The 144,179-nt window shown below is 34.4% G+C and overlaps 11 protein-coding genes and 3 pseudogenes across 25 annotated transcripts; 9 read left to right on the top strand and 5 right to left on the bottom strand.

Moving 5' to 3' along the window:
• The first annotated feature begins 12,670 nt into the window (after window positions 1-12,670).
• LOC140013981 (F-box/LRR-repeat protein At3g26922-like) lies at window positions 12,671-14,269 on the top strand. The gene is made up of 2 exons (XM_072064200.1): window positions 12,671-13,498; window positions 13,628-14,269. The coding sequence occupies exons 1-2, from the start codon at window positions 12,707-12,709 to the stop codon at window positions 14,150-14,152; spliced, it is 1,317 nt and encodes a 438-aa protein (XP_071920301.1). The 5' UTR covers window positions 12,671-12,706; the 3' UTR covers window positions 14,153-14,269.
• Window positions 14,270-26,741: 12,472 nt separating this feature from the next.
• Window positions 26,742-34,176, bottom strand: LOC113708660 (coatomer subunit epsilon-1-like). The gene is made up of 7 exons (XM_027231219.2): window positions 33,850-34,176; window positions 33,656-33,745; window positions 31,682-31,833; window positions 29,907-30,042; window positions 29,670-29,825; window positions 29,241-29,320; window positions 26,742-27,111 (listed from the first exon to the last, which is right to left on the bottom strand). The coding sequence occupies exons 1-7, from the start codon at window positions 34,015-34,017 to the stop codon at window positions 27,018-27,020; spliced, it is 876 nt and encodes a 291-aa protein (XP_027087020.2). The 5' UTR covers window positions 34,018-34,176; the 3' UTR covers window positions 26,742-27,017.
• A 2,862-nt stretch (window positions 34,177-37,038) lies between these two features.
• LOC113707826 (dammarenediol II synthase) lies at window positions 37,039-43,068 on the bottom strand. The gene is made up of 14 exons (XM_027230155.2): window positions 42,985-43,068; window positions 41,537-41,778; window positions 41,101-41,289; window positions 40,312-40,401; window positions 40,029-40,223; window positions 39,396-39,647; window positions 39,097-39,285; window positions 38,660-39,016; window positions 38,365-38,570; window positions 38,124-38,267; window positions 37,828-38,005; window positions 37,631-37,711; window positions 37,420-37,503; window positions 37,039-37,297 (listed from the first exon to the last, which is right to left on the bottom strand). The coding sequence occupies exons 2-14, from the start codon at window positions 41,735-41,737 to the stop codon at window positions 37,178-37,180; spliced, it is 2,286 nt and encodes a 761-aa protein (XP_027085956.1). The 5' UTR covers window positions 41,738-41,778; window positions 42,985-43,068; the 3' UTR covers window positions 37,039-37,177.
• A 5,964-nt stretch (window positions 43,069-49,032) lies between these two features.
• On the top strand, window positions 49,033-50,467 carry LOC113708196 (cytochrome b561 and DOMON domain-containing protein At4g17280-like). The gene is made up of 2 exons (XM_027230665.2): window positions 49,033-49,645; window positions 49,816-50,467. Exons 1-2 carry the CDS (start codon window positions 49,049-49,051, stop codon window positions 50,356-50,358), a joined length of 1,140 nt encoding a protein of 379 aa, XP_027086466.2. The 5' UTR covers window positions 49,033-49,048; the 3' UTR covers window positions 50,359-50,467.
• A 1,272-nt stretch (window positions 50,468-51,739) lies between these two features.
• Window positions 51,740-53,971, bottom strand: LOC113708198 (beta-amyrin 28-monooxygenase-like; annotated as a pseudogene).
• A 3,546-nt stretch (window positions 53,972-57,517) lies between these two features.
• LOC113707851 (probable ribose-5-phosphate isomerase 4, chloroplastic) lies at window positions 57,518-64,512 on the bottom strand. 8 transcript variants are annotated; one of them, XM_027230200.2, is made up of 9 exons: window positions 64,201-64,512; window positions 63,298-63,425; window positions 62,221-62,290; window positions 61,722-61,840; window positions 61,353-61,491; window positions 61,200-61,256; window positions 60,215-60,332; window positions 60,055-60,121; window positions 57,518-57,826 (listed from the first exon to the last, which is right to left on the bottom strand). In XM_027230200.2, exons 1-9 carry the CDS (start codon window positions 64,363-64,365, stop codon window positions 57,748-57,750), a joined length of 942 nt encoding a protein of 313 aa, XP_027086001.1. In that variant the 5' UTR covers window positions 64,366-64,512; the 3' UTR covers window positions 57,518-57,747. The 8 variants fall into 8 exon arrangements, 7 of the variants coding, with proteins under 7 accessions (XP_027086001.1, XP_071921332.1, XP_071921334.1 ...); XM_072065231.1 differs by having other exon boundaries at window positions 62,260-62,290; XM_072065233.1 differs by having other exon boundaries at window positions 61,353-61,448; window positions 61,736-61,840; window positions 62,260-62,290.
• A 9,707-nt stretch (window positions 64,513-74,219) lies between these two features.
• On the top strand, window positions 74,220-82,586 carry LOC113708637 (subtilisin-like protease SBT2.2). 2 transcript variants are annotated; one of them, XM_027231172.2, is made up of 10 exons: window positions 74,220-74,800; window positions 75,434-75,590; window positions 75,801-76,198; window positions 77,008-77,103; window positions 78,763-78,835; window positions 79,216-79,498; window positions 79,937-80,262; window positions 80,417-80,687; window positions 80,828-81,109; window positions 82,057-82,586. In XM_027231172.2, exons 1-10 carry the CDS (start codon window positions 74,565-74,567, stop codon window positions 82,491-82,493), a joined length of 2,559 nt encoding a protein of 852 aa, XP_027086973.1. In that variant the 5' UTR covers window positions 74,220-74,564; the 3' UTR covers window positions 82,494-82,586. The 2 variants fall into 2 exon arrangements, with proteins under 2 accessions (XP_027086973.1, XP_027086975.1); XM_027231174.2 differs by having other exon boundaries at window positions 74,222-74,800; window positions 75,437-75,590.
• Window positions 82,587-83,683: 1,097 nt separating this feature from the next.
• Window positions 83,684-87,603, bottom strand: LOC113708199 (CASP-like protein 1B2). Of its 2 annotated transcripts, none has more exons than XM_072065220.1 (4): window positions 87,299-87,603; window positions 85,059-86,044; window positions 84,318-84,441; window positions 83,684-84,089 (listed from the first exon to the last, which is right to left on the bottom strand). In XM_072065220.1, exons 2-4 carry the CDS (start codon window positions 85,301-85,303, stop codon window positions 83,847-83,849), a joined length of 612 nt encoding a protein of 203 aa, XP_071921321.1. In that variant the 5' UTR covers window positions 85,304-86,044; window positions 87,299-87,603; the 3' UTR covers window positions 83,684-83,846. The 2 variants fall into 2 exon arrangements, with proteins under 2 accessions (XP_071921321.1, XP_027085799.1); XM_027229998.2 differs by having other exon boundaries at window positions 85,059-86,032.
• Window positions 87,604-90,449: 2,846 nt separating this feature from the next.
• On the top strand, window positions 90,450-92,406 carry LOC113707976 (monolignol oxidoreductase AtBBE-like 15). The gene has a single exon (XM_027230392.2). The coding sequence runs from the start codon at window positions 90,501-90,503 to the stop codon at window positions 92,148-92,150; it is 1,650 nt and encodes a 549-aa protein (XP_027086193.1). The 5' UTR covers window positions 90,450-90,500; the 3' UTR covers window positions 92,151-92,406.
• A 10,542-nt stretch (window positions 92,407-102,948) lies between these two features.
• LOC113707941 (monolignol oxidoreductase AtBBE-like 15) lies at window positions 102,949-104,956 on the top strand. The gene has a single exon (XM_027230350.2). It carries the CDS (start codon window positions 103,038-103,040, stop codon window positions 104,688-104,690), a length of 1,653 nt encoding a protein of 550 aa, XP_027086151.1. The 5' UTR covers window positions 102,949-103,037; the 3' UTR covers window positions 104,691-104,956.
• A 5,829-nt stretch (window positions 104,957-110,785) lies between these two features.
• LOC140014439 (monolignol oxidoreductase AtBBE-like 15) lies at window positions 110,786-112,677 on the top strand. The gene has a single exon (XM_072065321.1). It carries the CDS (start codon window positions 110,846-110,848, stop codon window positions 112,508-112,510), a length of 1,665 nt encoding a protein of 554 aa, XP_071921422.1. The 5' UTR covers window positions 110,786-110,845; the 3' UTR covers window positions 112,511-112,677.
• Window positions 112,678-118,117: 5,440 nt separating this feature from the next.
• LOC140014207 (monolignol oxidoreductase AtBBE-like 15) lies at window positions 118,118-119,947 on the top strand (annotated as a pseudogene).
• Window positions 119,948-119,968: 21 nt separating this feature from the next.
• Window positions 119,969-125,952, top strand: LOC140014206 (monolignol oxidoreductase AtBBE-like 15; annotated as a pseudogene).
• Window positions 125,953-128,812: 2,860 nt separating this feature from the next.
• Window positions 128,813-135,288, top strand: LOC113707866 (putative bifunctional dihydrofolate reductase-thymidylate synthase). 6 transcript variants are annotated; one of them, XM_072064906.1, is made up of 12 exons: window positions 128,813-129,104; window positions 131,403-131,914; window positions 131,995-132,394; window positions 132,495-132,539; window positions 132,641-132,706; window positions 132,875-132,936; window positions 133,004-133,078; window positions 133,171-133,336; window positions 133,418-133,541; window positions 134,069-134,190; window positions 134,323-134,511; window positions 135,073-135,288. In XM_072064906.1, the coding sequence occupies exons 2-11, from the start codon at window positions 131,487-131,489 to the stop codon at window positions 134,431-134,433; spliced, it is 1,599 nt and encodes a 532-aa protein (XP_071921007.1). In that variant the 5' UTR covers window positions 128,813-129,104; window positions 131,403-131,486; the 3' UTR covers window positions 134,434-134,511; window positions 135,073-135,288. The 6 variants fall into 6 exon arrangements, with proteins under 6 accessions (XP_071921007.1, XP_071921008.1, XP_027086037.1 ...); XM_027230232.2 differs by lacking the exon at window positions 128,813-129,104 and adding an exon at window positions 130,214-130,601; XM_027230235.2 differs by lacking the exon at window positions 128,813-129,104 and adding an exon at window positions 130,217-130,601 and having other exon boundaries at window positions 134,069-134,175.
• The last annotated feature ends 8,891 nt before the right edge of the window (window positions 135,289-144,179 follow it).

Raw genomic sequence — 144,179 nt, 5'->3', positions numbered from 1 at the left:
ACAATTTAGCATTCATGATGTGCAAATTTCATTGAAAATATAAACTGCACTAAATTAATGAACTTATTTTTTTACCCTTGATATTTAGATATTTTTTCCCTTGCGAGTGGTTGCAGATGATTTCTGCAATAAAAATTTTAACAAAAAAAAATGGTATCTTAAAAAGTGATCTATTTATCGAATTCAAAGTGGACAAGACCTTCTTTTGTGTAGAAAATATTGAAAAAGGAAAGTTCTAGGGAGGCGGCAGTAGCAGTAGTAGTAGGAAAAGGGAGAAAATAAATACTCTCTCTGATTCTTTTCTCTCATTTTTATCTAGTAGTAAAAAGTGGCTTAGTTCTTCCTCTTGTAGGTTTAAACAATAGAAACCATGAAAGAACTTTTGATGTAAATATATGGTTTTGACGCCAATGAAGATGATGAAGATTAGAGATTTTGTTCCTTCATTTAAATGAGCATTTCTTCTTCTCCACTTTCTTTATTGTTTCATTAATGTTTAGTTATATTAAAGACATGAGGTTAATAGTTTTATCTACTATAGCTAGATTCATTTTTTCTAGAGATAGATGAAGCTATATATGCCTTGATTATAGTCGAATATAGTTGATCTTTTCAACAACTTGTACTTGCTAGTTCACTTATTTTTGTTTTAATACTTGTGAATGCTTGATCACTATTTGTAAGTCATTATAGTTATTAATCTATGAAAATAGTTGATAATGATGGAAATGGAATAGGTGGACCCTAAGGAGTAGGCATATAAAAGTAGTGGTACACTTAAGCGGATTTTGGCATTTCTAGACCTAAATTAAGTCTTCACTTTAGATTTCACCACGAAAGTAAGAAACTATAATGTTGGCTAAATTCGGTTCAGTGGCTAAATCCATAGTTAGGTGCATCTAGTGGATTATATACCCAACGACACTTGTGTTTAGTTGAGTTTTTTCAAGTTTGTTATTTTCCTTGCATTGTTTATCGTTGTTGTTATTTTACTTAGTTTTAATTCTTCATTAGTTTAGATAATTGAGTTAGCTAGAAGCCTTAGTAATTAATAAGTGATTCTCGTGGGATAGACCCTAATTCTTCCATACTATAATTAGTGGCCTACATACTTGTAGTTAATGAGGTCTTCGGTGTAAATTTGGAGTGTAGGTTTAAACCTTGTTAATTAGAATGAAATTTCATAGTTTGTATGATACATTTTCATAGTTATGTGAACTAAGAAATGAATTTGTGTGAACAAATTACACACACAAAAAAAAATATTTGTGTGCCTAAGATACAAAGAGATAATTTCCAACTCAGCAAATAGATTTTTAAGTAGCTAAGTATTGGCTAAACAGCACAAGTATATTGATAAATTCCTGCGTTACTAAGCATAGAGAAACTGTGGAGCACAAAACATTCGTACCCAAGAGCTTTTAGCATCTGTTAATTGTACTATTAAAGCTTTTAGATATAGAGTTGTTCATGGATCGGATAATCAGTTCATTTGCAATTTCACTGATTCTAACCGCATGTGTCAGTTTAGAAAGATTGCATTCCATATCTTAACCCAATTCAAAAGTATAACTAGTGCCCAGTTAAATTGTAGGATAAGGTCTAGTACACATGGTAATTTAACCTTTTTCTACTTATAGAAAAAGGGAAGTAGATTAACAAATCAAACAGTACAACAATTTTTTCCAATGAATAGGAGTATTTAATTTTATAACTCTAAAAAACTATCAACAAAACAAAAAATCAAAACATGTTAGATAATTAAAACATCGAATATTCTCAAGATTTTCGTTTTCTCTATTTCTTGAAAGTTATCAATTTATTTTTTTTATAAGGATGATAGGTTACTCGACAACCAAATATGTAAGCTTTGAAAACTAAAAATAAAATAATTAGTAGAGTAATCAAATGGATAGAATTTATAAGAAATTAAAATAAATTTTGGAAAGAGACAAAAAACAAAATAGCGGAGTAAATGAAATTAGTGGTGATGGATGTAGGAAATAGAAAAAGTAAATGAGGTTAGGTAGATAAGTTTATAAGTTTTTAGAAAAATAAAATGTACAATGGTCCTTCTAAGTTAAATTATTAGTAAATGACCAAATAATTATGGATTGAGGTTACGATTTTGGACTATCAAACCCTACATTATATATATACAAGTAAGTCAGATGGCCTCAATTTTTAACAATTGAAATCTATACTCTAACCTAATTTTTTAAGTTTGGATAAGCTAACCATTTCAAAAATTGTGGGTTAATTATCTTATTTTTCAATTTTGACCAATTTGGTTTTCTTGACTACTCACTTTTTCTGTTCTTTTTGGACTCCCCTATCTAGACGTGGAAAACAATCAAATGGGCGATGCGACAAGCATTGACAAATGACAAGTAAGAGGACACGAAAGAGATTTAATTGCTGCTTCCATGTGACACGGATCGCACTTAGCCGCGCACGACCATGCTTACCAGCATGTACACCCGTGCCTAGCCGCGCGCGCCAGTGCCCATCGACGCGTGCGACAACACGCGACCGTGCCCAACCAACCAAGTTCCGCAACACCATACATAGTAGTCCTGGCACCAAAGTTGGGACCATTAATAGACCCACATCCTAGTCCCCCAACTAAGTCCCAAGCCTTGGTGGCTTGGCTAAAACATGGAGGTTGTGCCACAAGTTACTAGAGTTGTATAGGCCATGCTAGAAGCTTGTGAAACCTTTTAGGGTTTTCAAGAGCCTTGTCGATAAGTTTAGGACTTTGTAGATAAATATGGACTTGTGTAGAACCTTCTAGTATTCAAGTGTATATACAAGTTGTGTAGAGATTTCTAGAGAACCGCTTAGGCGTCCAAGTTGTAGAATTCTCTAGAGTTGTGTAGTTTCTTGGCTTACCTATAAATAGGCCAAACCCTTTCATTTGTAGAGAACCTTTTTAAGAACCTTTCACAACCTTGTACATGAAACTTTGTGTAATATGTAAGGATCGAAGACAACCTAAGAGGGGGTGAATTAGGTTATTTAAAAACTAATCAGGTTATGAGATACTTTTTTGTTCAATATGAAATTTATCTTCTTTTCTAGGCGACCACTCAATGAAATAATTTGTAAGAGAGCAAGATTGCTTGAGAGTAGAAGAGATAAGCAATTTAGGTTCACAAAATAGTAAATAATAAGGGAAGAATAGCAAATCAATTTGACTTCCAAGCTCCTTTTGAGCTTGAATATCATTTTATAGAACAAGTTTTTTCAAGTTAATGAAATACAACCAATTTTTGTGTACAAAGGAAGGATCACTTCCTCCTTGTCTCAAGTTACATTCGGTCAAATTAGAAAGTTTTACTATCACTTCGGATAACTCTCACAAAACTACACTATTGAAATATTTTTCTCACACAAGAAAAGGTTACACGAATTTTACACAACAAAAAGTACAAATCTTCCTTGTAGAGCGTTTTTTCACTAAAACTACTCTTGATCTTTCGTATTCTCAATGTGTAAAAGTCCTTTTGAAGTTGTTGACTGTGCACTATTTATATGAGACCAAAAAGTATTTCATCAATGCTTTCAACGGATAGAAGGCAGTTGAAGAGTCAACTAGCCGTTGGGATTATCGAACGTCCGGTACTTCTGATACTTGTGTCTGACAGCAGGCAGTGAGTTTGAAAAATCTTCTTCATTTCTTTCGGATGTCCGTTATCACTGATGCTTGCATCCGAAAGCAGATGATGAATTTGAAAAATCTTCTTCAATTCTTTCGGACGTCCTGTACCTCTAATGCTTTGCGTCTGAAAGCAGATAGTGAGTTAGAGGGAATATCTTAATTCTTTTGGACGTCCGGTGATGGAGTTTTTCATGCGTCCGAAGTGCTGCATTATTTATTGGACGTCCGATATTATTTTCGTGATCATCCGACAGTTTTCAACTTCTTTTATCTCTTTAAAATGCTCTTATTCTTTGAATCAGATTTGCTTTATAGTTGAAAGTATTTTTTGAAGATATATTAGTATCATCTAACTGTTTTGTAAACATCAAAAGTTAGGAACCAAGATCAACATTCTCCCTCTTTTTGATGATGACAAAACAATAGATGAAAGAAAAAAAGATTGAGTATAAACTCCCCCTCACTCATTGAGCATAATCTCCCACTGTTTCTTGATTAGGAATAAGAGATATTTCCATGTATAAGTTTAATTTATCCAAGTTATAAATTGCATCCCTAGAAAACCAAGACAATTTGTTAGCATGACAATTTCTTAGTTATGTCCCGACTTTGTTAAATATATGCATACTTCCTAACCATTTTATCAATAATTATTTATTTTGCAATAGAATGCACCACATGCAAGGAACATAACTAAGAAATTGATTCATACCTCCTAAAATTCATTAAGCCAAGATCATACCTCGTTAAATGGGGAACTAAGAGATAATTTCTAAATTAGCAAATAGATTTATAAATTAATTTGGAAGCAGTCTTAAGAGCATGGAATTGCACATCAAGCACCAAAACGATGACGTTTAGCAGCTGAAATCAGGAGTTGATTTGTTTTTGTTAAAACTGTTATTCGGTGGTTACAATCACCGATCTAATTTTTGGTGCGTCAGACTGAATCTGAAAATATTAAGTGTATAATGGATTTGCTCACATTCTCCCAATACGAGTAATCGATCCTCTTAGTTAGCTTCAAGAAAACATATCCTGTTGTTGAGTTACTTCTTCCAAGAAAGGAGAGATACTGATTTTTGATCAGTATGGGAAAAAGAAAATTAGAAGTCAAGAAAATTGAGGACAAGAAAAAGCAAAGGATACACTTGAAGCAAGGCAACGAGGGTTGTTTAAGAAGGCCTGCCAACTTGTCCAGTTATATGATACAGGGGTAGCACTAATCACCATCTCTGAAGCTGGAAAAATCTTTGAATTTGGTAATCCTACTCTTGATTTTGTCGTCCAGCGTTATCAAGAAACCAAGAAAGGTGAAGTAGCCGCAAAAGCTAGCAATGATGTTCAGCCACAGGTAGAGAATCTTCCCAAACATGATGCTAATGAAACAAAGGAAAGCCCTGATGATGATGATGATCAGAACACTTCTGATCAAGAAATACAAGATTTCTTGAAGAGATATTAGTATCATCCGATTGTTTTATAAACATCAAAAGTTAGGGGTCAAGATCAACATAATATAAGCTTTCCTTTGCCACACATCTCTCTTTATCTACTACTTTTGCGCTTCCGCATTATAACTGCGCATTTTGTGTTAAGGCTGAACTAGCCAAGCGTTCATAGCATAGCTTAAGTCTTGAACGTACACTAGTGCTGCACGGGGTGTTGGTTTGTAGGAAAACAAGCAGCCCGTGACACATGGATCTTCAATCGCCTAAAAATAATGATAATGTCAATTCAAATATATGAATCTGAACAAATAAAACATCCAATTTACTCGAACAAATATGAATAACCGTCAACAAAAAAATTTTCCACTTAAAAGTTTCAGTCAACTCGTACCAACGAGCAGACCTAGGTAAAGGAACTCCTTCAAAATGTCAACCTTACTTGTATGTGACACATAATTTATAAACATGAACAATAATGGCATCTTGATCTTCAAATCAAAGGGTTTAGGGTTTTGTTTAATCAAAGGGTTTTAGTTGAAGGAATTTTAAACAAGTGCTCAGAGCACTCATTAATATACTTATATCGCACCTAATTTATTGTGTAAATGTACAAATTCACATTTATTTCAACCCCTAAATTTGGATATTTTTGCAAGTTTATTATGCTTTCACCAAAAAGTTAATGCTTGGAGACCTCTCCTAAACGATTTGATATATCTCTCTTTTTATTCAGATCCATTTCATTTGCTCTCTGTTGACAAAGAAAATATAAATAAATAAGCCATGTCTATTTAGAAGTATAATAGTTTTAGAATTATATTTATTATTTGGTAACTAGATTAGAATTAGTATCAATGTTGGTTTAGGAATGTGTATGGTATTTGTATTGGAATTGGTTTTATAGTTCTATTTTCTGTATTTAAGGACTTAAAGTCGAGTTTGTATTATAGAGAATTGTGATGACATAGTAATAAAACCGTTCAAGTAAGCATTAATCTTTGGTAGTTCTGGTTATTGATATTCATCAAGAAAGAAGAAATAATTCCTACTAATCAATATGGTGAAAAGAAGAACGGAGATGAAGAAATTGAGGACAAGGCCAAGCGAAACGCTGCATTCAGAACCAAACAAAAAAGAGCTGTTCAAGATGGCCCGTGAATTTGAACTCATAACATCAAATTATTTTGGCACATGGTGAATGAATAGAAATAGAGGAGAAAAATTAAGCATCAAAACAATTAAAATTGACAATGTTATTTGAACTCTCATTTTTACTAATCACACTCTCACTATTATTTTTATCCATACAGTTTTTATTTATTGTAGGAGTACAATTAACAAAATATGGAGTAACCCTTAAAATTTCCCTCAAAATTTGTTGTGAAGAGAAATTCCATGCATGAAGTCAACTCCCTTATTTATTGTGATTTGAATAAAGTTTTTGAACCATTATGATGATACCCAAAAAGAAGAGAGAATTAATACACTATAAGTGCATTGTTGTATTAATAGTAACATAGTTTTCGTTGTAACTAATCCAAAAGCAGTCATAATGCTTTTAGTACTTTAATAATGAGAAAAAGTATAAATAACCATTAAGATATGGCACAATTTTCAACATCAATATAACTTACTATAAACTTTCACATTTTTCTTTCTTTTAATAGAAAAATCTAGTTCATCTATTTAAATCCTGCCTAAAGGTGACAACATTATCCTGGGAGGAGAAAAGAAAAAATGAATTTTTGTTTTATTTAGAAGATGATCGCTGATATGAAATGCATTCTAAGATCTTTTTCCATATTTTAATATTTTACCTTTTATCCATGAAGAAATACCAAATAACAACGTCATCCTATAAATTTAACACGCAAATGCCAATTGGCCATAACATTATGATCGAAAAATAAAGCACACATGAGAGATTAGAGATGAAAACAAAGGTAGAAAAGAAAATGTAATATGGGATCAAAAAATAATCAAAACTTCTCTTTGCTAAGTAGCTAATCATCTCGATGAAAAAAAAAGAACATGGCAACAAAAAATAAAAAATAAAAAGGTGAAGGATGACAGCAGTTGCCTCAAGAAGAAGAAGAAGAGATGGAGTTGATTTTCTGAAAGAGAAAAAACATTTTAATCCTTTTGGCTCAATTGAATCAAAAAAAAGGAAGGAAAAATTTAGTTAAAATGACCAAGATTCCATTTGTCAAAAATATGTGCAATACATGTGTCAAAAAGATAGACTGCTATAGTAATTTGGCTTTCTTCTTATATACAAGATAGAAATGTGGGGATAAAGTAATATTTATATTTTAGAAAAAAATCGTTCAAAACGTCCATCATATTTTGTAACATGACTTTTTTTGTCCATCATTTTTAAAAGTGTATTTTTACGTCCCTTACAAATTCACATTGGTCAAATTTGATTCCTACCTAAGTTTCCTACAAATTCACATTTGACCAAATTTGGTCAAAATTCATCACATGCCTTGCATGTGATCATTTTTAGAGGCAAAATTGTCAAATTAAAATTTACATAATCCGATCTATAGTCCCTTACATTTCACAAAATGAATTGTTTCGTCCCTCACATTTCACAAAATAAAATTTTTAATTCCTCACATTTCACAAAATAAATTTTTTCATCTCTCATTGACCATGCGTACAAATAATTTTTTTTTTAAATCCATGTAGATATCTATTTGATTTCACCAAAATAGTACGAATAACATGTAATATATCTCTATTTGATTTCATTTAAACAGACTAATTGTAATTGTATACATGCTATTCGATAGATATATACATGGATTTAAATCCAACAATTTTGTTTTAAATCCAATATATATATTTATTTGATTTCACCATGTGAATCTGTTCAATATTTGTAGGCTCTCTCTTTTGGTAATAATTCATTTATTGAGTTGTGTAATAAGGTCATCTAATTAATCAGTCCTAATTCGAATTCTATAGTTATGCTAATAAATTGCAATTTAAATCTGAAGTTTTTACTTGCCACCTTTCAGGCCAACAGTCGAATTTCTTGCCTTATGGTTGTTTTAAAATTTGAGAGTGTTAATCACTTACTTCTTTCTGTCATACTTTTCCTTTGTTTATTTTTTCTGTCCAAATTTAATTTGATATAAACACTTGATAATGTTTAGGATTACATGTCTTTTTTATTTTCAATTTTCGAGTAAAAGGAAATGAACATGAGTGAAAAACTAACAATGTTTTAAACCCTTGTATATATCTATTTAATTTCACCTGAACAATACATTGGTACGAAATCAAATAGAGATATATTACATGCTATTCGTATTGTTCAAGTGAATCAAATAGATATATACATGAGATTTAAAAAAAAAGTTATTCATACATATGATCAATGAGGGATGAAAAATTTATTTTGTAAAAAATATGAGGGATGAAAAAATTCTTTTTGTGAAACGTAAGGGACAAAAAAATTCATTTTGTGAAATGTGAGAGATAAAAAATATATTTTATGAAATGTGAGGGAGTATGGTTTGGATTATGTAAATTTTGATTTGACAATTTTGCCCTTAAAAAATGATCACATGTAAGGCACGTAGTGAATTCCGACAAAAAACTAGTCGAAAACCTAGATAGGAGCCAAATTTGATCAATGTAAATTTATAAGAGACGTAAAAATATACCTTTAAATGTAAGAGACAAAAAAGTTAATTTACAAAATGTAAGAGACATTTTAATCGATTTTCCCTATATAAAGTGTAGATGGCCCTTATATAAGAGCACCGATGTTGGCTTCCTTTCCCAAAATAAATATTCATCAATTTCAAGTTTGAATTAGGGTAAATTTCTTCAAGCTCAAACTCAAATATATTAGTATTTGAACTTGACTTACCTCATTAGCAACCTTATTGTGCATTTTCTTGGGTTCATTTTGGTTAAATTAATACGTGCTATATGTGAAGTCAAAATCCAATCAACTTTTAATCCCGCTTCTTAGATAATGTGTTCTATACATACTACTCCATTACAATAATTTCATTGAAGGATATAATTTGGTAGATTATGGATTTTAACTTTCTTTTCTACTAAAATTTTATAATTTAAAGGGTTATTATCACTTTATCCACTTAAACTATATCACTACAATTAGTTTACCCCATAACATTATCTTTTAGTCACTTTATCCCTATAAGTAATTCAACTCAACAATGTTAAGAAATTTTGGACAAAAATACCTTTTTATTTTATAGCATTACTACATTGTTATTAGGGTTATTATCACTTTGCCCCCTTATAGTGCGACTATCAATTTCCTCCTTAACGTTATCTTTTAGTCACTTTACCTCCAAGACTAACGGTCAAATTTAACAGAGTTTGAAGTGAAAAGACATGTTTAACCCTTAAAATTATTATCATTTTACCTCCATAAAATATAGTTTCATTATCAATTTATCCCATAGAGTTATTTTTTAGGTAAATTAAACCAACTTAACAAGTTAAAGAACTTTAGAAGAAATACTCTCCTCTTTGCATAATAAAAATAATAAAAAATTTAAATGACTCTTCTCCTTTTTAGTATCAAGAAAAAAAGTCAAAATATTAATTAATTTCTTTCTTCTTGGCAATTTTATTAATATTGAAAAAAATAGAAAGATGGAGAGGGAGAGGGAGAGAGAGAGAGAGAGAAAGAGCTCAATTCTTTTTTTAAAAAACTACAAATAAAAAAAATAAATATTTTTATTATTTTAAAATTATTTCACTTTTTGGTTTACCACCAAATTTCAATTCTAATCTCAACAATCTTAAAGTAATACGATAATGTTAGACTTTTTTTATTTTCCTTTTTTGTAAAATCTAATTTTTTATCTCCTTCTTTCGTATCTCTTTTCTTTTCCTAGTATTAATAAATGTGAAAAAAAGAAATTTGAGAAAACCTTTTATTTTTAAGTTTTTCGATCTCTTAAAGTAAAAAAAAAAAAGAAGAATAACCATTCCACCTTTTTTATTTTTAATTATATATAAAAAGGGTAAATATATTTAAATTTTTTTGACCATACTAGTTAGATTAGCGATGAGGTAAAATACCTAAAAAATAATATTATGAATTAAAGTGATTGTATCACTATAATCTAAATAAATAAAGTGATTGGAATGAGTAAAGTCCTTGTATCACTCATTTAGATTATAGTGATACAAGGACTTTACTCATTCCAATCCCTGTATTCATTTAGATTATAGTGATACAATCACTTTAGTTCCTAACATTATTTTTTAGGCATTTTACCTCATCATTAATCTAACTAGTATGGTCAAAAAATTTTAAATATATTTACCCCTTTTTATATATAATTAAAAATAAAAAAGTTGGAATGGTTATTCTTTTTTTTTTTTGTTTTACTTTAAGAGATTGAAAAATATAAAAATAAAAGGTTTTCTCAAATTTCTTTTTTTCACATTTATTAATACTAGGAAAAGAAAAAGAGATAGGAAAGAAGGAGATAAAAAATTAGATTTTGCAAAAAAAAAAGAAAATAAAGAAAAGTCTAACATTATCGTATTATTTTAAGATTGTCGAGATTATGATTGGAATTTGGTGGTAAACATAAAAGTGAAATAATTTTAAAATAATAAAAGTATTTAATTCTTTTTTATTTTTAATTTTTTAAAAAAAGAATTGAACTCTCTCTCTCTCTCTCTCTCTCCCTCACCCTCTCCCCCTCCCCCTTCCCCTCTCCATCTTTCTATTTTTTTTTCAATATTAATAAAATTGCCAAGAAGAAAGAAATTAATATTTTGACTTTTTTTCTTGATACTAAAAAGGAGAAGAGTCACTAAATTTTTTATTATTTTTATTATGCAAAGAGGAGGGTATTTTCTTCTAAAGTTTTTTAACTTGTTAAGTTGGTTTAATGGTAGGATAAATTGCCTAAAAAATAACTCTAGGGGGGTAAATTGATAATGAGACTATATTTTATGGGGGTAAAGTGATAATAAATTTAAGGGTTAAACCTGTCTTTTCATTTTAATTAACAAACTCCGTTAAATTTAACCGTTAGTCTTGGGAATAAAGTGACTAAAAAATAACGTTAAGGGAAAAATCGATAGTAATACCAAACGTTAAGGGGGCAAAGTGATAATAACCCTAATTTAAATGCAAACAAAAAGAACATAAATTAAATAACTATTCAAAATTAGAATCTATAATCAATATAAATAATCAAGTAAGAGTGACGTTTCATAATTTGTATGATGCATTTTCTTAGTTATCTGAACTAAGAAATGCATGAATTTGTGTTAACGACTTACACAAAAAAAATAATGTATTTGTGTGATTTAAGATACAAAGAGATAATTCCCGACTCAACAAATCGATTTTTAAGTAGCTAAGTATCAGCTCAACATCTCAAGTATATTGATAAATTCATATGTTGCTAGCCATAGAAAAACTGTGGAGTACAAAATATTCGTACCCAAGAGCTTTTAGTATTGATCACATTTTAGTGCAGTTAAAAAACAAGCTCCAAAAATACGTAGGAAATTAGTGGGTTTATTAGTGTTCTTTACTTATAATACCTGAAAACTTAAATAGTAATAGAGTGGTATCTTTGTAATATAAGGGCAACCCCTAAATTAAATTGATTATCCTTGCAATGGTAATAGGTTGTGTATTTAAATAGCATATGTTTCCTCCCAAAAAAATTAATAAAGAAACAACTTGTACCAATACCTATTCCCTAAAAATAAAGACTCTTTGCGATTTAGAAAAAATTGAAGGAAATAATTGTAATCATACGAAACCTCAAGGGTGGTCTGTGCAATTTATTGTTTTAACGGTTGGTTACCCACTTCAAATATGTATTCCCGCACGAATCCAAATCCGCAATTATTAAGGATTACTAATTCCTACTGCTATGAGGAAAAAGATTTCCCTACGCTAAGCTAGCCAGTCTGATGGTTGGTTTTAAGGATCATTAAATCATCGATTGAAGTTTGGCTATTCTAAGTTTAACAAAAACGTCTTGAAGTTTGGCTAATTCCATGGAGAAAAAGGCGAAGAAGGCCCGTAGTGCCCCAGCACCACCGCAGTCGCGCCAGAAGGTGAAAGCTTCTCTCCTCTCCTCTCCTCTCCTTTTTCTTTTGAGATTGTTTATTCTTGATTTTATCTTATTTGCCACACTGCTGCGTCTTGGGCTTATCTTATCTATCAGCTTCTTTAATTTTTAGGGGTTTTCATTGAAAAAGAATCATAAAAAGATGAATTGTTCATTCTCCATTGTTGCCTTTTAAATTATCAAGTACCTTTGGAATATGAAATCGCGTCTTCTTTCGCTAGCTATATCCAATATTGGATATTGGCTGCGTGGGCATATTACTTTGTATGTTAATCTGCACCTGCGTTTTTGTAGATAAATATCTGATCAAAACTTGTATTTCTTGCTATGTTGATTACTTGATTGTGTCTTAGAGACTAAGCTTTACTTTTTTTTTTTTTTTAACTATACAACTTGTTCAAACCTGTCTTTTGAATGTGGAAATATTGCTTTTGCAGGATTGGATTGATCAGTTGCCGGAAGAAATTCTGGGAAACATATTGTCACGCATGGCGATGAAAGAGGCAGCAAGGACAAGTATCCTTTCTCGTAGGTGGAGGAACCTCTGGAAAATTTATGGTAGCCATTTGGATTTTGATGCATCGGAAACAATGCGGCTTATGTTCGCTGGGGTTAAAGAACGCCACGTCGAAGCACCAAAATATCGAGATTGGGTTAATCAAGTCTTAGATTCACATGAAGTTTCATCATTAGAACGACTGAGAATTGCTTTTGACTTGGGCGGGTCATATATTTATGCAACTGCTGTTGATAAATGGATCGACTTTGCCATCGTGAAAAGAGTCCAAAGGCTTGAAGTGGATCTGACTGCAGCTGCCGGATGTTATACCTGTTCTGATAGTCTCTATACTTTCCCCTCCTGGTTGCTGGATTTACCTTCTGATTTTCCGAGTTTTGACAGACTAACAGCCCTGTGCTTGAAGTCTGTTTCGATAACTGAAGAAGATCTTGCATACTTCTTATCAACATGTCCCTTCCTCGAGCAACTAACGGTGGAAAATTCTTCCTCTCTGCAAAACTTCAGAGTTTCGGGTCAGTCACTCAAGTTGAAGCACTTGGAGATTGGATATTGCCGGAAGTTGCAGAATGTTGAGGTTTCAGCTGCAAGTCTTGTATCTTTCAAATACGCCGGGCCAAGGATAAACATATGCCTAATACAAGTTCCAGAACTCGCTTTAGTTTCCTTTAGCAATCAATACTGTGAGAAGTTCATCATCAATTCTCCAAGTTCTTTGTATCTCTCTCGGCTGGAGAAACTGGAATTGGATCTGAGGTTCACGGTAATATCGATTAACGCAGTTTCTGCATTTTTATTTATGTGCTACTTGTTTGTCTTTGTTTCCTCAATTGTTCGCTGGTGCTGGTTTGCTTTTAACCATTAACTTCTGCTTTTAACATCTCGAGTGCAGGGTTCAGCAAGATGCGTAGGTTTTCCATCTAATTTTCCGGAATTCAGCAACCTTAAGCACTTGGAATTGAAATTTGTAGCAGTTGCCGATGAAAGTATTCTCTTCTTCAGCTCCATCATAGGTGCATCTCCTGGACTAATTAAGTTGACATTGAAGTATGATATTGATTGGGCAACAAGACACCAAACCTTATCAAATCCAGAAGTATTTAGAAACCAAGGAATGTTAGAAGTGTGTGAGAAGGAGTGGGAAGAGCAAGCAAGGAGATACAGTCACAAGTGTCTCAACGTGATCGAATTTGTTGGTTGGGCTGGGATCAAGACCGATGTTCAACTTGCCAATTATTTGCTCGAGACTGCCATCTCACTAGAGAAGATCATAGTTGATCGCCGAATTCCTCGTTATACTCGAACATCATGGAATGAAGAGCTCTGTCCAATGCCAGGGAACAGGGAAGCTGCTTTACTAAGTGCGAAGGAGCTGCAGAGGAAACTACCTCCCAGAGCCCAGCTGATTATAGTTTAGCGTTTGAAAATCCAATCGTCGTCATGTTTGGAGTGCTTGTAAGTTGTAAACAATTACGTGTAGTTTGTTTACGTAACATCAATTTCGTTCAGTTTCAACAAATCCCACTTTTATTCAGTTCTCCATCTCATTTGCTCTCTTTCCCCCTTTTTCTTTCAATAACATTCCTGAATTACATTGATAATTCCTCAAGATTCATCATCTCTTTTCTTCAAATGAAGTAACAATCAAAATAACACCAAATAAAAATGATTTATATGGATAAAATAAATTAAGTCAATTTATAAAAAAAAATAAAAATAAAGGTTGTTAGAAGAGAGAGGAAAACATAACAAAATATAATTAAAATGTATTAAAAATGATTAAGTTGTTAAAAGAGAGAAATTATGAAAAAAAAATTGGTTAGTGAAGAGTTGAATATGAACATGGGTAAAACCCGAATATCCATACCACTTATTAATTCTCTTTAATCAGGCATGTTAAATAGGAGAGAAAAAAATGAGTAATTAAGTTTACGAGATTTATGACTATTTCACTTGCCTCCCCCAAACTTTTGAAAAGCTCATAAACCTCCCTTGATAGAAAGAATATTAGGACCTATTGCTGATATATAGGAGGCGTTGCGGATTGACTACTATACCATTTCTCTTTGGTGTTACTAAAAGACACAATTTGACATAAAACATTTTTGCGACAAATAAAAGGAAAAAACAGAATTAACCTGAATCAAAAAACTTATTCGACTGTCTTTAGAAAATTGGGTGCACAAAGGCACGTTATTCTGACAAGACGTACAAGACAGCAAGTTGGTTATATCTTATATCTACTCGTGAGTCGTGGCACATTTTAGGTTAATGAATTCATGATCAATAATTGGTAGGCAAGTGACAAGATGGTTGTGATTTTAATGTCATATGTTCTATTTTAACAAGTGATAAAGGGGAGGGTTGGGTTGGATGGTACGGGTAAATAAGAGATCTCGGATTCCCACTTACACTAAACAAAAAAAAGTGATAAAGAATGGAATAGGGAGGGGTTAAATCCGCATCCCACTATTTTAAATCTGCACATGATACAACTTTTACATGGCACAGGTGATTAATACATTAAAGGTTAATCCTATCTACCAGAGGAATGTATACTAGACATTGACGTTAGTCAATGAAGTTGACTGTCAAGTGTTAAAATAGTATTTTGTTAAAATAATATTTCTAAATTGTCCATTGAACTTTTGAACATTCTAATTCCGGTGTTTGATATAATGAATATTTTTTGGAGGTTAATTCGACATTATACCTTTTAATTATAACTGAATTTTCATTTTGATCCTTAAACTTCAAAGCAAGACATTTAAATCCCTAAACTATAGTACCTCCCCCACTTTAGTCACTAAAGTTTAAAACATGTTCCATTTTAATCTTTGAAGTATAAAATTAGTCATACTTTAGCTCCTAAAGTATACCCACATAAATAAAAATCCAGCTCACTTCCTCAAAGATCTTGCTTATGTAGAACAAATTTTATAGTTTAGGGACTAAAGTGAAAATTTAGGTATAATAAAAGGATGCAAGTGGAATTAATCCTAGTTTTTGGTTACGATACCCAAATGAGGAACAATTTTTTTTTTTTTATTTCAATGCCTAGTATACAAATAGAATAGATTGAATACAATTAATACAAACTTGACCTAATTATTCTGGATTTATTCATAGAACATACCATGTTTTATTGCTTTCATTTTTTTTTTTTTGCTCTACTATGTTATTGGTTTATTTATGTGAAATTTAGTCATTTTTTACTTTTAGAATAATTGGGGATTGGTACTCAAAATTTTCAATTGTAATATTTGATTCATTGTAGCGTATATATTTTTGGGCGAGTTACACTTTACCCTCCTATAGTTTAGTGTCTTATTATATAACTCCTCCTATAATTTCAAAAGTTATATATAACGCCCTCATGATTTGGATCAAAGTGTTAAAGTGACGAAATTTGCAATCCATAACGGAATTAACTAAAATTTCAAAAATACCCCTATGTAAAGTTAAAAATTATTTATTAACCATAGGTGGGTTATGTGTATATATTGAAAATCGTGAGGGTGCTATATGGTAAAGTATTAAACCATAAGAAAGTTATATGGTAAATACAAAATTATACGGGGTTAGAGCATCATGCATATTATGTTTATATATTTTGATCACTTAAGTCATTTTAGTTTTTAAACAAGGGTAATTTCAATATTTTCATAGGTTCTATTATGGATGATCATTTCCGTCATTTTGACACTTTAATCTAAATTATGAAGGGGTTATCTATAGTTTTTAAAACTAGAGTAAGGCTATGCAAAAATTAGCTATACCATGGGGGAAAAGTGTAATTTGGCCTATATTTTTACATTAAAGTTTTGCATTCGCAAGCAATATAATTAGCAATGTAAAATATAAATTACATGAACCAAAACAAATAAGATCTTGCATACATCTTAACAACGTGTCTCTTCCTCGAGCAACTAATGGTGGAAATTTCTTCCTCTATGCAAAACTTCAGAGTTTCTGGTCAGTCACTTAAGTTGAAGCACTTAGAGATTGGATATTGCCTTTCTTTTTTCGAAAGGATAAGAGATTTTCATTATAGTAAAGAAAGCTACATGTGCGAGCAACGGCTCGAGAGAACTGTACAAAAAGTGTTCAAAGACACTAAGGAAAATTCCTTTCCTCATCCACAATAATGCCTAAGGCATCAGCACTAAGTTTTCTGCTGTCTATCATATTTTCTTCCCTACTCAAACAAAAGGAGCACATGCAAAACAGTCTCTGCATGTTAGCAATATCCTCCAGCAATGTAGCCGTTCTGCTATCCAGGGGTTGTGCATGTACTATTTGTTTCAACAGCTCCTTGTTATCTAAGTTGAGCCTGATTCTACTCCACTGATATTGCACAGCTTTGCATAAAAGTAGTTTTACTGCTTGCGCAGCATCTAGTACTTTGTTCCCCAGGCTTCTTTCTTTCAACTTCCATTCTGCTATTTTCGTGCTTGAATTTGTCCTAACTGTGACTCCAATGCCCAGGCTGTTCTGTCCTTTCATTGTAGCTGTTGCCAAGTCCATGACTATTGTTCCTTCAGCTTCATTGCCCTGGTTGTGTTGTTCATGCATGTGGACTGTTTCTTCTGTACTCTTTCTACCTTTTGATTTCTCCACTTCCACTTGCTCCAGCCATTCTTTATGTGCTCTTTCTACTGTTCTCAATGGTGTGGATCTAGTTAAGCTCTCAAATTCCTTTTTGTTCCTATCTTTCCACACCTGCCACAAAATATTTGCCAGAATATTTGGATATTGCCAGAAGTTGCAGAATGTTGAGGTTTCAGCTGCAAGTCTTGTATCTTTCAAATACGCGAGACCAAGGATAAATATATGCTTTATAGAAGTTCCAGAACTCGCTTTAGTTTCCTTTAGTAATCAATACTGTGAGGTGTTCATCACCAAATCTCCATGTACTTTGTATCTCTCTCGGCCGGAGAAACTGGAATTGGATCTGAGGTTCACGGTAATATCGATTAACACAGTTTCTGCATTTTTATTTATGTGCTACTTGTTTGTCTTTGTTTCCTAAATTGTTCGCTGGTGCTGGTTTGCTTTTAACCATTAACTTCTGCTTTTAACATTTCGAGTGCAGGGTTCAGCAAGATGCGTAGGTTTCCATCTAATTTTCCGGAATTCAGCAACCTTAAGCACTTGGAATTGAAATTTGTAGCAGTTGCCGACGAAAGTCTTCTCTCCTTAAGCTCCATCATAGGTGCATCTCCTGGACTAATTAAGTTGAAATTGAAGTATGATATTGAGTGGGCAACAAGACATTTATTCTTGCAACTCCATTTGGATACTGAGAAACGTTAGATGCGTATGAGGAGGGGTGGGAAGAGCAAACAAGGAGATAGTGTCTCAACGTGATCGAATTCGTTGGATGGGCTGGGATCAAGACTGATGTTTTAACTTGCCAACTATTTGCTTGAGACAGATACCTCACTTGAGAAGATCATCATTGACCGCCGTACTCCTCATTATACTCGAACATCATGGAGGGAAGGGATTTGTCCAATTCCAACGAACAATGAAGCTGCTTTACCAAGTGCAAAGAAGCTTCAGAGAAAACTACCTCCCAGAGCCCAGTTGATTATAGTTTAGTGTTTAAAAAACCAATTCAACAGAACTATTCTATTTTTCTACCAGCTTGAGACTGTAATATTAAGAGGAGGGCTATAAATTAATCGAATTGAACTTTCCACAGTTTAAGCTCGATTAGATTTAATATTCGAAGGATTTGAACTCGAAAATTTATTTAGTTCTTCAATTTTTAATATTAAATTATCATTAATACATATATAATATCTATATAATAAAATAATAAATATATAATTTTATATAAAATATTAACAAATATTTTAAATAAAAAATATTAAAAATTATTTGAATTGAATTGAGCCTTAACGAGTTGAATATCTGTAAGTTCAAACTTGATTCGATACTATAAATGAATTCTAATTCCCAAATTCCCAGTCGAATTCCAACTCGAGTTTGTTGAAAATCAAACTTGAATCGAGCCCAAACTATTCGTTAAAAATTTGGTTTGTTTAACACCCTAATTAGGAGTGCTTGTAAGTTGTACATAATTATGTGTAGTTTCTTAGAAAAATGATATGTTTTATCTCTCACATTTCATAAAAAAAAATTTTTTTTTGTCCCTCATACTTAAAATGAAGCAAATTCGTCCTACAAATTTAAAACCCAAAACTTTTACATCCCAGAAATCAACTCTCAGTTGTGAATCAAACCATCCAACAAAATAGTGTAATATTGTATTGGACAAATTCTATTGTTCAACTACATGCACATGTTCCATGGAAAATTTCTCCTTCTCTCTAGCACTCTTTTCTCTGCCATCTCTTTAGAACTCTTCAAATTAAAATCTCTATCATCTCTACTTCCATGTGAGAGAGACCTTTAAAATCTCTTTCATCTTTTTAATGAGAAAGACCGAATCTAGTCATTTTTCTATGGGAGGGAGCTCTCTCTCTCTTTCTCTCTAATTTTTAATTTCCCTTGTTTGAATATATTCTCTCTCAATGTTTTTTAATGAGAGATTATTCTCTTCTATGACTTTTAGTGAGAGTTTCTTGTCATATCTAGTAAGGTCCTATAAATATGATTCCCTCACATATGCTCTGCTAAATGTCAATCTTATAGAATTGGATGTCAATCTTATAGAATTGGAAGTAACGAAAACTTTATCTATATTTATTTATTTGTAAGTGAGAGGTCTTATAATCTCTCCTACCTTACCATTCAAGCCTACCCTCCCCTAATCTATCTATCTTATTTTCCCTTTTTCTCACTATTTTTTGTATCCAAATTGCTTCCATTCTTGAATTGGAATCATAATATGCGACGCAATTAGTAAGCAAGTCTTACCTAATATAAGCTGCAGAGAAGGAAGTTCAAGCTTAAACTACAATCTATTTTCTTTTTAAATAATACAACAATTCATTAGTGATCAATGAACATGGTGGATAATATCAAACTTGACCTCAATAATTGGTTCAACAATTTTTTGAAATAATATGCCCCTCGTGCTCTAGAATGTAGGCTTAAATGCATGCATTGTACATCTTGATCCTTAAGAAGTACGTGTTAACCCTATATGATTAGGTGCAAAATTTCAATACCAAAAGCAGTAATTGTACACTATAGAAACCATGGTCTAAAAATATTGTTGAACCTGACTGCGCATTTGAAAGCCCTATATCTATTCTCCTCTTTCTAGCTCAAGACTTCCTCACTGCACTCATCTCTCATTTTTCCCTTCTGGCCTCCCATGTATTCCAATAAAATTAGAGAACCCTGGTTGTCAAAATTCATCATCAATTCTCTAGGCTTCATAATTAATTTGACCTACTACAGGGTTCCTTTAATTATGTGGCAGTCTGCCCAAGATATATGTCCACATTGTTCAGACTAAATTTTGTCAAATTTTCTCTTATTTGATAGTTGTATCTGCTGTAAAAAATTTCTTATTGGGTTCTTAATATTCTATATCTATCTCTTCTTGTTGATTTAGCATGACATTTTTTTCATATACATAAAATCCTATTTTCAATGGTTATATGGTTTTGTTTATTTTTATTTTTTTATTAGTTTTGAAAATATTTGAGTTGCATATGTTATAAGGTTTGTCTAATGAGTTTTCTAAGGGCACTAATTAAGTGAGCCGTAAGTGTTAGTTTTTTTTTTTTTTTTTGGAAAAATACTAAATTGAAAAAGTGTACAAATGTAATTGGGCAATAAATGTGAGCTATGTCCTACAGTTGCAAGATTTTGTATATTAGTTAATGTGGTTAGAAAAAAATTTTACTTTTTAACTCGCATCCCTTTTCACACCCTTCTCACCCCCAACTGTCAAACACATGATCTCATCAGCATAGACCGTTGATTACCAATGTCTAAACTCATGATCTCACTTCTCGAGACATTAGCAATTAGCAAATGCCAATTTTTTTTTGTAGCAAATACCATTTGAAGCAACAAAAGCAGTTAAGGTCGACAAGTAAAGGGCTTATGTGCATTTAGTTCTCTAAATTTATTGATATCAATTGTTCATTCCATCACTTTATTTTCCATCCAGTTGGAGAGCAGCATGCATCCGCTTATCTTTCTGCAACAAAGCATTGAAAAAATTGGCACATTCTAATTACTGTAATGAGATTGAATATTTCGTTCATAATCTTTTATTGAATCACCTTCTTCGTACAATCCGCTGTTTCAGGTGATGATGTACAATAGGTACTCAATAATTTAGTGAGAGTTAATAAGGTTTGCTACCATCTCTTTTTGGAAAGGGGGAAAATCTTGAAATTATGGTAGCAACTTTTGGAATATGATGTAACCGTGAGATGGGAAGACAAGAATTTTATGAAGAAAAAGAAAAAAAAAAAGGAACGGTAAATTTATGAGAAACTGTTCAAAATTTAGATATCAAATATTTTGATTGCTGCCTGATAATGTTGTTTTTTTTTACTATGACTAAGAAATGTTCATAACATTTGAGATGTTTGTCGGAGAACGCGTAAAGTCGTGACATAGTGTAGGGCCTTCAATTGGGGGGGCTTATTGTTCTACGCAGTTGAAGTATCACGCCTTCAAGAGGGAAAAGGCTCGATCAGCTTATAGTAGTAAAAGAAACCATGCGAGGGGCAATTGAAAACATTTTCTCTTCTTTTGCAAGCAAGCATCACACCTATGAAGGCGGGATGACACATAAGTGACCAAAAGCACGCCTTTTAGGGGAAAGGCAACTGATGGCATCATTTTTTTTTCTTGATGTTAATTGTTTATATCAAGGCCATCAAGCAGAGACTGAATGAGGGGCTAAAGGGTACATGTTAGGGTAACCAAACCTGCCTTTTTTTAATGCATATGTTCAAGATCATCCCATTCATATTATAGCAGATTATTAGTGTTGTAGAAGCTCTTTCATAATAATTTCAAATTATTAGTGTTGTAGATACTCGTTCGCAATAATTTTACTAGAGAGAAATTGATAAATCTAAAATCAAAGAGCACATATATGATAAATAACAATGTATAACCATATAATAATCAAAGAAACCTAAATAATCGATATCCTGAATACGTAATGACAGAAATATTCAAAAGAAACATAAGGTCATAACAAATTAAACAGGATTTCCTTCTTCTAATCCTTAGAACTATAGGAGGAGACAATTGGACAGTAGAAATGATCTTTTTCGGCGTGGCGCCTCAGGTACTCGATCCATCATGAATTCTTCATATTCCATGGCCAAATTTCTCCACATTACTTTACCTACATAGGATACATATTTCTCTTCCACTGCTTTCTCCACATACAAACTTCCAAGATGCTCCGACCCTTTAAAAATCTGATATACTTTTGAGTTCCTCCAATACCAATTTAGCTCGCCGGGATAATACTTCTCCCATGCAGTTATGTATATGTCCAATGTTCCCTTCACAGACGAGCCCTTGAGAATTGGAAGTCCAACGGTTGTTGTCAATTGAAAAGCCTCCTTTTCTGGTGACTCTTCCTTGATACAATCCTCCTCTTCCTCTTCTTCTGTATCGTAGTTGGCCTCAGCTAGAATGCTTCTCTCCACGTTCTCAACTTTCTCCAACTCTCCGGCAATGGGAAAGAGTGCTTTCATCTGACTTGTCGCCTCTCCTACGACACAATCTGGAAAAAATTTGCGGGCTCTGAAGAGGGTGAAGGAAACGCTGGAATGTTCATCAAAGATGAACTGATTTGGGACCGAGAAAACAAACTTTTGGTTCCATGAAATACTGTATTTTCCACCTACACAATCTCTCAACATTGTTCGTAGACATTGGCCTTCCTCGACGGATATATCAACATAGTATTTGCCTTTCTTTTCAGGATTTAGTTTAGCATGATTGACACCGATTTCAATGATCTTGGAGCCTGTTCCTGAGGAAGTCGGAGCAGAGAAGTTGGCATTAATTTCAATTTTTTGGGTAAATTACATATACCCCCTTGTGATTTCATTTATTGCCATATGACATCCCTAATGTTTCAAAATTTCAACCCCTATGATTTGTGTAATATGAAAATTTGACAAAGAATAGCCTATGTAATGGCATTAGTTAAAATATCAATAGGGCCCCTATTCAGACGACTTAATCACCTTGCATAAAAATATCGGGAGATTACATAGATAAATACAAAAATCACAGGAAGTAAAGTAGATATTTATACAAATCATAAGGGGTTACATGGATATTAAAATTTTATCCCATGCGCTTTTAAAGTGCGTTTGGTATGAACGCCATAACTGATTGGGCATCCTGCTCATTTTTCACTTTACATAAAACCATGAGAGGGTTACGTGACTATTTTAAAACCTTAGAGAGATCATCATATCTAACATTACATAAAATTACAAGGGGGTAATAAGTAATTTATCCAAACTTTTTTCCTTGTTCTTACTTACTAGTTCAGTTAAATTAGAAGATAACTATTTCAGCTATTAGAGAGGCAGTTTATGAACAAATATGTGCAATCTGCAATGCTGAATAGGATGAGATAGGCATGCAATTATAGTATGTAAAGGAGTCTAGTCTAATTGTATTCCTTCAGAAATAGAATTTCTGCCCTGTGAAGAATTTCTTATTCTTTCACAAAATCGGATTTCTGCAAAAATAATATGTTATGTAATAGTTAAAAGTTAACAGCAAGTAAAGCGACTGTACATAAGAAATTGCATACCTTTGTCTGAAGCCATTGAACCTTGATCATATACTCTCTCGTGCTCTATATTCTTTGTGGTGGCTATTGGGATTAAACCACACAAACAACCTTTTTTTTCCTCTTTAGCACACGAACAACCTATTTATATAGCTTATATATTGAACACGAAAGCGAGAGTTTCTAATTTCAGGAATCCTTTTCTGGAATTTCTCATTAAGGTAAATAGTTTTTAAAAGAAATTACTAGGAGATATGCCTGTACTTCCCATACCAAACCTAGAGTCCCCTTAAAGGTAAATACTAAATAGTTTCTAAAATAGATTTTGGGAAAACAGGCTGCCATATTTTTATCGGTTATATTGAAAGTCGAAGGGAGAGTTCCAAAATTTGATTAACCTTTTTGGAATTTCCCGTAAAGGTAAAGAGTTTTTAAATGAAATTACTAGGAAATATGCCTGCACTTCTCATACTAAACTTAGAATCTCCCATAATGACAAATATATTTTTATTAGAAGGATATTAGAAAATAAACCTACTCGTTTCATGTTAACCCTAGACGTTGAAATTGACTAGAAATGAATGGGATGAATGTACTAAACCCAGATGTTGAATTTTACTTAGAAACCAATTGTGTGGATCTAACTGGACTTCTCACAAAATAAAGTAAATCTCGAATTAACTCAAATTACAAATAAGTATAACAGGTCAATTTGCCTAGTTATATTTATTAAGATAAAATTTTGCTATTTTTGACAATTACATACACTATAGTTTAACCAGTTGAATAATCTAGAAAATTGTCAAGTTTTGACTTAAATAAATCAAAAGAACCAACTACCTCTAGAGTAGTTGACCACCAAAGGAGGTTTAAAGCTCCCTTGACTTGTATTCTTCTCTAGAATAACTTAGAAAAACTCACCAAGGGGTGCAGAGGCATCTGGGTGATTCGATAGCGGTTCAATCCTTTTTGGGTTCTCCATTAACCATTTTGGATCCACCCATTTCCTTTAGTGTAGAGTAGAAATAGGTGTAAAATAGAGACAATAAAAATAATGAGAGAGAGGTGAAGAATGCTGCTTTGAAGACATTCCAACTTGTACTTCATGTTTTACAATAACTCACCCTTATTCATAGCTTCACTTTCAAGTTTAAACACAGTTGGGATAAATGCACTTTCGTCCCCAATGTTTGGGTGAGCAATTAATTTCATCCTCAAAGTTTGAGTAAAAACACATTTAATACTCAAAAATTATCAATTTCGGTCAATTTAGGACAATTGACAAAAAAAACTCTTGAAATTGGAAGGTGGTCACGTGAGAAACATAATCCATTAGTGTAATTTTATGCAGCCAACAAAAATGGGAAAGTATACAATCTAGCCCTGAATTTTGCAGGCAGAGTTTCACCATGCTCAATCCCTATTATTCTACCTACAAAAGCAAAGGCCATGGAGAACCTGGAGTGCTAAAATGAGAAGTAGAAGTTCTTCTTCTTCGATTTCATCAACACCCATCTACAATTGTGGATTGAGAACAAAAGAAACAACTTTTAAGGGTTTGTTTGATAACATAAAAAAGTACTAAAATTAAACATTTTCAGACATTCAGAAGTTTTAGATGTTTGATCAATAAAAATTCATCTACTAACTTGTTAAACGGTGATAAACTTGTGTATATTTTTTTAAGCATAAGAATTATAATTGAATGCTTAATTCTGATTAGACTCAACAGTTTTAATTCAACCATCTTATTTTATTTACCAAATCTACCCTTGTTTATTAACAATGTTTAAAATTATTATCTAATTAAATAACCTGATATTCTCTACCTAATAGCTTTATACTTCTCTTTTCTCCTTATTTAAGGACTTTCACAGTTTTTCCATACTCCTCACATCTTTTTATTCTGTTATAATTTTATCATTTTCCATTTTCTACTCTTTCATAATTTTCATTTTTTTTCCTTTCACTTTTTTTTAATCCACCGCTCCCGTAGTCACCGAACTCAAATTTGTTTTTTCCGTAATATATTTCATCTTTTATTTTAATTTGATTTTAAAATAATTGTTGTCATTTTCATTCCTAACAATTTTAAGCTAATTATTTTATAAGTTCTTTTTTTTTTTGGAGGAAAAGATAGAAGGGTAAAATCGTACAATTAAGCTTATTAAGCACTTAGTTATAAATGTTTATCACATAGTATAAATAGGTTCAACATTAAAATTCAGACATTCATATATTTCTTTTCAGTACTTAAAAATCAGCAAATTAATTGTTTTAATATTCAAATTTCAAGATTCAGATTCAGTTCTATCAAACGAAATCTTAGCGGGGTGACAATCCCAAAAGAAGATTTCTTGGTTGTTCATTGTGACCAATAACTTAGTTCCTTCTTTTATAAGGACATTTTTCTTCAATGGGATTCTCCATGGATCCAATCCGCTTTCACCAATCTTTTAGCTAGTAGCCAGCCGAATAGCCGATTGTCCAATTGATGACAGCGAGAATGGCAGAAAAGTTCTTCCTCGCTAAAAAAGGACAAAAGAACGAAGAAGAAGACAATTTTCTCCTTTTTTTTTGTCAGCAACGATACACTTGTATAACCTACTCTATTCTAATCTAGGGAGGAGGGGAAGCCAAAGGAGGCTGTGATAGAAGGTTAGTGGGTATACAAACCCAACTAAACCAAGGGAGTGATCTGACACAATTCTTAAATTTTTTTCGCTACAGGTAAGATTTAAACCCTCACCTACAGCCTAAGGAGGGACTTAAACCCCTCCCTAGTGGCCACTGAGCCATTGGCCCAGTGGTTCAATTTTCCCCTTTTGTTGACTACAATAAATTACCTAATGGAACATGCTTCACTAATGGAGCATGCTTCTCATGTGACTACTTTCTGTCCAATTTTAAGAGTTTTCTGTCAATTGTCCTAAATTATCCATAATTGACAATGTTTGATAATTAAATGTGTTCTTGCTAAAACTGAGGATGAAATTTATCGCACACCCAAACATTAGGGATGAAAAGTACGTTTTTCCAAACATAGTTTATCAGTCATGAGTATGAAAATTCAAATTTGTACAACAATATTGCAATAAATATGTATGACAATAATTTTGAAGAAAAAAAAACTCGACCGCTTCCGATACTCGTGTCTGGTTTTACTTGAACAAAAATGTTTTTCAACAAAATTCTGCGTCATCTATTTTTCATGGTATCAACTTAAGTGAGTCTTAACCAAGAAACAGATTTCTCAAAAATTGCTGCGCAGAGGCAAGAGAAAACTACAAACTGAAATGAAACTCTTGGCAATATCTATTCCGACAAAGTCAGTACATGGATCTCCAAAATGGCGGCAATGGAACACAAGAAACCTGTAGCCACTTAAAAAAATTTCATATGTAAAACACTATCTGATTCAAGAGAGAAGTCGCAACTATCGATGTATTACGGACAATTCAGAATAATGACCAAGTTTGTTTCCTAGCTCATATGAAGTAAAACCAGGACAATGGTGTAAAGACCAGAAACAACACTAGTTTTGCAGTAGCAGGCGATGCGGCAATTTTCAAGCAACTGTTTGAAGTGCCCTCTCAAAATTATCTTCTGCAGACGATACCCGTTTCACAAGCAAGTGATCTGGGTGTGACAACTTCAACTGGCTGAAAATGAGAATCATAAAAAGTAGCAATATCAGTCAAATTTCAGATTTTAAAAAGTAATGTCAGTCACATTTCAGATCTCCAGATTTTCAAGTATGGCACGAAAATCAGACAACTGAGACCACAATGGATCAGAATAGAGGCATCCCTAAGTAAATTAGGTGGCATTACATGCTTGTACAGAGAACAATTTTCCGACACTAGCAATTTCATTATCAATAATTGGTCAAAATCCAAGGCTACAAGTGGAGCAAGAAGGGGAGAAGAGAGCGTGAGATTGAAGCCCAAGACTACAAAAGTCATCCAATGCTTCATGTCCTGTAGGGCTCCATCCTCGTCTACTCAACGCTCGTCAGCAGATGATTAAATGATCAAATGATGTAAAGACCCTAGTATTGTATATTCACTCATCTCATCTCACAAAAACCCAACTTAGCACAGAGCCTTGAAATTATTAGCAGACTCCTATCAAGCATCTATTCTTGAACATCTTATGAAGAAACTTAGCCTTGAAATTACTGCTAACCAAATTAACTTCTCCTTCGGCCACCAACTATATACATTCTTTTTGAGAACTATACACATACTTCACATATATGCCTACAACACTCTATACAAACAAGACCAAGAGCTCTTCTGACAATTTGATTTTAGAGTCCTTGTTTGCTCTTGCGCTTGGTAAATTATTGAAATTGGAGGGTTTTAACTTTTCTAGTCTCTTAGGGATTGTCCAACAGTGCGTTTAGTAATTGCGAATACTGAGCTTTTGGCCTTGACACCATGAGCTGATTTTCTGACTTAGATAGGATGGATACTTGTGATTGACGAGAAACTAGAGTCAGAAATGTGAGATTAATCAACGCCTATCTCGGTGCATGCCTGTATCTGAAACCTTGTAAGCAGTCAAAAAAAGAAACCTTGGTGCAAGTCACCAGGGACAATTATTGAGACTTGCCTATGTCGTTGTCCATGACCTAAATCATAAGAGAGGATGCCTGCCTACCTCCTAATATTCACTCTTCTGCATTTGATAGTTTCTCTTCATGCAGTTTGCAGCTGCTAAATGATATCAAACATGGACAGAATCCTTCAATTTTCTACAATCTTTCACTTTCAACTACTAGACTGCAAACCAGGGAAAAACCATCGTACCAGAAATGTGAGATTAATCAACGCCTATCTCGGTGCATGCCTGTATCTGAAACCTTGTAAGCAGTCAAAAAAAGAAACCTTGGTGCAAGTCACCAGGGACATTTATTGAGACTTGCCTACCTTGTTATCCATGACCTAAATCATAAGAGATGATGCCTACCTACCTCCTAATATTCACTCTTCTGCATTTGATAGTTTCTCTTCATGCAGTTTGCAGCTGCTAAATGATATCAAACATGGACAGAATCCTTCAATTTTCTACAATCTTTCACTTTCAACTACTAGACTGCAAACCAGGGAAAAAACCATCGTACCCTTCTAAAAACTAAGCAGCCAATCCTAAATTAAGCATTAAAAACTTTCTGCTTTCAAAATTATAAGGATCAGTTCTTCGTCCTTTCTCACAGTCTCTGCCATTTCTCCTGCAACTACATCTAGTTATCTACCTTTCATAGGTAACCCAATTAATACTAAATTAAGACTCCTATCAGACAATTGTAACCAGATCTCCCGTATGGCCACTGATTCTTTTAGATATGGACAAATAGAAACATTAAAACCAGTTAGGAAATTGTAATCAAGCAAGTTATAACTTCAAGTTGCCTATTTTCATTAATCTTAAAAGGATTGTGGGGAGCTATTCCAAGAAATGCTACCTTGAAAGCCTCAAAATGTTTTGGCAAACCCCAAAGGATGTGTACGTTATCATTTGGTTAATATTACAGAAGAAATGATATTGTAAATTCTAGAAATTTAACATAGCAACCTAAGGACTATTCAATAATGTCATTTGATGCACCACTTATTTTGTTTAGCAATTGAAGAAGAAAAGGAACCACAAAGAAAAAGAAAGGAAAATGATAACAGTACAATACAGGGAACATAAAAGATTCCAAGTGAAATCCCTTTAGACCATAGCACTTCAGATACACAATACTGTATGCCAAGTAAAGTTATTTGAAGTATCGTGACTCTACCTGAGGAACCGCGAAGCAGACTTCCCAAGGTGAAGACAGCAGACCACCAGATTGGCCAGTGTCTCAGAATCCTTTGCATCCTGCATAAATCATCAAAAACTCCCCGTCATCTGGCGGCAAAACGGGAACTCACTTCCTTCCCAGAATTCAAATGTGTTAAACTAACTAGGCACAAGTATGTCAAAGGATGTTTTTCATAATGTAACCATAAGACATAGAAATGCAAAACCAGTGAAGAAACGGTCATCTCACAATTGGTGTCATCTATGAAAAGCAGATTCTTTTTGAAGAGATATGCTAAATACATGAACTCAAAGTGATGAAGATTAGATGTTATTATCGTTCTTCAGAAGAACAAGTCATTACTATCATTTATTCCTAGGGGTCTTGAGAGGCTATATAAAAGATAATCTGCAAACTAAAGCTTGCCTTGTTTAGGGCATCAAGTAACAGTGTCTCAGCATCATCAAAGTTTCCCATGTGCATGCAGCAAACAGCCTTTCCATTCAGGACGAGACATGTACTCTGATACTTCTCAGAAAAATCTTGGAAGATAAGATATGCCTCTTGTATCTTTGAACCACCCTGCTCAACATGACCTTATTTAAGTAAACAATTTGATAGTTGTACAGTTTACAAGACAACATAAGACATAATTATACATACTACGGCTATATTCATCCATGCATTTGCAAGTTGAGTTAGAGTATGGTCTTCATCAATCTGTTGCATGATTCTTAATTGCTTCTCTGCATAATCTGATCTGTACATCTTAAGAAATATTTGGACGTTCAATGCATGCCTGTAGAAAGCAAGCATGTATACATTTAGATACAATTCAGGTCTTCCAAGTCACAGATATGAAACAAACTATATATATGCAAAATATAAGAACGCCATAAAGACTTCAGAACAGAATCCAACATCACAGAACAAGCAGCAACACTCACAACAAAGGGAAAAAAATGCTAGATGTGCATTGACTAGCAAACTCACCACACTGGAACCTTAGAACACAGCCATGAATTAAGGATAGACCATCAGAAAAAGCAGGACATCAACGATCACGCACCCAAAATATCTGTATGCATGAAGCATCATGGTGACATGCACATGGCAAGAACGAGGTTCCCAAAAAAAAAAAAAAAAGAGTTCAAGTAAACGACAAGTTAATTGAAGAAAACACTAGACATGAATAATTCTTGTAGTTTATATTGGCCAATAAACTTCAGTATGCCTAACTGCTTAATTCTGCAGTCCTAATTAATCGGAAGGGGAGAAATACGATGAAGCATAAAGAAATGCAAAAGCAAGTTCATAGAAAAAGTGAAACATCCCAAACAAGCAAAAAATTGCTCATAGCAATGTCTATCAAAAAAGAAAAAAAAAAGACAAATTAATCTAGGAAATGTAGCAAAAAATTAAAAATTCACCATGATTCTCTACCCAACGCATAAAGCATACATATTAACTCATACTATAGGGACTTCCTTCACCAATACAGAATATTTCACCCTGATAGAAACTACTGATATTAATTCAAGAAAAGCTATGATTAGGTTTTCAATTGTATCACAAATCAGATTCATGCCGGGCATTTTCAAGACAATTTACAGGAAGACCACTAATGATGACATGCTTCAAGTCATAAAAAAGCCACTTTGATTTGAAAACCCATGAAGTTTTGTTCAGCCTACCACTATAAAGACCAGTAAAAAAGGGAAGAGGCATAGGCATGGGCTTGCGCAAGAAACTGCAATCTCAGGGATTGCACCTAAAAGATATCTCGTTAGGAAGTTATATGGTCATAAAAATAGTTAGTGATTTATTTGTTATACATGAAAAGACCTGAATTCTACCTGAATGTAAACATTCAGATGAAAGCACTCAGTACACTATGACAAGCTAAAAAAGGAAGAGGCAAATTAGGTTCCAGAAAAAGAACAAGCAAGTTTGTGAATAAAGTAAACAAGCCAAAGAACAAAAACCATGGCTAAGAAAACAATTGTGGTGAAACATGGAATATTGCTGGCTGGTAACTATTGTGTGTGATAACACTTGAGTTATAGATGAAGGTTGAAGATCAACAGGCGAGCACATCATGAAAACCTACAGTGTCAAAGACTTCTGGTAACCTAAATGAAAACCTTTACAGGCACCTATAAGCATTGGCAAAAATGAGACAGAATAACAGTGAGCTAAACAGATTATCACAAATTCAAGATTATGACGAAATCGAAGTTACCTTAACTGCGTCAAGCATCACAATAAAAATTACACGAGGTCAACAAAATATCTAGAAGTGGTATATCTCTTCACAAGGCATTAAGCTTGGTCACTACTTGAATAATATTGACGATAGAAACATAATAGAATCTGCAAAGCATATGTATTACAAGGGGAAAAATTAGACTTCGAGAACCAAGACAAGAATCACTTACAGCTCCATAGTTCCCCCAGCATTTGTATGTTTGAGAGCTTCATTGTAGTCCTCCTCATGCATGAATATGATTCCAGCAATAAGGCGTAAAATAGGGTTGCTCCCAATGGCTGGATCTCCCAACCACTCCTTAATACTTGAGATTGTTGCTTCCTGTTCAACACAAATGAAACTGGCTAAATAATTCTATTCACCCATTCAGTTCAACAGAAAGTTTAGGAAAGTAAAATACTTGGAAAATATTTCCTCTGCTTAAAAAAGAAAGCAACAGGAAAAACATATCATATCATGCCCATCAATTTTAGCATGTAAGTGCAAACACTAAGTTTTTCTGCAAAATGAAACATATAAAGGTGGATTCGTGATGCAATTTTATCATTCTTCTCCCACAAGGAAAGAAGAGGGGGGGACAAGGAAGAAAAGGTAGGACCTCTACTAGAAAAAACAAAATGGCTTTACTTTTTCAAGACCAGTGCATCAGAATACTTCGAAAAATTGTGTTACAAGTAAAAATGTTCAAAGCCTCCTTGTCGAAAAGATAATAATATGCACAAGAAAATATCTTTCCACAAAAGTTTCATCTTTTGCACCTTCAAAAAGAACATCTGAAATACTACAATAACAATACCATAACTCTTCAACACAAATTTCCATCAAGTCACTACCCCTCTCAAATGTGATCAAATTACACTTGAAAAAGGTAAATAAACAACAGGGTGTTCACTAAGGAAAACAAAATATATATAATTGGGAACTTAACAACATTAAATCTGGAAAAAAAAAAAAAAAACCAAAACACTAGTTTGGATAGCACAAATATCTCAAATAATATTTCGCTTGCATCATAAACACATTTCCCAATCTGCCTTTTTACATTCTCAATTACCTTTTTATCTCACATACATCACATCACAAAAAGTGCTACAGTAATTATTCCAAATAATATTTCAAATAATACTCTATCCAAACAAACTATACAGTACTACTGTCTTTTCAAGTTCAGCGCAAGGAACAACTTTGTGTAGTGAGATATTCAACAAATCAAACAAGATTGTGAGCTCAAAAAAATCAAAGTAAACTAGGTTCTGCAGTTATTTTTTCAAGTTTTGCCCAAGAACTGCATCTAGTGATTTAGATATAGAAACAGAAGCAACGTGCAGCTCTGTCCATTGCCTTGAGACAAGTGAATGGTATTTTCTCATAAATCTCATGGACAGATTTGAATAAGCTATGGTCTTGAGGTTCCTATCTACCAATACCTATAACATGAGCATTTCAGGCCTATGGTCTTTATTTTCTCCATCCAGGTACATCTTTTCTATCTGATACAATTATTGCAATTCAACAGAGAGAAATGACCACAAACCACATTATCAGATTTATCATCAAGTGATAAACTTGATTCACTAGAAGAATCTGAATATCTTCTCAGAAGTGTCAATTGCATCACAAATCATATATATTTCTAGCCTTCAGTTAATCGACTTGGATATCTTATCAAATGAAACATCTTCTTTAATTTAACAGTTAGCTTATTACCACACAAGTGTTGCTTCACAACACTTCTTTCCTACTGCTAGTAGGAGGCCACAAAACAGTTCCACTCACAGTAGAAAGCACAAGTACACTCTGAACAAACCCGGTATCACAACTGTCCACCAACACTTCCACATAATCACAATTCCCAAAAACAAAAGTCCTTCACTTATCACAATGTAACACAGAAGAATAAGAGTATCCAAAACCACATCTAAGTACTGAATGAAATGCAAATTCACCTAAACGGCTCTAACTATGGTAGCGCCCCGATCCATAAGCCAAATCTCAGATCTCCAATTGAATCCTAACAATTCTCTCTACATCGAATACATTTCAACAATCTAGAAAGGGAGATCAAAACATTTCCTTTTTCATAATTAACATTGCAGTAACAAACAAAATTGGTAATTCAAGAGGGCGCCAAAAAAAAGGCCACCTTGTTAGCAGGGCTTGCGAAATACGAAGCGAGCAATTTGACGGCCTGAAGAGGAGTAGCAGCTGAGGAGTCGATCTCATTAATCACAAGCTGCACGACAAATTTTCAATCAAAATCAGAACGCTTCTAACCTAAAAAAAAAAAAAAGAAAAAGAGGAAATTTGAACAAAAAGATCGAAGAATTTTAGGATTACCTGATAACTGCCTAGGGCAATGTAAGATCTATAAACCAGAGAATCTCTTTCGACGGCTTCTTCGGATGAGAGGTTCGGGACGTCGCTGTTGTTGATGGCGGCTTGGTATGCACCTAAGTAGAAGTTGTTCCTCAGGGCAAATAACGGGTCGGGTGCTCCAGCTGCCATTATTGGTCTGTAAAATTTTTCTCCTTCCGGCTTGGATTCGACTGTAGAGATGATGAATTAGATCTGCTTTAACAGTAGACAAGAGAGAGAGAGAGAGAGAGAGAGACTCTTCATCCTATATTCCTATTTCTATTTATAGGGATGATTTTCAAATTGCATAGCAAGTAAAAAATTTGGCAAATATGATACCTTTTTAATAAAATTATTCAGATCTAATTCATCTGGTTGATTATGAGTAATATTCGAGAAAATGATGTAAAGTATTTTTTTATATAAAATTTGAAGAGTCTTCCCTTGAATTTAAATGAAAAATAAGAAGAAGAAGTATTTATGAAATGGGATAATTTCAGAAGCTTCCCCGAGATTTCTTATAATATCACTCAACTCCTTTGAGGTTTTTAAAATCTCACTTACCTACCATGGGTTGATATTTCTTGTAATATTTTAACCCCTTTGGAAGAAATACAAGAAAGATAAAACTTTTGTTCCAATATTAGTTATCCTATATATGAAATTTATAACAACAATAAAAAATAAAATAAGATTAAATTTTTTATAATGTGCAAATATCTTGAAAAATTCACACTTATGAGGAGATTATATTAGTTTTCAATACAACTTAAACTATACTATGAATTAAAACATATTTTCCCAAAACATATCTTGATCTCCTTAATTGTAACTTAACTGTGTATGAAATCATTTAAAGTATTAATTACTCACAAAAATCCTCCTAAATGATTGACCTTGACTAGATTTAATTTATCCATGTCCTTTGCTATTTCAAGACGATCCCAATGTAAAAAAATATGGACCATTATTAGCTAACAATTTTTTTAATTTATATTTTTTGGTTTTAAAATTTTATGTTGTTTTGGCTTTTTGATTAAATAGTTATTAAGAGCAAGGGTAATGTTGTTAATTTGTGACATTTGATAGAAATATTTAGTCTTGTCAAGTTGACAAGGAAGGTAAGTGAGATTTTAGAAATTTTAAAAAAACTACGTGATATTATGATAAATCTCAAAGGAGGTTTCTGAAATTATCCCTTATGAAATTTAACATTAAGGGAGTTACGAATTAACTCAGCAAAGTAAAACAATAATTCACTCCATAAAAAACATTCATCTAGTTTGGATTTTGGAATTCATTTGATGAATTCATAAATTTTATGAACTTGTACATTTTTTTTTTATAATATGAACGTGTAATTTAAACTAGTAACTACTAGTAGAACAATTTCATTCAAGATAATAGATAAGGCATAGATAGGACTATAGGTTAAGTGAGAAAGACATACTATAGATCTTACAGCTTGTGACATAAAGATTTTGCAAATTGATACCTCACATTGAAATACATTCTTGGTCCATTTGTTTGTATTTTCCATGGTGTTTGTCTGCGGATTGGATGCGGGCACCCGCAGTGCACGGGCTAATGGGGCGGGAGTTCGGGCGAGGGAAGGAATTTTTTCCACCCAAAAATGGGGCCTCGCTACCTATTAAAAAAATTATATATATAATATTTAATAATAAATATATATATTAGTATATATAATATAATTGGTATTATCAATTATGCTAATAATTATACATGTCTACTAATAGAAATTATTAATTAGTTATACTAAATTAACTAATACATTTATACTAAATTCTTAATTACACTATACACATTAACACTTTTTTCTCAAAAAAAATAGAATAATGACTTATTGATTGTATTTGTTTTGAAAGTGAAAATTTGAGTACTTTAATTGGGTTTGTTTCATATGTTGGATTGTATTCAAATAGATTTTTGTTTGATTATTTTTATGGGTTTCAACTGTGAAATTATAATGGATAATAACTTGGTGATATGTTGATATTTAAGTACTTGATTCTTTGCTAAAAATTGATTATAATGAAATCATATGACAAATTATTATTAACCCTGTGAGAGAAGCGGGGACGGGGCAAGGGGAGCGGGTGCCGGGGGAATTAGTGCCAGGCAGGAAAAAAATAGAGAATAAAAAGGCTTATAAAGGTGTGGAAGCTTGATGCCTTCATACTTTTTATTTTTTTTTTATTTTTAAGAAAAAACATCATTCAAAAATAAAAGTCAAGCAGAGTAAAACTTACATACACAACAATGTACACATTATCACCGCTGCGTAGATTCATGGCATACTTTTTATTTTTTATTATTTAAGGAAAATCGACCTTAAAAGATGAAGTTAGAAAGAATAAATTTTATATGCACTAATAGTATATGCACTGTCTATCACCATTGGATGGATTAATGACATATGTACAAAAATTGAATTTCAAATTAAAATTTTACATAATTATTATTCATCTAACGTTAGCAATAGAGAAAACACTGTCAATATAGAAAACATTAGTCCAATGACCATTACAATTAAGCATATATGCACAAATTGAATTTCAAATTCAAATTTTATATAATTATCATTCATACGATGATATAGTGTATACACTGACATATATTAATCCAATGACTATTACGATAAACTTAATTAAGATATGTCAAGTTAGGCTTTGGTATCTTACATGTAAAGAAAATGACGTTTGTAACACCTGCCTCCATTTGAATTTTGACATTGCTAGTAGCTATTGGCATTTCTCTTTGATAAATTCTTTTCCTTATTTGTTTTCTTATTCATCTTAATATTGGTTTTATTCTATGTACAATAAGGTTACAATAGTCATGTGGCGGCATGGCGCCATTGCAATTGTGTCAACTGCAGAGTGATTTACTAATAGTTAGCTTTCTTTTTGTCATTGTAAATCGTTTTACTCCTCCTAATCAACAAGGGAAAATTGTAAAAAAAAAAAAAAAGAAGAGAGAACAAAAAATGATTGACTCATAGATTCAAGTCTATTCAAATAAAATGGATAGAGAATTGGTCTCTTGTACTCAGTTCTTGAGGTGAAAAAGATGCAAAGGTGGAGTGTAGTCTCATGAATAAAAGGAAAATCAATCACATTATTTTAACTTTTTGGACTTGGCATTATCATATATTGCAAAAAATTGGATTTGATTATTCCATAACATTGTGAAACTGCATTCTTATCAAGAAAAATAACATCAAATTTTACAAGAGAATTTTCTTTTTCTTTGTATGTCTTTGTTATAAGATATACTACTTCTGTTCTATCTACAGACACTGAGAAGGCCAGACACGTTTACGATATTCTGAAAGTGCCCACAATGGGAAGATATTCCTGTATTGGGCATAGTGAAGCATACAGTTCTTCATATAGACCCCTGTAATTTCCTGCAATCATGGTAGGATATATTTCAGTTTCTAGGCTTGCATAAGCAAAGATCCCTCCAAAATGAGAGAAAGATAAAGAGAGATAGAATTTCCATCACATCCCAACTAAAAGTTATTTATACCTGTTGAGGAAAATCTCCATCATCCATCTGTGCATTCATCAATAATTTGGCTGCTTTGTGCAAAGGTGTTGGATCTCTCTCAGCCTAGTTTTCAAGAAAACAAAAGATACAATTGATTATATTTATAACATTGCAATTTTTACAATGCAGTTTATAGTGTATTTTTCTGCACTAATTTCATTTAGTCAAAGAAAAACTAAGTGTTGCTCACCTGTCCACCATGCATAAGACCGAGCATAGCCCATGCTGTTTGAACTAAATTTGTTCTATTGCCTTCCAAAGGTGTGTATTTCTGTTCAATATTCAGAGTATAAAATTTTTTAACACAAACTTACACTTGATTCATAAATGTTCATATATATATATATATTGAATAAGAAACATGTAGGAAAAGAAATAGATTATTACCATGCTGGGGCAAGATTCAAGGGATTCTCCCCAACCACCCTCTTCATTCTGAGTTGATAGATAAAATTGGACAGCTTTACGAACTGCTTCAGAATTGCTGTAAGTTTTTCCAGCAACAACTAGCCCAGCTAACACAAACATTGTTCCATACAGGAAGCAAATACCCCAGTAGCCATACCTGTTAAAGAATGAATCTAATCAGATCAAATCTTTCAACTTTTTTTTTGGCTCCTTGTTTTTGGTAATCATTTTTTTTAAATCAAAGCTGACGAAATTGTGAGAATAATTTAACTCACCATGAACCATCAGGCCATTGTTTTCCTTCAAGAAATGAAACAGCTTTTGCCACAGCTATTTCTATCTCTTTTTCCCTGTGTCCTGGATGGAGCCTCTTGAATAATAGAAGAGCTTGTATAATGGATGCAGTGTTCTCAACATGCCTGAATTACCAAATTCAATAGATATTATGAGCATCCACAGAATCAACAGCATTTCTTAACACATCTAGAATTCGATAAAGGACATTGTTGTCCTTACTCTTGCTCAACTACAATGTCTGCAAAAAGCTCTGAAGGATTCAAAACTTGCAGATAAGGCTGTGGAACTGGAGGTTCCCAGATAGAAAAGCCACCACTCTCAGGACTCTGTAGATAGAGAAGAACATTCACTGCATCATACAGGCGCTCCACATCGGCTTTTTTGCCAGAAATTTCTGTTGGCATTTGCGAAAGCATCAAGAGACACTGCACATAAGAATTCAATCGGTTGAGGCAACAAGCTATAGTTTCAAAATCGCAAAGAAAACATGTGCAAAATCATCCAAGTTAATTACCTTGAGTGATTCAGCAGTACAATCTGAGACAACCCACCCTTGATCTTGATCAGAGAAAGTCCAAGAACCTTTGGTGAAGTGACGGTACATGCTTTTGAAGTCACCTTTGGGATTTTCTTTAACCTGGGATTCTTTAATGTGGAAATGTGCTTTCTTCAGACAGTCACCATATTCATCTACCATCCCAGTTGCCATAACAGCCTGAGTAGCAAGTGCACAATCCCAGACCTGACTTCCAAAGCTCTGCATTTTCATCCCATCTTCAGCAAGCCATAGGTAATCGGGAACTCTAGCCAGGTGATACTTGAACTCATCGCAATTTGGATCGTGCGCCCACCAACACATCATTTGTAAACTCTGTCATCAACATAAAGTTAGATCATTTTTCAATGATGATCAATACAAGATTAATGAACAAAAAAATTTGTGATTCCAACCTTTTCGACGCATCCAATGGTAATGTATCTGCTCTCTTCAGCTCCATACCGCATGTATTTAATTGCTTTGTCCATAGCTCTTTCTCTGATTTTGTTCAATGGCCAACGTCTCATAATTGGCTCTGTGCAATAATTGAGGGTATCCCAGAGAAGATCTTGGATGCGGGAATGAGGGTAGTACAAGTCCTCCTGGATTGAAGAATCAATTTGTAGACCTCATTAGGCACAAAAACTTAACTTCAAAAGATTGAAACAATTTCTTGATTAAATTAAGAATCTGATAGGATGATTTTGAATACCGTGCAACAGTCATGGCGTGCTTTATTCCAGTCAATTTGATCATATGGTTTTACATGAATTTCTTGTCTGAGTGACATAACAAGATCAGTAAGCGGCCCGTGATATTTTTTGCCATACAAGTAGGACATGGGCATGTAGGTTGTCCGGCAGTAACACCACATCTTTGCTGGATGATAAGGGAAAAATTCAGGGAATAGCCAAAACTCTGGAGGCACTGGGTTGCAGCCATCCCAGTCGTACACTCCAAGTACCTGAAACAGAACAAATTCATGTGCTGATGAGTAAGTAATTTTAGTTGTACACCAATATCCAGAACTCTGGAGAGGAACGATGGTAATTCATTGCCAGCTGCTTGTACATATTCTTAACAGAACTGTTACATTTGATTACTGTTTATGTGTGCCGTACATGTTAGTTGCATCAGAATTACGTGACATTTGCTTGTCCTTCCATCTTTCATTATTGCCTCGTTAGTACAATTTAGACTATGTCACCGACAACTGTTCGTACCCTTCATTCATTCGTAAATTTAACATTGTTTTAATTAGAACCGCATTTCTCTAATATGGACCAGTTGACCGTATAGCACACCCAAGATTTTTCTATGTATTGCTAGAGATGTTGAGACGTACCGAGAGATAAGTCTTTCCCCAGGAGGGAATTCCAGTTGCACCGCCATGATCAAGGATCCATTTGCGAGCTCTAGCAACTGCACCATTTCCATCATCGGGTCCTTCGCCGAGAATTCGTAAAGCTACATAGCTGAGGGCTGATCCAATCATGGTGCTGTGACCCTCAATGTAGAATCCCCAACCACCATCATCATTCTGCATATGGTGCAGTCCACAGGATTAGGAGACAGAAATGGAATTCAACGGTTGGAATACACTTAGATTGTGACCCGTTACTACTCACTTGATGGTTGTAGATGTAACGAATCATCTCTTTTTTGTGTTCTTTTGTCAGGATAGTGTTAATTGCTCCACTGATGTACAATGCAATGAGCTGCAAGATTGCAGAATAATCAGCAAGCATTCACTGATTATGAATGAATTATTATTCATCACAACGCTTTTTGCGATGTGACGTGTGTAAAATCGATGTGACGTATGTAAAATAAAGTAGCAATCAAAAAAATTAGAAAAAAATAGAATGGTTGCAAAAATATTTCCTGAATACTAAAAAAATTATTTCGAAATAATCAATTACCTAAACCAAAGTTATATTCTCAAACACTACTTTTTTTTGTAATTTTTCTAAATAATAAAAAGACCGGTCAAACCTTTAATTTTTAAATTATAGAAATTAGCAAGTGCTAATCAGCCTGCCATAGTGAGAAAAGTTTGATGGAAGTACAAGTGAAAGGTGACTGGCTAATGAGAAAAAACCTAATCTTCCATTCCTTTAGTCAACCAAATAATCAACACGGAATTTGTAAATGCATCCACTGAGTGGATCAGGTCGATATTCCATTATTTGACTGTGCATGATTGCTATAAATGTACATAAAATAGTCAACTGCCTGTGAAGTCCATAGATTAGGTCTACATCATTAACGTCAAAGAAATAACCATTTTTGTTAGTGGTTAGAATAGTGTACTTAGTCAACTTTTTTCCTTTTTTTCCCTAAAAACGGCGAAAGTCAACTTTGCTCCCAAAGTTGGAAATGTCAAACTTGAGTGGCCTTTTGCATGAAAAACTTACCAGTGGCGGCGTGAAAAACATCGGCCCGGCATTCTCAGCTGGCCAATGGCCATCGCTTGCCTGGATGGCACGGTTTAGCCTAAGTGCTTTCTTAACGGCAATGGTAGTGTTTTCATAGGTTGCTTCTTCGTTTTCTCCCAATCTAATTGGTGGGATGCTCAACAGATCAATTCCACTTTCTTTTATAAGCTGCAGAACATCATAATTAACAAGAAAATTACATCACATTGAATTGTGAACAAGATCAAGAAAAATGTTAGACTAGAAACGAAATACGGCTAGCGGATTCATCTGTTATACACTGATAATTCACGTTACAGAAAAGGGTTTAGATGCATGTCATATCAACGAAACAGTTAATCAAATGTTGTAATATTAGGATTATGTATCATAAATCTAAAATTTTTAATAAAATTGTAGACTATACGTGAATCACCTGCATTCTCATGAACAAATCACCACATGGATGAACACCCTTCTTCCTATTTTTTGTGAATTCCTCTCGAGCTTTTTCAAATGCTTCTCTTTCCTCAGGCGTTCCAGCATTGGGATCATACTCCCAAATTTGCCTGCCGGCAAAATTGTTGGTGCTGTACAGGTAAGGTCCGTGGCCTTCAGCAATCTTTAGCTTCCACATTCTCTTCTTTTCTCAGAAATTCAACACTAAAATGACTGTCTCTGTCCGCAAGTGACACAAATCAAGTTATAGCTTGTGCAGTTGAACTTACTCAAGCAGAAAAATTTATTTGACCAAAAACTATAATTATTGTCAAATCAAAGACCCAATCTCACTTAGAATTATATATGGTCGGTAACAGAGAATGTTTAAAGTATAAATTATGCAAGGCTAGTTTCAGCTAGCCTAGCTTTGACTTGTGCTATATTATATGAATCATGAATACTTCGTCTTCAAACTACAAAGTTGACCACTTCATCACTGATTTTCCATCAGCTTTCCAGAAAGAAAATAACTAGGAAGAAAAGAAATGCAAGCCAGAAGCTGATTATGAAATCCAATCTCCTCCTCTATTCAAGTGTTTTAGTTTAGACGAAAAATATCAGTCTAGTCATCATCTGTTATCACAAAAAAGAAAACAAAGAAACTAACAAATATGCTACAAACGAATACACATTGAGGCAGTCAAGAAGAAAGATTCAAGAAGACAAAAAGAACTCAAATTCGTGATCAACTTACAAAACCAGTAGAATCAGTTATCGGGTTTTCAAGTACTTGCAATCGGGTACAGAGCTGAACTTGGTACTTGGTTTTAAAACTAAAATATTTGGATGCATGCCAACTGTGTTGATAGTAGCCATCTCTTACTGGACTTTGATCTAATTCACATAATCAGATTTACATTTATTAAGTTTACGGTTAAGAAACAGTTAGGAGATCAATCCTTCTGTATATTCCTTGCCAGCCTGCATGTATCGATGGAAAAGCAGATTGAAACAACATTTTTCTCTGCAAGGCATTTATACAATGACATTAGACTTACCTTGACGGCCTAACTAGATCTATAATCACTTGAGAAGGACGGACTTATTGGGATCTAGGACTGCTGCTCAGAAAGGAGAAAAAAAGTACCAAAAATCCACTAAGCACTGTATTCAATTGGCAAGACATGCATGCATACGTACTTTTATCCTCGTTTTGTTCAGGTTAGAGGATATTAATAGAGAATGAGTTAGCTAGCTAGGTACGCAACTAAGCAAGAAAATTTGTTCTAGTACAGCGTATTTTTGTCAAGACTAGCTAGGCAGACGGTTGAGGGGGGGAAAATGTTCAGCACTTGACAATAGAGATCAAGCAAGATTATGTAGGGATAAAAAGTTGAGTGGTTAAAGATAGTTCTAAATAAAACATGCACTTGAGAAACATACCTGAGAAAGAAAGGGAGAGGTAAAGAATCCTTGATAGAATTAGCTAGGCCTGGAGATGAATACAAAGGAAGAAGATGGTTGGATGGTCCAATTTAGTGATGAATTCTGCTCTTATATAGACTGGTGGTTTGTGCGAGACTAAGTAGTCGAGATGGAGAGAAAAGGATGGGATGGAAAAATGTAAGTAAATGCGCACACATGAGCTGACTCATTTATGGTTTGCAATTTTCAAGACTTGGTCATGGCATTCTATTTGATCATAATTCCTAGCCTTTAAATCGGACCAATTCTGTATTTACCCCTTCTCTTTGTGGTTAATTATTTGATGCACAAAAAGTTTGACAAGTTGGATAAGAAAAATATACAATAATTTAGTTTAATTTGACTTAGTATATAAACTAATTTGGGTTTATCTAAAAGGTGAATTTTGATGAAAACAAATTAAGAGGCCTTTTCTTTTTCTTTTTGGTATTTAATAGCGTCTCAAGTGTAACAGGTATTTGAAACTAAAGATAAACCTTTTACACAAAAGCCAAAATAAGCTAATTTTACACTGAAATTTTATTTCTTTTAAAATAAATATAGAATCTAAAGCTTATTGCAATATATCTTCTGTTTAAAGTTTGACATAATTGCTATCTGACCAAGGTACTACTTGTTGACCAAATTTGTCAATATAGAGCCAGATCAAAATTGTCCAATCTATCGATCAAAGTGAGTTAAGTTTTTCTTCGGATCGGTAGGTGGTTCAGTTACTTTCGATTTCTCCTCGAGCCTCTTCAGGTCCCCTCCCCTTTAACATAGAATAGAATAAATGTAGAGTTTATAGTATCCGACAAAAAAAAAGGCAAGTTTTTCTTATTGACAAGAAGAAAAGAAAAAAATTTGACATGTCCAAGTTATGTCATCTACAGAGAGGAGAAGATCAGAATTGTTCGTTAGAATCCATGGTCTAATCCAAGACGTCCATTTTTGCTTTTATTGGTTCAATCTACATCTCCGCAAAATTAATTTGTAACAAAAATCTTTATACAATCAAAATCAAGCTGAACCAGAGTCAATGATAATGGATCCCAATAGCCAAGCTTGTGACTGTTGACCGTTTGCAGATGAAAACCTCAATAATACTTGACATACGACTAAAAAAAAAAAAAAAGTAAGACACCAAATGGGATAGCTCCTATAATGATGAGACAATTACAGAACGAGGCAATGAATTCCAGATATTAATCATTTGTTAATTATTTTAAGCTGAGTTTTTTGGTTTAACTATTGATGTTGTGGAGTTTTTAAACGTCGATAAATTTTCGATGGCTTCTCCAAGAAAATCCCTTTTTCTTGAATACATGAATATCGTGTAAAATACATCTATTTTTCGTTACTATTTACTGTTTGATTTGCCATCACATAAAATTTCTTGAACACTCAACAAATGCTGCATATGGCAGGCGGCCTAAAACCATGTACAGTTAGGAAATTAGGACGATATCCAGGTAGTTTTCCACTTCTAGATTTGATCAGATTCAAACCAGCCTTTTTTCCTCTTTTGGAGTAGATCATACGTTATACAAGCAGCCTGTTGAAGTGTTGTCCTCTTTTGACTGACTGAATTCAGTTAGTTCGCATGGTGTACCGACAAAGGGTTGACCTCTTCTGCATTCTTCATTCACTATGGCGCACCCACTTAGTATTTAATATATACATTAAGTACTACTACTACAATTAAGTCCCTAGTCATCCAAACAAGAAAAAGAGTAACACGTCCTAGTTCTTTTGACAAAGAAAGTACAAAGATATTAATAATTGATCCAGAACTTAGAGGTATTGGGTTCAAATTTTCATTCTTTCTTTTTCGTTTCTTAAATTTCATTTTCTTCTTGTTAAAAGGAAAATATTAATAATCACTAATTCACATACTTGAGGTGGATATCTTTATTTTTGCTTTGGGGTAAAAAAAAAAAATCGTCGTGTTATGTCCAACTCCATTTAATTGTCGTACGTGTTGTAATGTTTAGCGTACAATCACATTATTGTCATTGTAATTTGTGTAAAATATTTTATTTATGTACATCACTTTTTTCATGATAATAATATGATATAATTATGCACCAAGTAATATAATAAGTACATCAATTGCACAGAATTGGCCAAAATACACAGACCATATCTTCCCGTCAGCATCCATTCGTTTGTCTGTTCTGATATTTTGTTGCATGTATTGCTTTTGTTGTTCTTATTGCCAGGATAATTTTTTTTTATTCACTTTACTGGCCTCTACCATATCTTAGTTGACTATTGGTGAAAGGAGCAATAACCGGACAAATGCACAAATCTTTCTATTGATTATGCCTGGGGATTAGGCCTGTGCGTCGCGCGCGGGAGCTGATACGTGTGTAATTGTTGGATTTTAAGGTAATTTGTTATATGAATTTTGTGGTATTTTGCTACTTTCGTAAACCTAAGACAATTAAAATTGAACTAGTATATGTAGCTATTCATTTCAGGAAACCGAATGAATTATGACTCACAGGATGAATGTAAATTTCTATTTGGTTTTGTCGTTAACAGTGTACTTCAACTACAACTCCCCACAACCAAAATTGAACAAATTTTCAGGGTCAATTAATATGAATTGAGTTTTTTTCAATCTATTTCACTGTGGAAGGATATTCAGAAACTTGTTACGTGATAGCTAAGCTTTCTTGGGTGAATTAAGTCACAAGTGCACTTATGAAAGTAAATGTTGTTATGGGCTTATGCCTACTAGAATTGATAATTATTCCAAATTATCGTTAATCTAACATTCTTGTAATTTTTTTTTATTTCTTTCAATAAATGAAAGTAAATGTTGTTATGGGCTTATGCCTTCATATTCCCTTTTTATCACTTCAAATCATCATCAATCATCCAGTTATCTTCTCAATTCATGCCATTTGATGATTGAATCCTTAAATCTATAAAATCATAAAAATTTTACCATTAAAATTTATATAAATGCAATTTTTCGCACTTAAATCATAAAATGCATATTTCACTAAAATCCCAGTTAAATGGCTATAAAAGTAGTCAAAACACACCAAAACTAACTAATAAAACACACTTAAAACACATAAAATATACACTTATCACGCAACATGTAAAATTTTCCACTCAAGTATCCAATGCGGTATTTGAATCGAATTTCACTATCTAGTGTCATATACTGCTAAACGCCCATTTCTAAAAACTCTCCAACAAGTATCTGGCGCTTATATGGCTTAACTCCATCAATCCGGCATTGTATACTATTCAATACTCTTACTCTTGCAAAACCTTTTGACGAGAATCTGAGTTGATATCTAGTTCTAAATTCACCATCCAGCCTCGGATATTTTCATCCAATCCAGTGATGACTTTTTGTAAACGGCCGTGGATTGTTCTTACTCCTTCGTCTCTACCAAAATATGATAAACAAAAACAAGTAAAACGAACGAATTCATAAGCCTTTTCAAAGTTATTCAAGGACATCAAATATTGTCAAAATAGTCACTCATATTGTTTTAGGGGTTCAAAATTAATAACAAAATGAATTAAAGTATAAACAAACTATTAGGTAAAATAGACGCTTGTCACTACTAAACTAGGGGAAAAAAAAGAATTAATTAACTATATCAAATCCTAAGAGAAATTGCTATGATTCGCCAAAAAAACTGAGGTATTTGATCAAGTTCAGACAGGGCTAGCTAGGATAGTCTTTCTTGTACTCCATATGATTTTGAAAATACACGGGGAGGAGGGGGACTCGTTTGAGCCATGGCGGTAAGAGATGGGTTTGGTTTGACTAGGCAGGGTGGGTCATGGGTGTTATAGCAGAACTCTATCATAAGAAACCTAATCCAATTTACTACCACTACAATCCTATAGCTGTCCAGGTAATCTCAAGAAAGAGTTGTTACTAGTTCATCAGTTATTCTGTAAAGATTCACTTGAGTCAGACTTCAAAGTGTGGTGGTTCGGACTGTTGGGAATAAGTAATCCGTGTATTCTCCCAAGTTCTTTTACGTACAGTTCCAATTCTTCTTTGCAATGGACGAAAAGTGAAGGAGCTAACACTTTTTTAAAAATTTATTTATTTACTGAATTGACTTTGAAGATGATGGTGGCTTTTAACTGTTTAAAACCCCCCCCCCCCATTACTTGGTTTGACCTTCTCTAAGCTTTCAGTTGAATTGTTTAATCTACTCCCCAATCATCAGGCAATGATCAATATATGATTCAACCCTTTTTTTTTTTCCTTTTTTGTTGATCTTTTCCTCAAGCTTTTTTTAAACATTTCGATTTAAATTTTTGGAAAAAAAAAATATGTCGTTTTGTCCAAGAGCATGGCTGGAAATGTGTAAGCCTTTCATGTTCCCCGCCCCCTCCCAAAAAAAAAAAAGGAGGTGTGCAAATACAAAGGGAAATGTATAAAGAGGGGGGGAGCGGGGCGAAGGTTTCCTCATGCAAATCTCATTCTGCAGTAAGAAGCATAACATTGTGTGCACGTCCAATTAAGCTGTGATGATGTGCATCAGACTTGAGGTGGATTCCATGAAGCCAACGACGGAGCCAAAGGGGGCAGATGGCCCCTTAATTTTAAGAATTTTAATTTATAGTATGTAAATATATGTGTAAAACAGAGTTGGATTCCCCTAACTTTTTACAATTTTAGTTTCTATTATTAGAGCATATATATATATATATATATATATATATATATATATATATATATGAATTAGCCACCTTCGAATTAATTTTTTCTCCTAAAAATTTATTTATTTTTTAATACCTTATAATTAAAGTTAATATTTGACTTTTCAGATGTCATAAATTTAAATACATGGAATTTATTTTGAACATAGCATATTAAGAAAATTTTGTTAGAAAAATTTTGGCTCCCCTAAAAAAAAAAATCCTGGCTCCGTCGCTGCACGAAGCCTTTCACGTTCTGCTAGTGAATTAATTTAATTAGTGTGTCGGTGGAGAAATCAATGCCCCAAATGCAAGAATTGAACTCAACTCTAGCTTCCGCAGGTGAATCATTATTATTGTTATTATTCAATAATATTAAGCACGTAAATTTTCTTCCACGTGTAGGAAAATAATCCCAGTGGTTAGGAAAGAAGAAAGTTTAGTGTTTTGCCTAGTTTTTGTCCTAGTCCTACAAGAATTTTATTGCACGGTCTTGCAAGAATTTTATTGCAATAACAAGTTTAGTGTTTTGCCTAGTCCTACAAGAATTTTATTGCACGGTCTTGCAAGAATTTTATTGCAATAACAAGTAGTAGTTACCTAAATCTCTAACCAAAACGTGTATTAATTGCATGTCCAATATTAACGCAAGGGAAAAGGGAACCATTAGATCGATTTCCCAATCTTAGACTGATTCGGTGAGGGAAAAAAATGAATGTAACCGTAATCCGAATTAAGAACGTTATAGACTTATAATAAAACTCCTAAACATTGGTATTTCCTTTTCCAACACGGTCAAAGAACTTGGCACTCTATATAAGAGGCCCTCTTCGACATCTAAGATTATAGCTACGGGAGCCCTCTGCACTTTAGAAGAGTTCTAACCCACAAATTCATTCAGGTAATCTCTCTATTCTTCAAATCTTCAACCTTCTTCCGCCTTGCTTCTCAGTTTGGATTTTATCATTAGTATATTGTAGCATTAAGTTATACTAATATATTTGTAGTACGATTGTAGTTGAAGTTAGGGTTAATTAGGGTTGAAAGGGGCAGTTTGTTGAAACATAAATCAAAGTATATATACTAGTTGAAGTGCATGTAATACGAATGACTTTGATGATCTTTGACGGGTGCTCCATCTCCAACAAAACTTGGAACCCTTTTTACTTTTCAATTGCAAACCCCTAACCAAACTACTCTTGCCCCACTAGTCTCCGATATCAAGACTCCCTCTTCGACGTCTTTCTCTTCAATCTTCCCTTCTCTCCAACACAAGCACTAGTTATATTTCTTGCACTAATTATCTTTCTGATCAACAGGCTAATTGACAAAGATGGGAGCAACAAGAAGATGCATGGTGATTGTTGGCGTCCTGTTTGCTCTCTTTATGTCGTCAACTTCTGCACAATCATGTTTTAAGTACAAATTTGCTGGCAATAAAGTTTTCAGTACCTGCAGCGATCTTCCATATTTGAACTCCTATCTTCATTGGACGTACAGCCCATCTTCTCAGAGTCTTGAGATTGCATTTAGGTGCATGGGGACATCATCATCAAGATGGGTTTCTTGGGCTATCAATCCAACTTCTCAAGGCATGGTGGGATCACAAGCACTCGTGGCTTTCCAAAAATCTGATGGAACCATGAGAGCCTACACTTCGCCTATAAAGGGTTACCAGACGAGATTACAAGAAGGAGATTTGAGCTTCCCAGTTTCGGATTTATCTGCTATTTATTCGAATAATGAGATGATTATTTTTGCTACCTTGAAGCTGCAGAATTCGAGCTCTACTCTGAACCAGGTGTGGCAAGAAGGTCCACTCTCAAACGACAGCCCTAGAATGCATCCCACCACTGGTCCTAATGTCCAATCCATGGGAACTCTCAACCTACTTTCTGGAGAATCTAAGACCACAGCAGGAGCCTCAAGTTCAAAACTCAAGTCTAAGAATGTAAGTCCTTTAATCTTTTTCCCTTTCTTTCTTGAGTTTGTGATTGTATATCTTTTCTTTCCCCTAAAAAAAAGGCTCATAGATAGATAGATGTTCCTTGAATCTATTTAGCATGTTATTTGTAAAGAAAAAGTTAATCATGATATTGCCCCAATCGTTGATATGTTCAGATTCATGGGGTGCTAAACGCGGTTAGTTGGGGAATTCTGATGCCTCTGGGGGCTATAATCGCAAGATACGTTAAGGAATTTCCTTTGGCGGACCCTGCTTGGTTTTACCTTCATGTTACGTGCCAATTATCGGCCTTCATCCTTGGCGTGGCCGGATTTGGCACTGGCCTCCACCTGGGGAGCCAGTCTCCAGGAGTCACCTACGCAGTCCACAGGGGCCTTGGCATTGCTGTCTTTACCCTGGCATTGGTTCAGGTGAGTGCTTTGTTTATAAGGCCGAAGAAGGATCACAAGTGGAGAAGCTACTGGAATTACTACCACTACTTGGTCGGATACGGAATTCTCGGCATCAGCATTGCCAACATTTTCAAAGGATTGGATATCCTGAGCCCGGCGAAGATATGGAAAAGAGCATACATTGGCATCTTGGTGACCCTGGCATCTCTTGCCCTTCTCTTGGAAGTAATTGTATGGTTCCTGAAGAGGAGCAAGAGATCTGCAGGCGCTGACAGGTCGTCCCACGGCACCAATGAGACAGTTTAGTTTACCAACTTTAGATTTATTCCTCCCCATACAACTCTTTCATTCAGTGTTTTGCTTTTCGGTCGTTCTTGGTCGGTACCTATTTATGCACTGCAAGTATATTTTCCAACTCAGCAGCAGAGGATTTAATTAAGATGAGTCTATGATTTAATAGTACTAGAATTTTAGAACTCCACGCTAATGCTGTGCCCATATGTAGGTACTATTGTTTCTTGAATGGCAACTGCGGATTTACGTTTTTTTTTTTCCCATGGTTAAAATCTTTGATCTTTGTGTTTTCTTTCCATGGTCAGTCTTATTTCTGATCAATAGGTGTTTGGACGAAAGCCATGGTGTATGATGACACTCTTCATTATTTGCAGAGACCTAGAAATATTGACAGACAGCAAATTCTCTATTCGATATGCAATTTCCTTAAAAAGTACAGTAGCTTCGAATCCTTATCTAAAAAAAGGATGCTTTTATCGATGCATTAGAACAAGGGAGGAACTGATGACAGAAATTTGCTCACGGTTTGCTTATTATTAGCCTCGAAAACCACCAAATTCTATGTCCCGACAAGGAAAATAACAACGATTGTCAACTCTCCCAATAAAACGAAGGTCATCATATCCAATTGGATGTTGCCAATCACCTTCTAATGCGAACCACAATATTAGGCCCTAATTTTCCATGCAGCCAATGCTAAAATCAAGAATCTTATGTTCTCTTAAAAAGAAAAGAAACCCACAAGAGTTTCCAAGGAACAAACTAAGATTTTATTCACACGGAAATGAAAATAGAGAAAACCAGGAAGACATGCAGGAAGTAAATATAGGATGAACTTAGCTTGAAAAACAGATGATAAAAAATGGATTCTGAAATATCAGTGTAATTGCTTCACACGAAACAGTGAAATTAAGCAGCCCTTCTTTCACCTGCTTTTATATGGGGTTTCTGCCCATTATCGAGTCTTAACATAGAGTATTATATTAATACATTCTAGCTATTAATAATCAATATTTTGGAGTACCAGATGTCGCATTACATTAAAGTTGTGGAAGATTTATATCATCTACTAAGTCACAATTTCCAATATGAATATCTATCAACATTATGTTGCATGCTCTACATGTTATTTCCAAAAGATGTTTTACTACTACCATTAAAAAGTAAATGAATCAGGATCTTGAATGCTTTAAAAAGAGGTATTAATTAAGATCTTCAATTACAAATAATTACAACCAAGTATGTTCCATTGCCTCTGTGGCATATGGCATCCAAGAAAAATGATTATCGAGCATTGACTGAGTAAGATCTAATTAAATTCTTGTTGAACTGATAGCAAGGAAAAAAAATGATCATCTCGTTAGACAAAATGGAGGACTTTTGAAATAAATTTTTAGAGTTGATACAGGCGCAGAGGGAGTCCTCTTTCTGGGGTAGGAATCATATCACCAATAACCCTCTCATCAGGGAACAAAACTTCCCATTTATATTTCTTCACCATATTGTGGAGGAAAGCAAGTACTGCTAAACGAGCATATTCTTTTCCAGGGCACGTTCTAGGTCCACCACCAAATGGAACATATGTGTATAATTGAACATAGATGATCTGTAATTGAAGAATTACAATTTGCAATGTTATTTTGGATTTATGTAGGTACTTCAACAATTTTGTTATCCTAATATTCTAAGTGAATCTATAAATATAAATGACTATGTATTTGTGTGTTGACAGGAAAATTGCTTATGCCTTCCACCCCTTCGTATGTACTTTGACAATTTTGTTATCCTAAGATTCTAAATGAATCTATAAATATAAAGGACAATGTATTTGTATGTTAATAGGAAAATTGCTTATACCTTCCACCCCTTTGGAATGGTGTAATCCAGCATAGGTGAAATCAGTCAAGACTTCTCTAAATGTTCCTTGAAAAGGTGGATTAAGTCTCATTGTCTCACAAATCACATTCCAAGAGTACTTCATTTTGTGCATGTCTTCCCATTCCAGCAATTCTCCTTCCTTCTTGGACGCTGCTATTTCCATATGCTCTACAAGGAATTGAAAAAATTGGTAAACCTCAAGTAAAAGAACCATCGTAAAAAGTTCTAAAGAACAGAAAGATGAGTTCTAGGTACTACTAAAAGTTTCTAAGTGGAAAATGAAAAGATTAGTTCTATCGTGTTATTTTTTCCATTCCAAAACCTTAAATTGAGAAGCTTATCTACAACACCAATTCTCTTTCCATAATATGTAGAAGGACATATATTTTGTATTGGCATCTATGCACAGATAAAAATTAGAAACATAATTTAAAAAAACAAAAACCCAATCCTATTCCATCACTCCCTGTTTAAGAAGGATTTCTTGATTTTCGAGTGGTAATTGGGTATCAATGTATTAGTCAAAATTAGAAAAATATAGTTAAGATCAACCAAATTTCCCTTATTAGCCGTATGACAGTGTCAAAAGCCCTTAAATCTTTTCTATTTCGCTAGGAAAGGGTGAAAGGTTCAGTAAATTAAGCTCGCCTCGTACTGGACATGATCAAAATCCTTGAAATAATTAGCCCTTATATTAGAAGGACATTTGATTTCCTTCTCCATTAATTTCCAATAAAAAACAACATAACTTAAATTATAAGTTGAGAAGGATTTAAATTAAGAAGAATATTTACCTGCCCTAATTTTGTCATAGATATCTGGTCTTTCTCCAACATATTTCATCATGAAAGTAATAGCAGTGGCAACTGTACTATATCCTGCAACAATCAACCCCATCATCTTATCAGCAATCTCAGCTTCAGGCATATGTTTTCCACTAGGATCAGTGATAACAATCATGTGAGACAAGATATCATGCAATGGTTCTCCAGTAGCCAATGCAGCTTCCTTCTCCTTGATCACAAGAAGCAGCTCCTTCCTGATAGCTGCTGCAGCTTTATTCGCCTTGTAAAAGATCGTCCCGGGAACATTCAACATAATTGAATGCATCCCTAGAGTAACATCATCAAAATCGCTCACCAGCCTTGCAATTCTCTCAGGATTATCGGTTCCCAAAATGAACTTGCAAGAAAGCGTCAGAGTAATAATTTTCACGAGAGGATAAGCCTCCACTTCTTCCTTCCCTTCCCAATGATCCACCAAAAGTTGGTGAGAAATGGAATCCATTTTTCCCAAGAATCTAGCCAATGCTTCTGGCTTTAGAAAGCCTGGCTGTCTAATGGCCTTGACTTCATCCCGCAGCATATGATCAGCTGCTGGAGGAGGAGGAGCTTTGGATTCGTATGAGCGGAAGAGCCTTTGCATGGGATGTGGCCTAAATTCAGAGGAGTTTTTGCTCATTAGCAAAGAGGAATTTGTGGCCATTAGGGCCGCAAATGACTGCAGTTTTCTCTCCAAGAATTTTAGTCTTGAAGATGTCAGGAGAGTATTTCTTCATCCTATCTCCAATAAACTTCTCAGGTTTACAAAACAAGAACTCAATCGATTTGCCGATAATCGGCCAACCAAAGCTTCCAGGTGGGAGTTTTTTCTTGCCATCATCATCATATTTCCATCTGAAGACAACAGCAACAAAGCTGGAAACATATACAATTACCAAGGACAGTGATAGAACAAGGATATCCATGGCCAATGATGATTTTTCTTTCTTTAGATAATATCACAGTGATTTTCGACACAAGTAATTGAACTGATGAGTCAGGTAGAACTGGAAATGGAGATTTATATAGATGAGGATCTTAAGTACTAATGGTTTGATTGATTAGGGCTGGTGGGATCAAACTATTTTTAGCTCGTGGACAAATTTTCTAGCAGGTCGTATTAGAGCTGCTAAGGCCTATTAGACAATATTTCTTCATCTTTAAGAAACCAAAAAACATGGTACTGACAGTTGCTAAGTAGTACGCATTCGAGGTGCTAAGGCAATAGGCCCACCAAAATTGACTAGACTATTCTTTATATTTAACAAATCAATTTGAATTTGAAATCAAACTTTTAAACATATATCATAAATCTAACGGTAATAATGTATACAATGTCAATACATATAAGATTTACTCTAAACATATTACTACTATTGCCGGGAGTAGTTTGCAGAATTGGGAAGTAGTCTAAAAGCCAAAACAAATTTTCTATCTCACTTTCTGTTCCACTTTCTATTCTCTTTTTTATTATATTACGATTTTTATATAAACATCATATTTTAATTCTTTCTTTTTTGTTTCCTTTAATTCCCAATAACTATTAATAGAGTAATACATGAAATTCAACAAACTAAAAATCAAAATTCATAAAAAAAAAATTGTGAATTTTCTATTATATATTATCTTTTATCCTATTGTATTTTATTTTTTTTTATCTTTTTAGGAGTTATTTGAACTTAAGGAAACAAAAAGGAATTAAAATATAGTGCTTATAAAGAAGACGTTGTAACGTAATAAAAAGTAGGATAAAAAGTAAAATAGAAAGTAAAGCAAAAGATCCGTTGCATCTAAAAGTTTAGTCCAAGCATACATACTATGCCTTGTCCTTAAGCATTAGAAAATAGGTAAATGAAGATTACAGAATCCCACTTTTTTAGAATGATCAACAAATTTGGGCCCTAATGTGTTTTATTTGCTAATTGTTTACATATTTGATTTGTGGTATCAAAGCTATAAAGTTATTGAGAAATTGGATGTCCTTAATGGCATTTATTTATCTACCTATTAATGTTAAGGTCCCCCTAAGTATATAATATTGGTTATATGAAATTCAATATTGACGTTACAAGTTTAGGGGTCTAAAATAACTAAACATTGGAACCGAGCCAAGAATGTATTGAACTACATTGTTTTGATTTCTTGATGAACTTAAACATTTATAATGCTTGAGTTTGGCTTGTTTATCAAGCCTAGCTCAGATAGGTCTTCTTTTTATTTATTTATTTTATTCTTTAATGAATCTTGAATAGCTTGATCTTTTTCTTTTACGACTGTTGAATTTTTTCCCTATAGTTATTTTCAGTTGGTTTAAATGATTGTTGAAATGATGTTAAACGAGTTTTCACTTAACCAGATTTGAATCAAGTAGTATGTAGCAGCTTGATTGATTGTCATACTTCGATAAGGATTAAATTTTTTCTAACATTGTAGTATTCTAACGATGCGATATTGGCAATTCACTTTTTCTTATACCGACTCTATATGTTTTTTTTATTTGGATTAATCCTTCTTACACGGATAATATATATACTATCAATCTTAAATGAATGCCAACTATAAAAAATTTAAATTTGAAATCTAACTTTTTCATATGTGTTATGGATCCAATGGTGATATATATACTATTCGATTCACATGTGTCTGTGGATATACATACATATCCTTTTCAGCATCAAATGGTAAAAAAAGATTTTTAAAAAAAAAGGGTTTGGACCTTTAATATTGATCAGAGCTGATATCACCAAACCTTTTCTTTACAAAAAAAAAAAAAAAAAAAAGATTTGGATTCTTGAAAAAAAAATTCTGGAGTAATATATAATGTTTGAGTACAGTTATCAGTGTCGATTTCTAGGACCAAAAGTCAATTATAAAGGTATGTATACATTGCCGTCCAACATAGTCCTAACTTTGGTTGCAGGACTGGAGTACATAATTTTTTTTTCTTCAATTCTTCAATGTTCCATAGGCTGATTATCTTTTGTTTGGTTGTTTTACATGATAAATTTCTCACAAGTTTCTTAGGAAGGGTGCTCATGGGACATGACTAATTCTCATTGGACTTGGACATTTCATCTTTCCCTCTACAGTTCAGGCACCCCAGAACAACTTCTTTGACCTTCAATTCATCAACTCAGTGGAAGATTGATTTTAAGCACAACTCCTTTTCGAGATGTGGTCTAATAACATTATATAGCAAAAACTGTTGACTGCTCTTCAAAATTCAAATTACTTGAATATTTTTTGTTTTTTTTCTTTGTTTTTAATTGAGATATGCTGAATTTTGAACTACCAACATTGAAAACAGGTGGGGAAATCAAAAATTTGACCCAGGGTATAGCAAAGCTGTAGAACTATTAAACAGATTGAACTCTCCAGAGAAATTAACTAAAGGGAATAATCATGTGTTTACCTACTGATGAATCAAACTCAAATGGGTTCAATAAGTTTCATATCAATTAGATAATTGAACTCTCTATTAGTTACTACTGATGATTCGATTGGATTGAATCAAAGAAAAAATGAATATAAGTGTTTGTAAATCTTCTTATTCTATTATTTTTTTGTCATCGGTCCTTAGTCAAATGACTTTTATCTCATTCACCATTTTAGTGTTGGATTACGAGACATCTACCAATATTGAGGTTTAAATATGAAAAAGAGGTACAAAATTACATTTTTTTAATAAGATTGAATATTTATATATGTTATGGTTGTTTTCTTTTTGAAAACTAATCCTAGTTGCCATTGTAATTGGTACAAACTTTTCAAGAAAAGGCAAACAAATGAAATATTGGATATAGATGCAGTTAAATCTTTGAAAATATATAGAAGTAATCAACAATAATTCTTTCTTTGAGTTCACAATATTACATTCAACTTGTCGAATGTTAATTTTATTATTTGAAAACAAAAAGTAGATGGTATTTATATCATATATGAACTCTATATATTTTAAATACATTTTTACATTAGTATGTTCAGAAAATACCCATGAATGTCTATTGGATACCCAGATCCATAAGAGTGAGTCTGGGTATGAACTTACTTTTTCAGATTCAAAAGGATTTGAATTTAGATCTGAGTCTAATTAAATTAAATGAATCTGAATTTGGATCAAATGATCCAAACTAAACCCTACCTATTGACATGCCTGTTATGATCCAACAGCTAACAAACTGTGTCCCGTAAATGTAGGATAACCACTAAACCCAAAGTTTTATTCTAATGCTTGATTATCCAGAAGCTATGTCTACGTTAACGCCGGTGTCCCAATTCAAAATGGTGCCTGCCATTTCGGCCAGAATCAAGAAAATATTTGCAGCAAAAGTGCAAGTGTTTGGCGACCAGCTGTTTGGTACGAGGTTTTGTTGAGGTTCAAAAAGAAGCATCAATGGAGAAGAAGAATATAGTAATATACTACATGACAATGACGCAGCTGACTGATGTGGTCAGAGCGGCAACTTAGCAACTGCCAAACATGTCCCAAGATTTTATACCAGAATTCCACAAAATCAGAGATACTACATCAACAATATCTACCATTCAGACAACGGTTTGAAGAACTTCTAGTAGAGTTTTTAAGGTTTCATCAGCAATTCCAGTGTTGTTCATTTCTAATGTAAGATTACTCCGATTAGATTTCTCATGAAAGGGTTTGCAGCTGTAGTTCCAGAGAGTGTGGAGCAAGCTCCTATATCAGTTAAGCTCTCCCTGCTTCAAGAATCAAATTGTTGTCGATAATGCGCAGCCCGTTCTCAGAAGCAATGACTGCAGTACACCTGAAGTTTATGGAATGTTTCAAGATCAACCAAAATATATAGCAGTAAAGGAAGTATGACAATCAGAAGTTAAGAGAAGAAGGAAACATTGTATTCACTTTTCATAGGTGCATAAATGTACCATAAGGCATCATACGTGAGCAACATAAGTGCCAACAATAAGTGCAAGCTTTTTTATGCGAAAGATGTCAACTGTGGAGATATTAAAGGAAGATAGCCACATATGATTAAAGCACAAGCCAATGTCTGGGTAACAAGTCCCACAAGTGACAAGCACAAGCGATCAGTAGTCAGTAGTTGCATGATCACAGCAGATGGCATTTTCTTCTATAATCAATTTAAACAAATACAGTAGATAGTCTATAAGCAGGTATGGATTTCATCATTACTATGTGAAAAATGGTGCCTTTAGTGATTCATGATGCCAGTCCTATCACTAAAGAGGCTTATGCAAAGTAACTTGAGTTGATGAAGAAAGCTAGTCAGAGTTCAGCTACTTGACCAAGCATTTCGCTTATTGCTTTTTGTTTCTTAAACTAGTGGATGCCTTTTTATCGACAGGATCTTTGTTCCCCTTGTCTTTCTTCTTTATTCTTTTGGAGTGGCTTACTTGGTGCTTCTCTTTCAGGACTAGAAATGGGGGCATACCGAAGCTTCCTCGTCCATAAAATTGGCTGACCAGTCAGTCTCTCTTCTCTCACTGAAGAAGCTTAGAGTCAAAGGAGAATCAGCCATGTGATTTTCAACCAGTTAGCACTAATCATGGTAATGACTCTGTAAGAGACCAATGAATGCATGGAACTTGTATAATTATCACTTTGAGATATTAACAAGAGGGGAGTCTATTAATTGAAGCTCCCACCTGTTCACCATCAAATGCATCTCTAACAAATTTTTAATCTCTCATCATATGTAGAACCTCCCGGTAACTTGGGTAGAAGATAGCGTGAACACCATCCAGTGGGCGAATTTGAGAATGAACAGAAACTGAAAATTGCTCCCTTAACTTCATCAATCAAACAGCAGCACCAAGAGAAGAAACTATATTAGGCCTCAGAGGAGAAGAATGTACACTTGGTGAGAAATCCTGGTTCCTGGGCTGGTCCTTATCTCTGTATAATGAGATATAGAACTCTCTAACCATCATGTTGAGTAACCCAACACTTTTCCAGCCAAATCCCATCAGCTACTTTCAGAGCTTCAGTTCATCTCTTTCTCCTCAGTATGGTGGATATCCATGCAACTAGCTGGTCTTACATTCCACAAACTGAACCAATCTACAGATTGAAATTAATCAGCCTAAGCGTCATTAATGACTATTACCTCAAAGTGGAATTACCAAGTCTTGGAGATGCATGTATGGTGCACATAGGAGCCCCTTCTACCAAACATAAACTATTCTTCGATGAAAGACTAATGATCAAATTTTTTGGCAGACTTAGGCAATGGCGCATCTTGTTTGGATAACACAGACAGCTGCTAATCAGATACTCTTCTAATATACATGCATTGGTCCTATTTATCCTTGGTCAGTGGAGCAACCATCCATCAAAGGCTCATTAATTCTAAACTTTCATTCCACTTACAAGGAAATTCAGGCAGTGAAAAGGAGAACGTGTAAGCTCCAATTCCATTAAATTGGACACCTTTATTTGGTACATTGGACATTTCATCTTTCCCTCTACAGTTCAGGCACCCCAGAACAACTCCTTTGACCTTCAATTCATCAACTCAGTGGAAGATTGATGTTAAGCATAACTCCTTTTCGAGGTGTGGTTTAATAACATTATATAGCAAAAACTGTTGACTGTTCTTCTAAGTTCAAATTACTTGAATATATTTTGTTTTTTCCTTTGTTTTTAATTGAGATATGCTGAATTTTGAACTATTGGAAACAGCTGGGGAAATCAGAAAATTGATCCAGGGTATAGCAAAGCTGTAGAACTATTAAACAGATTGAACTCTCAAGAGAAATTAACTAAAGGGAATAATCATGTTTTACCTACTGATGAATCAAACTCAAATAGGCTCAATAAGTTTCATATCAATTAGACAACAGTTCAAATCCTATATACTCAATGATGACTAGAAGTAGATGGACTATTGATTAATTACTAGAAGTACTAAAACAGGCGAAAGCGTAATGCTTAGCATGCAGACTGAATCTCAATGCAGCAACCAAAAAGGATAATCACATATATTACAGACAATATGCAAAGAAAACTCACGGAATCCTGCATATAATTCCATGCTCTACAACACCATCAACTTGTTCAAGACAATTGGCTACATCAGCTGCCAAAAAAAATAATGACGATTGTCTAGCAAAAGTAATGCAGATAGGTTTAAGAGAAAGGAAACAATTAATTATGATGGTCTAGATGATACCAAGGATTATGATTGGGGATGTAAATATTACATCTAGCACATTATGCCCTTCTTTTGTCACCATTGGGAAGTCACCACCAAGGGGGCCAGCATACCCTACAGATGGTCTCCTCCAGACCTACACGAAATAAAAAGATCAGTGCCGAAGATTTGAGAACATTTCTAACCATGTAAAAACAAAGATGTAACTGAAGGAAGAGCCATTATTGCGAGGTGCTAAATCAAAACAGAAACAAGGAAACAGGGAGAAAAAACAATAACAGCAGATATGCGTACTACATAAAACGAAAGGAACAATCACAGCTTTCTGGAATACGGTTGAAATGAGCTCAGACCAGGAAAAGTAGATTATTTTAGTTCTGAAGTCAGTAGGTCCCTGTGGTCTCAGAAGAAAAGGTACTGGGAGGTATCAGACAGCAGTTTTTCCACACTGTTTACTTTAAAACCTTTTAAAATCAGCTGTTCGGAAAGAGTCCTAGCTAGGGACTTCCTATCAGAAAGGGAAAAACATTGGTAGTCACTTACAACAACACCACTTGTATAAATTTGGACAATAGTAGGAAGAGACATAAACATAATCTTCAACCAGTGAATTATCTAGCCCAAGAGTAACTTGACTCAGTTTAAACAAGGTTTTGCAGGGGAAAAAGCATGTTGGTGATGGTTGTCATTCCTTTTTACCAAACATACTGGACCAATACATCTTTTTCCTATTTTAGGGGATTGTTTACCCCCAGGGAGCTTTTCACTGTTTTCCTTTTTTCTTTTGCTGGCATGAAGACTAAAAGGGGCAGGAAAATTTTTGCACTGTGATGTCTCAATGATGCTTAGATACTTGGCTATTTGATATCATTTTCTTTCCTCCCATCCCATGAAAGTCAGAAAACATACCATATTGAAAGAACACACGAAGATTTTAAAAAAAAAATGACTACCTAAAACACGTAGGCAGTACAGGATGGATTACTATTGTTTCTAGGCATACCTCAGCATCACCAAGGAATAGATCATCAATCTCTTCAGCAGTTTCCATCCAGTTAAACTAAAACATAAATTTATAATGTCAAGCTGCTTGTCTTTCTGGTTCTAGACTTTATCTCCATCCTAAAAATATCAAATACACACTATTTAAGCTTACAGATTGTATTAAAACGGGGATTGATCCATCCAGATCACTTCTATACTGCTTCTCAGTGACAATGAAGACAAGCTTTTCGGCAGCTCCAAGAATAGTCTGCAAGGAAAGGTAACCACTGCATCTGACACAAGAAATTAAGCTGTACAAAGACCACATGAAATGAAAAATCAAGCCAACTTGGATGCCTTGGAAAGCCAAAGATAGTATCTAGCAAGAAGGAAATCTCAAAGAGAGATCTATAGAGTTGAAATGATAAACTTCCAGAACAAAATTTGATGCGTGGTTAACCGCAGCATTTGTGCTTCATTCTTTCTTTTCTATGCTTTTCAAACTGAGACTAGTACTATATATTTACATGAATAAACTTACTTAAACTGACTGACCTTTTCTTGAATAATTGACTCCTCTCCCATCATTTTCCGACGCCCTATAATGGCAGAAAGTGTCACCTCCTCTATAACATCAGCATCACTAAATGCTACATCAATCTACTATACAGAAAGCCAAAAATTTTGTTATACATCATTTAAGATTTTTTTTTCCCACGACATTTAATATATTAAAATGCAAAATAGTATGGAACAGCAAACAAGCAGAATTTGGGCCTACAGTTCATTATTACTGTAAAGTGCAACCTAACATGTTGTTCCCTTTCTATTCCACAGTCCAAAAGTAATCATAAAATTTCCTATCTATACTATAATTTCATCAATTCAAAAGGTAAAAGATTTAACAGATTCACAAAACCACTAAAAAAGATCTAAGGGTGCTTTTTTTTTCCATGCAATTAGTAGAGAGCTCGGTAACAAATCCACAAGCCCCAGAAAGAATACAAATGCAGAATCAATGATAAGAAAATGGTTCATACTTTTGAGCTTCCCTCATATTGTTCCAAGGGAATGCCTACCTTGGCTGCCACACTTGCACTACCAACACATCTGCATCACAAAGCTGCTGATTAATTCTAAGGGAAGAGTAAATCTGCTCAATCAAAGGTTCCCACTTTTACAGTGGACAGAGTGACTTTAAAGCAATTGAAGTTGTTAACTTAGAACTTAAAAGAAAGGAAACAAAGACTGTGATTACCATGACAACTCATCTTTTGATAACAGTAACATGTTTAAAAACACTTATACAACATTTGCAGGATATATATGATCTTATTTGCTCCAAGACACAATCAGCTAGAAGAAGCAAGAGTTTCCAAAACCAACTTAATTTAATGGGAACAATTGTTCTTGTCAATTAATTTTTTAGATAATTCTAAAGCAATTTTGCAAAGAAAAGATGCTATCAGCCAAGATTTGAGACGAGGGGCAGGGCGGACTTGTTTAAAGAACAAAAAGATATTGAGCAAGTGCCTAATACAATTAGCAAAAAAGGAAAAATAAGATTAAAGATCATATCTCTGCTCAAGCTTCAACTGGGCACAATTTGAAGATTAGCAACCTAATTGGGAGCAAAAGATACATGTTTCATTTCAGAAGTTTCTTTTTTTTTTTTTTTTTTTTGGGTCCTAAGCTTATTTTGCTCTTTTACTTGTTTGCTGGAATTAATCAGAATTGCGTAGTTTGACTGTTTATCTATTGAATTAGGCGAGCAATTGGAATTTAAAAGGAAGTATAACTGAATTTATTGGAGTGAAATGAGTACAAAAGTCACTCCTATTTAACAAATGGAAACACAGTTAAAACTATATGATCCACCCATGAAGATAAGCTAATTGAAAAATAGATGCAAAGGTATTCTTAAAGCAGGGAAAATGTAAAACTTTCTGACAGCAAAAATTTTCAAATGTATATTGGTAGAGGCAGCTGCCCCCCCCCCCCAACCAAAATAAAAAAAACTCCTCCTGATCCCCCAATCGTACAAAATTCAAAACAGAGGCTCATGCATATGACTAACCACTAAGATGATACTAAAAGAATTAAAGAATTTGATTTACGTGGGTGTGCCAACTATATCTTTTAGTGCACCAGCCTTAAGTTGCTGACCCAAGTAATGTATGGCCAAATCAGAAGCATGACCAGCTCCAAATCCAACCACCATACCACTTTTGACATAAGAATCCACCTGAAGATAAAACAGAACTTGGTATTAACTACACAAATCAAGTGTAATTGCGAGAATTTGTCATCAGTTCTCGTAAACCATTTCCTCCTATGTGTCCACTTTATTTGACAGAAGAAATTGGACTGAATTGCATCAAAGAACATGCCACATCCTTCCTGAGCTAGTCTACTTCTTCAACACCATCAAAAATTACAGCCTGAGTTATATTTTCATCAGTATAAGTCCAAATTGTATTCACACACACACCCTTTCTTGTTTTCTTTTCTGAATTAAAGGCAGTGAATACAACTTCCAAAAACGTCCCACAACAATTGTTGTTGAATTACACTTATTGTGCTTGTGCATACATTTGAAGTTTCGATACAGCAACATTGCACTCGGCAATTGCAACCGGAATGAGCTTCATGCATAACATTCAATGCGTTGAAAAACCTTATAGCCTGTAAAAACATCAATTCTTCCTTTACAAAATATTCCTATAGAACCAATATCAAAATTGATCAACCAAAGTTGCAATCTGACTACTAGTTCAGCTGAAAATTCTATAGACCACCTTAATAGATCAAAAGAATTAGTCTTAAACACCTGAAAGTTCGGTTTTTGAAAGGTTTTCAACCAATTAATTAAAGATTTTTTCAAAACAACCTGCAATTAACAACAATCTTTGAAGATAACCAAGAAACAAAAACAAAGTGAAAATGCAAGAAAGTACAAAATTAGCGATATGATATGCTCAAAAGGGAGTAGAATATAGTAGGGTGCGAGAGTGAGTTACGGTGTGCTTGGCTGCTTGGAGGAGAGCAGAGTTGTCAGAGAGACTAGAGCGAGTGACAATGGATAAGGAATTTGTTCTTCTGGTGAAGGTAATTTTTGATGCCAAACAAGGATGGAACCAACTTCGGAATGATGACGAAAATGGAAGAACTGAGGATGATGCCATTGTTGGGCTGTCAATAAAAATCTTCCTCTCTTGCTTCTGCTTGCTTTTCTGATATACGGTGCTGTTCTTGATGGGTCATTTGACTCCCTGGGATAGATTTGAAAGGATAAGAAAATGGCGCTCTCTTCATCTCATCTCACTGCCCACGTTTCCTTTTTACTCTTCTTCCTTCTTTTTGCAATTTTGAGCTGATTTCACCATTGAAAAAATTGAAAAAAAAAAAAAAAGGAATAATTACAGAAACCTCCCCTAAGGTTTTTAAAATAGCACTAATCTCCCCTAGCATGAATTTGGGCCCTATAACTGATGTAAGATAGGGTAAATTTACTTATATACCCTTAGAGTTTAAGGTCGTCAGTAAAAAATTTGGAGCAAAAAAAAATTAGGACAATAAACAAGTTCAGGATAACTAATAAAACGAGATTAATGGTTATTTTTAACCTGATTAGACATTGTAAGTATTCTTACAAAATCGCACCAATTGATGCTCTAATATGACATTATTTTGTGATTCATAGCACTTGAGAGGACAATCCAAATTATATATTATTTGCATAGAAGAGAAGCAGAAGTAAGAAAAATGTAGGGGAAAGAAACCTCCACGCAAGGTTCCATAAGAGAATAAGTTCTGGTGTTTTTGGTTGAATTCACTTTATTTTAAACATTCATGAAATGAAAGGAGAAAGAAAGTAGAAATCAAGGCAAAATCTAGCGATTTTTTTTTTTGTTAAAAATTTGCGGCAATCAAAAGACAATAGGTAAGTAATCGTTCATCTCAACTTAATTTAAAAAGCTTCTTTAGTAAGAAGAGTTTCTGGAGTTAGCTGTACACTTTATATGTTTTAAAACCTTAGATTTCTAAACGTGCATCCGTTGCTTCTTTTAATTGTAGTTACTGCACTTATTTTCTTTGCCCTTATATCCTCTTTCGTTTTACTAATTGTTTCCACATTTTAATGCTTTTCATTCTTTTACTAATATAACCTCACAAGTGACAAAAAAGGTACAAATGGAACAAAATTATTATCTCACTTCTCAAAATATTTTTTTTAATGGCATTTTCTATAACATGTGCTAAATCTGCTATCAAAATCTTAAGTTTAGGGAAGGTTGTGCTATTTTCAAAACCTCTGGAAGGTGAGTGCAACTATTAGAAACCTCAAGGGAGGTTTTTGCAATTATCCCAAAAAAGGGTTGGACTAAATTCAGATCTACTATTTGTGGTCAATAAATAAATTAAAATGTTTGGATAGAATATTATTTGAAATAATTACCGTAACACTATTTGCGATACAATGTATGTGAGATAAAAAGGTAATTAGAAATATAAAATGGTGAATTGAAAAACGTGTTTATGATACAAACGAAATATTATTTGGTATAACTTAACTATCCAAAAACATTAGCAAAAGGGTGAGATTTAAGAAAGGCAGTAGAGGAAATAACAATTTAAACTCAAGATTTATGATTTTTGAGGTCTCAAGCCTAGCTATTTAACCAAAGTTTTTTTTCGAATCCTCCTGCTTACACTTAAAAAAAAAAAAAAAAAACCAAAGTTTCGTTGGCAACTTCTTACCTGTCACTTATCTTCCTAAAAAGTGTAAGTTTTTTTTTTATTATTTGCGCCCTCAATTAATATAAATGTTGATATATTGATCTTTTTTCGCTCCTTAATTTACATGTTAGTAGTAGTCATTTTTTTCCCCTAAGTTTAATTATATTTTGGTAAGCTCATACACTCAATAAAATTTGTAAGGTTTTTCAAATAGTGATGTATTTGAAACAAATTATTCGACTTAAACTCATGAGTAGTTTAGTCAAAAGTTCGACTCAAATTTGGTCAAGATGAGCTACTTAACAAGGTATTCAAGCCGCATATGAGTAAGAAAAATCAAAACTCATGTAATTGTGGAGACTTTTTTAATAACCACGTGTCAGCGTAGCAACATTAATTATTGTAAGAAATTTGTGATTTTGGTCTTGTAATCATGTGTCAGTATAGTAACGTAATTATTGTAAGTAGACCATGTTTAGACAAAATTAAACTTTTCGAAGGGTTAGTTCTCCAAAGCATAGTTATTAAACCCGACCCGATCCGGCGGTCGAACCGGTGAACAGGCCATTAGGCCGGACCGAGTCTTAAATTGGATCGTTTGTGCAACGGCTAGTCAACGGTCTGGCGGTCGGACCGGGCTAAACCGGAAACCCGGCCGGTTTTGTCCACGAACCGGTTTTGGTGGAAAAATTTTATTACTTTTGTCAAAGCTCGAACCTTAGACCTCCACCAATCACTAATGTATGCTTACCACTAGGCTGCTCCAAAATTTGTTAATAAAAGGTCTTTATTATAATATATATATATATATATATATATATATATATATATATGTTTTTTCAATTCTATCTTTTTTTTCTCTAAAATAAATTTATTTGAAATCTTTTAATAAAAATTAGTACCCTCCAAACTCTATAATTTATAAAATGAATTTCAAAAATAACACATTACATAATTCATTTCAAAGACAAATATTAATTTAATAATTTTTTACACTTAAAATTCATAAATAAGCTACATTATTACACTAAATATAGATAAAATTTTACACTTAAAGTTTGGTGTATTACTAAATAACTTTATATTTAATTGATTCTTATATGAATTAATTATTTTATAGCAAATTAAATTAAATGAGCTTTTACTATGGCATTAGTTATTACAATTTATATCATATATCTTATATAAAAAATTATGAAATATAATATTTAAATATATTTAGTGACCCACCGGTTCAACCACTCACCCACCAGTTGAACTAGTAACCCGTTGACCCACCCCCTTCGCTGGGTTCCTTCCCGGGTTGGGTTTAATAACTATGCTCCAAAGTTTAATTTGTACCAACTGTTATCTTGGATGGGTAGATTACTTCTAATTATCCATTATTAATTGATTAATCAGAAAATATGTTACTGCCAAGTGTCCTGCAAATTTGAGCCCTTCTTCAAATGACAGCCTTTTGACGTCCCAAAGGACAATGTGTGAAGGATAAAAAGGACAATGGAGCAAATGCAAAGACAACTCTTGCCATCGCTTAAAGTGGGCTTGGGGCTGGATTATACCCCAAAGTTAGACCCATGGATTTGGTTTGGTCCCATGCTGGGCTTTTCTATATTTGCTCCTAAGCATTCGAGCTAAAAGAATGCCAACAGAAAATTTTTGCCTAGTAAACCATCTTTCCACTTGGAAGGCCCTTTTGGGTTTTGATTGAAGATATTATGTTGTCAATTAGGAGAGGATGGCTGCAGTAGCAATTATGATTGGTCAAAAAATAAATGTAAAATTTAGATCACATGGTGTACATCGTTTTAAGAAATATTGTAAACTTACATTGTATTTAAAGTGATATACATGATTAAATAAATAAATAAAGGACGTTTTGAACATCACTATTTTGACACATTTGTATTGGCAATTGTACATGTCCTTTACATTTTTAGTGTTTAGATTCCCCATTTTGACACATTTGCTGATTTTGATTAATTAGCTATTTACACAATCTAAAGAAACTGAGAACAGTATCTAAAATCAGATTAGGGTCAATGAGTTTGTCAAGGGAATTAAACTTGTTCTTTTTTAGGTTTTTGTGATGTAATCTTCATGGATGGTGTAGTCAAATTTTTACTTGGCCAATAAATTACCGCAACGATCGATATGAGATTATAACTCAATGAATCATTGGAGTAAGTTTAGTGGTCAGAGAAGAACTCTTGAAATCATTCTTGCTGTTAAATTCAGAATTTGAATTCTGACAGTTAGGAGTAAGAAGAGTAAAAGAAAAAAGAAAAAAATCTATAGCTCGATGAATTTATTGTAAATAAATCTTTTTAATAGTTATTCGGAAGAGGAATGGAAAGGAAAAAGTAGAGAATGAGAAAAGAAATTCGCGACAAAATAATGCGTTTTATCCTTAATAAGATTTAATGTCTAAAAATCAAATCCCAAGAAATTTTTGGTATATATGGGAATCCAAAATGATAATTAAGTACTATCGTATTAAGAATCTAATCTCAACTGATTCTCATGATTACACTAGGATCGGTTGATCCTTTATCCTTTTCTAAAGAACATGAGCATTTTCCCAGGATAGGGCCATGTGCATTTCTCATGATAATGGTTCTCTTTTTTCATACATCATTTAGTCTCATGCAAGTGCATTTGAATTATTTCACTGGCCCCTCACCCTTTTCCAATGTCTGAAAAAAACTTTCCATGGATAACGATTCCCGGAGGGCAAAGGAGGAATGCCAACTCTTGAGCTTCACGGACCACAAGTATGAAGATTGGCATCTAAATCCACATTGGGAAAAGCTTCCTTGTTTGGACGGTGGTTTTTGCAAAAAATAAAAAATAAAAAAATAACGTTTTTCATAAATATATTTTTTTATTTTACATATATCAGATCGTTACAGTACATTTCTCTTTTACCAAAAAACCCCTAAACATAGTAATAAAAAAAAGTTGAAAATTTTGCTTTTTAACATATGAACTCAATGTTTACGTTACTTTTTTTAAGCTATATATAAAATAAAGTATTAAATTAAGTTTTGAGTTGATTTTTTCGCAGCAAGAAAGACTCTAAAAGTCTTTTTTTGGCCACTGGGAGTTTTGCGTTGATTTATTGTATTTAATATTAGTCTCAAAAGATGCCCGGACATTAAAAAAAAAAAAAAAAAAGGAAAAAAAGGAACACCATTACAAGAACCTATTGTCTGAAGTGTTGGGAAAAAATCTTTTATTGGAATGTCGAATGGAAACAAAGAGTCTTAAATACTTTTTACATATAAGCGCCTTTGATTTTAAGTTAAATATTTATTCCTAAAGTTTGTCACATTTATATCTAAAGAATCAACGAATACTTATTCACATGCTATATTGAAATGATTTGTCAATAATAATATAAGCAATAGAATAGCAAATGTATCATGCAATATATATATATATATATATATATATATATATATATGTACTTCGGTTAAATAATTTGGCAAGAAAGTGACATAAATACAAATAATATTTCCTTTTTCATTTTGTGCATGTTGTTTGTTCTATTATGTAACATTTTACACATTTATGTTGTTAATTACACACAAATATACCTCCTAGAGGCTAGAGCATAGTGCCTAATTTTTTTTTAAAGAAAAAATAAAAGATTATGACCGTTTAGCCATTTTAGTCATAAGGTCATAAAGAATGTGGTTTTAGTCAAAATAGCAAACATTACAAGCACTTATGTAAACCACCTTTCTTGCACATGTATCCGAAAAGAAAAAGCTGCTCCAATAACTTTCCCTTTTTTGATTAAAATCTATTTTTTGATTCAAAAATAATAAAATATGAGAAATAAATTATTAGGTTGATGTCTCGGCACGTAAAAGTTCTGATTCAAATCGTCATTTTGCTTCCCTTACCCTGCTTGTTAAATCCTACCTTTCTGGGTTCAAATCCACATTTTACTTCCCTATCCCTGCTTTTTAAATCCTAATGCTGAAAAAAAATTTTTTTTTTTTAAAAGAGAAATAAATTACTAGTATATGATTAAGGTCTAGAAGCCTTTGTCCGGACTGGGTCGCCACGGGGATAAAGAAGTGGAACGTTGGAAACAAATGGGCCTACCATAAATCTAGACAAAAAGGCCTATATCATCATTTTCTGGATATGGCCCGCTTTGACTGTAACCCAACGTCTTTATTGTCTGCATTATTTTCTTTACTTTGTCACATTTAAATAAGATGATTGGTTTTTTTTGCCCAATTTTATACGTGGAACGGTGGAAGTGACAAGTGAAGAATGAACTTTCAACATATCTACTTAAAGCTACTTTAGGTATAACTAAAAGTTACCGGCAAGTAAAAATGAAAGTGTTTGCCTAAATGATTTTACATCATTATTTGATATGACATGCCTACGGTAAATTTATGAAATATTTATATCGGGGTATGAATATCTATATAGTGATAGATTTATATACACCTGGTATCTATATAGTGATAGATTTATATACACCTGGTTTCACAGGAATTGCCGGCTTTTGAGGTAAACACCTGAGATTCAGGATTAGTAATTTAATTCTAATTTTTTCGTTGAAAGATAGATTCATATGCACAATGTGAGAAATTTTAACTACCAATTAATGTCATTTCTCACCCGGTAATTTGTGCCAAAATATGTGATTTTGACAAACCTTTTATTATTATTATTTTTTTGAAGTAGGGGAGGAGCGAGAATTAAGAAACAAGGAGCGGTTAGGAAGATTTGAATACAGTAATTCTAATTTCTAAAATTTCAACTTTAGTTACTGAATCAAAACCTTCTCAACAATGTTTATTGTATTATGTCCCTAATCACAATATGCATGTTTTTTTTTTTGTATGTTTTTATAGGAAAGAATTAATCACATAGGCAGTGACATTTTTCGTGATCCTAAGAAGTTCCTTTTAAATTTTGTGATCAATCATAACGTAATTCAAAATATCTACAAATACGTTTCAAATTAATCCTAGCTACATTAATCATGCACAGCAAAAAATGGGGTTTGCACAAAAGAATGGATTTTGACTTACCCGCAATTAGATGGAACTATTAAAAACAACAGTACAGTTTTACCGTTTTGATTGGCCATGATAGTTTCAACCGCAGAGTAGTATATTTGTTGGATCAACTAATGTAACCTATTCTCAATTGCTATATATTTTAAGGATTAATCTTATGTACACTGATAGTGTATACACGTTTACCATTGAATGCAATAATCCAAATTTTGTATACGTATCGTGCATCTAATCGTGATAATATATGCACTGACAATGTATATATAAGATTTACTTATATTTTAATCCCATGGAACTTAAAGTTTCAATCTTGAGTTATATTATCAAGAAAAATTCACATAAACTAACTAGTTGGTCTAGTAGTCAAAGTTGACGCCTATAAATTAGCAGTCTCAAGTTAAGTTTCAATAAATGTAAACATGTTTTAACTAGAGTTTAGTTTTCATTCCACTAATTAAGGGTTATTAGTTGTAATGCTCCAGTCAATTCGCATTTATTTCAGTCACAATTCTAGATTAATTATAAGAGTAAATTTTATATACACTGATATATAAAAAAAATATTTTCTCGTAAACTAAAAACACATTGCTTTCCTCTTTTTCTGCTCAAATTAATTTGGAAGGATGGAAAGCACTAAACCTTATAAAACTTTTTGAGGCTGGTGATCAACTTAACACAACCATTTCCCTCTTTTTACCCAAAAAATCTGTATTTAGATCCAAGAGTCTTGAAGATAATGGTGGCCTCATTAGGTCTAGAAGTTGTGCCATGTGGCTTGGGCGTACCCTGATAGCAGCGTATGGCTTTTGACGAGGAGTCAGAATTTGACGTATTTGTCAAACTTTAGTACTACTACTAGATTTTTTATCCTAAGGTCCTTAACCGTATCAATCTCTCGTGCCGATAGATTTATATAATCTATCAATCCTAAGGCCTAACCTATTAAAAGTTCCAAATTCTAGCCTCGTATTTGCTAGATTAACTATTGTACTACCACTATCCTCCCATCAATTCAGTCGATACCTTATTTTCGGGTCACGGTGAATAAAGAATCAAGTACTTCAGAAATGGAACCAAAAATTGAGCCAAAAACTTTAGAGTAAATATTATATATACTGATAGTGTATACACTGTTACGATTGAATGCACGATACATTTGTAAAATTTGAATTTCAAATTTAAATTCGAATTACGTGTCATGCATCTAATAATAAAAGTGTATAAATTGTCAGTGTATAGAAGATTAATCCAAAACTTTAATGGGATTAAATATAAAAGTTGTTTTGTCTGGTGTGTTGCTAAGATTTTTCTAAAGTGTGATCAGCGGCAATTATAATACACCTAAATTTCATCTAATGCACATTTTTCTATATTTATTGCCCCATGCATTTCTTAATGCAAACCTTAGGTTTGGCGCGAAACTAACGCATGAGATTTTTCTTTTATTTCTTATCCATCAAATATGCGCGGAATTCAACTCACAACTAACTTAATAGTATGTATTATCACCTTATAATTTAGGAGAGTTTCACGGTACCTAGTATCTTTTGGTTATTATACCGTTAAATATCAATTCATCGTTGGATGTATAAAAAGGTATATCAACCCTTAAATGAGCTTAGAAATTTAAATTATTAAATGATGTGGTAAGAATTCCTTGAATTACAATCATGAGTACGATACTTAAAAGGGGTGATAATTGTTCCCTATAATTCAATAGTATTTATTTCCACAAGAAAATTTCCGAGTCTTGTCACTGGATTTCGACAGTGTGCAATCCCATACCATCAACAAACTAATTTAGTATACGAGTTTTGTAGAGTGATTTATATGACTGAAAGAATATACTTAATTACCATAGACTATGCCCAATTCAAAAATTAAAATCATATTATTAATTGAAGAGGGCCAATGATGCTTATGAGCAACTTTACAATTACAGCCATATTCAGAGTTGATGGGGACCTTGCACTTCATATGCTTCACATGACAATTAATTGAAACTCAAAGGTTAGGAAAATGTCACAATGTCATCATCTATGTGTTTCTTATCCCAAAACACAAGTGTTTTCGGGTCTGTTTGGTTGGAAGTAAAATATTTTCCTTGGGAAAATATTTTCCGTGGAAGTAATTTTCCATGAAAATCATTTCCCTTTCATCATTTTCAGGTGTTTGGTTAGCTTGTTGAAAATATTTTCTTACTTCATTTTTCTGGTGTTTGTTTAACTTTTGAAATATTTCACTTTTATCTCTATCTTTACTTTCTACACATTATAACTACATACTTCTTCCCATGCAAAATAAGAAAATTTATCTCATTGTTTAACTTTAAAAAATCTTGAAGAAATGTATATATGAATAAAAAATATCTCCTTAAGCAATAAACAAATTGCTGGTCATTTAGTGTCAAATATCAATCACATGCAATGCTTATTGTGACATATATCTTGCACTCTCACTGCTGAAAGTTTCTCTAGAAAAGAATGTCCCTATTATACATAATTAATTACAAGCATACGATGAGCAGGATGAGGTTTTTTTTTTATTTTGAATATACTAGGGGGAGGGTTGGGTTGGGTTGGATGGTACGGGGGAGGGAGTGTAAGGAAGACGTCTTGGGTTCGAATCCTCCTGTTTATACTAAAAAAAAAAAAACATACTACAAGATGTTTCAGTAAGTTTGAAACATACTACAGGCGGGATGCATCCATTTCGGAAAACAACTTCAGTAAGTTTGGAAGGGAAGTTGTTTTCCATAAGATGAGTGAAAATATTTTACATAAGAAAATGTTTTCAGTAACTTTTGTGCAACCAAACACGAGAAATTAGGAAAATATTTTCCTGGAAAACATTTTCACCCGAAACAAACGGACCTTCAAGTTAATCTTAATCTCTATCTGAAAGTAAAACTACGAAAATGGTCAGAAGTCATAAATCTAGTTTCCAATTCGTCATGGGCAAACCACGGACCACTGCAGAGTGCATATTACAAAAGCAAAAAGACACCACATAAAACTAGCGAACCGAACATTAGTCAGAAATGAATAACAACAAAAGACAACGTTCAATTCTTGATCTAGTCCTACCAGTGCTAGACTAATTTACTACTCCATTTCTTTATTTTTCACTAATACACACTATTATTACTTTGTATAAACAAAACGTTCATCTGCACACCACCCAAGAAAGTTACAGATTCCACTCATTCTTTCTTTCTCCAACCTTATTATATACTACAATTAAATTGCCTAAACAAAACAAAGAAAGGAAAAGCCTTAATGCTGCTGCCCACATTTTGCTTTTCCTAACAATGGAGGCTTATGGGCCTTAGTAACATGCTAGTTTATCTTTACAGCTAGCCATTTTTGGGTGGAATAAGCAAAAGGGTGTCTTTTGCTTTGTGGGTTCTCATCCATTTTGCCTTTTTTTGTTGCTAGAACTTGTTTTGGTACCCCGGCTGGAAAAAGGCAGCGGCAATTTTGGCTTGAGCTTACATTGGAGGCATTAATGGAGGAGTGCCTCTTGATTCCAGTTCCATAGTTTCTTTTCTTGGAACTATTCGAGGTGTATTGGGTTGAAGGTAGCTAGTTATAATGGGGGCTGCTGGACCTGCTGGCGGAGTTAATAAAGTGGTAATCGTAGTAATGGTGTGTCTGGGGATGTTTATTGGGTGCAGTTGGTGTCAGGATAATGGAAATGCTGAGGCTGCTGTGTATATTGTGACTCTCAAACAAGCCCCAGCTACCCGTTCCAATGCAGAAGTCAAAGTAAAAGACCAGCATTTTGGAAGTGCCAGTCCTAGTAGAATGAATAGACTGAACAGAACAAGGTAAGTATTTTCCAATTCTTCAGTGATGTTTATCTTGCACATTAGCGTTTTCCTCAATTCTGCAGTGATGGTTAGGGAACTTAGGATTTTTCTTTTAATTAAAAAAAAAAAGAAACACAAGAAGCTCATTATATGTGTTGATGTTGTTTAATGCTTTTTGTTAGTATTGTCCTTTATTCATTTGCTTCATGTTTTCCTCTGGTGAAGTTTCATTTGGAGGACAATAGGGGAATGTGAGGATAGATATGTATAATTAAGGTCTATTGTGTTTGTTAAAGTTCATTTAGTTCTCTCTTTTGAGTAATTGAGTAACAAAGAAGAGTTCTTTCTTTCTTTAGTTGTTCTCTTTGACTATTGAGTTTAGAGTGTGGATTGTCTGGCATTAATATGTTTGAAAAGCTTGCAGCCGAGAGCTGAGAGTTTGACTTTTGGTATACTCCCTCGGATGCCCCTTCTTGTGTTTGGAATGACTGAAATATACTTTTCCCAAAATCTTTAATTCAATCTATGATCTCTGGTTAATTGTTAAATTTCAAATGATTTTTTAGTTAATAAATTCATGATTTTATCATGTCTTGAGTAAATAATCAAAAAAATGTTTGGGATGATATTCTTGAATCTTCTCTTTTGAAGCAGTAATGTTTCAAGAAGTGATAGAGGCTACGGTTCTTATATCTCTCGTGTCCATGATACTCTGCTGAGGAAGGCACTGCGTGGGGAAAAGTACCTAAAGCTATACAGTTACCACTATTTGATCAATGGATTTGCTGTGCTCGTCACTCCACAGCAGGTATCCGTCCACGTATTGATATTCTTTCACCTAAATGTTTCGTGAGTTTCACATTGTATTATGGGTATTATTCGTGTATTTGTTATTAATTACCACTTTTCTTTCTAATAATTGAGCTTGTTGATAAGTTGGTCATACCAATAAATGCTTTGGTTCTTTATGATCATTCCCGAGTAGTAATGCTTTTTTTTGTATTGATCAAATTTGAAGGCTGGGAAGCTCTCAGGGAGGCAAGAAGTGTCAAATGTGGTTTTAGATTTCTCGGTGAGAACTGCAACAACACATACACCACAATTTCTTGGACTACCCCAAGGGGCATGGGCAAAAGAAGGTGGATCTGAAACTGCTGGTGAAGGGATTGTTATTGGATTCATCGACACAGGAATTGATCCAACCCATCCCAGTTTTTCTGATACTACATCTGAAAATTCATATCCAGTACCGCAGCACTTTACTGGCATTTGTGAAGTAACTCCAGATTTTCCATCTGGGTCATGCAACAGAAAACTTGTAGGTGCTCGCCATTTTGCTGCTTCTGCCATTACTCGAGGGATATTTAATGCTTCCCAGGATTATGCTTCACCTTTTGATGGTGATGGTCATGGGACGTAAGTGTTTCCTTTCAAATAGACATAGTTTCCCAGAAAAGCAGTATTTGATTTTTGTCCGATTGATTCTTTGTCAGAGCATAGCATCTAAGTCAATTATGTTTTATGGCACAAGATATGTAGGAGTAGACTACATTTTCTCAGGGGGGAAGTTTTTATCCCTTTGTTTACTGTATGCACTCCATATTCGCTATTTGCATGCAAAATGAACCATGTCAGCTTTTGTTTCAGTTAAATTTTGCTAAAGTTCATGCTAAATAATTAATGTTTTACAGGGATTATTATGCTTGTGTTGTGTCCATTATCAGAATTGAAAATATAGACTTATGTCAAGGGGGGTGATAGTCGATGACACTATGGTTTCCAAGCCTCTCCACACTCCAGAGTATCCACTGTACCCTACTTTGGCGAGAACAGCTGTTAGAAGTATCTAGTTAATGGACTGACCTTGTCATTATATGAAAGAATAGGAGACAGAAACATAAATAAAGCTTGTCTTGCAGTTGTGGTAGTCTACACTGAGTATGACATGAGAGTGGGACATTGCGCATGATGCAGCTACTAGTATAATCATCATATGATCTTTATAATCGTGATAGTAGTCTTTCATTTAGTTCGGTTGACAGATCCTTCTTCCCTTTTTTAGCGTTAAATTTGCATCAACTTGTCAATGAAATACACTTCAAGAACAACAAAATCATAATTTAACGAGAACATCCACAAGTAGGTAATTTTTGTATTCTTTTACATGATTACATGAGCATATATAGATAGAGGTAGTTAGTGATTCAAATTTCACAATTACACAGGCACACAGCTTCTGTTGCAGCAGGGAACCATGGGGTTCCTGTGGTAGTAGCTGGTCATCACTTTGGAAATGCCAGTGGAATGGCCCCTCGTGCACAGTAAGCCTTCAAAGTTACATTTATTGATTATCCATTTTTATGTATTTATATGGCAATTAAAATGCTTGCTTGTCATGGTGGATAACTTCTCATTAAGGCACAATCTTATTTGAAGGTGCTTTTATGATAATGGGACCTTATAAATCTGGACCTTTGATGTTTGTACATCCACTTTTATGTGCAGTTCTATTCTGGTTTTTCTTTGTCTTTTTGGTTGCTGGAAGAATGCAATTTAGGTCATTCATATTTCCTGGGAGAATTTGAGGATAAGTGTGGCAGGAGCTTCAGAACGATGGTGTTAATACCTTAAATGCTGTTACATTGAACGTATTACCTTCATATGTGTCTCCTTTGCCAACTTCTCTTTCTTACATGCTATGTTTCTTGATGCTAGTAGTACATTCAGGCTAGAGCCTGTTAGCATATAAATCTGGAGTTTTATGTGTTGAGGTGATTATAAGCAGCCTACTGAGCTTCAAGACATTAGATCCGAAAAAGAACTCTGAGAGATAGTGTTGTGGTAGTGAATGAACATTTCTGCTTCCTTAATTATAACAGGGGTCTGCATTGTTTTCTAGTGAACTGATAACTGGTTGGCTATAGTATCTGATAGTAAAAGCAAGAAGCACCTATACCAGAGGACTGTTTGCGAGAAGGAATATACTTGAAGAGCTTTGAGCTCAAATTTGAAGAGAGGCTATGTTCTCTTGGAAGGAAAAAACACAGTTAGTTAAAAAAAAAAAAAAGAATTCTGCATGTGCACCCATAGGTTTTCTTTTCTGGAGTTATCTCATATTCCTCTATACTCCTGGGAAGTGCAAAATTTGATGGATTTGGGAGATACTTGAGGAGGAAGGCACTATATGTTTAAACTGAAAACATATATACATGATCATCCCGTGTTTATGTTAGGCAGCAGTGGGAGTTACTCCATTTGAATGACGTCATGTTGGTCATCCCGAGCAGTAGAAGTGAGAGTTACTAATAAGTTTGTGTCCTTGTAATGGATGGTGAGGCAATTGAGTGTTGATTAGCAAGACTCAGATCCTGTGCTTTTGAACTTTCTGTGGACGACAATTTCATTATTTGGTCTGTCTCATGATGATTATCAGCAGTAGAGGATAATAACGAGATCAGTAATGCAGTTGGAATACATCCTTAGGTTCCTAGTGCTTCTTCTGCTGAAACATAGAGTGTGTAGGCTCGGATGATCTAACCATTCATAGGATGGTTACTAGGGAGGCAGCTAGAAATTCTCATTTACAAGTTAGAATAAATCTGAGAGATTAACTTAAAATGAACCAGCACATCTGAGCTAGTTCCTGTATCTCAACTTACGGAACCTATAGAAGTGCATACTTTAAAAGGGATTGGAAAAGCTACAGCGATCTCATTAGGAGCAACTTATTCCAATGAAGAAGTGTATAGAAGTATCTATCTGACTACTGGCATGAGCAAGCATTTTGGCATCAGACAACTGGGCTGATGTCATCCATTTTTCCCTTCTCTCTTCCACCTTGAAATTCTTTAAGAACATCAGAAAATTTGTGCACTCTCTGAAACTCCTTTGTCCTCAATTTACTTTAAATACATTTGTTGCAATTACCTTGATAGAATTTGCACTTGCTCACTTCTTAATGACATCCCCAATATTTCCAGCATTGCTGTTTACAAAGCATTGTACAAAAGTTTTGGAGGTTTTGCTGCTGATGTGGTAGCTGCAATTGACCAGGTATGATTATAAAATAAACAATTTTGAAATATATATTCCTGCTGCTGCTTACAATACCAAACTTAAGGAACTACAGGAGTATCTTATATCTGATGGGCATGTATTTGCAGATGACTTAATTAACTACAAGCATGAAATAATTAAATATTTCTCATTTGATTGTGGGGTACTATGGTGCGGGCCTTTTCTGTTTTGGGTCCTGGCACGATAGTTCTTTGTGGCCAACTGGTTTTCTAAAATGCATGCATATGCATGCCTAAATAAGATCTTTTGCTTCCAAGTAGTTGCACCGCACATTTCATTTAGCATACAGTTATAACCATGTATGATTGCTCTAATTGAACAGTGAATTTACCATGCAACTATCATTAAATTTTCAGGCAGCACAAGATGGGGTGGATATAATAAGCTTGTCCATCACTCCAAACAGGCGTCCTCCTGGCATCGCAACATTCTTCAATCCCATAGACATGGCCTTACTATCTGCATTTAAGGCTGGAATTTTTGTTATACAAGCAGCAGGCAATACTGGGCCATCACCTAAAAGCATATTTTCCTTCAGTCCATGGATATTCACTGTTGGTGCCGCTGCCCATGATAGGATATATTCTAACTCTATACTTCTAGGAAACAATGTCACAATATCTGGAGTTGGGCTCGCACGTAAGTTGGCTTTTAGGAGCAGTATGTTCTTCTGTATTTGCATACGGTGCAACATATAATCAACATTAAGTTACTTTTCTTTCTTTTTGGTTTTTCGAAAAATAAGAAAAGAAAAGAACAAAATAATTTGCTTTGCTGAGACAGGTTTAACAGATGGTATTACTGTTTATATTGATTTATCTATTTTCTTTAGGATTGAAACCTCTATACATTTTTCTTAAGCATAATAGATTCTGCTCCACATAAAAGTCTGATGCAGTGATCTCTAAGTGTCACGAGGTACTCTAGGCATACTGTACACTCAAAATATTATGGTGCATAGTAGATTACCTTGTATGGGACTAATCTTCACTTGTTAGCTCAAATATTTTGTACTGCTTGTTTGTCTAATTGTATAATCTTACATTAATGCTGATGATATTTCTTTCCTTTCACCAGCTGGAACAAATAATACGATGTGTACACTTGTTTCTGCACTTGATGCTCTCAGTGATTCAAGTGCTGGGAATGATATGTATGTTGGTGAATGCCAAGATTCAACCAATTTTAATCAGGATCTTGTTCAAGGAAACCTATTAATTTGCAGCTATTCAATTCGGTTTGTGCTCGGCCTGTCAACAATTAAACAGGCTATGGAAACAGCTAAAAATCTTAGTGCAGCTGGCGTTGTGTTTTACATGGATCCTTTTGTCATTGGTTTTCAACTTAACCCTATTCCACTAAGCATGCCTGGGATTATAATTCCAACTCCAGAGGATTCTAAGGTGAGTTCGTGGGTTTACAAGTGATCATTATTTGTAATTCAGTTCTTTACGGGTGAAATGGGTAGCATGGCATGTTCAACTGCTTCTGGTGTGAAGTGATACAGCTGTGTGCTTATGTACATAAAATCTGGCTGATTTAAGGTTTATTTGACAGGTCTTACTGCGGTATTACAATTCTTCTTCGGAGAGAGATGGAACTACAAAGAAGATTGTTAAGTTCGGGGCAGTTGCATGTATTTCAGGTGGAATAAAAGCTAATTTCAGCTACTTAGCCCCAAAGATTATGTTTTACTCTGCTAGAGGACCAGATCCAGAGGACACTTTCCTTGATGATGCTGACATTTTGAAACCAAACCTTGTTGCTCCTGGAAATTTTATATGGGCAGCTTGGAGTTCCCGTGGCACTGACTCAATTGAATTTCAAGGTATACTTTTGCAATCATGAGCCTCCATTATCACATGATCGTGTTCACAATACTTGTCTTTCAATCTAATAAATGTCTTTTCTGATGTCTCATTAATTAAGCAAAACGAAAAGGGGTATCTGATTGTGAAAAACTTGCAGGTGAGAACTTTGCAATGATGTCTGGAACGAGCATGGCTGCTCCTCATATTGCTGGACTTGCAGCCTTGATTAAACAGAAGTATCCTACATTCAGTCCTTCAGCCCTTGGATCTGCACTTTCAACAACAGCTTCTCAACTTGACAAAAATCAGGCACCCATAATGGCACAGCGTGCTTATGCAAATCCAGAACTGAATCAGTCCCCAGCAACACCTTTTGACATGGGAAGTGGTTTTGTAAATGCAACGGCAGCACTAGATCCGGGTCTTATTTTTGATATCAGTAAGTTTTATTGCTCTTACACTAAGGCTTTTATATGGATATAAGGTGAGGGTTTCTTAGCGGTGCTGTGCATAATTTATGCAGGAATATGTAGGTCTAAAAGATGGTATACGACTACTATGTGATTCCAATAAGAAGGGACATCATTTAGAATGACAGGCCATATATTAGAAGGAACACTATCTTACATAAATAGAGCTTGATGACAACACAATGCTAGCTTAGAAAGTACCATGGCTGCTGAATGTCTGACATCCAAAATAGAAGCAAGCGCAAAGGACTTCATTTCTCTTTGATACACCTGTAATACCTATGCTATCTGCCATGCTAGAATTCTAGGTCCCTCTCTCCATAGTAAACTAGGATCTGATGGAATTTTTTTTTTTTAATATTACAAAAAACTATTATCAACTGTGGAAGATAAAATCATTTTGAAGCAAGGGAAGGTGATGGGAGAATAGGTGGCCTCGGATTAATCTCCCTTTGGCTTTTATTCCAATTACTTGTTGCAGTATAACACGGTCGTACTAACAATCCAGGAAACTTAGAAGCACACAAATGAATCTGAAGGTAGTTTTTCATCATCTGAAGCAGGATTGCTGTAAAGGACCAATGGAGTAGAATTATTTTACGCATTTTTGTGTTTAATCTGTTTGCACAAGGATTGCACATTTTCGAGTATCATGAACATCTAAAAAACTGTTTTACTTGCTAGCCTTTGCTGTGAGGGGTAAGGAAAGGGGAAAGGGAGGAACATGGGAGAAGGGGTTGTTGGGGTGACATCTAACACATTAGGACTTGAATTTCAGTCAAGTGAAAATCATTTTGGTAGGACATTTGCCTTTTTATTTCAAGTAATTCTAGTACCTGCAAAAAGAAACCTTCACATCTTTTTATGGCAACTCGTGTTGCTTGTAATCTCACAGGTGGCTTTGGTGTTTTTGTAGGTTATGATGAATATGCATCCTTTCTTTGTGGCATAAATGGATCAGCTCCTATATTTCTAAACTACACTGGTCAGAGCTGCGGTGTCTGTGCTATAAATGCAACTGACTTGAACTTGCCTTCCATCACAATGTCTAAACTCAACCAGTCTCAAACAGTCCAAAGACTAGCAACCAATATCGGTGCAAATGAGACCTACAGTGTTGGTTGGTTTGCTCCTTATGGTGTCACTTTGAAAGTATCACCAACTCACTTCTCGCTCGCAAGTGGTGAGAGACAGGTCTTGAATGTATCCTTCACAGCCCAGATAAACAGCACTGCTGCAAGCTTTGGAAGAATAGGAATCTTTGGACATCTGGGTCATGTTGTCAACATACCTGTGTCAGTCATTGTTAAGATTTCATACAACACTACAAGTGACACTAATTTCTTGCAGTAGTTTTGTCAAGGTGTCCAAATTATCAATTTTTTGCTCTGTACATCCTTGTGTAGATAATTGATGATAAATAACAGCAATGTGATTCCCTCTTTTTGCCTCTTGTCTCACAAAATGCAAATAGTTTATGGATGCAAATTAGTCCAACAATCTTACCTACTCTAAATGTTACTGTCTGGATACAATCAAATCTTTGTTCATCCTTAACAACCATTAGCTATTGGTGCTGCGTGCTATTTTTAACTTGGTTTTAACTTTCCAAATCAAATGCAACAAACTTTTAGCTACTGAATCGACACTAGAACACTGGAAGAGGTAGAGTCGTCTAAGAAGATGGAAGACTAGGTTTGCTACGCATTTGAAAAAATCTTTTCTGCTACGTTGAACAACATTACATGTTACTCTAGTCTTGATCAAGATTAGCTGGAAGTTAGCTGATCGATAATTCAACTCATAGAAGTGTTCCGTCACATGGCAAAAGTGTTAGTTGTGAGCTTTTCCCCCATCAAATCAGCATATTTAACAGAAACCTACATTAGCAATGCAGGTTCATGCGTATCCTACTATTGCATCTCCATACTTTAAAGGCGTGACACGTCGGAGACCCGTTCGACCACGTCTCTGATTGCCCAACTACTGAAGACGTGATATTAAGTACTTTTACCTTGCTTTTCATTCAAATTGATTAAAGTCCTACCTATTTTACTTTTTAAAGTAAAAAGAGTATCATGATATTTTATTAATCCAAATATCTGGTGCAAAGTTATTTTTTTATATTGTTCGTTCAAATCTTAAATCCATTTAAAACTTGCCTTTTTTATTTTATTTTTTTTTTTTCATTTTAGATGAGACTTGTGAGACTTATAAAGGGGATAGAAGAAATTGGAGCACTACAAATTCAATGTAGCTTAGGAGATTGTACTTTTCCATGATAGTTTGTAATAATCCTTAGAGGCATTGGACTTGAATAAAAATCTTCTCTTATGATATGTAATGTTGATTGAATTTAGCCTTGAAAGGCAGTTCCTCTTGCACTTAGTTTATAGTTGCTTCTTAACTTGTCAAATCACTTGAATTACTTTGGTTTAAGATAAATCTCAATGTAAATAACTTCAAAAGCTTCAGCTACATTTTTGGTGATAGAAACATGCATATGTACACACCCATATAACAAGTGTAAAACAACAAAAAACTTTAAACAACAAACTTTTGCATGTGTTTTCATTGAAAACTCAATTACAATGATTGAACTCAACTAACATACAATCCACACTATGTACAAATGCTCTTCTTTGGCTGTAAAAGAGCAGTAGATCGAGCACACACAAAAACAGGAAAAAGAGTGCATCATATATATTAAGGAAGTCTAGAGTAGTTCTGAGACTTCTGAATCCGAAGTTTGGTGATAGAAATAACAGTGACAATGATCATCAGGACTAGCCCTATGGAAGATGCAATCATGGCTCCACCTCCATGGTTACAATAAGTGCTGAACTTGTCACAGATTTTGTTCCATTTTGCATGAGAATTTCCATTTCGAGCAAGCTCACCAATGAAAACTGCTGCACTTGTACCACCAGACACCAGAGCAACGTTCAGCTGGATCGAAAATCACAAGAAAAAAAGGTCATGACATGTACGTTCTTTATGTTGATTTTTTAGAGGGGTATATATATATATATATATACTAGTATAGCCAAAAAAGAGGGAAAAAAAAAGAAAAAAGAAAAAGGTTAATAAAAATTATTGGAAAATTGAGCAGCAGTTTGATGATTTGCCCAATTTAATCAATAATCAAATACAATGGTGAAAAGGAGCAAAAATTACCATGTCTAGGATCGGAATCAGCAAATACCGGAGACCCTTGAAATCAAACTTGTGGCCTATGAGCTCCACTATTAGCATTAGCAAGTTATGAATGCTTGCCAAACCATTAGCTATCACAAAGAATCTGCATTACCATTAAAAAAAATGATTCAATTTGATAGCACTGAAAATTTGCTAAATCTTGTGAAAATTCTTTGCCCAGTTGAGAACATTAAAATTTTTTTTTTGGGTTACACTTATTAAATTCAACTACTGAAGAAAATTCATAAACTACGGGTGGATCGAGAGGGATTAAGTGTTGCAATGTTATGGTGCCTGTGAACATAGATTTGGTACCAATCGCTGCATGTTTTAGCTAATCTAGTTTTGCCATATCATTTAGCCTATAAACATGTTACTTTAGTTACACTTTTGATAAAGCTTATGGGCCAAAAATTGGAACATAAAATGATTGAATCTTCCAGTTTTTCTCCTAATAAGAATTGCATGCATCATCAAAGCACATTAAGGTGTTGAACATAAGTTGGTTAGGCCTGTTAAGTGTTTATCAACATGGGAAATAACAATAAACAGAGCTAAAATAGGTAAAATCAAGCTAAAGTTAATATTTACTTGATACCAGTACAAATTTAGCTAATCTAGTTTTGCAAATTACATTGCCATGAACAAATAATAAAAAGCAATACATATGGCCTAAAAAAAAAGAAAGTTCCATTAATATGAGTTATTAAAAGAACTCACATAAATGCTGGGGTGTGCTGAAACTTGGCTGTGACACTGGCCTGAATTGGAGTTCTTCCAATAGTGGCAACAACAACTGTTAAGGTTTGCTTGTTTATGGCCATCACCACTGTGGCTGATACAGTTGCAAAAAAGGCAAACAGCCTCAGCAAAAAGATTAGCCAATCATTTGCCTTGTTAGCACTAACCACTGGTGTTTGGCAAGCTCCATTCTCTGCCCCTTCCACAACTTTCTCATCAGCCATGGCAAACAATCAAGAAAGGAGCGAGTAAATATGTGTATAATGATGTTTGATTGTGGAGGACAATGAATTCATCTAAAACCATATAAAGGGAGACACTGGGGAAAGGGGTTTTGTTTAGTCTAATAAGCAAAGAGTTGTGTGTCCATATCGTTCTGGTTAGCCTAACTAATTTGGTACTTTTGAGGAAATCTGTGGCAGTTGTTAGGAAGATAGCTGAAACAGAAAGTACCAGGAGGGATGAAGTAGGCTGTAAGTTCAGGCTAATTTAGAAAGGTCAAACAACTTTATGCTAATTTGCAAATAATCCTGCCTAGTTCACCTAAATAAACAGAAGAAAGGGACACATTTTCCCACGACTAAGTTTCATAGCAGCATCAGTGTTTTCGGTGCTCCTATTCTTTCTAATTGTTCTGGTAGAAATCTTTTACGTTTTTGATTATGCATGATTATACGTGTGTGCATGGGAAATTGGTCAAGTAACAATTTGTTTTGATTATGCATGTTTCCCTTTTTTTTTATTTATTTTAAAAAATTAAACTGTGTATGTGTTTTCACCTTAATTATGTATAGTGGAAGCTCATTCTTATCCATTCTCGTTCTTGACAAAATTGTCCAATTGCCAGATATCGTGAGGGGGCAAAAAATTGTCCTCTTGCAACATTTCGTAAGAAGCCACCCACACTATCTATAAGCTAATGTCTGAAATTGGTTTGATCTTCAGTTCTTCACCTGTCAAATGCACTAGCCCAAGAGGATAAAAAAATGTTTCGATTCAATAGTTTCATGTAGGGAAAAACATTTATTTATGGGGCATAAACTATAGATCTAGGATGTCTAAACTTGGAGATACCCAAAAACAAAAAAGCATAATTATATATTTTTGTAGTTAAATTAAAGTCCTCAAAGCTTCCCAAAGGCTTCCTCCCCTTTCATTACAATTGTCTATTAGAGATATTCTTTGCAAATTCAAGCCACAAATATGAAAGAAGACTTTGATTTGATTAAGTGAGGGGTGGTGGTGATGATACAAATGAAGTAATAAATCACATGTTAATACTTTTCATAGCAAGAATCATTTCTATTGGTTGAAAAAGGAAGGCAAATTGAATGCATCTCCCTTCATTAATATAATAATTAATGATTTTTCTTTCTTTTCTTCTTTGGAAACGAAAGGGTTTTCTGATTTGGAAGTCGAATTCCAGATTTAAAATTCTATACTTGTTGGTAGTTTGAAACTTGTAGACTCTTCTCATTGGAGAATATGACATTTGATCTTGAAGCTTTCATGTTTAATGATTGTTATATTGTTTATGAAAGAGGATTTGGTTTGGATGCTAGGACCTAGGAGTGCTGACAGTTGTCACAGGTTTGCTGATCATGTCACAGAGAAAGTGAGACAGTAAATTATCCTAAAGCTATTTGTGGGTATAGGGAGACAATCTCAGAGATAGATTCCAAAGTGAAATTGTGATGTGATAGCCTAGATTTGTTTCATGACCAAAATTCATAGATCCCAAAGTGAAATTGTGATGTGGAAGCGTGAAAATAGAGTTTGTTTTACAAACAAAATTTATAGAATAGAATATGGATTTCTATTATCAGTATTTCTCAGCCATAGAAATCACAAAATCATTTCTTGTACTTTTTAGACAACTGGTTTTTAGGTATAAAACAAAACTTGTAAAAGAAAGCAAGACAGACAACAAATTCTGCAACTGCCAAGACAATAGGGTAGCCATGGCAGCCAAAAGAAAAAATAAAGAATAAAATAAATCATCAGATGGATTTAAATTCATGTTGTCTGCACAAAGATAAATAAGATCTCATAAGTAATGACAGTTTTCATTAATTCTTAACCCTATAGAGTTTTTCACCCCAATGGCCACTTTGAAATCTAATAAACCATTTATATATGGTAAAGCTTGGCAAAACTAAGTCAATGGGTATTTTGGCAGTTAAAATAAGATCTCATCATGGCTTGCCCTGATGGCTTACCCTGTCATGGTGGAGGTGGATTCGCTACTGTTAGCAAATATCCTCCAAGGCAAATCAAAGTGTCCGTGGTTGATTTGATCGGAAATTGAAAGATTCCAGGCAAACTGTGCTTTGGCTAGGACGGTGGGACATTGCTATCGAGAGACGAACCAGGTGGCGGATGCGTTGGCTAAGGCGGGGGCAAATGATTCGGGAACGTTCTTTATACTTCACAATCGGAGTTACCAAGACCTGCAAGGGGAGCCTTGATATTGGATAAAGCAGGAACTCCTGTCATTCGTGTTAGGGCTATTCGCAAATAAACTCCTTTGTATTAAAAAAAGAGTAAGACAATTATGAAATGAATAAAAATGGAGAGTTTTCTAAAAAAAAAAAAAAAAAGTACAGTATAAAAATCTACTGCTGGATAAGGTAATTTTGATGATTATGCTTAGGCAGAAAAATTAAAACGACCAAACAAAATAAAGTGAATCACAGAAATATATTACTACTCAGGATTCAATGGATCCATCCATCACTCAAAGAAATTATCTACATGATAAAATATGAATATCGATGAGGTAATTAAATATCCAGGTCAAACTACTGAAGAATTAACCACAGCAAAGAAGTGCTAAAATAAATTAATCCCCAAATGGCTTCTGTCAAAAAAATTTAGTAATCAAGTAAATTGTTATCATTTTAATTTGTACTGTTTGTGGTTGTAGTTTTCATGGTTCGTAAGCAAATCAAATTTGCTAGAGATTGTCGACAAGATCAAAATTTCTCTGCAGGCAATAATGGAAATCAACTCTTTCTAGTAGAGAAAAATAAAAAAAGATTCGTAGTTCGATCAAGAATATTTTAAACTGCATTAAAGTTCAACAACCATGTGAAGCAAAAAGAAAATTCCACATTTCTTCCACTAACTAATTGTTTAGACAAAAAGCAACGAAAATACATAGAATTTACTTTCTTTCTTTGTTTTTTACTTATTTGGTGGTTGAACCTACCGCTGACCAAATTGCCTTTACAAAGCCAAACTAAAAGCAGACATAATTGAAGGAAAAAAAAAAAAAGGGTTAAGCAGATTCTATATTGGTTCTACATTCTTGTTGACATTTTTTGTTTCCTATGATTAATTTATAATCTTAACATATTAAAGACAAATAGAAAATTATTTTTGGCCGGGTTTATCTTGGCCTCATATGCAACTGAACCACTTCCTTTCACTTTTAAGATTGTTTGATGAACAAACAAATTCTTCAATGTCTTCTTCTTTTATTTTTATTTTTATTTTTTTGATTTGGGAATTTTTATAAATTCTTTGGCAATTTGTTATTGTATTCCAACAACTTTTGATGTTACATTTGACGAGAAATATTTGAAAAAAGAGCTGTACATAATCTGCTGTTGAAGGGTTTTTTTTTTTTAAAATAAAATTTCAGCTTGGATCTTTTCAATTGTGTTCCGGATATAACTTACATAAATTGCTTTGCAATAGCACAGAAGTTGGAATGGATTTACCATCTTAGTTTGTGCTCCCATCATATATATTGGATTTGAGATGAATAAATAACATAGTCCTTAAGTTTGTGAGAAGAAAAGACCAAAAAAAAAAAAAAAAACTGCAAAAAGTGACATGCAAAGTATGAATATTGAACAAGAATAGTAATTTGAAAAAGTGATTCGATTTTTTTTTTTTCCTATGCTAATCCTACTCCAATTCTTTAGTTGCACAAGTGATCTAGAATTGGTGATCATGCATCAAGATTAATGTAGAATTTGATCAAGATCAGGATCGATGTTCAATTTGATCACTTAAACTTTACATCTTAGGAATTCAAGAATGAAGTTATAACATGGATCAGCTTAATTATGTGACAATAATATCATTGTAAGACAAGTGAGTTTTAGAAATTTCTTTATATTCTCTCAAAAATATTGAACTTTCACTTTTATATATCTCTAAACTAAAAACTAGACTTGACTCAACCACTTCCCTCCCCCACCAATAAATGGGGAGACAAAAGAGCCTTCTGCATAAATTTAAGGGTGCCCCTCAAGCAAACATTTTTACCAGTTTTTGCTAATCTTGGCCCCTCTTTTAAGTAATTTTCCACCACTAAATGGAAGCACCTAAAGAGAACACATAAATGGGCTTCAGAATTTGTTCCTGACCAGGAACAGAAGATGCCCAAAACAATCAAGTATCCTTAATTTTTACAATTTTTCCTATAATTCATCATGTCTATGGATATGCGTAAAACATAAGAGGGTTCCAAAGCTACAAACCGGTTTGTATTGGTTCAATATTGAGTGCTCTTTCCTAAAACAAGACTCTTTCTTCACACGGTTATTCCACTTGGGATGCCCGGAAAACGAACCCTCAATTTAGTCATTTTTAAGGCAAGAAAAACCGACTGTCCTACTCTTAAGATATATATAATACGTGTGCTGCACAGAACTGTCAAAATTTTCCAGTGTTCACAATGCCAAGACTAACAAATACTAGAAGAAAGCTTTTTTTTTTGGTTTTCACCCTTCACAGATGATGCATCACCTGTCTATCAACTGACAAATTTACTTTCCTTATTTGACAATTCTACACATTTCGTGTGAAGAGGAGAAGAGAAATAGGCAAATATGCAACTGGCTTGTTTTTTTTTTTTAGCAGGAGAAGGATGAAACTTAAAAAACGATAAGAGAGCAGGAAATTTGAACGGTAGATCTCTAATTTCTAGGATCTCAACTTTAGTCATTAGATGAAAACCTTCTCGCCTTCTCCTCAAATGATTGTGCTATCTTGTTTTGCCATAATTCGAATTAACTGATATTGGGAAATCATTCATTTGTCTCCTTCTCTTGTTTCACTCTCTTGTAATGTAAAAGTGGAATATGGAATATATTATATCTTCTAGCAGAAGTGGCAGTGACAGTTGTAACCGTGCCAGTGAGGCAGAGCCTAGTATACTTACAAAAGTAAACGGCTGAAGAATGTGCAATTTTGTCCGATAATACCTTGGTTGTGGTCCTGCGGATGGAACTTTTTTGTGGGTTAAACTATTCTTCAAACTTAAATAATTAAGCACCAACTTTCAAGTTGAAGTATTCTTCAAACTTTGCAAACCATCTTCACTCAATCATATATATGTATATACACATCCTAGGACTCGCTAACCTTAGCAGAAAATAAGGGAAAAATAAGAAGTAAATCAACCAAATGCCGTCTTCAATCTCACTCATGTTCCTCCCATTATTACTTTTTCTGTTATCATCAGCTTCATGGGCTGCTGCTTCAGACCATTCAATTGAAGATAAATTCTACCAGTGTGTAAATCTCCATACTGATCTTTCCATACCTTTTCATAGTGCATTTTTCACCCCAGAAAATGCTTCATTTACTTCAGTTCTGCAATCTACTGCGATGAACCTGAGGTGCTTGGGGCCATCTAGGCCTAAACCTGAGCTTATTTTCACACCATTGACAGAATCCCAAGTTCAAGCAGCAGTTATCTGTGCAAAAGAGCTTAATATTCATCTCAGAGTCCGCAGTGGAGGCCATGATTATGAGGGCATGTCGTATACTTCTGCTACACCATTCCCTTTCATAATGATTGACCTTGCCAAACTTCGATTCATCAATGTTAGTATAGAGGAAAACAGCGCCTGGGCCCAAGTAGGAGCTACAATTGGCGAAGTTTATTACAGAATTTCGCAGAAAAGTAGAATTCATGGTTTCCCTGCTGGCCTCTGTACAAGCTTGGGAATTGGCGGTCACATAACAGGAGGGGCATATGGTCCAATGATGCGAAAATACGGGCTTGGAGCTGATAATGTGGTGGATGCTCGAATAGTTGATGCAACAGGGAGGATTCTTGATCGTGCATCCATGGGAGAGGATCTTTTCTGGGCAATTCGAGGAGGCGGAGGAGGGAGCTTCGGAATCCTCCTTGCTTGGAAACTAAAGTTGGTTCCGGTACCGTTAACTGTCACAGTTTTCACTGTTCCAAGGACATTGGAACAAGGAGCAACTAAACTTCTGTACAGGTGGCAACAAGTTGCTGACACTCTTGATGAAGACCTCTTCATCAGAGTTCTCATAAGTGCTGTGAATTCTACTGATCAGCAAGGAAAGAGAACAATACAAACTGCCTATCAGGCCTTATTTCTTGGAAGGGCTAACAGACTCCTGAAAGTAATGAAGAAAGGCTTTCCTGAATTAGGATTAACACAAAAAGATTGCGTTGAAATGAGCTGGATTGAATCAGTTCTTTACATTGCTGGCTACCCGCCAACTTTAAAGCCTGAATTTTTGCTTCAGAGGAAGTCATTCTTCAACAAGACTTATTTCAAAGCTAAGTCAGATTTTGTAAAAGAGCCCATCCCAAAATTTGCGTTGGAAGGAATATGGAAAAGGTTTCTACAAGAAGATTCTCCGTTCACAATTTGGAATGCTTATGGTGGAATGATGGGAAAAATTCCCGAATCTGAAATTCCTTTTCCTCACAGAAAAGGAAGAAAATTCATGATCCAGTGGCTGACGGCATGGCAAAGTGGAGACAAGAAAACTGCAGATAAGCACATTGATTGGATCAGAAAATTATATGACTCCGTAGGTCCTTATGTTTCTAAATTCCCCAGAGAAGCTTATGTGAATTACAGGGATCTTGATTTGGGAGTGGATAAGCTTAGCGGAAACGTAAATTATCTGAAAGCAAGTTTCTGGGGCTCTAGCTACTTCAAAGACAACTTCAAAAGACTCGTGCAGGTGAAGACAAAAGTTGATCCTGATAATTTCTTCAGGCACGAGCAGAGCATTCCAACGCTTCATTCCTTGTCTGAAGAAGATGAGAAGAAGATGATAAACTGAATCATAGCTACATTTGATTACTAGAACAAGAAAGGAGATGGCTTTGACAACGAAGATCTGATGAATTTTTACTGTTCTGTTTTCTTGTTTTCCGTTTTTCATCGTTTCTAAATTTCGAGTTCCTGTACACGACTGACATGATGCATTGCATCTTGAGTACTTGAATATTTTCTCAGTGCATAGGAGGATTGAATGTTTCAGGTGCTTCTATTTGTTAATTTCTGGAGCTAAATCGCAATTAATCTTGTTATTCTGATGCATCGCTTCAATGAATTTGTTTTCTCCTCGTTTAATAATAAATACATGTTGACTATCTTGGTACTCTTTATCATGTGAAATCATACAAAGAATTACCAATTGATACCTCTGCTGTCAGCCATCAAGTAATTAGAGAGATTCGCAACATTGTGCTAGGATGGAGACCTATACCTAGGCTTCAGCGAAATCTGGAGCTATGCTTGGAATTAGGAGTTTCGTGCTGCATTTGATCCCATTCATCTGTAAATAATATAGTTTAGCAATAGAGTTGGATTACCGTTCAATCTGTGATGTAAATTGGTATGAGAAGCCCCCAGTTTTTGTGTAAACTCAACAGCTTATCAATAAAAGTATGAAGCGTACAAGAAAAAAATTGATACCTTAAGTATCAAGAATTTTATATGCAATTTGCCAGAGTTTCAGGAGCACATCACAAAACATTATTCAGCACCTATTGAAAAACAAATTAAAATAAATGCACTAGTTCCTTTTGTTTCTATTAAAAAATTTTAAAGGAAATATATACTTCATTTCAAGGTATTAGGCTCCAGGCCTTTTTTCTAATGACTTACAATTATTGTTGCACATTACTTGGGGTCCTTTGTACTATTATCCAGTGCCAAATCTAGTGTCAATCCCATTTATCATGTGAGAGTAGAAGAAACTTAAATAAACAGCACATGATAAATTAAATAGTACACTTGGCATAAATATAGAAATAACACTGAATTGTCACTCGAAAAGGGACACTAAGGATCCCATGTGGTTGCAGATCACCTACTAATTAATAGAAGATCACTTGTAGCTGGATTCTAACTCGATTAGTTAAGTTAGATGAATGAGACTTACCAGTTGAGCTAACGCTTGAGCACCATTTCTTTTTATGTGTTATATTCAACATCGCAGGTGGTATAAATAGTTAAGATTTTGATATAAATAGTTAAGATTTTGAATCATCACAAATCATCGGTTAATAAAGAAAATTTTCAAAACACGATGCTCACTTTAAAATGGATAAAGTTTACAACTATGACTTAGGGTGTGTTTGACAAAACTAAAATCTGAAAATTGATGTTTGAAATCTGAAATCTGAAATTTGAAGTCTGAATTCATTAAATTATTGAATTGTTAAATATTAAATCTAATACATTTGAGTATATATCACATTCAGTGATAAGTGAATAGTTTATCACTTAATTTTGAGATCAAGTTTTACTTACCTAGAAAATTCAGTGCTACTTAATTAATTCAAATGTTTAATTTTTGGTTATTAAATAATTTGAATATGTTAACATCTAATTCCATTAAATTTAAGTAATGAATTGGGTTATCAAACAGGGTCTTAAAATGGGTTAATCTCATAGTTTTTGAGCTTGCAATAAGGTTTTATACCTTGTCAATAAATATCTTTTTTATTCACTCCATATTACACTAGGTGATAAAATAAAATAGTATAGGTTATACCTTCATTTGGATTGAAGGATTGGATTGAAAGATTTGACATTCACCCAAATTACTCTAGTTGTTGGGATTATTTAAGATGTAATTGAATTTATATAATTCATCAATTATCAAAATACATTTTCAACACTATAATAATTTATTATTTACAAATTTAAATACCTCCTAAATATTCTAAACAATTAAACGAATTTGAGAAGATTTCAAATCCTTCGTCAAATCCCTTAATCTAAATGAATAGAACTTGCCACCTCTCTTCTATACATATAATACTAGTTATGCTTCTTCATTTACTAAAATAGCTAAATGACCCTGGTTGGTTCATAAAAAAGAGAAAAAGGACGGAGATCAAGTAGGTGTGTCAAAACTAAACCCTAGATATCTTGCAACATTTCACTCCCTATTAAAGAAAAGCTGAATCTGCCAAAACTAAAAACTGTCTCTTTATTTTTCAAAAAAATTTTGCTCTAATGGTTAAAGTAAAACCGTTGAGAATCAGCCTGTGAGTATGCCATGTTGATGTTGTCTATATGTGTGTTAAGAAATTTCTAAACATTTGGGCTTTTTGATTTATGCAAGCTGCTGCCTATAATCCTCCACCCAAACGGAAATGAAATAAATCTGACAAATCTTAGTTGGGCTGGGCAGCAATCTTAAGAAAGGCTTCTTTGAGGAAAAAACAAGTGCTCTACTTCAAGTCTCCAATTAGTCATGAATGGTGTTCTACCAAACATTTTGTTTTGTACAGCGTATTTGGCGGATGGAAAAATTATCATTTTACTCCTTAAACTTTTTTACTAATGTCAATTTAGTCCTTCAAGTTTTTTAACATGGAATTAGTCTTTAAAATAAAATGCTTATACCAATTAAGCACCTTTACAGTGGTACCACCTAAACATTTTATTGAACAAAATGAGCAAAAAAAATAAAGCATAGTGAGATGCTAGTATTGATTAGCTAAACCAAATTAAATATTAAAAAATTGGTGTCTTCCTCCATCAGGAAAGAAATGGAAACAATTTGTCCATATCAAGAGACCAACCAAGAGCCGGAGGCATCGAGTTCGTCGCCAAACTCTCTTTCTCCCAACCCTGCCTTTGGGGTTTGGCAAGAGGAGAGACAAATTCTTCCTCCATCATGTCTCACCACCTCTGTCTTCCATCGAACTCCATAGTAGAGTCTCCACAGTTTCAGCCAGTGCTGCCACCCACTTCGTCTTCATACAAACAAAGATATTGATCTCCAAACATCTACCATGATGAGGCTTTGCAATGGCGGAAGGGAAACCATGGTCTTCACCGCAACTGCTGGAGCAAGAATGTGCCACTAACAAATACCTTGAAGAACTCAAGGCTTGTATTGAATTGGGTTTCAAGTTTGATGCCTATCTGATATTTTTATGAAATATTTTATATGGTAAATAAAAATTACAATGACTCGGTTTCTAAGCCTATAGCTTTAGCATCGCCTTGTCATCCACCGTCTCGGACTGTGATATGCCATCCTCTCTTGGCAGCAATGTTTTAAAAACCGGACCGTTCATTGAACCGGTGAAGTGAAAGGGTCGAGGTTCAACCGGTCGGACCGGTTCAATCTCGGTTCAATGAATTTTTGAAAAAATTATTTATATAAATATATATATGTACAAAATAAGACATGTAATGGATTAATTTAATACTTTATATGATGAAAGATTTACTATTTTTTAATAACTTGGATTTTTTAAAAAAAAATTTTTAAATTATAAGTTAAAACAAATAAATTTCATCTCAATTTCAATTATATCTAAATCCAACCCAAAAATATCACAATATTTTGAAATTATACAAAATTCACGTCTATGAGAATTTAGATATTGTGAACTTAAATTTTAATTTACGTTTTAGAGATTGCAATTTAAAAAAGGAAGTTTGGAGTTCGAAGGAAGTCAAGAAAATCGAAAATAGAAATGTAAACTTGATAAGAAACAAAAAATGAGATAAAAGTGAGTGGTTGTAGCATTAAATAATTTGGGTTAAAAAAATAATTCTTTTTGAACTTTTTTCAATTTAATGGACAAAAACAAAATTAAAAGATGGAAGAAAACATCAGTAAATTAAAAATAAAGAGGTTTGATTAAAAAGGGAGTAACAAAAAAAAAGAGGATAGAGAGAGAGAGAGAGTTGAAAATTAAAAAGAAAGAGCCATGAGATGATGAGATTTTGTAAGAAAAATGGAAAAAAGAAATATGAGTGTTTGCTTTATATAAATAAGTTATCAAAAAAAACTAATAGGATGTGATGGTGCAACGGTTAATACATTGGTTTTCTATTACAAAGGTCTTGAGTTCAAATCTTGATAGTTGAAAAAAAAAAAAAAAAAAAAAAAAGGAGGAAGGTTGAAAACCGGTTCAATAGCGGTTCGACCGCGATTTTTACGGTTCAACCGGTTCTTGACCGGTTTTCTGCCAAAGTCAACTATGACATTGAACCGGACCGGTGCCATGGCTGATTCGCGGTTCAACCGGTCGAACCGGCCCGGTCCGGTCCGGTTTTCAAAACATTGCTTGGCAGCCCTTATGCAATATTTGGTCTAGGTGAAAAGTAAAGACAAGATTTGATAATTGACACACTGGTTGCTTGTGCTGTTTAGTCAATTTTGAAGCTAATTGATGGCAATGAATTAGATATACATGATAAGGATGAACAGATTAGCAGATGAAATCTCGTTGTCTTAGGTTTCAATAAAAAAAAATACAGCGAAAACGAAGTTATTGATACTTGAAAAAGTAACCAAAATTCCAACAAATTTAGTGAAGTCATTGTAGTTGTCCATTATGTTTCACATTGATTGACATAAATTGTCCAACACAGCTGCCAATAGTAATTATTACTAGCATGATTGCTTGATAATTTGGTTATGCATTATAATGAATGTTATGGGAAAACATAAAAAGCCATTCCTTTGTTTGATTGAAAACAATAATAAAGAGCAATAATTAAACGAAATACCTGTAATTAAATTAGCCAAAAAAATAAGAAATGCCTAGAATTAAATTAGTAGAAAAAAAAAAAAAAAGAGAAGGCGCCCCAGGCAGTGGAGAGAATCTAATAGATGAAGAAGAGAAGCAGCAAGTTCTCGTACAAACGGGCAGCGATGATGATAAAGAAAGGATGATTGCAAATCCTGTTTTAGCCGTGATTTGTGGTTTCAATGGTGTTTTAGGGAAATAAAATCAGAAGGAAATGAGCATCGCATGAACCTCTTCAAGTACCCCCAACTGGTTGCTTATCCCGCTGGAGAGAAAGATGTTTGAGGCGGAGCCACCATAAAGGCCTTAATTGCTATAAGAATTTTATTTGAAGGACTAATTCCATGTAAAAAAATTTTGAGGGATAAAATTGACATTAATAAAAAACTTTAGGGACTAAAATGATGATTTTCCGTTGGCACAATATTGATGTAAGATTAGATACTAAAGCAGGTATCAAAATGATCAAGGATGAACGTAGATGTCCCAAGAAGAGGGGTAAGGGGGAAAAAAGAAAGGAAAAAAAAAAAACAAAGAGCAGGTTAAAATTAGAAGCAAACATTTGGATAGATCCAGTAATTTAATGGTTCAAAATTTGTCACACAATCTTATCAATTTAAGTATAAAAAATGTTATACAACTTGAACGGGTTAATTTCACTTTGCCTCCCAAATTTTAGATGATTACCCAATTTAGTCCTAAACTTTAAAATGGGACACTTAAATCCCTAAATTTATAAATACATCCCAATTAAGGAAAATTATTAACAGAATCTTGAATGCCGTGGTGGTCGAAGTGTCCCATTTTATAAGGGTTTAGGAATTTAAGCGTCCTATTTTATAAGTTTAGGGACTTAAGTGTCCCAATTTATAAGTTTTAAGAACTTAAGTATCCCATTTTGAAATTTAAGGATTAAAGTGAGTAATCGTCCAAAGTTTGGGGGGAACTTGAACTACTAGGTGCCACTATGTCTATGTAGGCCTAGTTTTGCCAAAATTAGAACCATAAATGTTTCGTGAATTTAACGAAGCTGACTTTTTTTGTATAGTGATTGACTTGTTCACCTTGCAGGAGATGATAGGAGATTATTCTTTTTTGTTAATAAAAGCTCACCAAAATGATTCGTGTATGGGCTAAGAAAAGTAAAATTAAATTGAGAAGTATCAAAATGCACGTCAAATAGACGTTTGTGCACCCCACGCCATAACAAAATTTGGGTCGAAATTATTAGGCAGCCCTTACAAAAATAAAAAGGATGATTGGGATGTGCCTCAAAGGTTATAAGTCACCCAGCACAAGAATTTATTTACAATTAGCCCTTTAAATATTTGATGCCGACTAAATTAGTCCCTGTTTTTTCTGATATCAACAAATGTAGTCTTTAAAGTATACCGATTGACCAAATTGGTTCCCACTTCTTTGTAAAATATAAGAAAACTTATTAATATAGTATAAAAGTACAAAATGCTACAAAAATTATGGGAAAACTCTAGGAAAATTAAGCAAATTGAAAACTCTAACAAATACAGATTAAGCGCAAGGTAATCACATTTGACCAATTAAAGAAAATTAATAAATATGCCGGTTGATAATTTTTACATAGAACTATATGAAAGCGCTTGTATGAATTATAATGTTTAATTTATTTTATCTAGGAATACATAAAAATAAATAAATAGAGCACATGCAAAATATATGCTTTACCTCGGGTAATAAATTGGATTTTTTATATTGCCTTTTTTAGCGTTCTAAATTGTGTATGATTTTTTGTTGGTTATTTCTCTATGACTTTTATGGAACTTTTGTGTATTTTGTGTGCCATATAAACAAATTTTCTTAGATTTTACTAAACATTAGGGACCAATTTTGGTCAAATAATATATAGGTCCAACCCTAAACTTTGAGCACTAAAAGTGTGTTTTTGCATTATAATAAAACCTTAATGTTACAAATTACAATGAGAAAGTTACTGCATTGTCCAAGTATGTCATGGATTTGGTTCCATATTAGTTTATAAACTACTTTCGAGACCAAGTACAGTTTTTTTTTTGTCCTTTTTTTGGAGATGATTACTGATCATTGGATAAAATTTGACCAAAACAAAAGTTGATTAATAGGCTAATGGTCATATATGTTATTACTCCAAAGGAAAACTACGTCAGCAAAAGGATTTTCTTTTCGTCACATATTGGACAAATTATAATAAAAGTTAACTATTTATCACATTAATTAGCAAATTGTGGTGAATATCTACATCATTTTCATGGTGATTTGCTTTGGGGAAAAAAAAAGCGGTAAAAGATTTTATATGCTGCACCTGTCAAAAAATCCCTTTTAGGTACAAATTTGGAATAGTGTGGGAAAAAAAATTTGTGGTAAAAGCCTGTTTTCTTATGTAGTGAAATTCAAAGAGAGATGAGGGGACTCAATTGATTGTGGAAAAAGGGCGAGGACTGAGGAGGATTAGGCTTCTTGTTTGTGGCTATGGTCGAGTTTTTGGACTAATTACGTTTACCTTCCTTGGGGTTTGACTAAATTGCCAAATGAATCCTATAATTTGACCAAATCACAATTGCCCACTTTTGTGTCAAGACTTCCAAACCAAACTACTGGTAGAAATGAAATGACAAAAATTTCATCTAGAAAAACTGCATTCACCTCTCTCTTTGAGAGTTGTTCAAAGTACAGAAGGAACCATGCATGGGCTTTGACCAAAATACAAATTTACCCCTGTGAACAGCCAAACATCAATATGAAATCCCTGAATTTTACTTTAAAAACAATATGAAACCAAAATTAAAAGAAAACGACCAATTGCTAACTACTAAAGAAAAGAAAAAAAAATCAGCAATCATCCATCATTATTTAGTTATATAATTTGTTGTAGGATAACGAAATTTAGCTAGATCATATGATCTTTTACCCATGGCATTGAATTTTGGCTCTCATTCGTTAATAATTTTGATCCCCAAGGAGGCATCTTGATACAAATCTCATAAGATTTTTCTACAAAGTTAAGATCTCAACTTTAGTTATTATTAAACTAAAGTCTCATCGGCTATGTAACTAATCCATAGCTTTCTCTAAGTTGCTTTGATTTACCTTAAAGGCCCACCCTTATGGTATTGGATTACCTTAAAGAAGCATTTTCATTTTTCTTTGAGTATACTTCCCTTTAATTGTAGCGGTCATGTATGGAGCAGTAGCAGTGCGGCGGCAATGTCAGCACTGGCAGAACCCGGCTTGCAACTTTAGAAGAGGGCCACAAGAAAAAGGGATAATTTCTTAAACCTCCCCTGATACTTTTAATAATTTCACTGAGCTCTTTTAAAATTTTCAAAAATTACTCCTACCCCCCTTGATTGTCAACAATTTAAATGATACCCCAAAATACCCTCAGCTTATAAAGTTTTAATTACTTTTCAAAACAATTATTAACACAAATATAAGGAAAGAATATCAAGTTTTTAATAACATATTTATTTTTTGATGAATAAGTATGACAATAGTTCTGTATTATGATAGAATGCTTTTAATGGTATTTTACAGGGGATGCATATTTTTCTAAATTGGAGAAGAAAGTATGGTCATATTGCTTCTAGAGTTTGTGAATTTTTAGATTGCTAGAATTACTGTAATTTTGTAGTAGTTTTGACCATTTCTTTTTGGGTTAGTGTTCCTTTTGATTAAAAAATCGACAAATAAAAATTGGATTGCATTCAAAGTTGTTAAAAAAAAGTCACTGATTCAACATTTAGGGTCGGTGTTTATAGTTTTCTATGGTTTCACCAGCAAAAATATAAAAAGGGGTAAGAAGAGAAAAGGAAAAGAAAAAATAATTATACATCCCATTTTTTTGTATATGCACTCCCAACAAAGGGAGTTTTATTAAAATGTCAAGGTCAGTATTGTCATTTTATGTGTACAAGGCAGGTAATTATATAATTTTTAAAACCTTGAGAAAGCTCAGTGAAATTGTTAGAAATATCAAGGGAGGTTTGTGTAATTATCCCTGAAAAGAATGCACTAACTCTCAGATACTTGTGATATCCCTGCTAATTTACAAGATATTTGAGAATCCAAAAAGTAAAAGTTAGAACTCTCAGATTTCTCTATGACTAAAAATAAAAATATGGCCTCACTAAAAAGAAATGCTGTGTAAAGTTATTTGTCTCCCTTCTAATTGAAATGCATATACATCTAGGGATGTCAATGAAGCCATCCATCTTTTGTGCCATTAACTCTACTCCCATCAACTCTTTTATTTGCTACCCATTTTTCATTTTTGTTGAATTCATCTGTACCGTTTAGATTTCCTAAAGTTAACAACGAGCAAAGTTAATTTTGTACTTGAACAAGTACTAAGTAGAAATTTATTGTCATGCAAACATGAAGGTCATACATGCATTAAATTAGTACCGTAGTAAATAACATACCTGAAATGACAGCTATTAAAGACTTCTACTAAAAATTTTAGAGTACATTTTACATACACTATTACGGTGCCAAATTGAACATGTGCCATATTTCTAATGGTGACAGCGGATGCATTAACAATGTATAAAATATTAATCCAAAATTTTAATGCACAAAATGATTATTAGAAATAAAAGCACTAAATTAGCAAAGTTGCTAACTCCAAATTTTGGGAGGCTAAGGATTTGATATAAAATTTGGGGCAAATTTTTTATAACAACAAAATTTAATAAACTAAAATAAAGATATCAATTAATTTTGTATACACTAACTATGTATACACGTGCTCCGACGAGGTGAAAGCCTTCAGGCATGGGGTGTAAGCCCTGCAAATTTTCATTTTTTTAATATTCAAAATATACTAGAAAGACTTTAATAATGATACAAATAAATGCAACAAAACTAGGGGAAAAATTGGAAAATTGTCTAGAAATATGCATAACACACAAATTCACACCTCAAAGGTAATTACAAAATAATCCGGCAAAATGACGCAATTCACACCTCAAAGGTAATTACAAAAGAATCCAGCAAAATGAAACAGCGGGGAAAACATGTCTGAAAAGAACTAAAGCGAAGGACGGAACGAGAGTGACGACATGCCTCAAAGTGGAGTGGAACTTTTGTCTAGAAGAAGATTTTGGGTAGGAATTAGGGAGAAAAGGAGGTCAAGAGCCATCTGGCTCGGGAGTTGTGAAAGTTGGAAACGGAACTTGACTTGTTGCCCGTTGGAAACTCAACAGCCAATCAAAACAACAAATAGATGCAAAGGATTCAATCCCCACTCATTGCCCCTTGGAAACGCAACAACCAATCAAAACAACAAATAGGTATGAAAGTAACCATCCCGACTTACTACCCTTCGAAACTCAACAACTAGAGTTCACTTTGAAAAACGATATAAATATAAACATGAAATTTTTTTTATATGAATGATTTCTTACATTATTTCTATCGCTTAAATCATATTGTCGATTAATATAAGGCCTTGTTTGGATTGCTTGTTTTCGTCGGAAAATATTATCGTTTTCCGTGATCACATTTCCCTATCACATTTTTCTCTCGTATATATCAAATTGCTACAGTAATTTTTCCATGAAAAATGACGGAAAATACAATCCAAACACAATCTAAGATTTTTCAAACAACAATATCTATGAAAGTTTTTTGTCCAGAAACGCCAACGTTGCCAAAGAACGTTTAGGGGTATTTCATGGACACTTGGATATGCTTGAGGGCGATGAATGCCTTTCAAAATTATGATTATAATTTAAATTTAAATTTCAATTCTTGAATATATAGTATGCAATGTGCATCCCTACTGGTTAGTATATACAAAATTAATTCGTAAATAAAATGCTTAAAACTTTAGGAGCAACTGCCCCTCCGCCCCTGCCGCCAAAACTTTAGACGGCAAAGAATTGCAAGACTTGCAAAAGCAAATGAATTCTAAAGAAGGTGCAGCTTGACCGTATAGTGCTTTAATTCTAGGTGGAAGCAGCTTTTATTGAATTATTCTTCAGTTTGAAATGATTATAGGCTTATAGCACTAACTTCCAAGTTGAAGTATTTTTCAAACTTCGCCAAAACCACATTACTTGTTAGTGTATATATATTCAATCAACCTATGACTTGCTAGCCTGCACAGAAATTAAGGCAAAAACAAGAACTCAACCAAGGAAATGCCATCTTCAATCTCACTCATGCTTCTCCCATTATTCACAGTTCTGTTACCATCAGCTTCATTATCGGCTGCTGCTTTACATCATTCGATTGAGGATGAATTCTACCAGTGTGTAAATCTTCATACTGATCTTTCCATACCTTCTTCTGGTGCATTTCATACCCCAGATAATGCTTCATTTGCCTCTGTTCTGGAATCTACTGCCATGAACCTGAGGTGTTTGGCGCCATCTAGGCCTAAGCCTGAGCTTATTTTCACACCATTGACAGAATTCCATGTTCAAGCAGCAGTTATTTGCGCGAAAGAGCTCAACATTCTGCTCAGAGTCCGCAGTGGAGGCCATGATTATGAAGGCGTTTCTTATACTTCTGCGACAAAGTCCCCGTTTATGATGATTGACCTTGCCAAACTTCGATCCATCAACATTAGTATAGAAGAAAACAGCGCCTGGGTCCAAGTAGGTGCGACAATTGGCGAAGTTTACTATAGAATTTCGCAGAAAAGCAGAACCCGTGGTTTCCCAGCTGGTCTTTGTACGAGCTTGGGAATTGGCGGTCACATAACAGGAGGGGCATATGGTCCAATGATGCGAAAATACGGGCTTGGAGCAGATAATGTGGTGGATGCTCGAATAGTTGACGCAACAGGGAGGATTCTTGATCGTGCATCCATGGGAGAGGATCTTTTCTGGGCAATTCGAGGAGGCGGAGGAGGAAGCTTCGGAATCCTCCTTGCTTGGAAACTAAAGTTGGTTCCGGTACCGGCAACTGTGACAGTTTTTACTGTTCCAAGAACTTTGGAACAAGGAGCAACTAAACTTCTATACAGGTGGCAACAAGTTGCTGACACTCTTGATGAAGATCTCTTCATCAGAGTTCTCATAAGTGCTGCGAATTCAACTGGTCAGAAAGGAAAGAAGACAATACAAACTGCCTACCAGGCTTTGTTTCTTGGAAGGGCAGACAGACTGCTAAAAGTCATGAAGAAAGGCTTTCCTGAGTTGGGATTAACACAAAAAGATTGTCTTGAAATGAGCTGGATTGAATCAGTTCTTTACATTGCCGGCTACCCAGGAACTATAAAGCCAGAATTTTTGCTTCAGGGGAAGCCACTCTCTGACAAGACTTACTTCAAAGCCAAGTCAGACTTTGTGAAAGAGCCCATCCCAGAATATGCAATGGAAGGAATATGGAAAATGTTTCTACAAGAAGATTCTCCGTTCTCAATTTGGAATGCTTATGGTGGAATGATGGGAAAAATTCCAGAATCTGCAACTCCTTTTCCTCACAGAAAAGGGAGAAAATTTATGATCCAGTGGCTGACATCATGGCAAAGTGGAGACAAGAAAACTACAAATAAACACATTGGTTGGATCAGAAAATTATATGACTTCGTAGCTCCTTATGTTTCTAAGTGCCCCAGAGAAGCTTATGTGAATTACAGGGATCTTGATTTGGGAGTGGATAAGCTGAATGGTAAGACAAGTTATCTGAAAGCAAGTGTTTGGGGCAGTCAATACTTCAAAGACAACTTCAAAAGACTCGTACAGGTGAAGACAAAATTTGATCCGGACAATTTCTTCAGTCACGAACAGAGCATTCCAACGCTTCATTCCTTCTCTGAAGGAGATGAGAAGAAGATGATAAACTGAACCATGGCTACATTTGATTACTAGAACAAGAAAGGAGATGACTTTGACTACCAAGATCTGCTGAACTTTTCTTTTTTATTCTGTTTCCTTGTTTTCTGTTTTTCATTGTTTCAAAACTTCCGAGTTCCAATACCCCGACAGACAACACGATGCATTTGCATCTTGAGTATTCTCATTTACTTTCACAGGGCATAGAAGTATTGAATGCTTTCCTGTTTTTCTCTTTAAGAATATCTAAAATCAAATTGCAATTCATCTTCCCATTCTGCTGGATGGCTTCAATGGTTTTTCCTCCTAGTTTGATGCGGCAGCGGAAGCGTGTCGTTCCACATCATTGTTCAATAGTGTATAAATGTTGATTATCTTGGTACTGTTCATCATTTTGATCAAATTTCTACCAATTGATAGCTTATGCATCAACATTGTCATATGCAATTTGCCATAGTTTCAGGAGCACACCAAAAAACATTTTTCAGCACGTACCAAAAAATTAAGGATAAATAACTTATAACCCCCTATGATTTTACATAATGTCATATGAGCCACCTAAATTTTCAAAATAGCCGCATAACTCCTTTATGCTTTTATGTAAAGTGGAAAACAGATGGAATGCGCAATCAGTTACGCATTTATATAAAAAATGCTCTAAAAACACGTATGATAAAATTTTAATCTCCAAGTAACCCCCTTATAATTTGTATAAATATCCATTTTACCCTCAATAATTTTTGCTTTTATCTATGTAATCCCCTACGCTTTTATACAAGATAATTAAACCGTCGATTGATTTAACATTTAAGTAAGAGTACTATTGGTAATTCAATTAATGACATTACTTAGACAATTTTTCGTCAAGTTTTCACTTTACGTAAAACTATGGGGGGTGAAGTGAATATTTTGAAACATTAAGGGAGTTATGTGGTAATAGATAAAATTACAAGGGGGTTTTATATAATTTAACCAAAATTAATTAAAATAAATCCACCCGTTCCACCATTCCTTTGTGCGTATTATGGTCAAAATTGCACACGATCAACCTCGTATCTTTTGAGCTTGCAATAAGGTTTTACCTTCTTAGTAAACTGTATTTTATTTATTCAATCCAAATTATACTAGGTGATAGAATAAGAACAGTAGGTTATGCCTTCTAGAGTATTTGGCAGTCATTTTCTATACAACTATTTATGCTTGAATGTGAAACACCTATTTTTCTAGGCAAATAACAAATGGCTCCAAGTAGTTTCACTTGTTACTGTATAATCTCCCTATGAAAAACTCTCTTTCTTCTCTCTTAAAAAACTCTCTAACTAAAACATCCTCCAACCCTCCCATGGGAGAGATATTAGATTTTTTTCTTAATCTTTCTCCGTGGTGGGAGCCTGTCTTCCGTATTTTTTTTTTTTTTGGTGTGAATGACTCTCTTATAATTTTTTTAGTGAGAGTTTCTTCTCTTTTAGGATTTCATAGTTCTTAGACTTTTCTTGTCTACTAGGTTTCTTAGCGAGAGTTATAGGTAGTTTTTCTTTCACCTTTTTACTTTTAGACCCGAGTTTTTTTTTAGGTTTCAATTATTAGATATAGAATTTCTTGGGTCTATTGGACACATTTCACGATAATATCTGAATTTTGAAATAATTAATTAGTAAATCTAGCGGTTAGAAACATGCACAGATGTTCTTCGGACAACAATTATTTTATCTTAATTTTTATTTGTTATTCGGATATGTAGTATCTATTCTTCTCAAATCGATTCTTTGATATTTATGTATGGTTAATGATGTAATTTCTATCATTAGTATGAATTTTAATAAAATTATGATGTTTTATTAGCTAAAAAAAAAGGAGCGCACCACAAAAGATGAAACCTAGCAGCTCCTTATCATATTCATCTTGCGTGATTTAATTGAAACCATTCAATTAATTGTCGAAAAATTAGAAAAAATGAAGTAACGAGGAAAACAAACAAAGGGGCTTGACTATCTCTTGGTCTCTGTGTTCTAGTAAAGCAAGAAAGTAAAAGTAAAGCACTAGAGAAAGTCGGCTGCCAAAAGACAAGAGCCAAGCCGCCAGTAAAAAATTGTCTAATAGGAAGAGACAAAAGCTAAAACTATGAAGCTCGCGTGATTCTGGCTTCTTAATTGCTGCTGAAGAGACAAAAAGGGCCAAAGCGTCTGACACCCAAGGAAGCTAAAAAAACTAATCTAATTGATTCCATAGTTATTAAATCCGGCCCGGCCCGGTGGTCGAACAGGTGAACCGGGCATGGGACCAGGTTAGATTTCAGGTTGGATCGTTTAAGCAGTCAAATCGTTGACTAGTCAACGGACCGGCGATTCGACCGGATTAAACCGGAAAACCGGCCGATTTTGTCTAAGAACCAGGTTTCATATAAAATATAAAAATTTTATGCTTATGCCAAGAGTTGAACCTTGTACGTCCGATTTTGTCTAAGAACCAGGTTTCATATAAAATATAAAAATTTTATATAAAATATAAAAATTTTATGCTTATGCCAAGAGTTGAACCTTGTACGTCCGATTTTGTCTAAGAACCAGGTTTCATATAAAATATAAAAATTTTATGCTTATGCCAAGAGTTGAACCTTGTACGTCCGATTTTGTCTAAGAACCAGGTACAAGGCAACAACGACGCAACCGCTAGGCTACTTGACGAGACGATGATAAGGTTGCTTACTTATAATATATAAACATTTTCCATTTTATCTTTCTTTTTCATTTCTCTAAAACAAATTTATTTGGAATCTTCTAATAAAAATTTATGACCCCCAAACTTATGATATGGATTTCAAAAATAACATATAACATAATTCATTTTAAAAACATATATTATTTTTAATAATTTTTTGCACTTAAAATTTATAAATAAGTTAGATAATTACATTAAACATAGATAAAATTTTATACTTGAAATTTGGTGTATTACTAAATAACTTTATATTTTATTGATTCTTATATGAATTAATTTTTTTTATAGCAAATTAAATTATATGAGCATTTGCTATGACATTATTTATTATAATTTATGTCATATATCCTATATCAACATTTATAATATATAATATTTAAATATATGTAGTGACCCACTGGTTCAACCACTCACCCACCGGTTGAACCAGTGACCCTTTGACCCACCTCCTTCGCCGATCTCCCCTCCGGGACGAGTTTAATAACTATGATTGATTCCAGGTGATTCTGGCTCTTTCGCCTTTTTGTAGCGCTGCCAGTAGAAGCCTTTTAGGGATTTTAATCCCATGCGCCCTCGCGGTCCACGTGGACCTGAATTCCTAAGTGCCTTCCTGCTGCTACGAAGCTCGTGGGTCCGGCTTTTAAACGTATCTCCTCAATTTCTGAGGTGGGCACGCCTCGAAATAGAGGATTTTCTGGAAATTTACCTCACAAAAACACTTTTAACGCCAGCCACCTATAATTTGTATAAATACGAAATATAAGCAAAATCTCAATTCTTAGTACCGTGATGAGTAGCTAAAATTAGAACAGAATAACAGTGAAAAATGTGCTCAATAATTGCTCTATCACCTTCCAGTCAGCAATTGTCTGGACAGTGGAGTTTAGTAGATCCCCCGTTAAGTTGATTGATTTTCAAGCATTATTAAAAAGTATCAAATATGTAAGATAACAGGCATTTAAGCTAACTTGGTAATGTTGGTTGGTTTTTTACTTTACATGAAACTATAAAGAATTATAATGGTCATGCTAAAAAATTTGTGTGGCACATTGGCGCAATATTGTTGTAAGATAAGATATAAAAACAGTTGTGAACATGATCAAAAATCAATATATATATACATATATATATATATATATATATATATATATGTATACATATATATAGGAAAATTTTTTGAGAAGGAAATTTTACTTCATTCCAAGGTGCTGAAAAATATGTGTGCACATAATCAATCTATAATTGAGCATCTATATGTCAAATTTCTAATAAAAGATTTTTCTTCTGCTCCCCTTACGACCCTAATAAATTTTCTATAGATTTATTTGTTGAGATGAATTAAAGAATGAGCAATTTTTATGAATTTCAATAATGTGTAGTGAAAGAAATTAAAGAAACTTTTCAAATGGGTTTATGTATGGGAGCACATGATGAGAATAGACAGAGAGGAAGAATAAATATAAATTAAGTCTCTTTTGTCGATACAAGATGTTGTTCCTTTATTTTTAAGTATTGTTGATTTATTTGGATACAGGTACAAATAGACGAGTGTAAAATGCCCATAAGATTCCATTGACGTGTAATGATGGCAAACCTTCAATTTTCTACATATTTTTGGGGATTTTAGTGGGTGATTTGACACAATTGCCTCCACTTGATCTCTCGTCACTGGTCATCTCATCTGTCGACAAAAGATTATCATTGGGATTTTAACTCCATTCTTTCGCATGAGTTGTGGTCAACATTGCACACGATAGATAGTGAAGATTCCGAACCGCGACATGTCAACAAACAAAGAAAGTTTTCAAGACACGATGCACTATTTGAAAAGGACAAAGCTTACAAACTTTGACTTAAACATCTATACTATATATATATATATATATATATATATATATATATATATAAAGGAAGAGTATCGTATTTGATGTAAACTTTTTCAACTTTATCCTCGCAATTATTTAATTACTAGCTATCGAGACATGCTCGATGCGTGTGTAACTTGTAGAAAAATATTTTTAATAAATAATGCAAGTGAATATAATTATTTTATATAATATATAATCAAAAGCGTATCATACAGAAATATGTACAATGTACCATATGAAGCTGCATTAAAATTTGGGAGAAAAGGTTAATTGAATGGAGACTTTTAGAAGATGGTTTGGAAAGTAAAAAACCGTTGATTAGGAAGAACATGAGAATTGGAGGGAGACAGTTTTAATTGGGTGGGATTTATGTATCAGTTGAAACAGAAACAAGGGTTAATGGATAATAAATATAAGGGTAAACGCATAAAATTAACACAAAATTAAAACGATCTACACACACTTTATGATTGTAAAGATATCTTTACCATCTCATTACATGTTATTCATATTGTCAACCAATGTAATCACAACTAAATTTTACCCATAACCATCCGCAAACAATGTACCCACCAAGTAATTAAAATTCTATTCAAAAAACTTTTAAAGATCAAAGTTTTTTTTTTGTTTATGAAAATTTTATACTAAATTCTTCCTTATGCAAAGTGATTATTCCTACATTGCATACACATCGGGTGTGCCTGTATCACTAGTGGTTAATAAAGGGTCCTTTTATTCAATCCAAATTTTTTTTAGCTTGCAATAAGTTTTCACCTTCTCAATAAACTGTCTTTTTATTCAATCCAAATACTGGGTCATAGAATAAGAACAGCGTTGGTTATACCTTCGAGAAGATTTTGATTTAATTATCGAGATTGAAATTTTAAAAATTAGAGGTCCTAAATTCTTATTTCCTTCTTCCTCCTCCTTAGTCTCCGTTTTTTAAATCCTATACGAATTACATGGACGAAGAATATTCAAACCATTTGCACTTTTTTTACTTTCTCCAGGGCCGCGGCCTCCACCCGAACTAAAACGATCCCATATTCCAATATGCAACAAAATCTTAGTTGGGCTGGACATCACTCTTAGAAAGGCTTGTAAGAATGAATGTAGATGTCCCAAGAGGAGTGGAAAAAAAAAATAATTAGAACTATATATTTTGTGAATGCCACAAAGCCAGCATTTAGATCATGATCGATGTTGGAGGTTAATTTTTGTATATTTTGATTGACTTGTTCACATCGTAGGAGATTATTTAATGCATATTCATGGTAAAAACTGTACCAATCTTTTGTTAATAAAAGCTCTCCAAAAAGGACCCTCCTAATGTTAATTCTTAGTAAATATAAATTGACAAGTCTCAAAATGCAGGTCACATAATTGTTTGTTTGCCATGACTCTTCTTGGTTTTGGTGTGATGTCGCTCTGCTGCCCACGCCATGACAAAATTTGGGCCAAAACTATGAGGTGACCCTTGCCATATCCTAGTAATACGAAAATGTAAGATGTAATTATACTACTTACTTCAATAAATATGCCATTCATCAGACTGCTGATCCTGTGACCTCAACAAGAAATATGCCATCTTCTAGCTCTGTCATCCTCCCATTATTCTGTGCCCTTCTCCTGTTATCAGCTTCATGGGCTGCTTCAGATTCAATTGAGAAGGAATTTTACCATTGTGTCTGTTCGAATACTATTGTTTCAATCCCTATCTCTGAAGCTTTTTTTATTCAAAATAATTCTGCTTTTACTTCAATTCTTGAATCTACTGCCCAGAACCTGAGGTGCTTGGTGCAATCCAGGCACAAACCTGAGCTCATTTTCAAACCATTGGATGAATTCCAAGTTCAAGTAGCTGTTATATGCGCCAGAAAACTTGGCATTCAGCTCAGAGTCCGGAGTGGAGGGCATGATTATGAAGGCCTTTCTTACACTTCTGAGACTAAATCATCATTTTTTCTGATTGATCTTGCCAATCTTCGAACTGTCAATGCCAGTATAGCTGAAAACAGCGCATGGGTTCAGGCAGGTGCAACTATTGGTGAAGTTTATTATTGGATAGCTCAGAAAAGCAGAACTCATGGATTTCCAGCAGGCCTTTGCACCAGCGTAGGAATTGGCGGCCATATTACAGGAGGAGCATATGGTACTCTGATGAGAAAATATGGCCTTGCAGCTGACAATGTTGTTGATGCTCGAATAGTTGATTCATCTGGCAGAATTCTTGATCGCGAATCCATGGGCGAGGATCTGTTTTGGGCAATCAGAGGTGGAGGAGGAGGGAGCTTTGGGATACTTCTTGCTTGGAAACTACGGTTGGTGCCTGTACCTGCAATTGTGACAGTTTTTACTGTCCGAAGAACTTTGGAACAAGGAGCAACTAAGTTGCTATACAGATGGCAACAGGTTGCCGATCACCTGGACGAGGATCTCTTCATTAGAGTTCTTTCACGGCCAACAAATTCAACAGATGATCAGAAAGGAAAAAGGACCATAGAAACTGCCTATCAGGCTTTATTTCTTGGAAGAGCGGACAGACTCCTAAAAGTAATGAAGAAAGGTTTGCCTGAATTGGGATTAACACAAAAAGACTGTATTGAAATGAGCTGGATTGAATCAGTGCTATATATAGCCGAATACCCAAGAACTATACGGCCTGAATTTTTGCTTCAAGGTAAACCATTGCTCAACAAGGTTTATTTCAAAGCTAAGTCAGACTTCGTGAAAGAGCCAATCAAAGAACATGCCCTTGAGGGAATATGGAAAATGTTTCTGGAACAAGATTCACCACTGACGATTTGGAATCCTCATGGTGGAATGATGAGTAGAATTTCAGAATCTGAAACTCCTTATCCTCACAGAAATGGCACAAAATTCATGATTCAGTGGCTAACGAAATGGGAAAGTGGAGACGATGAGGAAACAATAAAGGAACACATTGATTGGATTAGAAAGTTGTATAAATTCATGACTCCCTATGTTCCAAGGTCTCCTAGAGCAGCTTATGTGAACTATAGGGATCTTGATTTGGGAGTTAACAGTATTGATGGTGGCACAAGTTTGGCAGAAGCAAGTTCATGGGGCACTAAGTACTTCAAAAACAACTGGAAAAGACTAGTTCTTGTGAAGACAAAAGTTGATCCTGAAAACTTCTTCAGACATGAACAAAGCATACCTATTACTGATGCCTTCTCTACCGCAAAGAAGAAGAGAAAAGAGGACTGGCACGGTTTCATCTGATTACTTGGAACGGTATTTGATCATTTTGTTTGCCAATATTTGATAAATTTTATGTATATCATGGATTATATTGTCCCTTGTTTTCATTTTGGTCACGTAAATATTGCTGTTTTTACCTTTTTCCTGGCTAATATATCCAAATTCACAAGAGAAGATTATATGAACTATTAGGAGATCTTCACCTTCAATTGGGAGAAGACAAGATTAATGTCACAAAAGTTTCATGATAGTAAGCCTTTGGGGTGTTAACTACTTCACTAACAATTTTGAAGTGCTTGTGCTTGTGAAGGAACAGGTGATCCTGATTAGTTTTACCTTCATGTTGATGTAACCAGAACTGCACATTTGGACCTTCTGCTCAAAAAAAAAAAAAGAGAAGCTCATTACTAATCTAGTTGTTTTTTGATGCACTTAATCTGTTTCCCATTTATGAATAGTCAAAGAAAACTTGCAATTTTCAAATTGCATGGGACCAGCTCAAGCTTGGCAAAAACTAACTTGAAACTCTTTTAAGCCCGAGTTTCTGCCTTGATATTGTAAGACTAGAATGGTCGAAGAAAATAAGCAATTTTCAACTTGGGACCAGCTCAAGCTTGGCAAAACCCGTACATCTTTGGCCAGTTTTTCAAGCTTGTCTGTGCAAGTTACCAAGTTGAATATTGTTGTGAAAAACACAGTCGAGGAATTATTGGTCCAGACAGAAGAGGTGGTCAAATCTTTCATTTTCTTTCTTTTTGTCCTTTTTCCTGCATTCGGGATGAACCTAGGTGACAAAACCATGATCCAGATGATAATATATATATATATATTTTTTTTTACAATAAAAAAGAACGGATAAACGTGTTGTGAAATTAAGGTGTATTTGTGGTGCGCAATGCAAAAAGCTGGCAACAGAAAGCCCACGCGCAAGTTTGTCGGAAGGGCGGGTCCGTAGTATTAAAATAAGCAAAGGAATAATAAAGAAAGCATCAAAAGTCAGGAGAGGGATATGAAATTGTGGAGACTGCCTTGTAAAAATATCAATTCTTTCGTATTGTGAGCATATATTTCCTACCACATTATTATATTCTAAAGTGGGATGTCATTGTTATTGCATTTATTATTGTGAAAATTATTATAATAAACAGTTTATCTACCTTCATTATGTTGAAAATTATCATATCCTTCATTGTGAATAATGTGTTCGATTTTCGACTACATAAAAACTAGTTAATTGGTTAAGTTATATTTAACTACTAGTTTTGGTCTTTAACGTAATGTGTTAATTTGTTTTTTCTTCTGCATAAAAATTTACAAATTTAATTTACTTGATTTCTACTATGACTAACTAAATGCAAAAGATAAAAAGTTCTTATGTAGCAAAAAAAAAAAGGCAATTCTAATTCTCAATGAAATCTTCTTCAATTCAAACAAAAAATTTGTAAATTCTAATTAAATCCCCTATGAATTCCATGCATTTGCCAAACCATGAAATTCCAATAGGAGAAGCGCATGATAAACGTATTGCATTTTTCACCGAATTCAAATTGATTTTGGCAATTCAATTTTCATATGAATGCAATGTACCATGTAGGATGATTCGGAAAGAGATTTAGGAAAATTGTAATGAATTCTTCCATTTAGGTATACATCGATTTCGAATTCAACTAACTATATATCATTGCATCAAAGATATGTCTACTAGACTATTTTTGCATAGTATATACATAAATAATAACCATTGTCTCATATATATATATATAAGTATTAATATACTCAGAGTATTCTTATTTACGAGTATAATAATAATACATGTATCAACTATATTCAATTATTCATATCCAGACATATATAAAATATTAAGAAAGTAGATATATGATAAATACATACATATATATATATATATATATATATATATAAACATACATGAATAACGTAGCACCTCATATATATATATGTGCATAAAAGAATATAAAATTAGGACATAAATCAATTGATAGCATGCAAATGTATTTAAAAAATCTACATTGAATTAAAGTATAGAAAATAATCAGTAAATGAAGTTATATTGTACTCGTACCATTAATCTTATCTACAATAACATATTATCTTTTAAGTGTAAGTATGCATCACCATAATTTGTTTGGTAAATTCACTAATTTGTAACTACGAGTTCATTGTTTAGTTAATTTAGCAGTTTTGATTTTTTTTTTGTAATCTATGCAAATTCGATTGCACCACATTATCGGTAGATTCTTGTTTGTGTGGGTTTACTTATTTATAAAATATTTAAATGTCATTTGACCTCCATTAATTGTTCCAATTCATATACGATTCTAATTTCATGTTTTATTTGCCATTTGCCCTGTCTAAAAATAGCATAATTAGCCTCAAATAATTTCCATTTTTCCCATTCTTTATCATTTCAAGAGATTTATTTCTAGTGTGGCCCCACTAATTGTAACACACGTGCTTTTGGACCTGTGAGTTACTTCTGCTTTCCGATACACACAGCCGCCTTGAATTTAGTAAACTATGGGCCTGTTTGGAACCTGAGTTTTTTGGGAGTTTGTCTAAAACTTTACTGTAGTGCACTGTAGAAGTTTTTGAAAAAATTTTGTAGAAGTTTTTGTAAGGTGAAATTTTTTTCCATTTCTCTTTCTTTTTCTTTTTCTTTTTCTTTTTCTTTTTTTTCTTTTTCTTTTCTTTCTTCTTCTTCTTCCTTCCCCCTTCCCCTTCCCCGTTACCTCCGCCACCCCTCTCTTCCCTTTCCCCTTCTCCTCCTCTGCCCCGCCACCTCCCTCCCCCCTTCCCCCTCTGCCCCGCCACCCCCTCCCCCCGCCTTCTCCCTCAGCCCCGCCACCCCTGCAAAAACTCCCCCTCCCTCTCCCTCTGCCCGCAACCCCCCTCCCCCACCCCTGCGCTGTGGTGGAGGGAGCTGAGAGGAACGGCGGCAAGGTGGGAGTTGCGAAGAGGAGAGAGAACGCACGAGGGCTTTGGGTCGCGGCCAAGGAGGAACGGCTGCACATGGTAGAGCCAGGGGGCATGGCGGGAGGCAGAGGGGCGACAGTTGGGCTGGAGTCGCGCGAGGTGGTGGTGGCTTCGTCGGCGTTGCAAGGGAGAGAGAAGGGTTGTGGTGTCGCTGGAGTCGCGCGGCCGTGGGCAGTGGTGTCCGGCCGCGGAGACCGAGAAACGCGCGAGAGGAGAGAGACGTGGGGCGAGGTGGCGGCGTGCGCTGGTGATGAGGGGAAGAGATGACTGCGGACAAAGGGGAAAGGTGGCGTGGAAAGGCAGAGGGAAAGAGGGGAGGGGGAGGGAGAAAGAAAAAAGAGATTTTGAAAAAAGGGAGGGAAGGGAGAGAAAAAAAAAAAAAAAAAGAGGAAGGCCGGCAAAAGTTGGCCGGAATAGTTACCGGCTCCAGAAGCGGTGGTGGAGGTGGTGGCCGGTTGGGTGGGGCCTGGGGGAGGAAAAAGAAGAAGAAAAGTTGAAGGGAAAGTTTTTGTGTATTATTGAAGTGTGTAGGTAAAAAATTTTGATAAGTTTTTTGGGGTTCCTGTAGCAAAAGTTGTTAAAAAACTAGTAGCTAAAAAACTAGGCCAAAAACTTGGCTTCCAAACAAGCCCATGTGCCGTTGATTTCTAAACCACACAGCTATCCTTTCACTACTGTAGTAGTACCAACCATAGGCCACCACCTAAGTGTACCACCAGCCCAAGGCTGGTGGCCACCATCTAAATGGATTGGGTGGACCTATCAAAAACCCTTATCTCTCATAAAAAAATGTTACATCTAAATAATTTTTTATTTTTAAAAAATTCAGGTAGGTGTATTATGTATTCGTTTGGTTCGATGGTGGTTCAGTTCCCTCCGAATTACTCCTGAACCTGTTTAGGTTCGTCCCCTCCCCTTAGTATAGGATAAAATAGATTTATCGTATTTAAAAAAAAAATGTAATACCTACCATAGACGGATCCATTGGAATATATTACAAGTGACCCTTTGTGGTTTTACTTATTATAATATAATTCCCTAATGATTTGAAATGCCGTCATAACCACCTTGGGGTTCAGAAGAGTGTGGGGACGGTAAGGGGATTAAAACAATAAAAAAAGTGAAACAAAAGTATGTTAAATTGAATGATTAATTTCATTCTCACGTTTCCTATAAACTTAACTATTATTAAACTTGATTGTTTACAAGATACCTTCAATTTTATGACTTTCTAATATGTATCTATCAAATTAGAAGTAATTATTAGTTGATTTAAGCATTATATCCAAATACAGACCGAGAAAGTCTTGATCTAATAGATAAAGTTTAGACTTCATGACTTACAAGTCTAAGATTCAAATTCTCCTTCTCCTGCCTCTTTTTTAAATCTCACTCCTCCCTTGCTGATTTAAGAAAAAAAATGGTGCTTTCATGCAATGTCTTAGGGTTATTTCCCTGCTCATAAGCTGCAAAATGCCTTACTCAATGCCCTTCTAATTTTCCATTATTGGAATCCTCTCTATTATCATTTTTGTGTATTTTGCTTAAAAAAAATTTTCTCAAAGACCTCCTCAAATTACAAATGGCCAAGTTCCACAACACCTACATGATAAATTACTTGGCTCTCTTTTTTCTTTTTTTTTTTTAAGTGAAAGTTCTCGAATTTGAGACTTCTCACTTACGCTCCCTCCCCCCCTCCCCCGGTACTACTCAATCCAATTCTCTCCCTTCTTGGCTTACTTGAATTCAACATGACCATCAAATTTTAGTCTCATATGTATTGAGATTTGAGTCTAATTTGCATCTTCAACTTACAGCTGCTTAATCCCAAGAAAAACACAATTTATTGTAGTCACAACACCTACACGATATGTTACTTGGCTTACTTGAACTCGACAACACAACCCAGCTTTAGTCTCTTCATATGTTGAGATTTAATTCCAATTTGCATCTTCCAATTACTTAATCCCTAGTATAGTAAAACTTGTATCTGTCCAAACTAAGAGAGAACATCTTATTTCAATATTACTGTCATGTGGGGTATTTTTTAGGAAAGACTTCTTTATCGTACAGTGGAATATCTTGATTCGGACAATGCCCGAAACTGAGTGAAAACATCAATACCAAAAACAAAAAAAAAAAAAAGAAAAAAGAAAACCAATAATTCCTAATGATGGGAAACCAATGTTAAGGAGGGTCATTCCCAATCCTCAGGCTGTGTTGAGATATGCCAATTATTGCAGATTTTTCTAAATTCTTTTGGTACTAGAATAAGTTAGTTAATTGTTGAATAACGTAGTTGTTAGGATATTTATTAACAAGAGATGATGTTGAGTTGTTAACAAATATTTTTGATACGATTTGTTAAGTAGAAGATTGTGTCAATTTATTAGCTAACTAGTTTTGTTATTTAAAAAGTATGTTAGTCTGTTTTATATAAATGCTATAAATAGTGAGTTGATGAATGCAAACATAAGTTCTTTTTCCAACCCCCAGTACAAGTCTTGTTATCATCTTGATATCTTTGTTTATGCTCTTTTTTTCCAACAGCCCTCAATACAAGTCTTGATATCATCTTGATATCCTTATGCTCTATTTTTCCAACAGATTGGTGACCCTGTGACCTGAACAAGAAATATGACATCTTCTAGCTCTGTCATCCTCCCATTGTTCTGTGCCGTTCTCCTGTTATCAGCTTCATGGGCTGCTTCAGATTCAATTGAGGAGGAATTTTACTGTCGTGTCTGTTCAAATACTGATCCTTCGCTCCCTATGTCTGAAGCTTTTATTATTCAAAATAATTCTGCTTTTACTTCAATTCTTGAATCTACTGCTCAGAACCTGAGGTGCTTGGAGCAATCCAGGCACAAATCTAAGCTCATTTTCAAACCATTGGATGAATTCCAAGTTCAAGTAGCTGTTATATGCGCCAGAAAACTTGGCATTCAGGTCAGAGTCTGCACTGAAGGGCATGATTATGAAGGCCTTTCTTATACTACTGAGACAAAATCACCATGTTTTTCTGATCGATCTTTCCAATCTTGGATCTAGCAATGTCAGTATAGCTGAAAACATCGCATGAGTTCAGGCAGGTGCAACTATTGGTGAAGTTTATTCTTGGATAGCTCAGAAAAGTAGAACTCACGGATTTCCAGCGGGTCTTTGCACCAATGTTGGAATTGGTGGCTACATTATGGGAGCATATCGTACTCTGATAAGAAAATATGGCCTTGGGGCTGACAATGTTGTTGATGCTCGAATAGTTGATTCTTCTAGCAGAATTCTTAATCGTGAATCCATGAGTTCGGATCTGTTTTGGGCAATCAGAGGTGGAGGAGGAGGGAGCTTTGGTACCCCTCTTGTTTGGAAACTACGGTTGGTGCCTGTACCATCAATTGTGACAGTTTTTACTGTTCAAAGAACTTTGGAACAAGGAGCAACTAAGTTCCTATACAGATGGCAACAGGCTGCTGATCACCTGGACGAGGATCTCTTCATTAGAGTTCTTTTGCAGCTGACAAATTCAACCGATGATCAGAAAGGAAGGAGGACTATAGAAACAGCCTACGAGGCTCTATTTCTTGGAAGGGCTGATGGCGATAGACTCCTAAAAGTAATGAAGAAAGGTTTTCCTTAATTGGGATTAACACAAGAAGACTGCATTGCAATGTGCTGGATTGAACCAGTGCTCTATATAGTCCGATACCCCAGAAATATAACACCTGTATTTTTGCTTCAAGGAAAGCCATTATTGAACAAAAATACTTCAAACTTTAAATTCAGACTTTGAAAAAGGGCCAATCCCGGAACAGGCCGTTGAGGGAATATGGAAAGGGCTTCTGAAAGAAGATTCACCACTGATGATTCGGAGTCCTCATGGTGGAATGATGAGTAGAATTTCAGAATCTGAAACTCCTTATCCTCACAGAAATGGCACAAAATTTATGATTCAGTGGCTAACATCATGGGAAAGTGGAGATGATGAGGAAAGTATGAAGGAACACATTGGTCAAGTTTGTCTGCTACAAGTTTTTTAACAACTTTATCTACGGTAACATTAAAAAACTTCTCAAAATTTTTAAATTATACACTTCAAAATATCTAAAAATTTACACACTTTAAAAATTTTTCCTACAACTTCTACAGTAAGTTATAGTAAAGTTTTAGGCAAACATCCAAAAAAACTCATTTGTCGAACGGGCCATTGATTGGATTACAAAGTTGTACAAATTCATGACTCCATATGTTCGCATGTCTCCTAGGGCAGCTTTTGTGGACTATAGGGATCTTGATTTGGGAGTGAACACTATTGATGGTGGTACAAGTTTTCCAGAAGCAAGTTCACGGGGCACTAAGTACTTCAAAAACAAGTGGAAAAGACTAGTGCTTGTTAACACAAAAGTTGATCCTGATAACTTCCTTAGACATGAACAAAGCATACCTATTGTTGATCCTTTGTCTACCTGAAAGAAGAAGAGGGGAACAGCTATGGAGGAAGAAACGTTAGCAGTAAGAGCTGCGCTTGTGATGGCCAAAGCTGCAGGATGGACGAAAATAGAAGTCCAATCAGACTGCAAATCCGTGGTCGATCAAATTAATGCAAGCAGTGTCCATGACATTAGCATTGCAACAGTCCTAGAGGACATTGAGGAGCTGAAGAAAGAGTTTCAAGAGCGCAACTTTTCTTTTGTGTATAGAACAGGCAACACGTGTAGCCATACACTAGCTCAAAATGCAATTAAGCTAGTACATGACATAGAATGGAACAATGAGTTTCCGGTATGGCTGATGGACATGGCTCGGAAAGATATGAGGGCAATTGCCCCGTTTTGTAACTAACTCTTGTATTATCAAGTTTAATATATGAAAGTACTAATTCCGTTTGTTGGAAAAAAAGAAAGAAGAAGAGGAAAGTGGAGGACAGGCACGGTTTCGTCTGATTACTGAAAACGGTATTTGATCATTTTGTTTGCCAATATTTGATAAATTTTTCCTGACTAATATTACCAAATTCACAAGAGAAGACTATATGAACTATAGGAGATCTTCAATTGGGAGAAGACAGGATTAATGTCATAAAAGTTAGAGTTTGGGGTGTTAACTACTTCATAAACAATTTTGAAATGCTTGTGCTTGTGAAGGAAAAGGTGATCCTGATTAATTAGTTTTTTCCAGCATGGACTGAGCATTCCGACCATTTACGCCCTGTGAAAGAGAGATGAGTGAAAATTGATGGTATGAATGCGTCTTTTTTTCCCCCTCCCCACCCCCCACTCCCCCAACCAAAAAAACTCATAAATTCTAGTTAAACAACTGAGACCACCAAGATTTTATATCTTTGATAAGATGGTGACACTGTTCATCTTTTAACTATAGCTATCATATATCACGATTTCAGAAAGAATTGGAATCCGTTCTTCAGAGAAATTATGTCATTCCTTTATGTCCATTGTTCCTATACCTTCTCCTAGCACTGTCATCCTTGTTCACCATACTCTTGTTATCAGTTTGATAAGATGTTTCGGACTTGATATAGGATGGGTTTTACCATCGTGTTAGCTTCACTACGAAATCCCTCATATCTTTCCCTGAAGCTTTTATTTTACAGAAAATAATGCTTCACTCGAATCTGTTGTGCAATCTACTACTCAGAAGTTTTAGTGGCTGATACCATCCAGGCCCAAACCTGAGTTCATCTTTTCACTGTTGATAGATTCACATGTTGAGATAGCTGTCCTATGCTCCAAAAAACTTGTGATTCAGGTCAGAATCCACCTTGCAGGGCATGTTTATGAAGGCCTAACATGACATTTTTTTTAAACAGAATCCCCACGTATGGTGGTAGGCCTCAGCAAACTTTGATCCATTAACGTTTATTATGGGCAGCAATAACACCTGCTCAGACAGGTGCAACTATTGGTGAAGTTTAAGCTTGGATTGCAGAGACAAGCAAAGTGAACAAGATAAATGGCTACACAAGCTTCAGTAAAACAAGTGCTTGGGGCACCAAGAACCTCGAAAACAACTTCAAAAGACTCACTTTTGAAGATAATAGTTCATCCTGATAACTTCTGCTGGCGTGAACAAAGTCTCCCACCTCCCAACCCTTCTTGCCTTGGTAAGTGGAAATGAGAAGAAAATGCACTTTATCTGGCAACATTAGGGGACGTACTACATTTTGTTCATGAAGTTAGGTTTGATGCTTTTTCACAAGTACAAAAATGATATGAACAATAATTGAACAGCTCAAATGTTTCACCCTGAAAAGTGCGATTTAAATGAAATTAACCTCAACAAGAAATCTAGCACTTGACTGACGAAATCCAGAAAAGTTAAGAGAAGTAATATTCTCAGTTCTCAACCACAGAGCATAATCATATTCTAATGTAAATTTAACGTTTTTGTCACAGTGGAGAGATTTTTTAAATCATATGTTAGTGCAGACAACTACTTATCAAACAAGATTTTTCCCCTTAAAAGAATAAGTAGGTAACTTCTTTGATTTCCTAACGGGCATTATATTCACATTCCAGCAATCATTACGATTTACAGTATCTGCTACTTGAAACTGCAATAGAAGTACTTAGCTTTCACAGGATTATCCAATTTTTAGTTGAGCTCTGAATCTGACATGATTCTCTAGCAAAAAATTATTTTGCTAGTGCCTAACAAAAAAAAAAAAAAAAACACTTTCAGTTTGGACCTTTGTTCAGCTTTCATCATTCTAATCATGGAAAGCAATAATTCAGGGGGGAACTGGTATGGCCTTAAATTCATTCTTCAGCCTGATCCATAACATGAGACAATGAATATGCTGTCTTCTAGCTCTGTCATCCTGTCTTTATTCTCTATCACAGTACTTGTATCACTTCCATGGGCTGCTTCAAGCTCAATTCCGGAGGAATTCTACCATTGTGTTAGTTCGAATACTGATCTCTCTCTTCCTTTCTCAGAAATCTTTTCTACCCCAAATAATGTTTCATTTAGTTCAATTCTTGAATCAACTGCACAAAACCTCAGGTGTATGCTGCCATCCACGCACAAACCTCAGCTCATCTTCACACCATTGGCCAAATTCCACGTGCAAGAAGCTGTTATATGTGCCAAAGAACACAGCATTCATTTTAGAGTTCACAGCAGAGGGCATGATTATGAAGGCCTCTTTTATACTTCTGAGTCTACATCACCCTTTATAATGATCGATCTGGCCAAACTTCGATCCATTAATGCTGGTTGGAAGACAATAGCGCATGGGTTCAGGCAGGTGCAACAATTGGCGAAGTTTATTACTGGATTGCCAAGAAAAGAAAAACTCATGGTCTCCCTGCTGGCATTTGCACCAGCGTAGGAATTGGTGGCCACATAACAGGTTCCTGTACCGGCAACTGTGACAGTTTTCACAGTTCCAAGAACATTGGAACAAGGAGCAACTAGATTGCTGTATAGGTGGCAAGAAGTTGTTGATCAGTTTGACAAAGATCTATTCCTTAGAGTCACCAGTGAATACAAGTAATCACAATCAAAAGCGAACCATACAAACTGCCTACAATGCTTTATTTCTTGGAAGGGCTAACAGACTCCTCGAAGTAATGAAAAAAAGCTTTCCTGAATTGGGATTGACCCGATGAGACTGTATAGCTGGATTGAATCAGTACTGTATATGGCCAACCTCCCGTATAATACAAGGCCTGAATTTATGCTTCAACGAAAATCATCATATCCGAGGAACTACTTCAAAGCTAAGTCAGACTATGTACAAGAGCCAATTCCAGAACAAGCACTGGAGGGAATTTGGAAAAGGTTCTTAGAAGAAGATTCACCACTTGCCTTCTGGACACGTTATGGAGGAATGATGAGTCAAATATCAGAAACTGAAACTCCTTTAGCCTCATGAAAAGGCCCAAAGTACATGATACTGTGGCTAACATCCTTGGAAAGTGGAGACTCAGCCACGGACAAGCACATTGGTTGGGTTAGAAGGCTGTACAATTTCATGACACCTAATGTTTCCAAATACCCAAGAGAAGCTTATGTGAATTACAGGGATCTTGATCTAGGAGTGCAAAAGATTCATGGTAAGACTAGTTTCACAAAAGATAGTACTTGAGGCGGTAAATACTTCAAAAACGACTTCAAAAGACTAGTACTGGTGAAGACAAAAGCGGATCATGACAACTGTTTCAGGCATGAACAAAGCATCCCAATAATTCATGCCCAGAAGTAAAAGATGAAGTGAAAAAAAAGGATTTCACCATGTTCTGAATAGGGTAATAAGTTTTATGTTCTCCTACTTGGTCTTTTACTGGCTTGAAAACTTAACCAGATGAACAGCAACAGAATCTGGTGGAATATTGAAGCCCTTTTCTCAGAAACAACGAGAAAAGATTATTATTTGTGAAGACAAAAGTTGAACCTGGCAAATTTAGACATGAATAAACCATACAAACTCTTGACGCAGTGCGTGAAAGAAATGAGAAGTAGAATGTTAATATGAGGCATGGGAAAGAATAAACCAATTTTATTTCATCATTTCTTTGCCACGAACTAATATATTTTTTGGATTAATGTTGTACATACTAGCACTCTTGGATACATGTCATTTTAACTCCAAATTGAATTTGAACTTCATTTTTCACAATGTGCCATGCATCTAAGTGTACAAAATCAACCCTTTATTTCACAGCATGAACGACTCCAACAGTAACTCTATTTTTACCAATAAACCTACTCGGTTTCCCAACTACTAAAAACCAGTAATACCTCAAGTGCGAAATATTTTTCAAGATACATAATTTCTAAAGTACTAGCTGCGGAAGCAGGTGCCTTCGTAAATGTTGATAGTAAATTTGATTTAGAAAATATTGTTGTAGCCGCAAGAATTGGTGGGAAGATGGTCAATGTGCGACTGCCTATCAATCCCAATGTCGATCCTCAGGTACTTAATGTTCCAAAACGCGAATACGAGATTTATATCAAGAACATTGATTGTACTAATTTCATCCATTAGTAGTGCTACTTTGTCTGTAAACAAGTCAAAGGCAAGGGTATTGATAAACATCAGCATCCTGTTGCCTCGGTCATGACTTCTTGTGGAGCAGGAAAAAGTCTAAGAAGCATAATATATGCTTGAACCAGGTCCATCCTTATGTTGCCGCTGGAAACAAGAACCTAAAATTTGGCTTCAGCAATTCAGAAATGAGAAGCTGCAAAATGGTTTGTAGATGATGTAAGGTCTCATGCTAATGAACTAAAGCTTGTTGGGGCCCATTCCCATCTTGGTTCTACCATTTTTAGCAAGGTATGCTCTTTAAAGTAGCATTCAACATGCTTTTCTCTTGGTTTAGACTTCAAGATGTCAAAGATGAGCTTCTTGGAGGATTCAATTTTATCTCTTCAACATCATACTTTTGCTTGATTGACATTTTGCTTCCACTCCCCACCTACCTGTTAAAAAGATAGGGAAAAAAAAGTTGGAAAAACTAGACGGGCAGTACGGCTGGCAGTTTCATACAACTACGTGATTGTTGTATTTTCTACACTATATACTGTATGCTTACATAACTTTATTGTATTTATAAATTTTATTCGTGTACACCATATCAACGCACAAAATACACCCGTTCTTGTAAGAGTGTACCCATATTATACATACGGTACACCAACTGCGCCTAATTATACCTAAATCAATCACACCTGTTCCATTCTCGGAAAAATTCATCTTTATCAGGTGCTGCAATTCTGTTTGCGGACATCTTTTTTGCTTATCCGGCTTTTCTTTATATGGTTCCTGAACAGAGGTTAATTATACTTGCAACCTCTAGTCAGGTCTGTATACTTGCTAGCCCGTTACACAATCTCTTTAGGTTCCTTCCTCTCTATAAAATAGGATAGATTAGATTATACAAATATTATCGTTGCTGACAAAAAAAAAAAAAAAAAAAAAAAAGAGAGGTTAGTTATAGGACTAGTGTTTGGGCATTTCTTTGTTTAGGCAACTTTCTACAGCCAGTCTCTCCCTATGTCTATGTGTATGCAGCTGTCTATTACTCCATTTAAATCTTTGTCAATTGTTCTGAATCTCTCTGTCTCGGTTATATGCAAATGGACAATGTTCACACTCTATAGCTTGCAAGATCTATTGCACATATTGACATGTCAAAATGGTAATCTCATCATTCACAGAGTATATGAATGATGATAGACGCATGGTACTTCTTTATATTTCTTTTGATCGGTAAAATCTCATTACTTTTCTGCATGTAGACATTTTCAGGGATGCTGCAGTCTTAATGGTTAACTACATTGACGAGATTCAAGCCCAAGGATTTCAAGGTGATCACCTAAACAATGGAGGTGGTTTGGGAATTGATTACCGTCATGTCATACAAGGGCTCTCCTTCCCACACCTAGAGATGCAGCATGGCTGCAGGACTTTCCCGTCAGTCATGGGCCTATTTGATAATTCAACTTAATGTTGAAAATTAACTCAATCACAACTTTTTGGAATTTAATTTGCTTGATAACTGAAATACCTGGCCACTTAATATATTAAGTACTGCTTAATTTGATATAAAATTTTAAGTGAAACTGAATTTCTGAATTGATTACATATGTTACACCTCTTACACATATAACACACTTTCATACTTACTCTCACACAAAGCTATTTGCTCTTGTCCTGCTTGACATACACACACACAAAATTTCAAACATTAAGTACTGTCTCTTAATTGTTTAATTATTTTCTCGTACGCAAAACCCTTATAACTTTTTTATACACTGTCAATGTAAAATTTTATTTTCACTAATAGGTTTAGATCATGTTACATAACATGAATTCAAGCTTGAAATTCAAGTCATGCACATATGGCATACATCCAAAACTACTAATGTAAAAAAATCACTACACTATCATTACATAAAAATTTAATCCTTTCTTTCTCTCCAAATAAACAAATAAAGAAAATTTTTTTAAAGATAGAAGTATAATATTTGTGTGATAGTTTAATTCAGTGCTATAATTCAATTATGCCTTATTTGATAATTCAATTAAGCACTTAAATATAATGGATTCAGATCTTAACATGTTCAAATGTATTTGATAACAAAAAATTGAACATCTGAATTAATTAAGTGGTACTGAATTTTCGAAACAAAACTTACTTCAAAAAATAAGGAATAAACTATTCACTTATCATATAATGTGATATACACTCAAATGTATTAAATTTACTGCTTAACAATTCAATAACTTATTGGATTCAGTTTTCAAACTTTAATTCATCAAACGTACCCTTACCCTTAGTTATCAAACATATATAACTTTATCAATTTAGCAACTTATACTTTCAACACTTAATTTATAGATTTCAGATTCTAAAATTTAAACTTCAGACGGACCCTAGTTTTGTATGTTGCTCATATCACTACAAGACAAGAAACGACATTTTTGTGACTTCAAATATTGTGGGGCCACAAATGCAATGCCCACATGGCAAGTCACGTAAGAGCAGATGAAACTGTGTCGTTTAGCAACCATTTGTAGTTTTGTTACCGGGATAATTGCAGAAACCTCCCCTGAGGTTTCTGCCATTTGCACTGACCTCCCCTGTGGTTTGAAAAATTACACTAACCTCCCTTGAAGTTACTAATCTTTTACAAATTCAGTCCAAACGATTAAAATATTGTTTTAGAGAGTAAATTAGAATTTTTTACCAAATTTGTCCTTTGTACTAAATGTCCAATGAATAACAAAATATTACAAATTAATTAACAATTAATAAATTTTAAAGAGTATAATTTATAAACAAATACGCATTACCTATTTAAAGTACCGGCTCTTTATGGGTATTTTACTTTCAAACATTTAATTTAATACAAATATTTACGCTCAAATACATATTTGTATTTACTTTCAAATATTTAATTTTTGTTAAATACAAAAACTACCAATCTCTCTTCCGTAAAAATATTAATATAACACTTTTTCAATTTTAGTTACAAACATATATGTATTTAACATAAATTAAATGAGTCAAAATAAAATACCCATAAAGAGCCAATACTTTACTTATGTAATGGATGAAAGCCATAAAAAATTAATACTTTATGGGCCATTTCTTTTTTTTTTTTTTAAATATTTAATTTATATTAAATAAATAACCTACCGATTTCCTTTTTGCAAAAATATTATTGTAATACTTTTTGAATTTTACTTAAAAACATTGATATATTTATCATAAATTAAATGTTTGAAAATAAAATATTCGTAAAAAATCGGTACTTTAAATGAGTAATGCGTGTTTACCTATAAAGAGGTGGTAACTATTTAAAGTACCGGTTCATTAAGGGTATTTTATTTTCAAACATTTAATTTAATACAAATATTTACGCTCAAATACATATTTGTATTTACTTTCAAATATTTAATTTTTATTAAATACAAAACCTACCAATCTCTCTTCCGTAAAAATATTAATATAACACTTTTTCAATTTTAGTTACAAATATTTATGTATTTAATATAAATTAAATGATTCAGAATAAAATGCACATAAAGAGCGAATACTTTACTCGTGTAATGGATGAAAGGCATAAAAAATTAATACTTTATGGGCCATTTATTTTTTTTTAAAAAATATTTAATTTATATTAAATAAATAACCTATCGATTTCCTTTTTGCAAGAATATTACTGTAATAATTTTTGAATTTTATTTACAAATGTTGATATATTTATCATAAATTAAATATTTAAAAGTAAAATATCCGTAAAAAACCGGTATTTTGTCAGGATCAAACGCTTACCATTACACCAAAAGTTATAGCTATTAGCGAAGACACAACTTTATTTCCTTAATCACAATGGCAGCGCAAAGTACCGTACCACGCTCGGCCAGCATGAGGGGTTGCACCCCTGAGTGCCACGGGTTGGGCGGTTAGTCCTTTCGAGTCGGGATCTGAAAGATGTTGCTGATTAGACCAACATACTTTAAATGAGAAATGCGTGTTTGCCCATAAATTATACTCTTTAAAGTTTATTAATTGTTAATTAATTTATAGTACTTTGTCATTCATTTGACATGTAATACAAAGGACAAATTTGATAAAAAATTCTAATTTCACTCTCTAAAATAATATTTTAATCCTTTGGACTGAATTTCTAAAGGATTAGTAACCTCAGGGGAGGTTAGTGTAATTTTTCAAACTACAAAGGAGGTCAATTCAAATGTCAAAAATCTCAGGGGAGGTTTCTGCAATTATCCCTTTGTTACCAGCACCCGTTAAGGTCATCATAACCCAGCTTTGTCTGCTTTTGTTAGAGTCTTAACTTCTTAACTAGTCAACCATTAGATTAGCGGTCATAGAACCGGGGGGGAAAAAAAATCAGAAGCATTTCTCCTCCCCTTTTTCAAATTTCTCAATTTCCCTCCATGTCAATCTCTCTCTCCCCCTCCTTATCGATCTCCTTGCTCAAAATCCACCACCACTTTTTTCTCTTAAAATTTTCTTGCTGTGAGAGTTTTTCCAATTTTCTTTGATCAATTTTGCTTTGACTTCGAACCAAAACCATTGCAGGGGACACTTGAGAATTTGTTTGCTCAGAAAATATTCCAAAAATTTGGGTAAGGATCGAGATTCTTCAAGTTTCACTTTTTTTGATTAATCTTTTTTTTTTTTGTGTTGCTGTTCTTTTCAGGTATTTTCACCTGCTTTTATTCACTTTTCATCGTGTTGTAAATTTGTAAGGTAGAAAATTTGTTTTTGAACAAAATTTGATGATGTGCATTAGGTCTTCGATGCATTTATAAGAGATTAGCTTTAGTATAAAAAACCATGGTTGAAATTAGGTCTTTGATCATATGAATGAAATTAGATTTACTACAAAATTGCTGCAAATTTTTATTTCTTGCTATGTACTACACAAATTTTTGTTTGGATTGCATTTTCTTGGATTTTTTTTATAGAAAAATTATACATGAATCATTCAATTCATTCCTCCCTCTATGTATCAAGGGAAAATGACTAATTTTGTATCTAAACTTTTTCATTAGTGCCTATTTAGTCGTCTTGAACATTTATTCCTTGTCAATTTAATACACGAGCTTATTTTGTAGTTTCAATTAAGGACCTACGTGCCAACACCATCCCCTAAAACTGATTTGACTTTTAAATGATCAACTAAACAGGGGTATTTTGAGAACGTCATTTACGGGGTTGTAATAAATCAAGTATATCGTGTAAAAAATCATAAGGTTAAACTTTTAAAAAGTTTTATATGGTGATTTTTACATAATTTAAAAGTTTTATCTAGTGTTTTTTTACATGATTTACTTTTTTTTTTACAGTCTCGTGAGTGATGTTTTTATAATACCTCTATTTAGTTAGTTAATTAGGAATCATATTTAGGAAGTGGTGCCACTGTAGAGGTCTTTAATTGGAACTACAAAATAAGTTCAAGTATCAAATTAACCAGAAATAAAAGTTCAAGACTAAATTGGCATCAACCAAAAAAAAAAAATTAGGGACGAAATTGGCCATTTACTCAAGTATCAATAATGTCTTATTTGTTCTATTATTTTGCATTTCTAATGAATTTCTCACCGTTATTCTACTCAAACAAATGATGCAGCAAATTTTTTACCATTCGCTCTACAGGTGAGCCCATATAGACTGAACCTACACAAGCTTTTGCTTTTAAACTTTTGCTATTCTTGTGGCATTGTCGTGGGGTCACAGTCTTAGACCATCTGTCCAAAACTCCTCCATTTCTCTTTCTTCTTTCCCTCCCTGGCCCCTGCCTGCCTTTCCTACTCACTACTCAGAACTCCCTCCTTCAAAACCCACCCACCAACCAATCAAGCCACACATCCCCACCCCACGCCACCCACTTCTGCCCCCGCCCCCACAGCCCAAGTTTACTTGCCTCGGTTAGCCATTAGTTGGTTCCTTTGGCTGACCAAAATTAGCTTTTCCACTTCAATTCGCCAAAATGTTGAAGAAACAGTGACCCCTTTTCACTTTCACACTCTTCTTTCCTCCAAAATTTCTAACATTCTCTTCACCCAAACTGTTCCAAGATTCCCTTCATTTCAGTGATTTCACGCTTCCCTCTCCGATTGGTACTTTTTCTCTCTGCATTTTCTGATCTTCTTTTAGCTTTTTCTTTTTTTTTTTTTCCATTTTTTGCTCGTTTTATGTTTTAATAATGCCCGTGTTGTCTTGCTCATGTCACATCATTGTTATTAATTTAAGGAAAAAACACAGGATTTTACTTAAGTGGTAACTTCAAGATTAGTTTTTTATTGTGTTCTCTTGTTTTTTCCCCCCTTTTCTTTTTGCTTTTTGCCGTTTTACTTGTTTTATGCTTTGCTTTTTTTTTTTTTTCTAACAATGGCCTCTTCTTTGCTGATTTGTTTAGCTTAGAGAAGGGATAATTTGATAACTTCGAGATTGGTAGTACTAATATTTTAGTGCAGATAATTCTGGTGGGTTGCAGAGATAAAAACGAATACCTTGTTTTTTTCTTTCTCTATTCTGTATTTTATTGATTTATAGTACATTCCGTTCTTCTTGTTTAATGCTTTGCCAAACAAAATGTTTGTTGATTTCTGTATTTGATCGTGGGTTTTGACCTGGACCAAGAAAGATCGGGGTTTCTTTTACCCTTTTGACTAAGGATCCATTTTCCTTAAGCTCCCCGCCTATTTGTTTGGAATTTTTTTTGGTTAGTTCTCTGTCTTTTTCTATGCACAGTTATTCCTTCATTCTACAATTTCTCATCATTTTTACTAAACTGGTCGGCGGAGATTGGCTTCCGGGAATCTTTATTTAGTTATCAGTTTGATGAACTCTCGGGCGTGTAGTTTATCTGGCTGATTAGTTATGCTATGAACTCATTTTCTTGCTCTTGCTGATCTCAGGGTTTATTACCCTTTGGGAAGAGTTCGGTTTCTGTTTTTGCTCGCAGTTTATCATTCGTGGGCCATTGGGGCGCTTCTTCAGTCATGTCCGGTGAATCCTCTACGGCCCTTTCTAATGGCAATGCTGGTGCACCTTCTGATCCGCACCGTACTTACGAAGTTGTGGTGGCTGCTACTAGTAAGATGGGTATTGGCATGGATGGAAAAGTACCATGGAAGCTGCCAACTGACCTCAAGTTTTTCAAGGACATAACTGTGACCACATCTGATCCTACCAAGAAGAATGCTGTCATTATGGGTAGAAAGACCTGGGAAAGTATTCCCTTGGAGCGCCGTCCTCTTCCTGGTCGCCTAAATGTTGTTCTGACTCGGTCGGGTAGTTTTGACATTGCAACTGCAGAGAATGTTGTAATCTGTGGGAGCTTGCTATCTGCTTTGGAACTGTTAGCAGCATCTCCTTATTGTCTGTCAATTGAGAAAGTGTTTGTTATTGGAGGTGGCGAGATTTTGAAGTGAGTAGATTTTCTGTTTTACTTGTGTAATTTGCAGTTTTATTCTATGTAGTTCTTTGATTCGTTGACTTATGCTGTAGGGAATCCCTCAATGCTCCTGAATGTGATGCTATCCACATCACTGAAATTGATGCTGACATTGAATGTGATACTTTTATCCCAGCTATTGATTCCTCTGTGTTTCAGCCCTGGTATTCGTCTTTTCCATCTATTGAAAACAAGCTCCGCCACTCCTTTACTACTTATGTCCGTGTGAGAAATTCAGGAGTTGAACCTATCAGTCAGACCAATGGCGTAATTCCTGGCAACAGTTTGGACATTGCTAAGATTGAAGGTAAGACATTCTCTTTTTTACCTAAAATGATCTTTGATAGGCATGAGGAGCACAAGTATCTGAGACTTGTGGAAGACATAATCTTAAATGGCACGGCAAAAGATGACAGGACCGGGACTGGTACTATGTCAAAATTTGGTAGTCAGGTATTGAAGAATTAGTACAAGATTTTTATCCAATTTTTGCTAGTTTTCTCTGCAGACGGATGTCTTAAAGTAATTGCGTATATGATGTTACTGTATGCAGATGAGGTTCAATCTGCGAAAATCATTTCCATTGCTGACCACTAAGGCATGATTTTTGGATCATTCGGACTTTCTTATCTTTTGCTTTGCATCACCTCATGTTTACATTATTGTTTAAAGATGTGACCAATGCGGCTGGTTTTGTAGAGAATATTTTGGCGAGGTGTTGTTGAAGAACTTTTGTGGTTCATTAGTGGCTCAACAAATGCTAAAGTAACTCTCTTGTTCTCTTACCTCAAAGCTTAATTGAATTTGGTTACACTTATTGATCCCTTAAACACTAGATATCATTGAATGACACCTTTGAATAACATGGTTTCTGTAATTTATATCTTGAGATGTTCTTCGAAATGCTGCATATTGAGCTAGTACATTCTACAGGTATTACAAGAAAAGGGGATTCATATATGGGATGGCAATGCATCAAGGGATTACCTTGACAGGTAGTTGCAGTGTTCTGTTCTTCTACCTGTGTTTGTTTTGGTTGATGCAAGTTTTTCTCTGTTTCAGTATTGGTTTGGCAGAGAGGGAAGAGGGTGACCTGGGGCCTATATATGGATTCCAGTGGAGACATTTTGGTGCTAGGTTGGTGATATCTTTAATAAATCTACTATTGCCTGTATAATTGGTACAGAATTAGTTGTTTTTATTTGGTTGCTTGTTATTGTGATATACAGGTATACTGACATGCATGCTGATTATACTGGCCAAGGATTTGATCAATTGATGGACGTAATTGGAAAAATAAAAAATAATCCAGATGACAGGCGGATTATACTTTCTGCTTGGAATCCTTCTGATCTGAAACTAATGGCACTTCCACCTTGTCACATGTTTGCACAAGTCAGTAAATCATTAGCATATAAATGCTTGCTTGGTTGTTGCTATTCGCCTTCTACTCAATCCTTTCCACTCTTTTTGCAGTTTTATGTTGCAAATGGAGAGTTGTCCTGCCAGATGTATCAGCGTTCTGCTGACATGGGCCTTGGCATTCCATTCAATATTGCATCTTATGCCCTGTTTACATGCATGATTGCTCACGTTTGTGGTGAGATTTGGCAGTAGAAAGCACAATGATTAGTGATATTTTAGTCTTTAATGTCCTGGATAGTGGCGACTACATGTGAGATTCTAATAAAATCCCAAGGTGCATTTTGCTTTTGAAAATGGCTGGGCCTTGGACATAAAAAAGGCCACTTGCGCTCCTTTACTTTGGATAAGGGATTCTTTTTTTGGATGATGGCTGAGGGGAGTGGGCAGACGACTCTTCATTTGAACTTTTAGTCTCTTTTACGGTATTATAGAATGCCTACTCCTGGAAAATTTTTGTTCTCATCTTTAGGGAATGATACCGGCCCTTTCAAAATTTTTGTTAGTCCATCTTCAGGCTGTCCATGTGCTGCTTCCTTGGCATGGGGGGAGGGGGAAACGGAACATAATTCTTGAATTATTTCATGCTGGGGTTCCTTTTGGATATTAATGAAAGGGAGAAGATCTTTTGACATCTTCTTAAAAGTCTGTTTGTTTTCATTAGCAATGTAATTTACAAAGTTATTTCATGGATTCCTTCTACAGATCTTTTACCAGGCGATTTTGTCCATGTTATTGGGGATGCACATGTGTATCGCACACACATCAGACCTCTGCAGGATCAAATTCAAAAACAACCTAAACCCTTCCCAGTAAGCATCACACATGTATGGGATAATACTCGCAGGCGTTTATCCCTCAAGTGTATTGTTAACTTGGGATAAAGATTCAGAAAATGGGTGTTTTGCTGACTTGTATCTTTGTCTTTCTGGTACTTTTTGAATGACGTTTGTCTGCAGATTTTGAAAATCAATCCTCAGAAGAAAGATATAGAGTCTTTTGTGCCTGCTGATTTTACTCTCCTAGGTTATGATCCTCACCAGAAAATAGATATGAAAATGGCAGTGTAGACTTCTAATGTTGATTAGGAAGAGGAGCATGAAGACTCTTTTGCATCCTGTTCAGCAAAAATGAGCTCTCATTCTGAGGCAAGTGTCTTGGTTTTCTGGGCCATTTCTAAACTAGGTTTTTGCCAGTTAAACTCTTGGATGACTTTGAAGATTAACGCTGATTATTTCAACATGGAATTCTTGATATTTACAAGTCAAACAATCACAGGTGGCATATTGTTCAATTATCTCTGAATATGTTAGGCATTCTTTTTTCTTATAAATTTGCTCCTAGAAGTGCTATGACTTGCATATTTTTTATGACTATGGACATCTCAAGACGTGTATTTCATTGATCCCTTGTTTTTTAATTGTCCTTGTTATATGCACCAAGCGCATATTTATTTGCATTTAGGGGTGTTCTGCATCTTCAGCAAACCAATTCGCAGTTCTAGTGCTACCTATACTTCTGTCTGCATTCTATTGAGACTTTTTTTTTATCTCTGCCTCTCATAAATGTTTCTAATCGTGGTTTTGGATTAGCCACAGGCACACGTATATGGAGGTTTCTTGTAGTTTACCATATTTCTGAAATGCTAAGCATCCATCCATTCTGAATCTGAACTTGTAACTTTTTATCATATGTTTTGAAATTTGCAGGCTGGAGACTCGTAAGAATTGCGAAATGGATCTACTTGATTGTTGAATATTCAGGAATAGAGAATCCTTTAGTTCCACAGGGAATTGGTGGTTCTAAGGTGATTTAGATTACATAATCCTGGAACTTGGAAATTTATTGACTCTACACCTTAAAACTTGTACACACTTTCCTGTGTGGTTGATATCTAGTATATGAGATTTGCCTAATTCACAGTCTCTGTGTGTGCGCGTGCGCGCCTCTGTGTATATGGTATATGGTATTTTGGTTTATTCCTGGCAGGTGTGCTGGTTGTGGTTTCAGGTACATGTCCGATACTTGATTAAAAAACAAGCACTATTTCCTTTCGCATTATTGCGGTTAATAATGAAACAAACATGGAATTGGGTCTGCAAGTGCAGTATGACGTAATTCGGGAAGTGAAGTTTCCATAGTTTCTTTTTCTGTCCATAAGGAGGATTACATATTTGTCCATTGCAGAGCCACTGTGACCTTTCCCTAAGGCAATGGTATATTACTACACTGCATGAATTAGATGTAGAAATGTAGAAGTGACTTGCAAGTTAGCCGATTTTCTTCGTAGTACAACACGGTGATCGGGATCATTTGAGGTAGTTTGTAGCATGAACCTTGACAATGGTGTGGAATGTTAGCAAAATAAGAAGAGAAGCTTTCATTCCCTTTTACCCTTTGCCATCTGAGCGGGACCTTAAGCAGAATCTCAGAATCTTGAGAAACAGCGCAGCACTGCTTAGAAGTTGGAATTTTTGGGTTAATGGGCGAATTGGTTTTGGTAGAGATGCTGAATTTCCAATTCTCTGCGGGTTGGAATTTTTCCATCTTTTGGTGGCAATGCCAATATCAGGTTTTATCGTTCCTGGAAAGACCTTATGTACAGAAAGGCAGCACTAACGGTTAGATCAGGAGACTCAAAACTCTGTCTTCATGAGAACATCCTCATTTTCTATTCTTGCAGAGAAATATGCAGAGCATGTAATGGATGAACTTAATGCTACAGGGAATATAGTAATTTTCACGCAAAATTCCCAACAATTGAAAATGTTATTGTTTGCAGGGAGTGTCTGTTCTGGACTGGTAACACAGAGTAGCTATAACCTTGTAACAGCAGTTAACAAGAATTTGGGATGCATTTGATAAAATTAAAGTTTGAAAATTGAAATATGAAATTTGAATTCATTAAGTTATGAATTGTTAAATATGAAATGTGATACATTTGAGTGTATATTACATTAAATGATAAGTGAAGCTATTTATTTATCATTTAATTTTGGGAGTAAGTTTTGTTTAGGAAATTTAGTGTCACTTAATTAATTTAGATATTCTATTTTTGGTTATCAAACGTACTTGAATATATTAAGATCAGAATTCATTAATTTTAAATGTTGAATTGGGTTATTAAACAGAGTATTAGTCAGGTGCGAATTATATTATATGGTCAAGTGTGCCTAGATTCATTCCCGCCTTTGCCCTCAAATTCAGGGAGAAGTTTCCCAATAGAAGATCCTGAATCTATCTTCAGTTCTTGAGTTTCCTTTTTCTCCTGAAGCAATGGAGTCAGGCTTCTAATATAAAAACTAGTAGGAAAAGCACACATTATAGATGTCAGAATTAAGGACAAAAATTAAGTTGTTTTTACTTAGATCTAGGTTGGATGTACCATCTACAATTGACTTTATAAGTTGGCAGATCAAATAAGATCAACCTTAAAAGTTAAGCAACTATTAGAGTCATTTACACTATTTCACACACATTCTTGGCACCCCCCTCCTCTTTTCCCACCCCCACCACCCTATGGCATGGTTCAAAGTCACGGTTGCGGTTGCGGTCGCGGGTCGGAACGTTCCATATCGGTCTCGGCATATCGGTCGCGGTCTCGGTGAGACGCAAATTTTAAAGTATTTAATATTCTAAAAATTGTTAATAATATAAAAAAGTATGCTAAATAAAAATAATTAAAAAATAGCAAAAGAAACGGTCAAGTCAATCCGTCACGGTGTGACTCGGCTGATTTCTCGTCTTGACTCGGGATAACTCGGAGTGACTCGGTGTGACTCGGCCGAGTCAATCTGTCGCGGTGACGACTCGGCCGATTTCTCGGCGAGTCAAGTATTTCGGTATCGTTTCGTCACGGTATCGTATCGGTAGAGGCCGAGACGGTGACGACTCGGCCGAGACTTCGAACCATGCCCTATGGCCTCCAAATCCCCAAGTGTGGACCATCCTTTCACCAATAACTTGAGTGTCCAGCGAATTAATTTAGGTCTTGTTTGATAATTCAGTTCAACATTTAAATTTAATAGATTCAGATTTTAATATGTTTAAACTCGTTTGATAACAAAAAACTGAACATCTGAATTAATTAAATAACACTACTTTCCCAAGCAAAACTTGCACCCAAAAATAAATGATAAATTATTTACTTATCACTTAATGTGATATACACTCAAAATGTATCAGATTTAATACTTAACAATTCAATAATTTAGTGGATTCAAATTTCAAATTTCAATTTTCAGACTTCATTTTTATCAAATACACCCTTAGTGTAGCTAAGAACAAAAAAACACAGGTTCTTTTCTCTTCTATTTTTCTTAATGACTATGAAGAAAAATTCCTAGCCCTCATCACACTCCTACCCTCATGCTTCTTAAGTTTCATCCCTCTGCTGCTGTTGGAAAAAATTTAAAGAAAAAATTTTAACCTAATATTGGTCCACAGTCAAATCCTTTTATCAACACTATACTTTTTTAATAGACACGCCACAAACTCTTGACATGTAATTTGTAATCTCTAAAATACATGTCACAATGGTTATAATCCCTACACTTTATAGCTTAAAACATAATAATGCCATGACATTATCTATAATAAACTCGAAAGAATTCGTCCAAAACCTACCGAGCCTCCTCTCTTAATATGCTTTAACAAATAAAGAAAACCAAGTAAAGAAACTTTTGACAATTGAGAGTTGAAATAATACAAAAAAAAATTGAGAGTTGAGACATGGAAGAAATAAAAGAAAAAAGTACCATAAAAGAAGACTAAAGATGTTCCAAGTTTGAAATAATACAGAAAGTAATCAGGTTAATCAAATGGCAGTGCTGGAGAGTCTGGTGCGATCACCGAAATCAAGAAGAGAATGCTGCATGGGTATTCATGTCTAACAATATGCAAGTTGATTCCCTACAATCTTTAGCTTTATTTGACAATTCCCTAGTACCTAATAAATCTCCAAGTCTTGATGGAATGACTCCTCTTTTTTCAAAAATTCTAGCATATTATTAATCTTATCTATTTAAAGCAATAGGTTCCTTTTTTCACTTTGGCTTCATGTTAATGTCCATAAATCATACAATGATCTCCCTCATCCCTAAGGTCCTTATTCCTACTGATATGAAGTATTATAGGCCAATCATTTTTGGAATGTTATGTATAAAGTTATCTCTAAAATTCTAGCCAACAAACTCAAGAATGTTTTGAATTTTTGCATTAGTAAAAACCAAAGTTACCTTTATTCCTAGAAGGTAAATCCTTGATCATCTCCTATGAGATTTTCCATTTCATGAAAAATAAAAAGCACAGGAAAGAAGGGTACATGGCAGTTAAATTAGACATGTCAAAAACCTATGACATAGTAAATTGAAGTTTTCTAGAGGTTGTGATGGACAAAATGGGCTTATGCGGCACTTGGAGAAGGTGGATCATGAGTTGCTTGACAATTGTTACCTATTTCTTCAATATAAATGGTGAACCACATAAACATGTAATACCTAAGAGAGGAATCAAGCAAGGTAATCCTCTATCACCATACCTATTTCTTTTGTCCTCAGTAGGCTTCTCAAATTTGTTAAGGAAATCTGTTGAGATAAAAAGATGTCATGGACAGTATTCTTGAAACTGTTATATTAAGCAAGCCTTCCTAGACTGAGCACAAAGCATAGGAAATACAAGAAGATGGCATCTTCAAGTTACTTCAAGAAGATGGCATCTTCAAGATTCAACTCTGTATAAATTTTATCATTGTGTTAATCACAATGTTGAACCTTCGATACAGTTCTCTAACTCTTGTTGAACGCCAAACAATGCTTCATTTAGCTGAGTTCTCCGATCTACTGCTCAAAACCTGAGGTGCTTGGCCATCCAAGCCCAAGCCTGATCTTGCTTTTTCACCATTGGCTGAATCCCATGTTCAATCAGCGGTTATTTGTGCCAAAAAGCTAGCATTCAGCTTAGAGTCCGAAGTGGAGGGCATGATTATGAAGGCCTCTCTTACACTTGTGAAAGTAAATCACTATCTATATTGATCGATCTGGCCAAACCTCGATCCATCAACATTAGCATAGATGACAGTAGTGCACAACTGGGGAAGTTTATTATAGGATTGCACAGAAAAGCAAAACTCATGCTTTTCCTGCTTGCCTTTGCATGAGCTTAGGAGTTGGGGGACACATAACAGGAGAAGCGCAATGTGGCCTTGGGTCTGATAATGCGATTGATGCTCGAATAGTTGATGCAAACGGAAAAATCATTATTGATCGGTCATCTATGGGAAAGGATCTGTTTTGGGCTATCAGAGGAGGCAGCTTTAGAATTCTCCTTGCTTGGATACCACGGTTGGTTCCAATACCGGTAATTGTAACAGTTTTCACTGTTCCAAGAACTTTGGAACAAGAGCAACCAAATTGCTTTACAGATGGCAAGGTCCATTCCTTAGAGTCGTCATAAAGAGGACTATACAAACTGCTTACAATGCTTTATTCCTTGGAGGAGCTGACATGCTCCTCCTAGTAATGAATAAAAGCTTTCCTGAACTGGGATTGGCAAAAGAAGACTCTATTGAAATGAGCTGGATTAAATCACTGTGTACATTGCCAGCTTAATGATGAATGTACCGCCTGCATTTTTGCTTCAGGGGAAGTCATCATACACCAGGACTTGCTTCGAAGCCAAGTCAAACTGTGTAAAAAAACCCATCCCTGAATATGCACTTGTAGGGATATGGAAAAGATTTTGGGAAGAAGATGCACCATTCGCACTCTGGACTCCTTATGGTGGAGTGATGAATAAAATATCAGAAAGTGAAACCCCTTTTCATCGCAGAAACGGCACAAAATTTATGATCCTATGGTTGTCAACATGGCAAAGTGGAGCCTCAGACAAGATAACCACAAAAAAACACGTTGAGTGGATCAGAAGGTTGTATGACTTCATGACTCCGTTACATAGCTGCCCGCACTTGATGCTTGAAGAATACTGGTTTGAAGATTTCTCTTTTTGCACCTTACCTCTTTTTTTTTTTTTTTTTTTGGACATTGCTCATGTTTCATGACTGTTTTCAAGGTACAAGGATCCAAATACCTGCGTGGTCCTCCATGATTCTGGAGAGAAGCTGTATAAACCCCCTTTGGACTTTCAACTTGTTGGACAGTTGAAGAAACATAGAGGGGCGGATACTATATCTTTTTGGCTGCCTCAGGCTCCACCTGGTTTTGTTTCATTGGGTCGTGTCACTTTTAAGAGTGCTGCAAAGCTGTCTGATTTCAGCATCCTAAGATGCATTAGTAGTGATATGGTCACAGGGGATCTTTTCTTGTGGGATACATCTAATACAAAATTCATGAAAGAACCATTTATGTGGATGGTTGGCAACGAATTAAGTACTTTTATTGTACTTGGTGATTTCAGAAAACCCCCAATATGATTTGCCTTAAAACTTGCTGATCCAGATATTCTAGTGATTGATGCAGAAATAAGAACTTTCTCTGCTGCTCTTTTAGGTGACCATACTGGCTTGTTTTGTTATTTTTCAGTTGGGATACTCTATGCCATTACTTGGTGCCAAATTCAGTGTCAATCCCACTTATCACGTGATGGTAGAAGAAATTTAAATAAACAGTACATAACAAGTTAAATAAACAGAATATTTGACATAAATATAGAAGTGATACTGAATTGTTACTGGAAATTGACACTGGAAATCACATGTGGTTATTTTTGTCAATCTTCTTCTCATCATTGGCAAATGGCAAATGTTTGAAGTACTAACTATATCCCAATAACTATGGATTCGAACTGCCTATGATGACTATTAACAAGTCATTTTGATAGTATTGCTCCCTTCTTTCCCTGTTTAAGAGCAGTGCATTTGTTATGTCTTTTCTTCTGACATTTGCTGAAAGAATCCCAAACTACTCTTCATTTATATATCATGGAAGTGAAGTCACTGAGACACAGGCATTGTCACAAGTGGCAGTTAAGGGGATTCGAGAATTGAATAAAATCTTTTGGGATCTGAAACTGTACATTGTCTTTACAGCATTGCTCTAATCAAATATGTAAGCTTTGCCAATAATTCTGGCAAATTCTTCATAGTTTTTCTCTGAAGCTTCACCCATTTCTTTCCTTTTTTCCCCCTTAATTTAAGTGCATGGAAGTACCAAATAGGCAAATAACGCAGACTCTATTTGTGTATAGATAAAAGTGGTAATTATTTGTAAAAATTATTTTCATGGAAATTGATTTTAAACTTTGACAATTGATTAAAAAAATAAGTATGTGAAAGTAAAAATGGATATATTTTTTTTAAAGAAACTAGTAATAGCATATAAGAGATATAGATTCTTTCTAGTAAACACTAGGAGAGAGAAAATCCTTACTAGAATACTCTAGGAGAGACTTTATTAAATAGAAAACAAAATCAGAGGAAGAGGAAAAGAAATTTTGACTTGGGGTCTGGATCTGCCTCCTATGAAGGAAGAATAGTTGAGAATAAATAAAAAGTAGAGAGAACGGGTGAGTGGCATGGAGAGTAGTATGTCAAACTAAGCCCAAATCCTCCTTAGTTTCTAATACTTATTGTCATCAACCAATATTTTATTCTAAATCAATAGATATGATATAATGAATTTTAATCATCATAAAAAGTTAAAAAGAGTATAATATGAAACTTTAATCATCAATTAATATGGGCAAAATTAGAATAACAAAAACTAAGATCATAACAAATGCTTACACTTAGATTCCAAATTATCAAGACTCATGGTACTTTTTACATAGTAATGATAATAATAATGATTATTTCATAGTCTATATTTATATGTATTCAAGCAGGGGTTTTTAGCAGAAACCCTCTCAATGGTTTCTAAACTTCTCATTTTTTTTTAATTTTTGTATTTATTTTAATACATAAAAAGTAGTGGGTTATAATTCACCTTATCACCAATCAAATTTAAATTTAAAATATTCCCACCATCTCTTAATTTATCCTACAACCACTCCTACGAATCTTCTAATCATCATCCCACATTTTCCCCTACATTTCCTCCCACGTTCCCCACTCCAATTAAGAGTCCACTCTAACTTGGCTGTGATGCTTCTTATCTTGGAGAATTACAAAGGAAGGTAGAATTTTTTAATATATATTTATTTTTTATAGTACTATTTATAAACTATGTAAAAAAAATACACTAATTTCGTACGTTTTTAATTATCAGGAAAATGGTAATAGGTTGTTCAGCCAACGAATTAATTCATGCAAAGATCGTGCATTTTCATTTGTAGTACGCACTCCACAAAATTGAACAGAGTTAATTAAATCACCAATTTTGGATTTCGTACTAAAAGTGAATTGGTGTGAAGAGTGTTCGTACCTTCAAGTAAGATTATCAAATCGAATGCTTAGTATTTGTAAGTATTTCATTTTAACAACATTCAATTACATTCATTATAGAAATATATCATTCCCTTTTTTAATATAAATTTTTATTTTTTTTTCAGGATCCATCATTGTAGAGTTTTATGTGACTCAATAACAAATGTGGAATTAATCTTGATTTTTATTCCATCAACACTATTGTTACACTATAATAGGTTTAATGTCACGCCATATTGCTTATGAAGGACCAGGGCAGCTAGTGTTCCATAACACCCTATAATAGTCTCAATGTTACGCCATATAAGAACCATGAATCAATTTAACCATAGTACCCTAAGTCGATGGGCATTGGTTTAATAATTAGGATTGAAATTCAAAAGTAAGAAATTTTGACTTTAAATCCCCTTTTCCCACTTCATGTTTTATGCCTCACCTCTCCCATACTAAAAACATTTTAAAAAAACCTATAATATCCTATAACAGTTTTCATGCTACGAGAAAACCATACTATCCTATAGCAATTTTCACGTTACACCATATATGGTTCGAATACACAAATAACCAGCCATTTGTTAGAATACTAATCCACAAAAGGTGATAACCAGCCATTTGTTAGAATACTAATCCACACAAGGTTTTGCACCTTCCTGACAATATTCTAATACATTGTCAAGCAAGCAATTAGAGGAAGGGTTAGTTTCAAAAGAGTGAGTATTTATTCAAATCTCCCTTTTCATTCCGTTTCTTAACTCTCATCCTTCCCTGCTATAAAAAAAATATTAAGTATTTATTCATTAATTTTTTTTTTGGAACGGACAAGATTGAGTACTGATTAGTTAAAATTTAAAGATGAGACTCATTTAGCAAAAATTGTTTGAGGGAATGATTTCTTAACCCAAAAATTGGATTCACTTCATATAATATCCCTCTAATTTTTTTTTATCCACATATCCTTATAAAGATTGAAGATCGGAGATTGAATTTGGGAGCATGATTGTAACATCTTTAATGTGAATTCCTTTGTTGTACCAAAACTGGGCGGTAGCAATGGTTGCTTAGATCGTGATTGGAGGTATTATTCGAACAAAGTAATTGATCATGCTCATGGTTCAACTATTTATGTTAAGAGGATAAGTAAGGTGGAGAGTAGTTCAAGTGACTTGAACCCAATAAATTAATCTCAATCTCCTAAAGAAGGATGATAAGGAGAGAGATGAGGGAAAAATTATCAGAATAGAAGCTAGCAACCTTAGATAATCAAGAAGTAGTATAAAACAACAGAAAATAATTATGTGTAAGAGGTATATGAAAACTCTTTCAATTTATTTATCCAGATTGATTTTTGACCTCTTCTTCCCGGATCTGTAATGCTCATCCAGGACCTGCATATATCTCTTCAGCAAATCAATGTAATGTTGCCTCAGTTTCTCAATA

Source organism: Coffea arabica, chromosome 9c, assembly GCF_036785885.1.
Source record: "Coffea arabica cultivar ET-39 chromosome 9c, Coffea Arabica ET-39 HiFi, whole genome shotgun sequence".
Lineage (NCBI taxonomy): Eukaryota > Viridiplantae > Streptophyta > Magnoliopsida > Gentianales > Rubiaceae > Coffea > Coffea arabica.
Note: the sequence above shows the minus strand (reverse complement) of the source record. Positions and strands in the feature narration are given on the sequence as shown.

Bases quoted from the DNA above. Each gene is read 5' to 3' on its own strand.
- LOC140013981 (XM_072064200.1), top strand. From the start codon at position 12,707: ATGGCGATGAAAGAGGCAGCAAGGACAAGTATCCTTTCTCGTAGGTGG. The intron at 13,499-13,627 runs GTAATATCGATT...TCTCGAGTGCAG, and splicing joins AATTGGATCTGAGGTTCACG to GGTTCAGCAAGATGCGTAGG.
- LOC113708660 (XM_027231219.2), bottom strand. From the start codon at position 34,017: ATGGCAGCTGGAGCACCCGACCCGTTATTTGCCCTGAGGAACAACTTC. The intron at 30,043-31,681 runs GTAAGTGATTCT...TGCTTTCTACAG, and splicing joins GCTGGGGGAACTATGGAGCT to GCATGCATTGAACGTCCAAA. The intron at 27,112-29,240 runs GTAGAGTCACGA...TCTCATTTTCAG, and splicing joins TCTGCTTCGCGGTTCCTCAG to CCAGTTGAAGTTGTCACACC.
- LOC113707826 (XM_027230155.2), bottom strand. From the start codon at position 41,737: ATGTGGAAGCTAAAGATTGCTGAAGGCCACGGACCTTACCTGTACAGC. The intron at 40,402-41,100 runs GTAAGTTTTTCA...GCAATCTTGCAG, and splicing joins TGTTTTTCACGCCGCCACTG to CTCATTGCATTGTACATCAG. The intron at 38,006-38,123 runs GTGAGTTAAATT...ATTCTTTAACAG, and splicing joins CAATGGCCTGATGGTTCATG to GTATGGCTACTGGGGTATTT.
- LOC113708196 (XM_027230665.2), top strand. From the start codon at position 49,049: ATGGTGATTGTTGGCGTCCTGTTTGCTCTCTTTATGTCGTCAACTTCT. The intron at 49,646-49,815 runs GTAAGTCCTTTA...TGATATGTTCAG, and splicing joins CAAAACTCAAGTCTAAGAAT to ATTCATGGGGTGCTAAACGC.
- LOC113707851 (XM_027230200.2), bottom strand. From the start codon at position 64,365: ATGGCATCATCCTCAGTTCTTCCATTTTCGTCATCATTCCGAAGTTGG. The intron at 61,841-62,220 runs GTATGAACCATT...TCTGTATAGTAG, and splicing joins AATATGAGGGAAGCTCAAAA to ATTGATGTAGCATTTAGTGA. The intron at 61,257-61,352 runs GTAAGCTTAAAT...TTTATGTTTTAG, and splicing joins TCCCCGTTTTAATACAATCT to TTTAACTGGATGGAAACTGC.
- LOC113708637 (XM_027231172.2), top strand. From the start codon at position 74,565: ATGGGGGCTGCTGGACCTGCTGGCGGAGTTAATAAAGTGGTAATCGTA. The intron at 75,591-75,800 runs GTATCCGTCCAC...TCAAATTTGAAG, and splicing joins TGCTCGTCACTCCACAGCAG to GCTGGGAAGCTCTCAGGGAG. The intron at 80,263-80,416 runs GTGAGTTCGTGG...TTTATTTGACAG, and splicing joins CAACTCCAGAGGATTCTAAG to GTCTTACTGCGGTATTACAA.
- LOC113708199 (XM_072065220.1), bottom strand. From the start codon at position 85,303: ATGGCTGATGAGAAAGTTGTGGAAGGGGCAGAGAATGGAGCTTGCCAA. The intron at 84,442-85,058 runs GTGAGTTCTTTT...ATGGTAATGCAG, and splicing joins CAGCACACCCCAGCATTTAT to ATTCTTTGTGATAGCTAATG. The intron at 84,090-84,317 runs GTAATTTTTGCT...TTTTCGATCCAG, and splicing joins TGATTCCGATCCTAGACATG to CTGAACGTTGCTCTGGTGTC.
- LOC113707976 (XM_027230392.2), top strand. From the start codon at position 90,501: ATGCCGTCTTCAATCTCACTCATGTTCCTCCCATTATTACTTTTTCTG.
- LOC113707941 (XM_027230350.2), top strand. From the start codon at position 103,038: ATGCCATCTTCAATCTCACTCATGCTTCTCCCATTATTCACAGTTCTG.
- LOC140014439 (XM_072065321.1), top strand. From the start codon at position 110,846: ATGCCATCTTCTAGCTCTGTCATCCTCCCATTATTCTGTGCCCTTCTC.
- LOC113707866 (XM_072064906.1), top strand. From the start codon at position 131,487: ATGTCCGGTGAATCCTCTACGGCCCTTTCTAATGGCAATGCTGGTGCA. The intron at 132,707-132,874 runs GTAACTCTCTTG...TACATTCTACAG, and splicing joins GTGGCTCAACAAATGCTAAA to GTATTACAAGAAAAGGGGAT. The intron at 133,337-133,417 runs GTCAGTAAATCA...CTCTTTTTGCAG, and splicing joins CTTGTCACATGTTTGCACAA to TTTTATGTTGCAAATGGAGA.